The 123726-nt window shown below is 42.4% G+C and overlaps 1 protein-coding gene across 7 annotated transcripts; it reads left to right on the forward strand.

Moving 5' to 3' along the window:
• The first annotated feature begins 8084 nt into the window (after positions 1–8084).
• Positions 8085–118433, forward strand: RNF24 (ring finger protein 24). 7 transcript variants are annotated; one of them, XM_033185752.1, is made up of 8 exons: positions 25287–25569; positions 55579–55849; positions 67982–68050; positions 79280–79429; positions 95659–95701; positions 98752–98793; positions 114771–114850; positions 115637–118433. In XM_033185752.1, the coding sequence occupies exons 3-8, from the start codon at positions 67995–67997 to the stop codon at positions 115773–115775; spliced, it is 510 nt and encodes a 169-aa protein (XP_033041643.1). In that variant the 5' UTR covers positions 25287–25569; positions 55579–55849; positions 67982–67994; the 3' UTR covers positions 115776–118433. The 7 variants fall into 7 exon arrangements, with proteins under 7 accessions (XP_033041648.1, XP_033041645.1, XP_033041647.1 ...); XM_033185753.1 differs by having other exon boundaries at positions 55617–55849; XM_033185754.1 differs by lacking the exon at positions 67982–68050 and having other exon boundaries at positions 25286–25569.
• The last annotated feature ends 5293 nt before the right edge of the window (positions 118434–123726 follow it).

The following is a 123726-nucleotide window of genomic DNA, read 5'->3' on the forward strand; positions in this document are numbered from 1 at the left end:
AATCCTCCATGAAAGGTCTCCGATGTAAGTTGTTAGCCACTGCACCATCACCAGCTAGGGAGGGGGACACTAGCTGGGAAAAGGGATCCAGATAGGGTACCAACATCACCTGTCACATTGGTCAAGATTCAGTTGACTCGTCTGTAAAACGAGCATGACACTTACCATACAGGTGTGTTGGGAAGGTCCACCCGAATCAGGCCATTGCAGTGCAAAGCACAAGGCCCCCAACACAAGGCAGGGCCTCAGGAACTGGGAGCTCCCATTCGTATTGCTTGGCGAAGTCATTTTAATAAGGAGGTTAGTTTTATGTATCAACTTGGCTGGGCCACAGAGCTCAGATATTTGATCAAACATTATTCTGGATTTTTCTCTGAGGCTGTTTTGATGAGATTAGCATTTAAATCAGTAGAACTTGAGTAAGGCAGATTGCCCTCCATAATGTGGGTGGGCCTCATCCAATCAGCTGAAGGCCTGAAAAGAGCAAGGCTGACCTACCCCCCATCCCCACCCTGAGCAAGACAGAGTTCTACCCACAGAGGGTTTTTCAGACTGGATCTGCAACATCGGCTCTTCCCTGGGTCTCCAGCTTGCCAGTCTACTCTGCAGATTTTGGACTTGCTGGCCTCCATAGTTGCATGAACCAATTCCTTAAAATTAATCTCTCTCCGTCATTATGTATTTATTCTATTGGTTCTGCTTCTCTGGGGAAATCTAATACAGAGGGAAATAATACCAGTAGCCCAGGGCTCATGACATTGGCCCAAGGGCATGTTCCTGTGCACCACACAACTATGCTTACAGGAAGTTCGTGATCCCCTCATTCACTACTTGTTCTAAAGCTGAATTCTTGGGAACCAAAACAGATCCCCACTCTCTCAATGTAGCCTGGCATTCACCTGGGGAGTTTGCTCTCCAAGTAGCCCCTTCAGGAATGTACCTTGTACCCGGGCACTGCTCACTAGTCCCCATCAGCCCTACCTCTCTGCAGCCTTCCTGTCCTAGCCTAAGGTGGTAGGGACATGGAAGGGTGAGTCCCAGGGATGAAGGGGAGACCCAAAAGGGCAGCAGTTGCCAGAGCTCACCACTCCTGCCTACTCCTGGTAATCTCACCAGGGTGCTAAGGACTCAGGGCCATCTCAGGGGGACAGGGGGGATGTGAGGACCCTCAAATATCTCCCCCTCAGTGAGCTCAGCCTCCATAATATTCTGTCTTTTCTTTCTGCAATGAGGGCTCCCAACCCTTCCATCCACCACCAGGACTAACAAATGCACCACTATGCCCCACCCTGGCACTCACAAAGTCAGCACATTAGACAGAGGACAATAGTGACCCCACAGGAAGACACACTTAGAGGGGACTCCAGGTAACTGGCTGGTGGAGGATTTATTCTTAGGCTGTGAGCTTCCCAGTATCTTTTTAAATAGCTCTGCAGATATAAGTTATTATCTGTTAGCTGTGTGACCTGAGAAACAAGGAAGTTCTCAGGAGGGTTTTGTCACCTCTTTTGGCTACCAGCAAAAGGCTCTGCACCCAAAAGGATCCAAAGAAAAGTGTCTGAGCCAGTAGCTGCATCCCAGCTCTGTGAAAGGAAAGGGAAACCACATTAGCTGAGTACCTACCTCCTATGAATGGGACTTTAAATACGGTGTTTTGTCAAATGCTTTTCACAACCACCCTGGGAGGGAGGGTAGGTATACGCATTTTAGAGATGAGGAAATTAGATCACAGGTGGCTGAGTCATTTCTACAAGGACACAGGACACTTCACTGGTGAAGTCAGAACCCAGCTCATTATGTGGCATCCAGTCCAAAGAAGGGGCATAATCAACCAGCAGCACCTCAGAAGAGGGTATCCTGAGTATCTCACTGGACAGTTTGTCTCTGCCACTATCCAGGTGACACAGGCACTGGGCTTCTGGCTCATTAGAGTTCTCATTAGAACTTACCTTGTCAACTTTCCAGTTTATACATCAAGCTCCTAGGACTTTGGCAAATGGGAGTCAAGCCCTGGAAGTAAGTCATTGACTTCTGGGCATACCAAGGACTACATTTTTTTGATTTTTAAACTTCTTAAATTGACATATAATTTACATAGTTTAAGTGTATAGCTCAATAAATTTTTGTTTATGTATTAGTATGCATATGCAATCCAAACTCCTTTAAAAATGTGGAGCATTCCCAACTGTACCACATGAAGTTTCCCTCCTGCTCCTTCCCACTCAATACCTTTCCCACTAGTCTGACATCTATCAGACAAGTTTTGCTTCTTCTTGAATTTCATAAAACAGAGTCACATAGTGGACTACAAATAGCCAGGGCCAAGCAAAGGTAGTCTTTCATTCATATTATTGCTTATATCAGCAATTTGTCCTTTCTATTGCTGAGTAGTATTCCATTGTGTGAATGTACTCTAATCTGCTTTTCAATTCTCCTGTGGATGGACCTTAGAGTTGTGTCCAGTTTGGGACTATTAAAAATAAAGTTGCTAGAAACATTCTAGTACATGCCTTTAAGCTTTCAGTGGACTAACCACTAATTTCTTTAAGTTACATTCCTAGGAGAGGAGTTGATGGAATTGTGAGATGGACAGGAGGGGACTGGGCCTTTCAGTCCTATTGTTCGTAGGTAAAGTGGGTGAGATGTGTTGAATGATGTCCCCCAGAAAGATATGTTAAAGACTTAATCCCTGATACCTACATACATGACTTTCCTTGGAAACAGGGTCTTCACAGATGTAATCAAATGAAGAGAAGGTCATTAGGGTGGGCTGTAATCCAATATGATTGGGGTCCTTATAAGAAGGAAATTGGACACAGATTCACACAGAGGAGAGAGCCATGTGAGACAGAGACATGCAAGGAGCACACCACGTGACAACAGAGGCAGAGCTTGGAGTGATGCTGCCGCAAGCCAAGGACTGCCACTCCAGAAAGTCAGAGAAAAGCACAGAATAGGCCAGGTGCAGTGGCTCATGCCTGTAATCCCAGCACTTTGGGAGGCTGAGGCAGACAGGTCACCTGAGTTCAGGAGTTTGAGACCAGCCTGGCCAACATAATGAAATCCCGTCTCTACTAAAAATACAAAAAAAAAAAAAAAAAAAAAAAACTAGCTGGGTGTGGTTACGGGTGCCTGTAATCCCAGCTACTCGGGAGCCTGAGGCAAGAGAATAGCTTGAACCTAGGAGGTGGAGGTTGCAGTGAGCCGAGATCGTGCCATTGCACTCCAACCTGGGCTATAGAGCAAGACTCTGTCTCAAAAAAAAAAAAAAAGAATGGAATAGATTCTCTCTTAGAGCCTTGGAGGGAGCCTGGGTCTGCCAACACCTTGATCTCAGACTTATAGCTTCCAGAACTGTGGGAGGATAAATATTTGTTGTTTCTGTCCACCCAGTGTATGGTACTTTGTCATGGCAGACCTAGAAAATTAATGCAGTGAGTTTATTAGATATTGCCCAACGGTTTGCCAGAGTGCCAACCACTACATTTTTGAGGGAAATCTGAGGATTGGATTCAGGAGGTTGGTGGCCACCCCCACATACTACCCTTTCGGGGATCTGCCTAAGCAGCCACCTTCTTTTTCCCAGGCAAATCCTTCTCTTTTTTTTTTTTTTTTGAGACGGAGTCTCGCTCTGTCGCCCAGGCTGGAGTGCAGTGGCCGGATCTCAGCTCACTGCAAGCTCCGCCTCCCGGGTTCACGCCATTCTCCTGCCTCAGCCTCCCGAGTAGCTGGGACTACAGGCGCCCGCCGCCACGCCCGGCTAGTTTTTTGTATTTTTTTTAGTAGAGACGGGGTTTCACCGTATTAGCCAGGATGGTCTCGATCTCCTGACCTCGTGATCCGCCCGTCTCGGCCTCCCAAAGTGCTGGGATTACAGGCTTGAGCCACCGCGCCCGGCCCCGGCAAATCCTTCTCTAAACCACCACCATTGCCCTAATGTGGAAATAAAGGATTAGGGAGGGTTAGGAACTTGCCCAAAGTCACACAGCTGGCAAGTGGTGAGGTCGATACTTGAACTCAAGCAGACTGATTCTCAAGCCCAGATGTTTATGACACTTGGGCTCTGAAAAAGGATTCCCACCTGACACCCCCCAAGCAGGCAGCTGGCGGGCACCTCCTCCGAGCCCCATCCCTGCTGGCTTGACTCCCACTCCATGGTATGAGTCAGAGCAACCAGAGACTTTATGAGCCCAGGAATGGGCCAACTACCTGATAACCTGATTATGCAAAAAGCCACATATGAAACTCCCGCCCTCATAACCACGTAATTTACAAGGAAATGAGTCCACCTTCTCCCTAGTCTTTGGCTGCCTGCCCTTCACGAAGGCTCAGTGGAACTTTTCAGGCCAAAGTAGGAAAGCAAAGAAGAGAGGCTCTATCCTGGCCCCGCTCCTGGTCTCTGAGAGCCCCCAACACTCCCTCCCAGACTGGAGTGCAGTGGTGCGATCACAGCTTACTGCAGCCTCCCCTCCGGGGCTCAAACCAGCCTCCCAAGTACAGGCACGTGCCACCACACCAGTTAGTTTTTATATTTTTAGTAGAGACAGGGTTTTGCCATGTTGCCCAGGCTGGTCTTGAACTCCTGGGCTCAAATGATCTGCCTGCCTTGGCCTCCCAAAGTGCTGGGATTACAGGTGTGAGCCTCCTTGCCCAGCCTCCTTCCCGTCTTGGCTTCTGCATATTCCTCCATGCAGTGGGGACCTCAGGAGGGGGAGGCTGGAAGCAGACTTGAAAGGAAGAATCGGGGACAGCCAACAGGAAGAGAGAGAGAAGAGGATGCTGAAATTAAGAGATCAACAGGAGAGGGCTGGGCCTTTCACCTCCTACTACTCAGAAGCTTGGCCTGAGACAAAACTCACCAAATGAAGTAGCAAGTCTGTCCCCTGTGTCCTGGAACACCAGACCCAATAGAGAGCCCGGGTCCAGTTTGGGATGAGGGCCACTGCTGACCAGTCCACCAGGCAGCTGTCCAGCCCTCTTTAACGATCTCCTCTGGCTTTTGGGGTGAGAGCTTCTCATTTGTCTCGGATTCTCTCCAACCTCTGCCTCTATCATCGTTTCTTCTTTCCCTGTGCTCCTTAGGAGCATTTCCCATGTGTCAGACATGGTGCTGGGGACACAGAAATGAGTGAGGCCACACACTCCCTGCCTCCTAGAGTCTACAATTAAGTCTTCCATTTTCGTCTTCTTCCTGAATGCCAATGCTCCCTGTGGTTCAGTCTGCAGCATTCCTGTCCTCTTTCTTTCACTCCTGCTCCCCCTTCTGAAAACAAATATTTTCCCTCTTTTTCTTTTTATGATCTTTGTTTTTAAAAAATAAATTTAATAGTTAAGTTCAATTTCCTCTTTCTCCCAGAGTTCATCATTCTCCTGATTAGTAAGAATATAGCACCTACTATGTGCCAGGCACTTCACATGCATTAACTCATTAATGCTTCAGACAAAGCAAGTAGGCACTATTGCACCATTATTTGCTCCCAGTACCTTCTTCTCCCGCTGCCCTTGCTCTGGATCACTGTGGGTGGTGTATACTTTCCCTTCCCCACTGGAATGTGGGTGGAAGCAACATGCCAGTTCTGGGCCAAAGACTCAAGAAGGCATCATGTGCTTCCAGCAGCCACTCATGCATGTGACCTCTGCCTTGAAAAGAACAAGCCCTGGATAGTTGCTGGTGGAGACACGTGGAGCAGACATGAACCTAAGTTGCTTCCTGGAGCCCAGTCCAGCAGAGCCACAGCCAACCCACAGGCTTGTGGATGGAAAATAACTGCTTGTGGTTGAAAGCCAATGAGCTTAGGGGTTGTTTGTTACACAGCATTAGGGCAGCAATTGCTGACTGATACAGTTGGCATTTCCCATTTAACACATAAGCAAGCTGAGACCTGCAGAGATTAAATAACTTTTCCAAGATTATACAACTAGTAAGAGATGGAACTAGGATGCAAATCCAAGCAATCTGGCTGCAAGTCCCACTACTCTATATTGAGTATTAGCATTCCCAAGCATGTTCTTATGCTGTTACTGTATATGTGTGTGTTTGAGTATGTGTGTATATATGCTTATATATGTTACATACGTGTATGTTTACTATATATGTTTACTATATATACACAGATATATACATCTATAAATGCATATAAACATACATACACATATATATGTAAACGTATTGTTTTGCATGTCTTTAAACTTTATATAAATGGCAGCATTAGGCCCAGCTCGGTGGCTCATGCTTGTAATCCAGCACCTTAGGAGGCCAAGATGGGCTGATCACTCGAGGTCAGGAGTTTGAGACCAGCCTGGCCAACATGGTGAAACCCTGTCTTTACTAAAAATACAAAAATTAGCCGGGCATGGTGGTGCACGCCTGTAGTCCCAGCTACTTGGGAGGCTGAGGCAGGATAATCGCTTGAACCTGGGAGGCGGAGGTTGCAGTGAGCCGAGATCATGCCACTGCACTCCAGCCTGGGTGACAGAGCAAGACTCAGTCTCAAAAATAAATAAATAAATAATACATAAATAAATGGCAACATTATATATATATATCATTTGGTAGCATGCTTTTTTCACTCAACGTCATGCTTTTAGAGTTATCTCTGATGATACCCATAACTCTTGTTTATTTTACCTGCTGTATTCCATTATGTGAATATATCCAACTTCCTATAAGATGCGCATTTCATTTATTTCCAGCTTTTGTTTTTTCAAATTATGCTGCAATGAACATTCCTTGTCTCCTCTTGCACATGCAAAGTTTATCTAGGGTATATGGCTGGAAGTGGAATTGCTGGGTCACAGGCCATGTGTGTCTTCCACTCTATACAATATTAGAAGATTGCTTTCCAAAGTTTTATTCCAATCTACAGCAGGGTGTGCAATTATCTGCTACTCCACATCGTTGCTATAGTGGAGGATACTGGTGCCCCACACAAATCCCCTTAACAGGCTGGTCTACCCCTGGCCCAGCTGCTATGAAATCCCCTTGCTGGGTAATCGCCCTTGGTCATGGGAGTCCCCCGTCTTGTAACCCCTGCATGATTCCAGGCCCACAGTAGACCTCTATTTATCTGTTTCAAATTGGATCCAAAGGGTAGAAAGAAAAGAGGGAAGCAAGAGAAAGAAGCCGCATTCCTTCTCTTCTTACCTGGAGCCTCCCAAGCTCCGAGGCAAAGGAAGACAAGGGGAGAGGAACAGGAGGAAGGAAGAAATGAAGAAATGGCTCCAAGGAGGAGGAAAGTAGGGAATATACGCTTCGAAGCCGCTCTCCTGGGCAGGTAGGCTGGAGAGGGGAAATGGGCAAGCCTCTGTGCGCAGGTGATATCAAAAACCCTATGTCATCCCCTGCCTCGGAAAGCCGATTCTGCCTCCGTCATCCTCTTGCCCACTTACTTCTTCATCTCCTTGCCTTTCTATTCCTGTGACACCTAATTCCCTGAGTCCATTCATTCACCTTGTTTGTTCACTGTCTGCATCTCCAGAGAATGTTGTCCCATGCAAAGTAGCAGTTCATTGTTTATTGAGTGAATTAAGTGACGAAATTCACTTGGTACACACAGGATTTTTAATAGGAGACAAAAGGCTTTATAGAAGTTCCAAATTAATAATTTTTCCAAAGCCTCCATTTATACTCATTGCCCACAGACACTTCCAATTATGAAACCACAGCCCATTTCCCATCACAAACCTAGTTTCTCTTTCTTTTTCCTCTCCCTGCTCACAGAGCCCTGCTCCCTCCTGTTGTTCTCTGGGATGATCCTACTGCCCTGGGACAGGCTCCACCATCCCCGCCCCCGCCCCGCCTCTGGGCTGACTGCAGCTCCAGGCCGCACTCCCTCTCGGCTTCAGGTGCACATTCTTGACAGCCATTAAAACTCCTCTCTGTGAAACCACAGGTTCCACCCTCACCCTGCCTCTCTGCGGCTTCACCTCAGCCAAGGACTTCCTCAGAAGTAGACCCACCCCCCTGTCTTCTCCAAGCTGCTGTCACTGTCACAGTCATCTCACTTCCTCCACCTCCTTCCCCCAGACACACACGCACATGCACACAAACACACACACATACCACATGCTATGTAACCACTGAAATATGTCTTCCTCTGTATTTCTGCATTTTAGTTTATAGCTCCTTTTACCACCTTCCCCTTCTCACAGCACTGGCTTCCTCTGGGCAGAAGTTGCCAACTCAGAGTCCCCTTTATTCTGAACCCTGGACCAGGGGCATGTGGTGGACAGAGTAATGATGCCTTTCAAGATGCCCACATCCTAATCTCCAGAACCTGTGAGTATGTTACCTTACATGGCACAAGGGACTTTATGATATGATGTGTTTAAGAATCTTGAGAGCCTGTAATACCAGCCAAGGTGGGCGGATCACTTGAGGTCAGTTCGAGAGCAACCTGGGCAACATGGTGAAACCCAGTATCCGCCAAGAAATACAAAAATTAGTCAGGCATTGCGGCACACGCCTGTAGTCGCCAGCTACTTGGGAGGCTGAGGCAGGAGAATAGCTTGAACCTGGGAGGCGGAGGTTGCAGTGAGCCGAGATCATGCCGCTGCACTCCAGCCTGGATGACAGAGCAAGACTCTGTCTCAAAAACAAACAAACAAAACAGGCCGGGCACAGTGCATGGCTCACGCTTGTAATCCCAGCACTTTGGGAGGCTGAGGCAGGTGGATCATGAGGTCAGGAGATCGAGACCAGCCTGACCAACATAGTGAAACCCTGTCTCTACTAAAAATACAAAAATTAGCCAGGTGTGGTGGCACATGCCTGTAGTCCCAGCTACTCCGGAGGCTGAGGCGGGAGAATCACTTGAACCCGGGAGGTGGAAGTTGTAGTAAACCGAGATCATGCCACAGAACTCCAGCCTGGGGCGGCAGAGTGAGACTCGATCTCAAAAAGAAAAAAAAGAGAATCTTGAGAAGGAGCGATTATCCTGATTCCCCAGGTTGATTCAATGTAATCACAAGGGTCCTTATAAAGGAAAGAGGGGACATAGAAGATGTGATGACATATTTGTATGTATGTGGGTTTGGGGGGAGTTGTAGATGTTACACTGTTGGCTTTGAAGATGGTGGAAGAGGCCACAACCTAAAGAATGTAAGAATTAAGAAGTTGGAATAGGCAAGGAAAGAGTTTGCCTCCTAGAGCCTCCAGAAGGAACACAGACCTGCCAATTCCTTGGAAGTCTAGCTCAGTGAAATTCATTTTGGATTTCTGAGCTCCAGGGGTGTAAGATAACAGATTTATATTGTTTAAAGCTAATTTGTTACAGCAGCAATAGGAAACTCCAACAGGCACCAATTGATACAACCCTACTAGTTGCACAGTGCACAGCCTGGGCAGCTATTCGTGGCAGCCCTGTTTAATGCTGTCGCCATCGTCTGGCTTCCTCCACCTCCTTCCCCCAGACAACCATGCACAGATGCCTAGATGCCTTTGTCAGTTTCAATTTGTCTATGATTTCCTTCAGGGGTTGTCTTGGTTTAGGCTCCCCAAGAAATATACTTCGATACAAGGAACTGGATACAAGTAGTTTAATTGAGAGATAACACCAGGAAACACTGGTAGGAGAGTGGGGAAGTGAGACAGAGAAGGGAAGAGAAGTCAGCCAATAAAGGGTGTATTATTAACAAGTCACCACTGTGGGCAACTAGAGCTCAGTCCCGCAGAGGAACTCTGAGAGCCAGTGTGAAACATGCCTCAGCATTACCCCACCAGAGGGAAAAGGGAACTGGGCTGTTATGCACTTACTCCCCCCAATCATTGGCTGAGGCTATGTAAGAGTGTGGGAAGGGGCCGGGTGTGGTGGCTCACGCCTGTAATCCCAGCACTTTGGGAGGCTGAGGAGGGCAGATCACTAGGTCAGGAGTTTGAGACCAGTCTGGCCAACAGAGTGAAATCCCATCTCTACTAAAAATACAAAAATTAGCTGGGTGTGGTGGCACTCGCCTATAATCCCAGCTACTGGGGAGGCTGAGGCGGGAGAATCTTTTTTTTTTTTTTTTTTTTTTTTTTTTTTTTTTTTTGAGACGGAGTCTGGCTCTGCCGCCCAGGCTGGAGTGCAGTGGCCGGATCTCAGCTCACTGCAAGCTCCGCCTCCCGGGTTCACGCCGTTCTCCTGCCTCAGCCTCCCGAGTAGCTGGGACTACAGGCGCCCGCCACCACGCCCGGCTAATTTTTTTTTGTATTTTTTAGTAGAGACGGGGTTTCACCGTGTTAGCCAGGATGGTCTCGATCTCCTGACCTCGTGATCCGCCCGTCTCGGCCTCCCAAAGTGCTGGGATTACAGGCTTGAGCCACCGCGCCCGGCCAAGAATCTTTTAACCTGTGAGGCGGAGGCTGCAGTGAGCCAAGATCGTGCCACTGCACTCCAGCAGTGAGACGGTCTAACTCTGTTGCCCAGGCTGGAGTGTAGTGGCATGATCATGGCTCACAGTATCCTTGACCTGCTTGGCTTAAGCAATCTTCCCACCTCAGCCTCCTGAGTAGCTGGGACTACAGGTACACACTGCCACACCTGGCTAATTTTGTTTGTTTTTTATAGAGATGAGGTCCACTATGTTACACAGGCTGGCCTCAAACCCCTGAGCTCAAGAGATCTTCATGCCTTGACCTCCCAAAGTGCTAGAATTACAGGTATGAGCCCCCTGCCCAGTGCCAGTGGATTTTTGACAAAGGTGCAAAAGCAATCCAGTGAAGGAAAGATAGCCTTTTCAACAAATGGTACTGTAACAATTGGACATCCAAGGGCAAAACAAAACAGTGAACTCCAACCAAAATGTGACATCTTATACAAAACTTAACTCAAAATGAAGCACGAACTTAAATATAAATGCAAACATTTTAGAGAACAACTTAGGGGAAAATCTTCGGGATCTAGGGCTAAGCAAAGAGTTCTTGGGATTAACACCAAAAGTGCAATCCACAAAAGGAAAATTGGATAATTTAAACTTCAAAACTTTTACTCTGTGAAAGACCCTTTAAGCTGATGAAAAGACAAGCCACAGACTGAAAGAAAATATTTGCAAACCACGTGTCTAACAAAGGACTATTATCTAGAATACATACAGAGCTCTCAAAACTCAAGGGAAAAAAAATTCCACAAATAATCCACTTAGAAAATAGGCAAAAGATACAACCAGCCATTTCACCAAATAGAAAATACAGATGGCAAATAGAGATAAGAGAAAAAAAATTAACATCAGTAATTATGTGAGAAATGCAAAATAAAACTATAATGAGTTATTACTACACACCTATCAGAATAGCTAAAATAAAAAGTTATGACAATACCAAATGCTGGTGAAAATGCAGAGAAACCAGATCACTCATACATTGCTGGTGGCAATGTAAAATGGCACAGCCACTCTGACAAACAATTTGGCAGTTCCTTACAAAACTAAACATGCAGCTTCCATGTGACTTAGCAATTGCTCTCCTGGACATTTATCCCAGAGAAATTATATTCACACAAAAACCCATATACAAACATTCATCACTATCTTATTGTGTTGACTATTTGTAACATTTAAAACTGGACACGATCCAGATATCCTTCAAAAGATGAATGGTTAAACAAACTGTGGAACATCCATACCCTGTGATACTACTCAGCAATAAAAAGGAACAAACTACTGACTCATGCAACAATTTGGATGACTCTCTAGGGAAGTATGCTGAGTAAACAAAGTTAATTCTCAAAGGTTGCATACAGCATTATTTCATTTATATAATATTTTGAAAAGACAAAATTGTACAGATGGAGAACCCTCATTCATGGTTGCCAGTTAGTGAAAAGGCAGGTCGGGAGGGAGGATGCAGGTGTGATTATAAAAGGGCAAGGCTAGGCGCGTTGGCTCACGCCTGTAATCCCAGCATTTTGGGAGGCTGAGGTGGGCAGATCACAAGGTCAGGGGTTTGAGACCAGCCTGGCCAACATGGCAAAACCTCGCCTCTACTAAACATACAAAAAATTAGCGGGCTGTGGTGGCCCATGCCTGTAGTCCCAGATACTTGGGGGGCCAAGGCAGGAGAATCACTTGAACCCAGGAGGCAGAGGTTGCAGTGAGCCAAGACCATGCTTCTGCACCCCAGCCTGGGCGACAGAGCTAGACTCTGTCTCAGAAAAATAAATAAATAAATATAAAAAGACAGCACAAAAGATCCTTGTGGTGATTGAACTGTTTTTTTTAATCTCAACTATGGTGGTGATTACACGAATCTACATATATGATAATTGCCTAGAATAAAATACATACATACACACAAGTCCTATAAAACTAGTGAAAATGGAATAAGATTGACATATCAATATCTATCTCCTGGCTATGATACCATGGTATAGTTATGCAAGATGTTACCATTGGGGGAAACTGGGTGAAGGGTATGCAGAATTGTTCTGTGTTATTTCTTAAAACTTCATGTGAATCTACCATCATCTCAAAATTAAAAGTGAATTTTAAAGAAAGTTCATTAGAAAGAAACCTAGGGGAATATAGGCGTAAACAATATAACAGATTTGAGAGAATGCATTTGAGAGCAAGCACTCACCCACATACACAGAATAAATCCCCAAACTCAGTAGCAAGGAGAGTTACATGATGGTTGATATCTGAAAAAAAAGAGCTCCAGCTGGGTGTGGTGGCTCATGCCTGTAATCCCAGCAGCACTTTGGGAGGCCAAGGTGGGCAGATCACTTGAGGTCAGGAGTTCAAGACCAGCCTGACTAACATGGTGAAATCCTCGTCTCTACGAAAAAATACAAAAAGTAGCCAGGCATGGTAGTGGGCACCTGTAATCCCAGCTACTCAGGAGGCTGAGGCAGGAGAATTGCTTGAACCTGGGAGGCAGAGGTTGCGGTGAGTCAAGATTGTGCTACTGCACTCCAGCCTGGGCAACTCTGTCTTGAAAAGAAGGAATGGAGGGAGGCAGGGAGAGAAGGAGGAACGAAGGAAGGGAGGAAGGGAAGGAGGAACGAAGGAAGGGAGGGAGGGAGGGAAAGAGAGGAGAGAGAAAGAGAGATGAGAGAGAGAGGGAGAAGGAAGGAAGGAAGGAAAGAAGGAAGGAAGGAAAAGAAAGGAGAGAGAAAGAGAGAGATGAGAGAGAGAAAGAGAGAGAGGGAGAAGGAAGGAAGGAAAGAAGGAAGGAAGGAAGGAAGGAAGGAAGGAAGGAAGGAAGGAAACCCATTCAGGTTTGGGGGATGTAAGTACAGACAGAACCTTGGGTAGAGCTTAGCGTGGCAGTTACACCCCCAAATAGAGATAGCTGTGTGCACATGAGGCAGGTTGAGACAGCCTTGCCAGGGCTGCCAAGAGCCAGCAAAATGTGGAAGTAAAAGAATGAGTTGTGCACACCTAAGAATAACCCAAAAATAAATAAGTGCCTTAGATAATCTACTAAGTTCCCTTGACCCAGCATAGGACCTTAGAATACACTGGGCATCAAGAGGTACACAGGAGTGGCAGCCAGCCCCCAAGGAATCACACAATCCGGGATGTGGGTAGAGCCAGTGAGGATTTGTGTGAACTGACTGCCAAAGACAAGATACAAAGAATACATCTCAATGGTAAACTAAAAGCTTTACCGCTATGCAATATATCCATGTAAAAAAACTGCACTTGAACATTTTAAATGTATAAAAAATAAGTTAATTGCTGAGTGCAGTGACTCACGCCTGTAATCCCAACACTTTGGGAAGCCGAGGCAGGCGGATCACCTGAGATCAGGAGTTCGAGACCAGCCTGGCCAAGATGGTGCAACCCTGTCTCTACTGAAAACACAAAAATTAGCCAAGCATGGTGGCATATGCCTGTAATCCAGCTACTCAGGAGGCTGAGGCAGGAGAATTGCTTGAACCCGGGAGGCGAAGGTGGCAGTGAGCCAAGATCACACCACTGCACTCCAGCCTGGGTAACAGAGCAAGACTCCATCTCAAAAAAAAAAAAAAGTTAATTTAAGTATTAAATTTTCTTTAAAAAAGCAAAGAGACCCAACTGATTACACAGATAAATTTAAAACACAACATTCTGGCTGGGTGCAGTGGCTCACGCATGTAATCCCAGCACTTTGGGAGGCCGAGGTAGGTGGATTGTGTGAACCCAGGAGTTTGAGACCAGCTTGGGTAACGTGACAAAACCCCAACTCTACAAAAAAAAATATCAAAATTAGCCAGGCATGGTGGTGTGTGCCTCTGGTCCCAGCTACACGGGGATTTCTTGAGCCCTGGAGGTCAAGGCTGCAGTGAGCTGTAATTGTGCCACTGCACTCCAACTTGGGCTACAGGGCAAGACCCTGCCTCAGAAAAAAAAAAAAAAAAAGACATAACGTTCTGAATAACAGAACCTAAACAAATCAATTATTCTCATTATTCACAAGTTGGGTTTAGTTTCTGTTATATCCTTTGTCTTTGCTTGGATTGAGATTTGTGTTAATAATTGAGGGATTGAATATGGAGCTTATGCTACTTAAACATTAAGTTTTACATGCAAAGCACCCTTGTAAACCATAAATACAGTGAAAATCTAAGATAAATGTTTCTTTTTTTTTTTTTTTTTGAGACGGAGTCTCGCTCTGTCACCCAGGCTGGAGTGCAGTGGCCAGATCTCAGCTCACTGCAAGCTCTGCCTCCCAGGTTCATGCCATTCTCCTGCCTCAGCCTCCCGAGTAGCTGGGACTACAGGCGCCGCCACCTCGCCCGGCTAGTTTTTTGTATTTTTAGTAGAGACGGGGTTTCACCGTGTTAGCCAGGATGGTCTCGATCTCCTGACCTCGTGATCCGCCCGTCTCGGCCTCCCAAAGTGCTGGGGATTACAGGCTTGAGCCACCGCGCCCGGCCGATAAATGTTTCTAAAAGTGCTTTGCCCAGCCTATATATGAAAAGTAGCCTTTAAAATTGGCCTATTGAGAAGAAATCCAAGGCTTTTCTCTCTTTATCCAGCAGAATGAATTTAAGAATTTATAGTATATATTTGTTTCCCTTCACATACAACAATAAAAATATTTGGGTTCGGTTGGAAGCAGCTGACGCTGCCAGTGTCTTACACATCACCCTTGGCATCCACCCCTGCACATGGAAAGCTGCTTAATGTGAACACCTGTTGCTTTCTGCCTGGGGGCTTTTATTTCTAGCCACAGGAACATACTTGGTCTGCATACAGGGCAAGCCGGAAGTGCTGGAGAGTGAAGGCCCTAAGAAGTAGCACTCAACCACTGATGGACAAGGAGTTGGTAGATAAATATCCCAGCTTTTTCACTCCTTGGGCTGGATGGAGCTGAGATGTATGCTCCGCACTGGATCCCAGAGTCTCCAGGGGGGTGAGCTTGTTTCCCACAGTGGTAGCTTGCTTGCTGACATACCCTGTATTGGCTTCTTTCCCTTCCCTGTCTCATTCCACTAACTGGTGCTTCCTGAGATCACCTCCCACATAAACTACTTGCACTTGAATTCTTGTCTTAGCATCTGCTTTGGGGGAGAACTGAAAACAAGATCAGTGGTAATTGCTGGTTAGTACATCAAACTAAATGCACTGTGTTAAATGAAAGAAACCAGATCTGAACGGCTTCATACTGTACGACTGCATTTATCTAACATTCTAGAAAAGGTAAGACTATAGGGAGGGAGAAAAGGCCAGTGGTTGACAGGGTTAAGGGGGAGGCAAGAGGCTGACTGCAAAGGGGAGCATGAGTGATTTTTGGGGAGTGATGCAACTGTTCTGTAGCATGACTGTGGAGGTAGTTACATGACTGCATTTTTCAAAAACCATATAACTATATACAGTACCATGGAGAATACATGTCACCGAGGTACAATCGCCTTACAAATACATGGAATTCACTTAGCCTATCCTTGACATTTATAGAGGCTAATCCTGAGATCCAGGGAGGAAAAATGACATACCCAGAACTTATACCTACTTCAAGACTAAGCCAGGACTAGAATCCACGCCTCAATAGTGTTAGGCCAGTCCTCTTTCCAACAATAAGTGGGGTCTCTGTCTTTTACCTAATGTACCTCAAAAGTCTGTGCTTCTAACAAAAAGTGGCTATAAAGATGACAGTAGTCACTTTGGTGATGACAGTCTTTAACATAGCTATCTCTTGAGCCCCTCTGCTCCAATCCTCTGAGGTTCATCATCTCAGCCTCATAGGGATTCCTTATCCCTCTCCCTTGTGTTGGACCCCTCATTTCCCACATCTTATGTCTTTTTCTTTGGGTTACTCCCTTGGTTTGGTGGAGCACATCCTTAAACTACTTCCCAGAAAAGGAAACATGGGATGTGCATATCTGAAATTGTCTTCATTCCACTCATTTCTTGATTGTTTCACTGTATATAGAATTCTAGATTGGAAACAATTTTTCTTCAGAATTTTGAAGATATCACTCTAGTATTCTACCTTCCAGTGTTGCTGGAACAATTCCAGTGAAGAGAAGTCTGGAGCCATTCTGATTCTTTTTTTTTTTTTTGAGACAGAGTCTCGCTCTGCCGCCCAGGCTGGAGTACAGTGGCCAGAACTCAGCTCCCTGCAAGCTCCGCCTCCCGGGTTTACGCCATTCTCCTGCCTCAGCCTCCCCAGTAGCTGGGACTACAAGTGCCAGCCACCTTGCCCGGCTAGTTTTTTGTATTTTTTAGTAGAGACGGGGTTTCACTGTGTTCGCCAGGATGGTCTCCATCTCCTGACCTCGTGATCCGTTCGTCTCGGCCTCCCAAAGTGCTGGGATTACAGGCTTGAGCCACCGCGCCCGGCCGCCATTCTGATTCTTAAGACTTAGTGTATGACTTATTGTTTTACTTATTCAAGCTTGTGGAATCTTCTCTTTATCCTCAGGGCTGTGAAATTTCACAATTATGTACTTTGGTTGAACTAGGCAAACGATGAGCCCTTTTGACCTGGCAATTTATGTTTTTCAATTTGGAAAATTTTTCTTGAATTATCTCATTAATGATTTCCTTCCCTCCTTTTCTGAAACGCTTGTTATTCAGATGTTAAACCTTTTGGACTATTCCCCTTACATTCCTCATCTTTTCTTTCCTGTTTTTCATTGTTCTGTCTTTCAGATCTATTTTCTGTGAGATATTCCAGACATTTTTCTCAAACCATCTATTGAGTTTTTCATTTCTGCTATCGTGTGTGTGTATGTGTGTGTATGTGTGTGTGTGTGTGTGTGTTATTTTACAGCTTATTTTTTGTTTCTTGTCTCAAAATAGCATCTTATCCTTGTTTCATGGGTATAGTGTCACTTCTTATTCTTAAAAATAAGTCTTGGTTTCCTCCAACTTGACTTTTTCTGTTTATTTTAATTATTAGTTTGCTTGCTTGTTTTGACTTGTTTTTATTGTTATTTATTCTCTGTCTTCCATGTTAGCAGCTTTTCTCAGATATTTGGTAATCTGGTAATCTGTAGTAGATGTTATCAGTGTTCTGCCCATACCTTCAGCTGCTATAAGTCTCGGTCATTAACAGACCAGAGCTGCCACTTTCTCTAAAGAATTGTCCTCTGTCAGGAACTACCTTGCCTGGGAATTCATGGCTTCCTCCCTGGCAGCCCATAGCCAGTGATTGATCAATATATGGATACAAAAGCTGGCCCTCTTGCTTCAAGGTGAAATCAACCCTGTGGTGCAATTCATGCTCCAGGGCTCCCTGTGGGTCAGACTGAGGCTAGACTCCAGCCAAGGCCAATCCTTGCTCAGTTCCTTTCCATGCTCTTTCTGGGGGTGGAAAAAGGAGCTTCTTCTGAGAACCTGCCTGCAATAAATCGCATGCATCTGAATCTGCATCACAGCCTCTGTTTCTAGGGAACCTAAGACATAATCTTTAGCTGTCTGCTCTTGATTAAGAGTAAAGGACTGTGAAAAACCCTGAGTACAGGAACTGGGCTTTTCAACTGTGATTCACTGTAGGGAGACATGGGTGGTCGTTTACTGGAAACCTGAATGCCAGTATCCTTCATTCTTTCCCTTTTGGCTGGTCAGAGTGCTCAGAGAAGAGAGGTGGGGAGTAGCTGCCAGTGATTTGGGAAGTGAGCAGAGAAGAAAGCTGAGGTTCTCAGCACGCAGTGAGGAAATAGTTACTTAATGCCCCTGTTCTCCACAAGCCACCTTTGTCCTCAGCTGTGCCTAGTGCCCCAGCACAGAGACCCTCCTTTTTACTCTCTCTGGAGATGAAATCTCCAGCCCTCTGCCTGATGAGAGAGAGAAACCTGTTGCTTGGACAGTGGAAGAGGGGAACTAAGACTTTAACTACTTCCCAATCACCTTTCACCCAGTTATTCTGATTCTTTGGCTTGCTCAGTACCAGAGATATCTAGACTGCCAATTCCTTTTTTTCCTTTTTCATTTTTTCTTTTCTTTTTTTTTCTCCTTGGATTTTGCCATGAAAATAGGGCTACTCTTAACTTTCCCTGGGTTTCAGCTTTCTTGGGGCTGCTAAGTCAATTACCACTCATCCATCTGTTTTCTATCTTCCAACTTATTTTTCCCCCCACTATTGTCTATTCTGTTCTCTCTGTCCTCACGAGTTTGTGTCTTTAAAAAAAAAAATCCCTTTATAATAGTTTTAGTGAGTTTTGGGAGGAGCAAAAGTAGACGGGTGGATTCAATGCACCATCTTAACTTGGAAAAAAACTCCAGTGGTATTAGGGAGATGTCTCCTCCCTGCATTCCCCTCCTTGTGAGCCCCTTTGGATGACAGACAGGCAAATGAGAAACTCTAAGTAACGGAACCAAAGGCCTGTGATGGAAGCCGTGTCTCCCCATGGACAATGCTGTTCCCCTACAGAGTCCAAGCTTCTTCCCTCAGTCATGGCCTGAGTCAGCCTTTGAGGGAATAAAGGGCTGAGTCCAGATTATGATGGTGTAGGCTGGAAGGGTACAAAGCCAAGAAAAAACAAGGGAAGCCTGCCTGGAGGAAGTGCTGCAGCAGCAGGAAAAGCAGAAGATACCGAGTCTCTTTATCTGCACGGTGTCCTTGTCTCGCAAATGAGAGAATTCATCTCTTCCAACTCCGCATCTATGACTCTGTGGTGACAAAAGTCACTCCAGAAAGCCTGCCTGCTTTCTTGCCCTGTTCCTCTTTCCTATCCGTTGCTTTGGGATGAAGTGATATGACTGAGAGCTATTTAGGTAGATTGGATATGTTGAAATTGAGGAAAAAGAAAACCAGCATAGTTTCTTTCTCCTAAAATGAGTTATGAGCAAAGATATATCATTCCACTTTATTCCTTTCTCTTTCAAGCTCAGGCCTAACAGAACCCAGCAGAGAGAAAAGGCAGTCATATAATTGGCTGGGGGAAATTAGAGGGGCAGAAGCTGTGATGATGGTGGTAGCCAAATGGTGGTCACAGCTGTGGGGGTTGTGTAATCAATAACTGGAGGAGCTTAGCAGAACACCTTGCTTTGCTCCATAGATGTAACTTGAAAGTACCCTCTGGGAGGCTGAGCTGGGCAGGTCACTTGAGGCCAGGATTTCGAGACCAGCCTGGCCAACATGGTGAAACCCTGTCTCTACCAAGAATACAAAATTGCCGGGCACAGTGGCTCACGCCTGTGATCCCAGCACTTTGGGAGGCTGAGGCGGGCGGATCACCTGAGGTCAGGAGTTCAAGACCAGCCTGGCCAACATGGTGAAACCCCGTCTCCACTAAAAATACAAAAAAATTAGCTGGGTATGGTGGCAGGCGCCTGTAATCCCAGTGACTCGGGAGGCTGAAGCAAGAGAATCACTTGAATCCAGGAAGCAGAGGTTGCAGTGAGCCGAGATCGCGCCATTGCACTCCAGCCTGGGGGAGAAGAGCGAGACTTCCTCTCAAAAAAATAAAATAAAATAAGAGAACACAAAATTTAGCTGGGCATGGTGGCACACGCCTGTAACCCCAGCTACTCAGGAGGCTGAGGCACAAGAATCGTTTGAACAACCAGGAGGCAGAGGTTGCAATGAGTCTAGATCACGCCACTGCACTCCAGCCTGGGCGACAAGAGTGAGACTCTGTCTCAAAAAAATGAGAAGAGAAGAGAAGAGAAGAGAAGAGAAGAGAAGCAACCAAGACACTGAAGTCAGTGGAGAAATACTCTAGCCTCCTGGTCATCTAGGTGGACAATGCTGAGGGCTGTTCTACAAGGTTTCTCAGTGGACGCCCAGCCGGACTGAGCCTCAGTTCCCCATGGCAGTAACTGGCCCATCAACATACCTTACTGTTGGCTTCTCTCCCTTTCACAGCTTGCTTTCCCAATTTCTTTACTCCTATTTCCTGGAATCACCTCCCAAGTAAATTACCTACATCCAAGCCCTTGTCTTAAGATCTGCTCTTGGGAGAATCCACACTGGCATGAGTATCCTCCAATCCAAAAGTGAGTCTGAGAAGGTTGTTCCACCCCTGGGAAATCATGCTTCCATTCTCCTGCATGTGTGGCTGGTCTCAGCTAAAAAGCTCCCACATGAGATCCTGAGAACATTTATATTTTCAGGAGTTCTGGGTGATTGGGCCTGCGTGTGCCAGAAAGGCAACGTGGCTTGTTGGTGGCTGGGTAAACAGAATCCCAGGTTCCCACCTCCTTCTCTGGCTTGTAGGTGGACACACAGCCAGGCCTAAAGGTATCATGCACACAGAAACCTACGCTTTCTCCCTGACTCTTGCTGTTTCACAGTCGTGCACACACATTCTTCTTTAAGAAGCAATTCCGGTGGCTCATGGCTGTAATCTCAGCACTTTGGGAGGATGAGGCGGGTGGATCATCAGGTCAGGAGTTCGAGACCAGCCTGGCCAAGATGGCAAAACCCTGTCTCTACCAAAAATACAAAAATTAGCCAGGCACAGTGGCAGGTGCCTGTAATCCCAGCTACTCGGGAGGCTGAGGCAAGAGAATCACTTGAACCCGGCGGAGGTTACAGTGAGCCAAGATCGCACCATTGCACTCTAGCCTGAGCGACAGAAAAAGACTTCATCTCAAAAAAAAAAAAAGAAGCAATTCCACCCCTCCGTGGGCAGGGTCACGCCCCAGCAAGAGGTCCCCATGGGCTATGAGGAGGAGAGGGCCATGGGGTGGGAACTAGGCAGGAGGAGTCTCTTTGGAATTCTTGGATGAAGCAGCTCAGGGAACACAGAACACCTCCTCCTCTACTGGCACAGTCCAATGGGCCAAAGCATTGTATGGTCAACCCTTAAAAGGGCCATTTAGAACTCCGAATAATTAAGCTTTCAAAGGATAGACCAGTGGGAGGGATGTTTTTCTGAAATCATGCCATCTCAACAGATGGGGTGGATGGACAGAGGGATGGGGCTATAGGCAACCTTTGATTTCTGGCTTCTGTTTGAAAGACTGGTTTTGTCTTGACCAGTCAGGCATTCATTCAACAAACTCGTATTGGGCACCTCATCCGAAGATGACTAAAACCAGCCCCTGCTCTCACCATTCCAAAATTAGTCAGACATTTGATTTAAAAGTAGATGTGATTTCTTTTCCAGGAGAGTCTTGAAGGACTTCTGACCATATGGGTAGGGATAGTTTTCTGAGATGGATTTGGGGTGAGGACATTGCTTAAAAGGAGGTATAAGGGCTGGGTGCAGTGGCTCACGCCTGTAATCCCAGCACTTTGGGAGGCCGAGGTGGGCGGATCACCTGAGGTCAGGAGTTTGAGACCAGCCTGACCAACATGGAGAAACCCCACCTCTACCAAAAATGCAAAATTAGCTGGGCATGGTAGCGCATGCCTGTAATCCCAGCTACTCAGGAGGCTGAGGCAGGAGAATCACTTGAACCTGGGAGGTGGTGGTTGCAGTGAGCCTAGATCACACCACTGCACTCCAGCCTGGGCAACAAGAGCGAAACTCTGCCTCAAAAAAAAAAAAAAGATATAAGGGAAGAGATGGGAGGGGACTGTGGGGAGGAGAGATAGAGAGAAAGAGGGGCATCCTCTGAAACCCCAAACCGTGAAGTCTTCCCTACCCTTCCCCTACCCATCATGTGGAACAAGGAATGTGTTAGCTGCGAAGCCACCACTTCAAGTCCTAGCTGCCTGCTGTTTTGAGGTACCCACCTGAACCCTCCAGAGAAAGAATTGCCCACCCACACTCTCCCATCATTTGCATTTTGCCTAAAGCAGTGAGGGTAGGAGTGGTGGGGGGGGGATGAGTAGACTCATGTGCATCACTAAGCAAAGAGGATCCGGGACTAGCAGGTGAACCTCCAGCTGGAAGCACTAGGAGGGCAAAAACTGTGATTTCTTCCTCAAGGGGGACGTGGGTCAACCTGCTACAGGGGACAGAAAAGCAGGATCCTGCCATATGTTGTGGAAACTGTGAGGCCAGATTCCACCTGTCCAGTCTCAAAGGAAAACTTTCTCCTTGACCCTAAAAACCAGTTGGGCCAGTTGATGACTCAGCAAAATTTTAATGAGTCTCCCTGAAAACAGCAACTCTTCCTTATGTTCATTCTTGCATTCTCTTTCCTCTCACCCCTAATTTTTTCTTTTTTTTTTTTTTTTTTTTTTTTTGAGGCGGAGTCTCGCTCTGTCGCCCGGACTGGAGTGCAGTGGCCGGATCTCAGCTCACTGCAAGCTCCGTCTCTCAGGTTTACGCCATTCTCCTGCCTCAGCCTCCCGAGTAGCTGGGACTACAGGCGCCCGCCACCTCGCCCGGCTAGTTTTTGTATTTTTAGTAGAGACGGGGTTTCACCGTGTTAGCCAGGATGGTCTCGATCTCCTGACCTCGTGATCCGCCCGTCTCGGCCTCCCAAAGTGCTGGGATTACAGGCTTGAGCCACCGCGCCCGGCCCTAATTTTTTCAAGAACAAAATACATGAAATGAGGCACTGCATCCTCTACCCTACAGCCTGATTTGACTAGTGAATTACTAGCCAAGCTTTCTAAACAAACAAACAAAACAGGTTTCCAAACACAGGGCAGAGGAAGGAAGCCAAAATAAGGAAGAAGAAAGAAAAGGAGCTCAGCCCTTCCTTCTCCTGTGGAGCCTCCCCAGCCCACCAGGGAACATCACCTCCACCAATAACCGCAGCAGACCCACTGTGTGCCAGTCACATATTCGGTCCTGGGAGATACTGATCCTGCTGATGAAGGACTCACATGCTGGTGGGATACAAAAGTATGCAAACGAGCAGGGACCTTGAAGGGTGCTGAGAGGGAAGTGGGTACAGGGCACAGGTGGGGATTCCCAAGGAAAGTCTGTCAATAAGTGGGGGCAGAAAAAAAGACTTTATTAAAAAATAACTTTGTAAATACTTTACCTTTTTTTAGAGCAGTTTCAGGTTTGCCACAAAAGTGAGAGGAATGTGCAGAGTTCCCATCTAGCTCTTCCCCCTACAGGTACATAGCCTCCCCTATTATAAACATTCTCCCACGGGAACATTTATTACCATTGTTGGACGTACACTGACACATCATTATCACCTAAAATCCATATTTACATTAGAGTTTGCTGCTGGTATTATACATTCTATGGATTTAGACAAATGTGTCATGACATGTATCAACCTTTATGGTATCATACTGAGTATTTTCACTGCCCTAAAAAGCATCTGTGGATTTTTAGAGAAAAGAGCGACTTTTACACACTAGGTAAGTGTTGCTTTCCTAGTAGGGGAATAGCAGGAAACAGGAGTCACCTTGGTGACTACCGAGATGAAACCCCATGGTGCTGTTCTGTAAATGGCTGGAAAATAAGTCTCAAGGAGCCAGATGGGGCAGGGAAAAAGAAAAAGACAGAAACACAGGCAGATCTGAATACTGTGAGAATCGATTTGCATGAGAATGGATTGAGACTTCTGCAACAGCCCAGGGGAGAGATGAGGGGGCTGATTGAGACACAGTGAGAGGTTCGAGCAAAGCAAAATTGAAAAGACCCTCCAGTTAACTGCTATGATTGACAGCAAGGAGGGCAGGGTTTCCCCAGCACAGCCCTGGCACAGGCAGCTCTAGAGGAAGCATGGGTCTCCCACTCTCTTCCTTTTGCCACAGTCTCCCTAGCACATGCCCCCATCCTTCTCTCACTTTGGGTGACTGTGACCATTGAGTGGCAGGTGACTTCTTGAGAAATTCACTAATGTTTCCCTCTTTACTTCCTCCCTGCCTTGGTGGTTAATGGTTTGCCAAAGCAGAAGGAACATGCCTGTAGGCGCTTGCCTGGATGACTTTTGCTTCCAAAAGTTAAGCTACTGAACTCTTTATGGTTTATATGATGGGGCCTGAGAGATTAGGAGAAGGAAGGAGAACTTCTGGGAGACACATAGAGACTGAGGAAGAGGGGGCAATCATTTCTGCAAGCCCTGAGCTGCAGTGTACACACACACTCTCAGCTGTGGAGCTTCACAGCCATTCCCTCTGCAGGCTCCCAGCCTCTCCAGAAACTTCCGTGCCCCAGAGTGGCAGAGACAAGGCGATGGGAACAAGAGAGTATCTGCAGAATACACTGCCTGCTAAAGACGAGAGGACTCCCCAGATCCTTGCATTAGACCCTAGGCCTTGGTATTGCAGGAAAAGCTTAGCTTCCCAAAATCGGAGGTCAATTTATTGCCCGCCCTGTAGAATGGGAGCCTGAAGTTGAGGAGTGGATGTTAATAAAGGAATGCATTGTTTCTTGCACACACCTCTCTCCACTATCTGGGCAGGGTCTAGATCTCATCCATCACCAAGTTTCTAGCACTCAGCTGAGAGGCTGCAGCAGGAGGGGCAGATGGAGGAGGGTGCGGTGCATACCATCTCCCCATCAAACTAATGGGCACCCCCCGTGACCTTTCTTGTGTCCCGGGGGCTGTCAAGCTGCATGGTTGACAGGACGTGGCGTTCCAAGCTTTCACTTTTTTTGTTTTGTTTTGTTTTTGAGACGGAGTCTTGCTCTGTCGCCCAGGCTGGAGTGCAGTGGTGTGATCTCGGCTCACTGCAACCTCCGCCCCCCAGGTTCAAGTGATTCTCCTGCCTCAGCCTCCCGAGTAACTGGGATTACAGGCATGCGCCACCACGCCCAGCTAATTTTGTATTTTTAGTAGAGACGGGGTTTCTCCATGTTGGTCAGGCTGGTCTGGAACTCCTGACCTCAGGTGATCTACCCGACTCGGCCTCCCAAAGTGTTGGGATTACAGGCCTGAGCGACTGCGCCTGGCCCCAAGCTTTCACTTTTAAAAATGCTTGTAGGGCACGCAAAAATACTAAACAGTGGATGGACAAGGTCTGTCTGGCGTAGTTCTAACCGGGAACAGCGCCAGCGGGCGGTGCCGCACCAGGCCTGGCCAGGGAGCGCCGCGCCTGCGCACTGCAGACTCTGAAGTCACCGAGCCCTCCGCGAGGTGGGCGGGGGCTGCCCGGGCATCCGGGTCCCTCACCCCGCCCCCGCTGCATGAATGAGAGGTGCGGCGCCCGCCCCTCCCCCGCCGGGCCCGCCCCTCACGAGGGGCCGCCGCGCGCAGTCAGCCGCTGCCACCTCAGCCGCGCTGTGTTCGGACAGACACTCGCCGTCTGCAGCCCGCTGCCCGACGCCCGCAGCCCGCTGCCCGCAGCCTGCCGCCCGCCGCAGGGCGCTGACGGTCCCGCAAGTCTGCCGCTGCAGCCGGCGCGCCCGAGTAAGTGAGCGAGCGAGGGCGGGGGCGCCGCGGGCCGCCGCCCCCGGGCTGGGGTTGGGGGACGGAGCCGGTCCGGGTTTGGGATGCTGAGGAGACCGCGGGCCCGCGCCCCTCTCCCACACACACACTCTCGGGGCGCCTCGGCGGGCCGGGCGCGGTGCGCGGGGTTGAGGCGGTGGCTCCAGGCTGAGGAGGGACGCGGAGGAGGGTCCGGCGCGGCCCCGGGACCGGAGGGTGAGTCCCGCACAAAGGGCGGAGCGGGGCTGTCACCGGGAGGTCACGGAGGGAAGGTGCGCGGGCCCCCGCACGTCCTGTTCGCCCAAGCCCTGGCGTCGGATCCCCAGGCGTGGGAGGAGGCTGGGATGAGCTGGGAGGCGAGGAGGAGGATGGCGAGGACGCTGTCTCCGCGTTGGCGGTGGGCGCGTGCCTTGGGGGGTGCGGCGTGGCAGTGTTTTCCTGGTCCCCGTCCACTCCTCCCCTTTCTTTGTGGCGCTTGTCTCGTGCCCCGTTGTCACAGTGTGCATGGCAGTGGTCGGGGTGGAGACCTCTTCCCTCGGCTTACTCATTAATGAAAGTCACCATCTGTGGACAGGGGCCTGTGTGCTTCCACAGGCCGGAGAATTAAGGACCCTCCTTTGTTTCTGGAGACCTAATGGTGTGTGTGTGTGTTTGTGTGTGTGCATGCAAGTGAAAGGGACATCTATGAAATGAGAGAATCAGATTGTCAAAAAGGGTATGAGGAAAAGGGGAGGGGATATAACTTCATCACACCTTTACCCAATTCTTTGATATTATTTCAGTTTTTTTCTCACTGTAAAACCAGCGGGTTTTATTCATTGGAAATGTGCATCTGAATTCTCATATATCTGTGTTTCTAGAATACTTTGCCTTTTTGAGCTTAGTTAATGGTAAGATTCTCATGTCTGTCTACAGAGGAATGCTCCAACGTATAGGACACTGCTTTCTGCGTTTAGTTCATTGATAATTTGTCAGAATGCTCATAACCATGTCTATAGGAATACTCCAATATATCTAGGACACCGTTTTCTCCGCTCCTGAATACAGGCAGATTTTGTTTCTTTCTGCCTGTCTGTGTTAATAAGAAGGTGGTCCAGCAGGTTCTCTCTACCTCCTTGCTTTTTTTTTTTTTTTTCCTTAATGCTCTGGCAGAGGGTTTTATTGCATATTACCCTGGCATGCGCCCTTGCTTTGATGTGAATTTTCCTGTGTTCTGTTGTCTGGTTGTACAGCCCAGCTCAATGGCTCCTCTTACAGGACTACTGGAAAACAGAACACCTTTTTTCATTGTCCTCATCCCCAGAGAGAGAAGGAAGCTCTGTAGGTTCCCACAAACGTTGACTCTGTCAGACTCCCTGCCTGACTTTGTTGTGTTGGTAAAGTTATGAAGAGTTGCAGTTGATGTAGACCAGTTAAAAAGAGGCTATTGGGATAGCACCAGCTCTTCCTTGCTATTTTGTTTTTAAAACAAATTATATGAATTTTGCAAGATAGTTATTAACTCTGGTTGCATGATGATTTTCAGTTTCTTTTTTACCCATATGCTTTTACAGGGTGTTGGGAAATTAGCCAAACTCAGTTACAAGAAATACACCTCCAAGATATTTTTATTATGGGCCGGATGCGGTGGCTCGCACCTGTCATCCCAGCACTTTGGAAGGCCGAGGTGGATGGATCACCAGAGGTCAGAAGTTTAAGACCAGCCTGGCCAACATGGTGAAACCCCGTCTCTACTAAAAAAATACAAAAAATTAGCCGGGCGTGGTGGCAGGCCCCTGTAATTCCAGCTACTAGAGAGGCTGAAGAAGGAGAATCGCTTGAACCCCGGAGGCGGAGGTTGCAGTGAGCCTAGATCACACCATTGCATTCCAGCCTGGGCGACAAGAGCGAAACTCCATCTGAAAAAAAAAAAAAAAAAGGAAAGAAAGAAAGAAGGAAGAAGGGAGGGAGGGAAGGAAGGAAGGAAGGAAGGAAGGAGAGAAGGAGAGAGATATGTTTTTTATGATCTTTGGATTCAAAATAGCGGTTTTAAAAAATTAAGAGGCGCTTATATTGGATGATATGAATAATTGTATGAGTTCTGTTTTCTTTAAGAGTCTCTTTAATATTTTAAAAAATCACATATGTTTTAATTCCTAGTAGTTTTCAGTGAAAATGAAATGTAAACTAAGTAGTCTTCCATAGCATCTGTTTATATATATTCCCTCTGTTTAAAACATTTGCTTTTAATTTGAAGGGGAAATTTTCCATGGTCGGATCAGGATACATTTTTCTTAGTAAAATTCTTACCACGTTCAAATTCTTTTTTGTAAGAGTGAAAAAAAAATTAATGAAAGTTGATTTTTCAATTGGGGAAGTTTTGGTTTTATGATGCATGATTTAAATAAAATCTTAATATAAGTTGATTTAATTCAGATAAGTTAATTTAAAACAAGAGCTTTTATGAAGGAAAAATGAAGCAGCAGAAAAAAACAAGAGCTTTATTAACTAAAGTCACTAATGTTGAAACAACCCAATGCATTTATAAACTGCCTGTCTTGACTGCATAAGACATTTTCTAGGAGTCTCCTTAAAACAAACCATAAGGGGAAGTCTTAGATAAACAGAGTAGTATAACCGGAATTATCACTGAAATAGGCTTGCACAGTATCGCAATTTCATGGAAGCTTAATTTTGCAAGAGTGACTTAGCTATTTTTAATATCAACAAAGGAACCTAAACACAGCCTGGCCTTGTTATTCAGCATTCTGTTAATCAAAATATTTGCCAACCCATAGTTTAGCATTCTGTAGTATGATGATTGAAGAAAAATTCTAAACAAACTTTTAGATGATTAAAATAGATACAATAATGTTAAATGCTGTTTTAGTAGTCAATGTTTTTTCATTAGAATAGTAATATGTTGGTGATGGTAAGAGCATATATGGTAACACTTTGTTAACTAGGATCTATTATCCTCCCAATAATGTCTCATCATAAAAAGTAGTTTCTTTTTCCATTGAGCATTCTCTATCAATAATTGCTTTTTTGTTTTTTGGGTGTTTTTATTTTTATTTTTATTTATTTATTTATTTTTTTGGAGACGGAGTCTTGCTCTGTCGCCCGGGCTGGAGTGCAGTGGCCGGATCTCAGCTCACTGCAAGCTCCGCCTCCCGGGTTTACGCCATTCTCCTGCCTCAGCCTCCCGAGTAGCTGGGACTACAGGCGCCCGCCACCTCGCCCGGCTAGTTTTTTGTATTTTTTTTAGTAGAGACGGGGGTTTCACCGTGTTCGCCAGGATGGTCTCGATCTCCTGACCTCGTGATCCGCCCGTCTCGGCCTCCCAAAGTGCTGGGATTACAGGCTTGAGCCACCGCGCCCGGCCCTATTTTTATTTTTTGAGATGGAGTCTTGCCCTGTTCCCCAGGCTGCAGTGCAGTGGCGTGATCTCGGCTCACTGCAACCTCTGTCTCCCAGGTTCAAGCAATTCTCCTGCCTCAGCCTCCCCAGTTGCTGGGATTACAGGCACCTGCCACCATACCTGGCTAATTTTTTTTTTTTGTATTTTTGGTGGAGGCGGAGTTTTGTCATGTTGGCCAGACTGGTCTTGAGCTCCTGGCCTCAAACCATCTGCCTGCCTTGGCCTCCCAAAGTGCTATGATTATAGGTGTGAGCTACCGCGCCCGGCCAATAATTGTTTGTTGTTTTAAATGGGAGTTTATTCTAAGATCAGTAATAACGTTATTACAATGTGTTAGCTTGAATCATACGAAATTGCCATGTTTTAGACTGAGAAAAATTCAAAATCAGCAGTCTTACATAGTTCAACCACTCTCAACTCTTACCGGTTTCTTTTGGTATTTACCTTTATACTTATTTCATTTTTAATGTTTATACTGCTATTTCTTAGCTTTTCACTTTTGGATATTATCTGTGGACTTCTATTTTGGAAGTTGAAGACTTAACTGTCTCACACAACTGTCCTTCCATTCCCCACTCATACTTGACAGTTAGGTCGGTATTCAGTATTTGTAAGACTGACAGTGTACCTGTTATTCACAGATGAGCCACGTAGGGTACTATTACTGTGTTTTCTTCTTGAACAACTTTTGTTGCTCCTAAATTAAATAATTGCCTCTTTTGTTTGTTTGGTTTTCATTTGCTGAGTTTTCTTTGTATCAGTCACTAATTCATCCAAACTCTATGACAAAACTGATTATCTTTGAATATTCTCAGGTAACCACTCACTTTCATTTCTTTTCCCCAGGAGATGGTCCTGCAGGAGCCCCCTCTCTCCTACTCCAGTCTGGACTGGTTTGCTCCCTGGACTACTGCATAGCCATCATCCTGGGACTTCCCTTTGTCATCATCTTGGGAATTCCCTTTGCCTTCCTCCTGTGTTAGGTCTTCTATTTCCTGGACCCTGTGTCTTCCTTATTCTTGAGTAGCTTCCTGAGAAAGGGTACATGCAAAATCTGAAATTCCTTCCTGAATTCAGAAGTTACATGTCTGGAAATGCCTTCATTTTACCTTCGTACTTGAATGGTAGTTTAGCTTGGTGTTAAAATCTGGATTGAAAATCAATGTCACTGTTTTGAAGACCTTGTTCCATTAGCTTCCAGTGTCATTATTGAGAAGTCCAATATCATTTTAATCCCCATTCCCTCTTTCTTCCCACTCTGGAAGATTTTAAGATCTTCAGTTTATCCCTGGTGTTTCTGACATTTCATGATATACCTTGGAATAGTTATTTTTCTTTCCTTTTGCTTGTGGGGTAGATTGTATTTTCCAAAAATGGCTGTACATGTATGTGTATGCATACTTCCCCCCATCTCACCCAATATGCTATTCTTTGTGTTGTTCTTCATGCCTCCATCAAGCAGTGGGGTCTTTGTTTCCTCCTCTTGAACCTGTGCAAACATGAATTCTCCCCCGAACGTTTTGGATCTTGAGCTTTGTGTTTTAAGAGCACAGCTGCAAGATCAAGAGCATGCACCTGGCACTGCTAGGTGCCCAGAGCCATCAGGCCAGCATCTCTGCTCCCATTTGCCTTGTGACCACTGTTCAGGCATTGAGATTAAGCACTGTAGATGTGTATGTATTCATTGAGAGAGGGGATTAAGTTTTTTTACTTTTAAATGAAATCATCAGTGAAAATATCAGTTGACATCAGAGAGAGTTTCTTTCAAGCAGTGAAATGAACGAACATTAAGGCTGTCAGGTGCATTTTTTAAAAATCCACCTTAGGAAATGACAGAGCTATTCATGACCAAAAAGAAACTATCTTGAGCTTCATGATTAAATATGTCATTACTAAATGTAACAAATAATATTGTTTGCAAGAATTTCTGTGATGAGAACATGGAAGCAAAAGGAGCTGCATAGATCACAGCTTGACAGAACATTGTCAGTATTTTTGTGTTTATCTCATGGATGCTTATTATTATTATTATTATTATTATTTTGAGATAGAGACTCACTCTGTCGCCTAGGCTGGAGTACAGTGGCTCAATCTCAGCTTACCACAACCTCCGTCTCCCAGGTTCAAGCGATTCTCCTGCCTCAGCCTCCAGTGTAGCTGGGACTACAGGCATGTGCCACCATGTCTAGCTAATTTTTGTATTTCTCGTAGAAACAGGGTTTCACTATGTTGGTCAGGCTGGTCTTGAACTCCTGACCTCATGATCCACCCACCTCGGCCTCCCAAAGTGCTGGGATTACAGGCGTGAGCCACCATGTCTGGCCTTTTTTGTTTGTTTGTTTGTTTGAGACAGGGTCTTACTCTGTCACCCAGGCTGGAGTGCAGTGGCATGATCTCGGCTCACTCCAACCTCTGCCTCCCAGGTTCAAGCGATTCTCCTGCCTCAGCCTCCCCAGTTGCTGGGATTACAGGCGCCTGCCAGCATGCCTGGCTAATTTGGATACATATTTTTTTTTTTTTTTTTTTTTGAGACAGAGTCTGGCTCTGTCGCCCAGGCTGGAGTGCAGTGGCCGGATCTCAGCTCACTGCAAGCTCCGCCTCCCGGGTTTACGCCATTCTCCTGCCTCAGCCTCCCGAGTAGCTGGGACTACAGGCGCCTGCCACCTCGCCCGGCTAGTTTTTTGTATTTTTTAGTAGAGACGGGGTTTCACTGTGTTAGCCAGGATGGTCTCGATCTCGGCCGGGCGCGGTGGCTCAAGCCTGTAATCCCAGCACTTTGGGAGGCCGAGACGGGCGGATCACGAGGTCAGGAGATGGATACATATTTTTAAAACATCCTTTGTTTACACTTTAAAAATTTTTAAATTAAAGATGCTTTTTCTCTATTTATAGCTGCTTTATCATTCACTTGGCTTTTCAATGACACCACCCAAGTGGCTGGATATTACAAGAGAACTTCAGATTCATGACCAAAAATCTGAAGTAGGCACTCAGCACTGCCCGGCAAAGCAACCATTGATTCCTAATAAGATCTTTTTGCCTATCACTATTTCATAACTTCTCTCCACTCCTTAAACTCATCAGCAACCCACCCCTCCTACTCAGATGAGCTGACCTCATAATTCATTGAGGGTTTAGGAGATATCAGACAGAAACCACTCATCTTGCCCCCAACCAAATCTAGAAGTCTGCCTTCCTTAGACCTATGTTTTCTGTTTCCTGTGGGAGGCAAGTTCCCCTCTCTGCTGTATCCCTCCTCACATCTTCTATACCTCATGCCCCCTCATATCTCACAGCTTCTGCATTTGTGCCCTCTCTCTTGCATCATCAGCAACTCTCCGGGGGGCTATCCATGTCAACATACACACATGCTGTGATGTTGCCCATCTTTAAAATCAGAATAGCAAGCTTCAGCAAACAACTTTTCCCTGACCCTCCTCTATCCCTTTCTGTTTACCTACATGGTTAAGTCTCTCAAAAGAGAAGTTTACGTTTCTTCCCTACCTCCTCTATAGTATGTACCACCCTCTGAAATTCTGTCGTTTAGTAATTTTTGTGTGACTTACCCCCAATAGAAGGTCAGCTCCAGGAAGGCAAGGACCTCGTCTGTCCTGTTTACCACTCTGTCCCCTAGGACAGCAGGTGGCACAAGTATCTACTCAATATATGGGCAAAAGAGGCACAACTGACCTGGTAAAATAGCTTTTGATTTGTAAAAATTTCTAACAAGAGAATCCATGTTTTTTTAATTACTCACCATTTTTTGCTACACTTGAGTTGAAAAAATTGTGAAGAGTATATTAATGATCGAATTTTGCCCTATGTTACATTTCATTATTCCATAAGTATGACTTAATATTGGCAGTCTTGGGCCGGGCGCGGTGGCTCATGCCTGTAATCCGAGCACTTTGGGAGGCAGAGGTGGGTGGATCATGAGGTCAGGAGTTCAAGACTAGCCTGGCCAAGATGGTGAAACCCCATCTTACTAAAAATACAAAAAATTAACCGGGCATGGTGGCGGGTGCCTGTAATCCCAGTTACTCGGGAGGCTGAGACACAGAATTGCTTGAACCCGGGAGGCAGAGGTTGCAGTGAGCCAAGATCGTGTCATTGCACTCCAGCCTGGGCAACAGAGCAAGACTCTGTCTCAAAAACAACAACAACAACAACTATATATATATATATATATATATATATATACATACATACACACACACACACATATGTATATGTATATGTATATGTATATGTATGCAGTCTTGCACCTGGACTCTGGCATCAGACTGCTTGGAGTTGAATTCCAGCTCTTTCACTTTTTGGTATGTGACCTCCAGCAGGTTTCCTAACCTCTCTTTCTTCATTTGTAATGTGGATAATAATAGTTCCTACCTCATGTGTTTGCTTTGTGTTCCAAATGAGATAATACGTAAAATGCTAAACTCAGTACTTGTCTTGGGAGTAAGCTCAATGAAAAATAATAGTAATTATTATAGCCTCCTGCAGTTTATAATATTTGACTCTGACTTGGTCTCTGTAATATTTTTGTTCAAAATACTGTATCTCTTCGGGTATATGGGCTATCAGTATGATGATTCAGCTGTTCTTGGTTTTGTGTGTGGTGTGCGTGTGTGTGTGTGTGTCTTTGTTTGTTTTTAAGAGAGAGAATCTCATTCTGTCGTCCAGGCTGGAGTGCAGTGGTATGATCTCCAACTCACTGCAGCCTTAACCTCTGGGGCTCAAGCAGTCCTCCCACCTCAACCTCCCAAGTAGCGGCGACCACAGGCACACACCAGCATGCCAGACTAATTTTTTGTTGTTGTTTTTTTGTAGAGACAGGGTCTCACTATGTTGCCCAGGCTGGTCTCAAACTCCTGGGCTCAAGTGACCCTCCCAGCACCTCCCAAAGAGCTGGGATTACAGGCGGGAGCCACCGTGCCCAGCCAATAAATCATTTTGATCAGCTGATAAAATATTTGTATTTCAAGCCAAGTCCTGCTCTTTGTTTATTTGGTTTTCTCAGAGGTGAGGTTCTCTTCATGTTATTCCACATTAAGTTTTCTTATTTCTGGCAATGAAGCTTTAAAAACACCCAATATATCATCAACAGATTTTTTTTTTTTTTGAAGTAACTATAAGACAGTGTTCTTTTCACCTACTAGCTAGCTGGGAAGGTAAATATATGTAGCAGTACAAAGTATGTTCTGAGGACCACATAAAAAGTACAGATAGGCTCTGTAGGAGTTCAGACTGGGGAGAGTCAGGTACTTCTAACCCTAAGGGACTCCTACAGCTTTTCTGCATGTTAAGTAGTCTGTTTTAGCTTATTCTCTTATTATTTGTCTTGGTTTTTATTTTGAAAGTTTGCTTAATAATCATGGGAATATTTCAGATTTTAAAATACAAAATAGACAAGTTAAAATTGAGAGCAATTTTTAGATGTAGAAACTGTTTCTTGAAGTAATTGACTTAGCATTTGCTCCGCCTCTTTCTTTTCTTATCTAGGTAGGTAGTGGGGACTCCTTCAATTATCTGAGCAATTCAGACCTCAGAATGTAGTGTTGGGTAAATTGAGAGTTCTAAAAGAATGCCAGATGGTTTGAAAGGAACTGTGAGCATTCCAACTAGTGTAGTCCTTTGAAAGTCAGTTGGCAGAGCCTCCTCTGCTCTGAAGGTAGGAACCAGACACTTTGTTCCATGCCAGCTGGCCCAGAAGCAGCTGGCCAGTGGCCTTGCTTTTGGCTGGCCACTCTTGGGAAAGCTGGCCTGGGCTCTCCATGTGCCCCAAGGATAGTCTGATACCAGAGAGTTGCACTAGCCCTCCATAGTACCCCAGGGAGTTGGAGGAAGCCTGCAGTAGCAAGAGAAAGGAAACTGGTTTTTAGATAACGTTACAAGTGAACCTCGTGTTACAAATTTGCTCTGGAAAAGTTTAATGTAATTTGAATTTTTATGGATTCACTACTGTTAGGTGTATTAAAGTTGCAATGAACTGTAGTGAATGTTTTTATATTGTAAGTAACTTTCAGGTTACCTGCTTTCAAAGTTCTAGTTTTTGTCAACTTTTCTTAAAGTGAGGTTTGTCTTTTCCTTTTGTTGTCATCTTCTAAAGTTTTGGTCATTTGAATTAGGAAAATTTTTCCATCTTGTTGTAAAGCTTGCTCCTGTATAAACCATAGACTTTTTTTTTTTTGAGACGGAGTCTTTGGAGTCTTGCTTTGTTGCCCAGGCTGGAGTGCAGTGGTGCTCTGTCTGCTCACGGCAACCTCTGCCTCCTGGGTTCAAGCAATTCTCCTGCCTCAGCCTCCTGGGTAGCTTTAGAATTACAGGCATGCACCACCACACTCAGCTAATTTTTGTATTTTGGTAGAGACAGGGTTTCACCATGTTGGCCAACCTGGTCTTGAACTCCTGACCTCAAGTAATCTACCCTTCTCGGCCTCCTAGAGTGTGGAGATTACAAGTGTGAGCCGCTACACCTGGCCATAAACCATAGACTTCTATAGAAGGTTAATTATGTATGTAGTCTTAGCTCGTCTCTCATTTTGATGGTACTTATGTTTTCCCAATTAGACAGGTGCTTGTATCAGATACAGTTCTTCACTTCCTTTAGCAAATTTAATATCATAATTGTTTAATTGACAACAAGAGAAGTGCAGATATCATACGGTAAGAATAATGAGCATTCCGTTCATTTGATGAGTGTTTATTGAATTCTCAAAATTAATAGCTTCACTGTGTCAGTATGCTTTATGTTGCCTTAATTTTTTTTTTCACATTTGGAGATTGAATGGTGCTGCAGTATCTGTTAAGTTTATTAAGTTCATCTCAGCAAACCAAAAAAATTATAGCTACCTGTATCTCTTTATTGTTCCTTCCCAAATCTAAGCATGTGAAATTATGCTCAGTGATATAAATTTGAAATAGAACCTAGATATTATATCTAAATAGTCTCTTTATCTTGGACTGAATAAAAAAAGTTGACAGATAATGAAACATCAAATTATGAGCTAATGTAGTTTGTGGGAAATGGGTGGGAAGGGAAATCAAAGGTGTAGGCTTTCATTCATTTTCTTTAGCATGAAACAAAACTTCTTCAGAAATGTGTTGGACATCTCATGCATGGCTATAATTAAATAAAGGCTTTTGCTCAAACTTGTTGATTATCTCTGTAAACAGGGCAGATGGAATTTTTGGGGTAGTAAGATTTTTTTTTTTCTTAAATCACAGAACAGTATATCAATAGCCAGGGGCAATATTATACTTAGAAAATCATCTTTCATATTGGTTAACCTATACTAAAAAGCTTCTATGCCAGTAGCTTTAAATATATTGCCTATTTACTGCTTACAGCAATCCTCGAAGAGCTGTTTATGGATGACAAACTGAAGATCAAAGAAGTAACCTGTTCAGGTTTACAAGTTCAGGGTCCAGTTTTGAACCTAGGCCTTCATCTTCTAGAGCCTGTCACAGTCGATGTTATCAACTTTTCACAAGAATACAGTCTCTTTACTGTTCAGATGTTATCCTGTACTGGCACCTCTGGAGGACTATTGATAAAGGAAGTGCAGAGATCTTTGCAGAGAATAGCTGGAGAATAAGAAGAGATTTGGGGGGGAATCTATATTTTTTAAATCTCTTCTGATGCTCCTGAAGAACTACTGCAGTAAATAAAAATGACTTGTCAGAATCAGATGAAGCAAAGGGGGTTTATTCATTTCCTAACATTGCTGTAACACAATTACTATAAACTTAGTGGCTTAAAACAACAGAAAGTTGTTCTTTCACAGTTCTGGAGGTAGAAGTCCAAAATCAAGGTGTCAGCAGGGATGCTGTGCTCCCTCCAAAGACTCTAGAGGGGAATCCTTCTTTGCCTCCTCTAGGTTTTGGTGATTCCACACATTCCAATCTCTGCTTCTGTCCTCACATGGTCTTCTCTTTGTCTCTTACAAAGACACTTGCCATTGGATCTAGAATCCATTCAGATAATCCAAAATGCTCTCATCTCCAGATCCTTACATTATATCTGCAAAGACCCCCCCTTTTTTTTTTCTTTCTTTCTTTTTTTTTTTTTTGAGACAGAGTCTGGCCCTGTCGCCCAGGCTGGAGTGCAATGGCCAGATCTCAGCTCACTGCAAGCTCCGCCTCCCAGGTTTACGCCAATCTCCTGCCTCAGCCTCCCGAGTAGCTGGGACTACAGGCGCCCACCACCTCACCCAGCTAGTTTTTTGTATTTTTTTTAGTAGAGACGGGGTTTCACCATGTTAGCCAGGATGGTCTTGATCTCCTGACCTTGTGATCCGCCCGTCTCGGCCTCCCAAAGTGCTGGGATTACAGGCTTGAGCCACCGCGCCCAGCCTTTTTTTTTTCATAAATGAAGTCAATTCAAATAAAGTCACATTCACAGATTCCTTGTGTTAAGAAATGGAAATATCTTTTTGAGGGCCACCATTCAATCCACTAAAGAGAGTAAGATTTTTCCTTGGTAGTAATTTGTACTTTGATTACTGTGTCACATAGAATCCAAGATTAGACAAGTATTCAGCAGACCATGATACAAAGTGTGGAAAGATACTGGCAGTATAGAAAGACAGAAGATTGAAGTTCAGGGGAAGGTTTATGGGATCAAGGCAGCTTTCATGGAGGTTGTATTGCTTGAGGTACATTATGAAGGATGGACAAAATTTTATCAGATAGTTGGGGATAGCTTGGGATGTGCAGATAGCGGAATTATCAAGAACAAAGATAGGGAGTCATCTTCAGGGAACCATAACTAATGCATTTGACTGAAGTCTGGTATTTAGAGAAATAGTGGGGAATGAGGATGAAAAGTTCGGGCCAATTCATGGGAGGCCTTTAGTGTTGAGCTGGTGAATTTGTACTTGGTTTAGAGTTACTTATCCATAAGAATGCTATATTGTAAGAGTTTCTGGCCAGGCTTGGTTGCTCATGCCTGGAATCCCAACACTTTGGAAGGCCGAGGTGGGCAGATCACCTCAATGAGGAGTTTGAGACCAGCCTGTCCAACATGGCGAAACCCTGACTCTACTAAAAATTACAAAAATTAGCCAAGTGTGGTGGCACATCCCTGTAATCCCAGCTATTTGGGAGGCTGAGTCAGGAGAATCTCTTGAACTCAGGAGGCAGAGGTTGCAGTGAGCCGAGATCGTGCCATTGCACTCCAGCCTGGGCAACAGAGCGAGACTCTGTCTCAGAAAAAAAAAGTTTCTAACAGGGGCCCTCAAAACAATGATAAAACCCTTTGAAATAAATATGTAGATTTTGTTTCAAAGTAGATTTTTCAGAAGATTCCATAACCCTAAGAAAAGGTTAAGAACTACTGCTCTAATTAAAAATGAAATGTTTTATGCTTTGAAGATGTTTCTGGAAAACTATTGATTTTCTCTTCTGTTTACTTTGAATTGCTTGGAAGATAATTTGAAAATTGACCTCCAAAGAAACTTAGCGCTGTCTGTGGAATATATTGTAAATTTTGTATATTAAAAGTTAAAATACTATTTCAGAAGGGATGTGAAGGAGGCCCTGGATTCTTAGAAAATGATTACACAAAAAGAAAAATTCTGGGCCGGACGTGGTGGCTCACGCCTGTAATCCCAGCACTTTGGGAGGCCGAGGTGGGTAGATCATGAGGTCAGGAGTTCAAGACCAGCCTGTCCAAGATGGTGAAACCCCGTCTCTACAGAAATTAGCCAGGCGTAGCAGCAGGCACCTGTAATCCCAGTTACTCAGGAGGCTGAGGCAGGAGAATCACTTAAACCTGAGCAGCAGAGGTTGCAGTGAGCTGAGATCATGCCACTGCACTCCAGCTTGGGTGACAGAGTAAGACTCTGTCTCAAAAAAAAAAAAAAAGTAAAGAAAAAGAAAAATTCACAGCATTCAGTTCAGAATGCAGCTGTGACTTGTTTTCTGTGTCTTCATCTTCTCTATTTCAGTTCACTACCACCATCCATTTAGAACTCCAGAATTATATAAAAGCATGACACAGTTCTAAGGGGAGTAAATGGACAACTACATTCCTAAAGTTTTCTTTTTTAAATGTATTATATAAAACCTTTTTTATCTACTGTTGATTTCCAGTGAAATAACCTACTTCAGGAAACAGTATTTATATTATATAGTTGTCATATTTGAGGAAAAAAAGTATTTTCCATATAACTTATTCTGATTCTAAATAATCAACTGCCATGACTTTTTTTCATTGATCATTTTGTTTTCTACCTGAGATTAATATTACTTAATAGACTTAGCTATACTTTTTTTTCAGACTTTTCTGCTAGTGAGGTTCTTCTTTTAAATTTTTTTATTATGGAAAATTGTAAACACATCCAAAAGTAGATACTACAACATACTCCCCTATGCCTATCAGTGGGATTCAACAATTAATAAGATTTTGCCACATTTGTTTCATTTATCCTTTTATCTTTTACCTTTCTTTGCTGAAGTTTTGTTTTTTGTTTTGCTTTTATTTATGTATTTATTTTGAGACGGAGTCTTGCTCTGTTGCCCAGGCTGGTGTGATCTCGGCTCACTGTAAGCCCTGCCTCCCGGGTTCACACCATCCACCTGCCTCAGCCTCCCGAGTAGCTGGGCCTACAGGCGCCCGCCACCACACCTGGCTAATTTTTTTGTATTTTTTGTAGAAACAGAGTTTTACCGTGTTAGCCAGGATGGTCTCGATCTCCTGACCTCGTGATCCGCCCGCCTTGGCCTCCCAAAGTGCTGAGATTACAGGCGTGAGCCACTGCGCCCGGCCACCCTGGCGTACTTCTGTATCGACCTCTAAAAAATAAGGACATTGTCTTAGAGAACCAGAATGCTATTCTCACACCTAATAAAATCAGGTTACTTCTTGGTTTCATCTAATAGCTAGACTTTGTTCAGCTTGCCAGATTGTCTCAAGAATATCTTTTATAGAGACGGTTTGTTCACCCTGGGATTCAGAATCCACAGATCACATTTGGTCATTTTGTCTCTTACGTCTATGGCAATTCCTCCTCCCCATTTTGTTTTGTTTTGTGTAATAGACTCATTGTAGGAACTGGGTCAGTTATTCTGTGGAATTTCTCACATTTGGGATTTGTCTGCTTCATCATGGTGTCAGTTTGTTGCTCTGTTCTGTGTGTTTCCTATAAATGGAAATTAGTTCTAGAGACTTGATTAAAATCAAATTTAAGGTTTTTGGCAAGAATAAGTTACTAGATGCGTAATATTGCATCACATCCAAAGGTCCATGGTGTCTGGCTACTCCACTTCTAGTGTTGCTAAAAGACTCCACTGATGGTTATGTCAATGTAAGTTATTTCTTCTGTGGTGGCAAAATGTTGATTTTCTTATTCTGTTATCTCTTGCACATATCAACTAGGACTGTTTGGGGTTACTCTGAAATACAGTTTGTATGAGAGACTGATGAGTAATATTATACTATTGTATACTTCATAAAAGATAATTATTTTAATCAGAGTAAAAGGAATTGAGTTAATTGAATTGAGGATTTATATTTTGTTTTAATGAGGGTTACAATGAAATTCTGAGTACTGTAGCAAAATTGAAAAGATTGCTCTTCTGTTATAACTGAGATATGTACTCCAGTACCTGTGAAAATTAACAGTAGGGATATATGGAAGGCTTTTATAGACTAGAGTCAAGCAACGGAGAGGAAAGAGTACTAGATTAGCATAAAAAGTCAGGGGATTACCAGGATTGACTTGGCCTACCCCCCCATTCCATAAATGTAACCGAATGTTTAATCCATTAATTCTTCATAAACTAGTGTCTCTGGCAGGATAAATGCCACTAAGTTCCTAGAGAATAGGTCCTGCATCTGGAATCAAAGACAAATGATAAAGAGACTCTGCAAACATACATTATTTTTAACTTTATTTCCTTAATAAGATGCAAAGGAAAATAGTGATGATCTTTTCTAGACCTGTTTGCTTAAAATAATATTTTTAGAGAGCTAAACCTTTGATCTAGAGCTGTTTAGCTTACAAAGAATACTGTTCCCCTCCTTATCCTGTCTCTGCTAACCCCCCTCCACTTGACTGAAATTAGGAGAATTTGTTTTTTTATAATAGTCGAGAACCTTATTTGCCCATTTTTTAATAATTTGTCAGAGATATCACTTAGTGATTCAAAATTCTTAATTACCCTAGGACTTATACTGTTGAGGCCGGCTAATTTGAATACAATCCGATCTTTTAGTTTATCTTTAATTGTTTCTTTCACCCATTTTAATTTGGCTTTAAATCTTTTGAGCAGAAGGAGTTGACCAGTCAGATCTGTGGGGCACATATCATCTGAACAGGCAGAAATGAAAACCACAGGACATGCTTTGCCTTATGTTTTCTAATATAATTATTTCTCTCCAGCAATTACTGGGTTTTTCACGTGTGTATATCTCTAAAATATTTTCAATGTTATTGTGAAATTGCATGTAGACTAAATAAATGAAAGTCGTATATTGTAAAATTAATGCCTAAATATTTTTAAAGGCAGAATTCTTCATTGAATATCAGTCTTTATTTCAGTTGTACTTTATAGGGGATTGTCCCTTGATCACCATTTCTGATAATACCTTTTGTTTAACTTCACGTCTTCACATTCCTATGCTGTTAAATTACTGAGTATGAAATGCTGAGTAAAGCCTTATTATTTGTCCCGCTGCATTTTACCTTAAGTCAGTTTGTTTTTATTCATCTCCTGAACTCATATATCCTGGGGAAAGTTATCAGTCTCAGATGAAAAGTAAACAAGTTGGTATTCTTGGCCTAGTAACCATCTCTAGACGACCTCTAATCATATTATTTGAGAAGGCCATTAAAAGTATGTGCTACCAGTCGGGCGTGGTGGCTCACACCTGTAATCCCAGCACTTTGAGAGGCCGAGATGGGCAGATCACCTGAGGTCAGGAGTTCAAGACCAGCCTGACCAACATGGAGAAACCCCGTCTCTACTAAAAATACAAAATTAGCCCGGGTTGGTGGTGCCCTGTAATCCCGGCTACTCAGGAGGCTGAGACAGGAGAATAGCTTGAACCTGGGAGATGGAGGTGGTGGTGAGCCGAGATCGAGCCATTGCACTCTAGCTTGGGCAACAAGAGCGAAACTCTGTCTCAAAAAAAAAAAAAAAGTATGTGCTACTGTGATTTCTCTATAAGAGAACCCTTGCTATGTTTACTGATTATGTTGTTTACTTAAAAATGATATCACTGGGTATTCTCTGAAAGGTAAATAACGCCATTATAGGCCAGGCCCAGTGGCTCACGCCTGTAATCCCTGCACTTTGGGAGGCTGAGATGGGTAGAGCACCTGAGGTCAGTAGTTCAAGACCAGCCTGGCCAACATGGTGAAACTTTGTCTCTACTAAAAATACAAAAAATTAGCCGGGCGTGTTGGTGGGTGCCTATAATCCCAGCTACTTGGAAGGCTGAGGCAAGAGAATTGCTTGAACCCGGGAGGCAGAGGTTATAGTGAGCCGAGATCACACCATTGCACTCTAGCCTGGGCAACAAGAGCGAAACTCCGTCTCCCAAAAAAAAAAAAAGAAAAAAAGAATGCCATTATAAAGGGATACATAAAAAGACCATAGACAATACCAGTATAATTTTTATTCAGTTGAGCTAAGCACGAATGTTGATTATTCTTCAAGGCTCTAAAATTGTTTTAGTGCTGAAAATTACATTTTTCTACCTGGTGAATTAAACAGATGCTTGTAGAACACCTACTATGTGCAAGTCTTTGTGCTAGGTGCTGAGCAGTAGGATTGATTTCACCATTCTGATGAAAAAGACAAACTTCCTCTCTTCAAAGATCTCTTCTAGGAAATTTTGTTTCAACTCTGTTGCTTCCTGGCCCTCACTTAATACAACCAGAACCTCACTGCACTTGGGCCCCACCATCAGCCTTTGTCCTGTTTTCTTGTTTGTTAAGTGTGTGGAGATGTGGGAACTAGAAAGTGGTAGAGCACAGCTTGTTCTTTTTTGTTTTGTTTTGTTTTGAGACGGAGTCTCGCTCTGTCGCCCAGGCTGGAGTGCAGTGGCACAATCTCGACTCACTGCTAGCTCCGCCTCCCAGGTTCTTGCCATTCTACTGCCTCAGCCTCCCGAGTAGCTGGGACTACAGGCGCCCGCCACCACGCCTGGCTAATTTTTGTATTTTTAGTAGAGATGAGGTTTCATTGTGTTAGCCAGGATGGTCTCGATCTCCTGACCTCATGATCTGCCTGCCTCAGCCTCCCAAAGTGGTGGGATTATGGGCATGAGCCACCGTGCCCGGCCCTCTTCTTTTTTTGTTTTAAATTTAAGAGACAGGGTCTCACTGTCACCCAGGCTAGAGTGCAGTGGTGCAATCTTAGCTTACCACAACCTCAACTTCCATGCTCAAGCAATCTCTCCACCTCAGCCTTCTGAGTAGCTGGGACTACAGGTGCATGCCACCATGCCCAGCTGTTTATTTTTTATTTTGAATTCTTATAGAGACAAGGTCTTACTCTCTTGCCCAGGCTGGTCTTGAACTCCTAGGTTCAAGCGATCCTCCCACCTTGGCCTCCCAAAGTGCTGGGCTTACGGGCATGATCCACCATGCTGGCCTGAAACTTTGCTCTTTGGTGACTACAAATCTTACACATTCTCCTTTCTTTCCTGTACCAGAAATAAGAGTGATTTTTGTCTTTTAAGTAATATTTCGATCATTTCACCCAATATGCGTTTTGGATTTACAATCTTACCTTTATTCATGTCAATAACTATTTATTGAGTATCTTTTATATGCCTCGTATTCAGCCTGAATTTACAGAAATCTACATTTGTGGTGAGAAACACTTGATGAATAACCCCACTACATTTTATTGTTTTAGTTCATTTCTGAGTTTATTAGATCTGACATCATTTTATTATTTTTTCAGACATTTTACATATGATCTGACTTAAAAGTTCCTATAATTTGAAAAAAACTGGCTCTTCATGAGGTTTTTTTTTTGAGAAGGAGTCTCGCTCTGTCACCTGGGCTGGAGAGCAGTGGCGTGATCTCAGCTCACTGCAACCTCTGCCTCCCGGGTTCAAGCAATTCTCCTGACTCAAGTCTCCCAAGTAGCTGGGACTACAGGCGCACGCCACCATGCCTGGCTAATTTTTTGTATTTTAGTAGAGACGGGTTTCATTGTGTTGCCCAGGCTGGTCTCGAACTCCTGAGCTCAGGTAACCCGCCTGCCTCGGCCTCCCAAAGTGCTGTAATTACAGGCATGAGCCACTGTGCTTGGCCACATATATTTTTGCACAGTAAGTTCTAAGTAAATTTCCATAAGGGTAAAAAAGAAGCAGGGTGATATACAGAAAAGCTTGTGGGATTCAAATAAGTTTTGACCCTATTATTTGTTACCTATTTCGCCTTCGTGAATCACTATTTAGCCTCCAGTGTGGGTAATTATCGTTGAATATTCCAGTTATTGTGAGTGTAGTTTGTCTCCTTTAATTAAATGCTCTCCTAATGATTATTGTTACTAAGCAAGGTATAACAACAAACAATTTTTGCTACATCTCAGTTCTCCTCTTTTTATAAATATGAGATCAGTTATGCTGCCAGCTTAGCCTGGCTGTTGAACTGTGGCTGGTCAGAAGTTCCATTTTGGTGGATGTCAGATGATGTGAAAATTGTAACTACTTAACTGCACTACATACTTCTTAACTTTTAAGGAGATTGTATATGCATTAATATCCTTTTTTTTTTGAGACAGAGTTTCCCTCTTGTTGCCCAGGCTGGAGTGCAATGGCTCCATCTCAGCTCACAGCAGCTTCTGCCTCCCAGGTTTAAGCAATTCTCCTGCCTCAGCCTGCCAAGTAGCTGGGATTACAGGCATGTGCCACCACACCCGACTAATTTTTTGTATCTTTAGTAGAGGCGGAGTTTCACCATGTTGGCCAGGCTGGTTTCGAATTTCTGATCTCAGGTGATCCACCCACCTCGGCCTCCCAAAGTGCCGGGATTACAGGCTTGAGCCACCATGCCTGGCCATTAAAATATCATTTTTGATGATTGTTTTAGGCAATTCTCTTTTGCCTTTTTTAAACAGCTTTATTGAGACATAATTTACATCCCATATAGTTCGCTCAAAGTGTACAATTCAGTGGCTTTTAGAATATTCAGAGTTGTCTATCTATCACCACAATCAATTTTAGAACATTTTCATTATCATTATTCCAAAAAGAATGGCCTTTGCTCCTCAGTCCCCTCATTCTCCCCACTCCTCCCCCTTCCCTCACTCTAAGCAACTACCAATCTTCTTTCTATAGATTTGCCTATTCTGGGCCTCTTATATAAATGGAATTTTAAAAATGTATCCTTTATGACTGGCTTTTTTCACTTAATATGATGTTTTCTTTCTTTTAATATGATGTTTTCAAGGTTCATCCATGTTCTTTTTTATCTTAAGGTTCTTAGAGGTATACTGACTTATCCCAAAGACAGAAGAGATGAAGTGACTTTTTTTTTTTGAAACAGAGTTTCACCTCTTGTTGCCCAGGCTGGAGTACAATGGCACGATCTTGGCTCACTGCAACCTCTGCCTCCCAGATTCAAGTGATTCTCCTGCCTCGGCCTCCCTAGTAGCTGGGATTACAGGCATACGCCACCATGCCCAGCTAATTTTGTATTTTTAGTAGAGACGAGGTTTCTCCATGTTGGCCAGGCTTGTCTCGAACTCCTGACTTCAGGTGATCCGCCCGTCTCGGCCTCCCAAAGTGCTGGAATTACAGGCATGAGCCACCATGCCCAGACGTGACTTTTTTTAAACAAAGAAAATTGACTAGTGTTTCATGAGTCTTCAGTCACAAATGACGAGAAAAGCCCTATAAACAGTTACTGTAGCTATAGACCTAAGAATGGTGTTCTAGTGTAGCATGTGGAAAAGGTTCATGTCCCATCATTCCTTTTAGCTGCATTTGTATACATGAATGTCATGGTTGTTAGTGAATCTTTCAGTACAAAGGATAATAACGTGCAACTCAGCCGGGCGCGGTGGCTCAAGCCTGTAATCTCAGCACTTTGGGAGGCCGAGACAGGCGGATCACGAGGTCAGGAGATCGAGACCATCCTGGCTAACACGGTGAAACCCCGTCTCTACTAAAAAATACAAAAAACTAGCCGGGCGAGGTGGCGGGCGCCTGTAGTCCCAGCTACTCAGGAGGCTGAGGCAGAAGAATGGCGGGAACTCGGGAGGCGGAGCTTGCAGTGAGCTGAGATCTGGCCACTGCACTCCAGCCTGGGCGACAGAGTGAGACTCCGTCTCAGAAAAAAAAAAAAAACAAAAAAAAAACGTGCAACTCTATGAGACTATTGTAACTAAAACTGTTGCAACACTCTCACTTTTATTTATAAAAGTTATTTTTATTTATAAGGGTTATTCTCTTTATTTATTTTTATTCTCTTTATTTATGAGTTATTCTCTTATAATTAATTTTCCAGCTGACTATCCTGCATAACTCAGGCATTCTTATATAATATATACGGTTACATGCTACATTTTTGTTTTTTGTTTTGTTTTGGTTTTTGAGACAGAGTCTTGCTCTGTCACCCAGGCCTGAGTGCAGTGGTCTGATCTCGGCTCACTGCAACCCCCACCTTGCAGGTTCAAATGATTCTTCTTTTTTTTTCTTTTTTTTTTGAGACGGAGTCTCGCTCTGCCGCCCAGGCTGGAGTGCAGTGGCCAGATCTCAGCTCTCTGCAAGCTCCGCCTCCCGGGTTTATGCCATTCTCCTGCCTCAGCCTCCAGAGTAGCTGGGACTACAGGCGCCCGCCACCTCGCCTGGCTAGTTTTTTGTATTTTTTAGTAGAGACGGGGTTTCACCGTGTTAGCCAGGATGGTCTCGATCTCCTGACCTCGTGATCCGCCCGTCTCGGCCTCCCAAAGTGCTGGGATTACAGGCTTGAGCCACCGCGCCTGGCCTCAAATGATTCTTCTGCCTCAGCCTCCTGAGTAGCTGGGATTACAGGTGCACGCCACCAAAACTGGTTAATTTTTGTATTTTTAGTAGAGATGGAGTTTCACCATTATGACCATGCTGGTCTCGACCTCCTGACCTCAGGTGATCCACCCACCCTGACCCCCAAAGTCCTGGGATTACAGGCGTGAGCCACCACATCCAGCCACTTGTTACATTTTTTATTTATTTTTGTTTTATTTTATTTTTTGAGACGGAGTCTGGCTCAGTCACCCAGGCTGGAGTGCAGTGGCACGATCTCAGCTCACTGCAACCTCCGCCTCTCGGGTTCAAGCGATTCTCCAGCCTCAGCCTCCTGAGTAGCTGGGACTACAGGCATGTCCCACCATGCCTGGCTGATTTTTGTATTTTCAGTAGAGACAGGGTTTCACCATACTGGTTAGGCTGGTCTCGAACTCCTGACCTCAGGTGATCCACCCACCTCGGCCTCCCAAAGTGCTGGGATTACAGGTGTGAGCCACAACACCTGGCCTTATTTTTGTATTTTTAGTGGAGTCGGGGGTTTCACTATGTTGGTCAGTCTGGTCTCGAACTCCTGACCTTGTAATCCGCCCGCCTTGGCCTCCCAAAGTGCTGGGATTACAAGCGTGAGCCACCATGCCTGGCCACATTTTTTATTCTTATGTGAGCCTGATGGGCTGAATGCTAAGTATTTTATTTCGGGATAACCAATTATTGCATATTAGTATAAATGAGATGTTGGAGACAGGATACATAGAAGTGCAACCCTTAGAGCATATTCCCCCTCAGATTTTTGCATGTGGTTTAATAAATAAAAGCCAGCCTTTTAACTTTGAAAACCCAGCCTCTCTGTGCCTCAATTTCTTCCTCTGAAAAGTGGAGCATTTGGACTGCGATACTTAATTAGTGCTGAATACAGTACTGTGAAAATAATTGGCAGATGTATTCCTGATGTCCCCATTACTTCTTATATCATATCAAAAAGATTACATTGTAATGTTAGATTTCCTATATTCTAATTAGTTGCCTCATGTAGTGTCATAAGTATCTGTAGCCTTAGCAAAAGCCGTATTTTTCTGTCCATGTGCAGTGGCTTACATCAGTAATCCCAACACTTTGGGATGCCAAAGCAGGAAGATCACTTGAGCCCAGAGGTTTGAGAGCAGCCTAGGAAACATAGGGAGACCCCATCTGTGGGAAAAAAAATTAATTGGCTGGGCATGGTGGCACATGTCTGTGGTTCAAGCTACTCTGGAGGCTGAGGAGGGAGGATTATTTGAGCATGGGAGTTTGAGGCTACAGTAAGCCATGATCACACCATTGCACTCCAACCTGGGCAACAGAATGAGACCCTGAATTAAAAAAAAAAAAAAAAATGCTGTATTTTTCTGAACTAGAATTAGAATCCATGATCTGTTATTCTAAATGGTCTGTGAATACAAAATAAAACAGTACTGACCTACCTAGAACATCAGTATATTAGAAGGGTTCAGCTGTGAGTAACAGAAAACCTGAAACAAGTGGCTTAAAATAAGATTAAAATCTATTTCTTATTCATATAAAAGTTGGTACAGATCTGGAATGGAGCTTCATGGCATCAGGGACATTTTACCACTTACTCCTAGTTCTCTCTTACCACTCTACCCTCTTCTTCGGTATAAACTTCATTTTTATTGAATAGCATTTATTGAGCAAGATGGTACACCCATTGCAGGTACAGGATGGAGAAAGGGATGAAGCAGAAGATAGAAGGCACCTGTCAGTGTTCTGTTAAACATGATTCCCAGAAAACTTCATGTGCATCAGTTACATTGGCCAGAACTGAGACATATGGCCATGTACAGCTGCAAGGAAGGCTAGGAAGTGTAGTCACGTGCCCAGCCAAAAATTATAATTAAGTGGAAGAAAGGGAGAACAGATATTGAGGGAGGGATAGGACAGAAAACCATCAGTCTCTGCTACAAACTCGTTAATGATAAAGGGAAAAACCAAAGAGCAGCTACCATTATGTCTCTTCCTCTAGAGAAGGAGGCTTCTGTTTCTCATAGCTGATACTGATTCTCTAAATGGAAATGTCCATTCAGAGAATATACTAATATATAAGACCTGATCTCTACAAAATATACATATATATTTTTTAAAAATGTCTTTCTCTTTTCTGTAGTTGTGTTAGTACAGAGAATCTTCCAAAAGAAATCTGCTAAATATATTTTCTGGTTTGAATTTTGGAGTTGATATTATGGTTTATAAGCTAACCTCTTGTGAGTTTGGTTAAGTGTAAATTTTTCCAGTGAGTCTGTGAGCCCCTGGGGAAAATGATGAAGCAGAGAATAGACCCAACCCTTGACACACTGTGACCTTACTGGGAGCATATATCTTGTACAGCTTCATATGACCTGAGGCACTCATCATTCATTCCTGATCTTGAAGGAAGAGAAAAATTACAAACTTAGATAGTCTTTAATATATCCATCTATAAAACCAGAATAATAGCACTTTGTGTGATGAAGATTAGTAGTAGTCTTGTAAAACATTTTTATAAAGGAAAGAGAGCTTTCAGGGCTAATGAAATTGCAAGTCTTGATTCTTTAAGACTCATTTAGAGGATTATTCACTGTTCTGAAATGATTGTGATTTTCAGCATTTTTGAAAAAAATAAAATCAGCAGAACCAAATTCACCCCCTAAATATTGGAATAGCATTTGATCTGCCCCGTTGTCTCAGTTGTTCCATTGCCTGCCTAAAATCATTTTAAAGATGAAGTCTCCACTATCTTTCTTAAAAGAACGAGGTGATCCTAGTAGACAAAGGGGAGACTTTCAAGCAGTGCTTAGGAGTATAATATCTAGAAATGCAAAGTAATTATCACCAGTGTCAACCTACCAGGCAGCCTGCACACTTTGCTGAATTCATAACTGTTTGAAGAATGCTGAATTGGTCATGAACATCTTAGATGCTGTTTTGTGGCTACAGAATTTTCCTTCTACAGAATTTAGATCTAAAAACAGATAGGCTTTTAATTTAAACAGGTTGGCTATCTGGAAATTGTTGTTGAAGAAATGTAGCTAAACTGATGTCTGTTTCTCAGTATTCTGTACCCTGTCCCTGTCACTTCAGAAAGGAGTCCCCTTGTGGTTCAGGCTCAAAGATGCAGATCTAACCCAGAGTGGCCCAGGGAGATGTGCTCAGGCCCAAATGATTCTTAACCCCAATGCCAGCCTCACACCAGAGAACAAAAAGAGACCTGATGGTAATGATGAGGACTCACTATATTCCAGGCACACCCCAGAGGTGGATGTGGGTAACTCTCCCTATTTTATAGATCAGACATTGAGACTTGCCTATAGTCCTAGTGGTGGGGTGTGACTAAACTCAACTCTGCAAGGTTAATGCCTCTGCTATGCCATCTTTCACGGAACCCACTTACTGCCATGCAGCTTTCTCTGATTTGCTCAATTCCTGGCTATGAATTGCTAAACTATCAGTAACATTGTCTTCTCTCACTTTTAAGGCTCTACAATGAAAGAATCGTCCATTTTTCATTTGTTAGCTTGTTGCTGTTTTCCCACTCTAGAAGTGCTTGTGGTTTACTAAACTTCTTTATTTCACTTTTAGTGCATACAATTTATGCCTTCTAGTCTTTTGTCTTCAGGGATTCTAAACTCCTGTAGGAATTCTGGTACCTTTTCGAGTAACTAAGAATTCACCATTAAAGTCCTGGAATTAATGTGCTCAATCTAGAATCCTCAAGAATAAGAAGTGAGCTATCGAGGTTTATAGAGAACCCTGTTGACACTTCTCCCAGAGTAGCTTCAATAGGGTCCAAAGACTCTTCACCTTTCACAGGGGTTTGGGTTTGAATTAGGATCACCGACAGCTCAGCAACTTTTATGCTACCAATTAGAAAAGGAGGTCACTATGTACAGAAAATTTAGTGCCTTCTAATCACCTTTGTATACTTGAATTTAGTTATTAATTTACCTTGTCTGTAGACTGAACAAACTCAACTCCTTTAATTTAAAACAAACTAAATAACTCTTTAATGACTGCTCCATTAAACAGAGTTGTATTGATTTATATCTGTTATACTCCAGAGGTAGATGTTGTAACCCTGTGCTTTTCCAGGGAGTTATAACTGACTGTTGATGGACAGGTGTCTCAAATACAACTGATACATTCAGATTGTCACAGCCAATTCCTATTTTTAAAGAGTGGCTTTCTTTTTTCTATCTTTAGGGCCACTCTGGCTCCTTATTTCAGGATGTTTTCTTGATTTTTCTTGATTATCACATAGACATAGCAATTCCCAAAGCAGGTTTTTAATATTCAGTGCTGTTTCGAGAAGTGTCATGACATTTTCAGAATAAAATGAACATTGATTAATTTTAATTTAAAAGACACAGTTCTTTGTCACAGATTGGAGGAGACTAAAGAGGTACAACTAAATGCAACAGCTGGGCGCAGTGGCTCATGCCTGTAATCCCAGCACTTTGGGAGGTCGAGGCAGGCAGATCACGAGGTCAGGATGGGACCATCCCGGCTAACATGGTGAAACCCCGTCTCTAAAAATACAAAAAAATTAGCCGGGCGTGGTGACAGGCACTTGTAGTCCCAGCTACTTGGGAGGCTGAGGCAGGAGAATGGCATGAACCCAGGAAGCAGAGCTTGCAGTGAGCAGAGATCGTGCCACTGCACTCCAACCTGGGGAACGAAGTGAGACTCTGTCTCAAAAAAAAAAAAAAAAAAAAAAGATAGAACTAAATGCAATGTGGGATCCTAGAACAGAAAAAGAATATTAATGGGAAAACTGGGGAAAATTGCATAAAATCTGTATTTTAGTTAATAGGATTATATCTGTTGATTTCCTGTCTTTCTACTATCCTTACGTAAGATTTTAACATTTGGGGAAGCTAGGCGAAGGGTATTTGGGAACTCTTGCAACTTTTCTATAAATCGAAAATCATTTCAAAATAAAAAGTTTAAAAATATATACTTCGTTGCCATTTATTTAGGAATTATGGTGCTGGTCTTTCTGGAGGCCCTCTAAGGCAATGAAGATGATCCAAGATGCATCAGCATACTTACTGCCCACAGGAACCAACCAAGGAAATTGTTTTTACTTGTGTATCCATTCTAACCCTACCACTGCAGTCCAGGCTTAATCAAGGTCCATGGAAGGCAGCAGGTTCTCATGGGAAGAGTAAGAGATTCGAATTCAGATATGTGGCCAGGCGTGGTGGTTCACGCCTGTAATTCCCGCACTTTGGGAGACTGAGTTGGGCGGATCACTTGAGGTCAGGAGTTTGAGACCAGCCTGGCCAACATGGTGAAACTCCGTCTCTACTAAAAATACAAAAATTAGCTGGGTGTGGTGACGGGCTCCTGTAATCCAGCTACTTGGGAGGCTGAGGCAGGAGAATCACTTGAATGTGGGAGGTGGAGGTTGCAGTGAGCCGAGATCAGGCCACTGCACTCCAGCCTGGGTGGTAGAGTGAGACTCTGCCTCAAAAAAAAAAAAAAGAAAAAAAGATGTGAGTTTGTTTCTTCTACCACTCACTAGTGGTTTCAGTTTGGGCAGCCAGCTTGACTTTTCTGAGTCTCAGTTTTTCATCTGAATACTGGGGAGCATAATATCTATCCCATAGTGATTATAAGGATTAAATAATATATATACATCCTAGTCACAAACTCTAAAGCACAATGTAAAATGTTCATTTTGATTAATATCTGAATTAATCACTTGGAAAAAAAGATTCTTCATTTTCAGGGATTATATATATATATCAGGCTAGCTCTTTTTAGGTAATTTTTCATAGATTAATTGTATTGCTACATTGGATGTAATCAAAATCCATAGATGATATATTTACAGTTGTGCTTATAACATTTTTATTATTAACAGTCCATTTGAACGTAAACCAGGATGGCAGAGAAACAAAGTAGTAAGCTGAACACTGTAGTCTATTTAATACAAAGATTTACTTGCATATTATTTTGACTTATTTAAGCCAATGTCTAGCCTTTTTGCTTTGGAAATTATGACACTAGGAAGAGAATTTCAAATATGAAAACCCCAAATCTGTCAGTTTCCATGAAATTTAAAGCCAAAGTCATTAATGGAATCCATGGAGCTATTTTCAAGGGAGACCCTAGAGAGATACAATGTCCAGTATAACAATTGTATGAGACTTACAATGTTGTAGTTTGTTTGCAAAAGTAAATTATTCTATAACTAATTGAAAACAAGGAGCTTATTCAAAATACTGAAGTGTACAAAAGAACAACAACAACAACAACAAAAGACAAAATACTGAACTGCTGCTACCAGGTACCTGTGATGAAATTTTATATTTCCTATTTTACATCCGAGGGATCTAAAGTTAGAATTCTAAGTCGGTAGTTCATGTGGCTTCATGCTCTGATTCTGCCTGGTAAAGTGCTGCAGTGTGGTTTCAACCAGATTCTAATTATTCTTCTTCCTGTATGTTGATTTAGCTGCTTTACTAAAGCAGCGTCACATAACTCAATCAGGGTTTTCTCCAAAAATTTCAGTCTAATGCCAAAACCAAAAGAGATCAAAGAAATGGAAGATTTCCTAGTGAAGTCAGAGCTGCTCATCATTAGTGCTTACCTTTGAATAAAGAGAAATACTTTAAAAAGCTAACTGTTATTGAGTGAGTAAAGTAATGAGTAAGATCTCTGTTACCCTCAAGGAGTATTGTATTGCTACACTGGATGTAAACAATGTAGTATTACAGGATTACAATCAATGAAATTCTGGGCTCAAGGAGTACATTTTCCAACTCAGTAAAAAGTAGTGTATTAGCAGGTATAGGTGGAAATTCCTTGTGTGTGTGTGTGTGTGTGTGTGTGTGTGTGTAGCCACACATATTCTATTCATGAAACAGCAATCTCATTAAGACAAGAATGTGCATTATTCATGTTACTATTACTGTCGTTCTAGAGATATTAGACAACTGAGAAGAAACAATTTATATATAATTATAAAGGAATAATTTAAATGATCATTAAGTGATTACCTGATCTAAGGAAATGCTAATTTAAAACAGATAGCTATAGGATATTTGTGAAGTATCTAATTATCCTTGTGATAATTTTTCCTCATTACATTTATCCAGAAAAAGCCAGGATTTTCAACTAAGTATTTTAAATAAGAATCAAGATTTTTAAATTTCTATGAATCTTTACAAACAACTGGGACAATTTTCTTTAAAAATAGCTTCTTAACGCCTGGAGCAGTGGCTCACGCTTGTAATCCCAGTACTTTGGGAGGCCGAGGAGGGCGGATCACAAGGTCAGGAGATCAAGACCATCCTGGCTAACACGGTGAAACCCCATCTCTACTAAAAATACAAAAAATTAGCCGGGCATGGTGGCACATGCCTGTAGTCCCAGCTACTCAGGAGACTGAGGCAGGAGAATCACTTGAATCCGGTAGGCGGAGGTTGCAGTGAGCCAAGATGGCACCACTGCATTCCAGCCTGGGCAACAGAGTGAGACTCTATCTCAAAAAAAAAAAAAAAAAAAACTGCTTAAAAAATACATAAAAATAAAAGTAGCTTCTTCCAATTCCATTTACAATTAAATTTTTTATTCTCCTCAATAAGTAACATTAATATATACTAGCAACAAAATACTAAAGATATTATAAACAGGTATTCAGTGAAGTCATTGTCCTTCCAGCCCTGTGAGAGCCTCAATCACTGATACCAGTTTTTTATCTATTTTTCTAGAGACCTTTTTAGACATATACAAAGCTAGCTTCTCTTTTCTTTTTATATCAGTGGTAGTATGCCACATGCACGGTCTGTATGTTATTTTGTTTTGTTTTGTTTTTTATTAAGCAATGTTATGGAACTGTGCCAAATCTACATTTTTTCTACATTTTTTTGGGGGGAGTGCTTCTGGGTTTTACCTAGAAAGGCTTCCCCATTTTGAGATTATTTTTTAAATTCTTTGATATCTTTTAATATTTTCATAATTTCATTTTTTATATTTAAACCTTTGGTACAGCTCAGATATATTTTAATACAAAGAATAAGGCTATCTTAATTCTTTTTCTCAACTGACTACCTAATTGTTCCAATATCATTTGTGAATAATCCATCTCTCTCTCTCACTAATGGGAAATGTCAGCTTTATGATTCCTATATTAATTTGGGCTATTCTTTGACTTTCTTGTATCCACCAGCATAAGCTAGGTTATGTTGTGGTAACAAACAACCTCAAAATCTTTTTTTTTTTTTTTTTTTTTTTTTTTTGAGACGGAGTCTCGCTCTGTCGCCCAGGCTGGACTGCAGTGGCCGGATCTCAGCTCACTGCAAGCTCCGCCTCCCAGGTTCACGCCATTCTCCTGCCTCAGCCTCCTGAGTAGCTGGGACTACAGGCGCCCACCACCACGCCCGGCTAGTTTTTTGTATTTTTTAGTAGAGACGGGGTTTCACTGTGTTAGCCAGGATGGTCTCGATCTCCTGACCTCGTGATCCGCCCGTCTCGGCCTCCCAAAGTGCTGGGATTACAGGCTTGAGCCACCGCGCCCGGCCAAATCTTAATGGCTTATAACAGGAATTTTCCTTCCTTTTGGTACGTGTTCATCAAGAGTTGGCTGAGAGCTCTACTCCATGTCTTCTTACTCAGAAACTAATGGAGTTGCCACCATCTTGAACATTACCAGCTGTCCTGATTAAGAGAAAGAAGGGCCTGGAGAATCTCACACCATCAATAAGATGTTCGGCCTGAAAGAGACATACATCAGTTCCCTTCACAGCTTGCTGACAAGTTTTAGTCACATGACCCTACCCACAGCAAGACAGCCAGGAAGTACAGTCATACATGTGTGCAGAAGGAAGATGGAAAGCTGAAAATATTTGGTAAACAGCAACTATCGTATCTCTATTCTGTCCTGTTCATCTGTCAATTCAAGTGTCAGCAGCACAGGTTTTTCTTTTTTAGAATATTTCTGGCCATGCTTTCATTTTCATTTTTACTTTTAGACTAGAGTTAGCCTCTCCAACCACTCTTATCCTCTCAGAAAAGACAAGCCCTGTCAGTTTTTTAAAATTGTATCTGCAGTAAATTGATGGATTTAAGGAAAATTGACATCTTTATAATATTTAGAATCTTTACAACCAAGAAGAGGATATTTTATTCACATCTTTTTTTGTGTCTTTTATATTTTCTTAATACAGATTGCATATATTTATTAGTATTCTTTTTGTTCTTTTAGTATGATTCTTTTTTATTTTACCATCACCTGCAAATAATCATTTTAATTTCTTCTTTACAATCAGGTTGGTTTTCTTGAAGGATTAGACAAGATACAGCCATTTTCAAATAATATATATCTATTACCCAAAATATTTTTTTAAAAATTTCATATGTGCCGGGTGCAGTGGCTCACGCTTGTAATCCCAGCACTTTCTGAGGTCATGGCAGGAGAATCCCTTAAGCTCAGGAATTCCAGACCAACCTGGGCAAAATAGCAAGACCCCATCTCTATAAAAATAAAAAAATTAGCTGGGCTTTATGGTGCATGCCTATAGTTGCAGCTCCTGGGGAGGCTAAGGCAGAAAGAAGGGTTGCTTGAACCCAGGAGGTTGAGGCAGCAGTGATCTGTGATTGTACCTCTGCATTCCAGCCTGGGCCACAAAGCAAGACCATGTCTCAAAAAAACAAACAACAAAAAAGAGTTTCTTTTCATGATCCATCTCTATATTAATTCCAGTGAATAAGTAGGTTAACATTAATGATAACTGCTGTTTATTTCAGCTACTGGACACACCAATTATTTTTTATTTTTTATTTTTTGAGACAGGATCATTCTCTGTCACCTAGGCTGGAGTGCAGTGGCATGATCACGGCTCACTGTAGCATCGACCTCCTGGGCTCAAGCAACCTTCTCACCTCAGCCTCCTGAGTAGCTGGGACCACAGGTGCATATCATCACACTTGGCTAATTTTTAAATTTTTCTGTAGAGACGGGGTCTTGCCATGTTGTCCAGTCTGGTCTTGAACTCCTGGGCCTAAGCTATCCTCTCACCTCGGCCTCCCAAAGTGCTGGGATTATAGGCATGAGCCACCACGCCCAGCCTGAAACACCAAAAAAAAAAAATTTTTTTTTTTAATTTTAAGCTGCTGCTGCTGCTAAAGATGAAGATGCTTACATATGTGATTAGTTACCTATACATCTGGAAAATTTTTGTTTAATTTTCCTAATTTACATCATCTCTACCTATGCTTGCTTGTATTTTTCTCGTTTATCTAGCCAGCCTCTTAAGAGTGAATACTCTCTAGTTTACTGTAAATTACTGCCCACAGTGAAAACTCTTTAAATTATGTCCCCACTCATCCCCTTCTGAGAGTCCAATACAATCACAGAAGAGGCTGAGCTCTTTAAATAATATGAGAATCTCAGAACCTCAATTCATGTGGCTCATCGAATCCTCTATTGTGGGATTCTTTTCATGGAAACACCAAATTTTTAAGAATCATATTTGTTTTGTGCTCTGCAGATATCTGTTATGCTGACCTGTATGAGAACCAGGAGCTAATGAGTCTTTAATGTAGACTAAAAATTGGCTCTGAGTAAAGAGACTCACAGGCCCATTCATCAGACTTGAGAGAGATTTAAAATTAAACATCTGCAGATAATCAGAGGATAGTTTTGAGTGCCAAAATGAGGCATTGCTCTCCTGTTGCATTTTTATTTTCCTCACAGCAGAAAAAAAAATGTTGTTTTCTTGGGAACGAAATCAGCCTTTTTCTAAAATTAAGTAGTTATGGTATTACCCCTAGAGTTTATTTCATGTTGAGATGGGAACCGCTCATTGCTTCGTATTTCTTTTCACACTGCCTTTGTGTAATTAAGATGTAAAGTTCAACCTGAGAGTATTTTCTTCCTTTATAACTTGTCTTCCATTTCATCCTCCTTCTGTCTGCATTACTCTGTGTTGTTTCCCCCAACTCATATTCCTAAGAGTGCTGCCATCAGTTAATCAAAAAACAATTAATCATGTAGAAGTCAATAGTTAAATGTTGATTAGCAGATTCTTTGTAAAAGTGTAGGGCTGGGAGTTGTGGCTTACGCCTGTAATCCCAATGCCAGGGTAAGAGGATCCCTTGACTCTAGGAGTTTGAGGCTGCACTTAGCTATGATCATGCTACTGCACTCCAGCCTGGGTGATAGAGCAAGACTCTGCCTCTTTTAAAAAAAAGAAAAAAAAGGCCAAGGTGGACAGATCACGAAGTCAGGAGATCGAGACCATCCTGGCTAACACAGTGAAACCCCATCTCTACTAAAAATACAAAAAATTAGCTGAGCGTAGTGGCACGCGCCTGTAGTCCCGGCTACTCGGGAGGCTAAGGTAGGAAAATTTGCTTGAACCCGGGAGGCTGGGGCTGCAGTGAGCCAAGATTGTGCCACTGCACTCTAGCCTGGGCAACAGAGCGAGACTCTGTCTCAAAAAAAAAAAAAATTACACTGCATGTACACTCATGCCTGGAATACAGATGTCAGAAGGGAATTTGAGTTCTACTAAATCTATGGCACAAAAACAAAAGAAGAAAGGGGCTGGGCATGGTGGCTCATGCCTGTGATCCCAACACTTTGGGAGGCCAAGGCAGGGAGGATCACTTGAGGCCAGGAGTTCAAGACCAACCTGGGCAACATGGTTAAACCCCGTCTTTACAAAAAGTAATTTCAAAAAATAGCTGGGTATGGTGACATGTGCCCGTAGTCCCAGCCACTCAGGAAGCTGAGGCAGGAGGATCCCTTGAGCTCAGGAGGTCGAAGCTGCAGTGAGGTGTGATTGCACTACTGTACCCAATCCAAGCAATAGAGCAAGGAGGGAGGGAGGGAGGGAGGAAGGAAGGAAGGAAGGAAGGAAGGAAGGAAGGAAGGAGGCAAGGAGGAAATGGAAGGAAGGAGGAAAGGGAAGAAAGAAAGAAAATAATTAAATCCATACCTGTGAAAAGAAAAAAAAAGGGAGCATGAGACGTTAAAGCCTTCTTTGCCCTCAAAGTGAAGTCTCATAAAGATCTCGTAGAATGATTTACATTGAAAATAGATTTCATCATTACATAAAAATGGAGAAAATGGCCAGGCATGGTGGCTCACGCCTGTAATCCCAGCACTTTGGGAGGCCAAGGCCTGAGGTCGGGATTTCAAGACCAGTCTCAAACTCTCTTCGAGGAGAAACCAGACCTCTACTAGGAGAAACCCCGTCTCTACTAAAAATACAAAATCAGCTGGGTGTGGTGGCACATATCTGTAATCTCAGCTGCTTAGGTGGCTGAGGCAGGAGAATTCGCTTGAACCCAGGAGGCGGAGGTTGAAGTGAGCTGAGATCGCGCCATTGCACTCCAGCCTGGGCAACAAGACCGAAACTGCATCTCAAAAAAAAAAAAATTACTAGGAATATGGCAGAGTAAAAATAGACTCACCAAAATAACAAACATCTGAAATTTTCAAAAATATTCAAGTAGACAAACTTCAATTATGGTAAACAAATTAAAGATAGCACCTCAGGCTTGATTTTAGAACTGTGGAACAGCAGCAAAGAGAAAAGCTATGCACAAACCCAGAGAAAACAATGGTGGCAGAAGAAACAGAAAAAATCCAAACTGTGAAGAAATTGGAATTTTCAATAACGGGGCTAGAAAGGATTAAAAAAACACAAAGGCTATTAAAAGGAACTGATCAGGGAAAAAAAAATAAGTAAATTAAAGGAACTGGTCAGACATGGTGCCACACATCTGTAGGCCCAGCTACTCTGGAGACTGAAGCAGGAGGATTGCTGGAGCCCAGAAGTTCAAGTCCAGCCAAAGCAACATAGTGAGACCCTTTCTCAAACAAACAAACAAATACATACATACATACATACATATATACGTCTGGTTAGAATTAGTGAAAAAAAGCTAAAACACTGCGATGAAACATACTTTAAAATCACAACATCCTTTGATAAAAAAAAGTAATCAAAATAATGAGGTAGTCAGTAAAATTAAGGCTAAAGGGAAAGATCCCAATTAAAACATAGATGGAATAGACAGATTGATTATGGCAATTCCAATAGACCTAGTTTTTTGTTGTTGTTGTTCCCCCAACTGTCCTTTAAATAATGGGAAGGGGTGTAAATAAGAGGAAGCCCCAGAAAAGGAAACATTAAAGAAGTTACTGTAGAAAAATAGACTTTTGCCTAAAGACTGAGAGGTTTCAGAGTTACTTATTTCCAGATTTGGTACTTAAAGACAGAATACCCAGATACCTACTTATCAGTGTCTTAAAACTAGAAAGAAGTCTTCTGGTTATACACCATATACTGAGATTTGAAAGAAAGAAAAAAAAAACTTGAAAGAAGAGTTATCCTCTGAAGAATGAAAAAACAAGGATAACCTCAAACTTTAAACAATAGAGAGAAGATACTCTTAGAAAAATATTTATGGAACGCCAGCCAATTTCTTGCCTAGCTGTCTGCCTTTTGAAGATAAAAGATGTTTGAACCCTGATCTCTTTTTCCCTGGTAGAACCCCGATATCTATTTCAAATAATTAAGTTTACAGATTATAAAAGATCATAAAAGACTGGGAATACAGAGAGAGACCTTTGAAATATGAGTTGTAGAGACTGGAGCACCTTAAGTGAGGCAGTGGTATCATTCAGGAGGGTCAGCTTAGGTGCTGAGGCTCAAAATCTCTCAGTGCAGGATATCCACTGGAGGTGCTGCATTACAGTGTCTGGTCCTCAAATATCCAGAAATGCAGCCTTGCCATTGCCAGGGATGACTAGGTCCTGGGAAAATCTTGCTAACCAAAGCTCACAAGAGGCCATAAAGATACTCAATGAAGAAGTGCATAATTTCTATTTGCCAAAAGCTTTCTTTTTTCTTCTTCTTTTTTTTTTTTTTTTTGAAGAGACAGGGTCTAGCCCTGTTGCCAAGACTGGAGTACAGTGGTATGATCTGGTCATAGCTCACCACAGACTCCAATTCCTGGGCTCAAGCAATCCTCCCACCTTAGCCTCCTGAGTAGCTAGGACTACAGGTGTACCCCACCTTGCCTGGGTCTTACTATATTGCTCAGACTGGCATCAAACTCCCAGGCTCAAGTTGTCCTGCTACCCTGCTACCCCACTACCCCAGCCTCCCAAAACACTGGGATTACTGGTATGAGCCACTGTGCCCAGGCTTTTTCACTTTTTTTTTTTTCCTTGAGACCAAGTCTTCCTCTGTCACCCAGGCTGGAGTGCAGTGGCGCAATCTCGGCTCACTGCTCCTGGGCTCAGGTGATCCTCCCACCTCAGCCCGCTAAGTAGCTGGGACCATAGACATGCACCACCATGCCAAGCTAATTTTTATATTTTTTGTAGAGACGGGGTTTTACCTGTTGTCCGGGCTGATCTTGAACACCTGAGCTCAAGTGATCTGCCCACCTCTGCCTCCCCAAGTGCTGGGATTATAGGCATGAGTTACTGTGCCCGGCCCAATAGAATATTTTAAAGACTTGTTTAGCTGAAAAAAAGATTTTATAAGAATAGCCTTGAAAATATTAAAGAGGAAGAATAATGATGAAAATATTGCCCTAGCATGTATGAATTAGTGGTATGCTAATTTATATGTAATGTATGTATGTAAAAATACAAAAAAATTAGTTGGGTGTGGTGGCACATGCCTGTAGTCCCAGCTACTGGGGAGGCTGAGGCAGGAGAATCAGTTGAACCCGGCAGGTGGAGGTTGCAGTGAGCCGAGATGGCGCCACTGTACTCTAGCCTGAAGACAGAGCAGGACTCTGTCTCAAAAAAAAAAAAAGTGACTCTGAAAAAGGTAGAACTTTAAGACAGTGGGGAAAGAATTGTATAAATGCTGTTGGAATAGTTGACTAAATTGGAAAAACCATTTTAGGTCTTTTTTCCATGCCATAAATTCAAGATGGATTAAACATTTAAATTTAAGGTACAAAACTACGCAAATGAAAGAGAATATAAGTGGGTATTTCTGTCATCTGATATGGGGAAACCAAAGATAGAAATGGTAAAGCAGGGGCACAAACTCAGTGCCAACAGAAGCCAGGCAAGAAATCAGCCAAATACACTTGGTAGAAAGCAAAATCGTGAAACCATCAATTTATTTTATTTTATTTTTTTGATAGAGGTAGAAATATTTACATTGAGGAAAATAACAGCCTAAGCACAAATGGCAACCTGCATTTGGACCAGAATTAGGAAGTGATAAGGAGTGGTAGAAATGGTGACAAATGGCGATTCTGTTGACATAGGGCCAGGCACACTTACACTGTAACCCATAAGCATTCAGCGCCGCGCGCCCCCCCGCCCCCCCAACACACACACACACACACACACACACACACACACATTGCGCAACAACATGGCAGCCTGGGAGCAGAGGCCACTCAGCTCCAGGCTGTTTTTGCGGTGCAAGAATGGAGCCCAGGGTTATTAGATCTGACCTTTTTCTGTATAGAGCTGGAAATTGCTAATTTTATGTTAAATCTCCCAAATCTAAATTATCTTAATCTTTAAAATTTTGTATAGGCCAAACAAAGTACTTTTTCAGGCCAGATTCAGTCCAGAGGCCTTGGGTTTATGAACTGTGCTGTGAAGTTATGGTTTTAGTTTCCAGATTATGCTTACACCTTTAAATGAGTTGGGATGCTTTCCATCATTTTTTTCTATACTCTGGATCAGTTTACAGTAGTTCCCCCTTATTTTCAGTTTCGCTTTCTGCAGTTTCAGTTACCCATGGCCAACTGTAGTCTGAAAGTATTAAATGGAAAATTCCCAAAACAATTTGTAAGTTTTAGATTGTTCACCATTCTGAATAGTGTAATGAAATCTCAAGCTGTCGTGCTCACTGCATCTCATCTAGGACGTGGATCATCCTCTGCCCAGTGTCTACATGCTGTGTACACTACCTGCCCATTAGAGTCTTGGTTATCAGTTCAAAAAAACATAGGGCTCGGTACTATCCAGGTTTTCAGGCATCCAGTGGGGGTCTGTGAACATATCCACCGTCGATAAGCAGGGACTACTGTACATAGCAGACTACTTATCTATGCAAGTTTGGCGAGTTCTACCTTCATTGCCATTAGGGTCTGAAGCCTTTTTTGTGAAGACATTTCTGTATTTTCAAGTTTTCTTCTTGAGCCAGTTTTGGTTATATTCCTATAAAGTCTATTCTAGATTTTAAAATTAGTACTCAAATTATCTCATGGATGTTTTTAAATTTCTGCATAAGAATTTTTTTTTTTTTTTTTTTTTGAGACGGAGTCTTGCTCTGTTGCCCAGGCTGGAGTGCAGTGGCCGGATCTCAGCTCACTGCAAGCTCTGCCTCCCGGGTTCCCGCCATTCTCCTGTCTCAGCCTCCCGAGTAGCTGGGACTACAGGCGCCCGCCACCTAGCCCGGCTAGTTTTTTGTATTTTTTTTTTTATTAGAGACGGGGTTTCACCGTGTTAGCCAGGATGGTCTCGATCTCCTGACCTCGTGATCCGCCCGTCTCGGCCTCCCAAAGTGCTGGGATTACAGGCTTGAGCCACCGCGCCCGGCCCATAAGAATATTTTTTATCTGTCTCATTCTTAGTGTTTTGGTTAGTTGATTTCGATTCCTTTCATTGTTTTGTTTTAATTCATACATTTTTGTTTGACCTTTATTAATTCCTTCTTCTGGCTTATTTTGTTTGATTTGTTCTTTTTCTACTTTCCAGAATTGAATTCTTGTGTCCATTTATTTTCATTATTATTTTTTAGATTGATAATACAATCAGTTACACTTCCACACCTACACAGTAGCCTGTAAGAATACTTTTCCCACGTTGAAGGTTATGGATTTTTCTCTCAGTATGAGACTTTTTTCCCACAATGTGATTAACTTCTAAATGGTCTGTGATTCGTTTTAGTTACTTACTAGACAGAAGTTATTTTATTTTACTTTTTTTTTTGAGGTGGAGTTTCACTCTTGTCACCTAGGTTGGAGTGCAGTAGCACAATCTCTGCTCACTGCAACCTCTGCTTCCTGGATTCAAGGGATTCTCCTGTCTCAGCCTCCTGAGTAGCTGGGATTACAGACACCCACCACCACATCCGGCTAATTTTTGTATTTTTAGTAGAGACGGGGTTTCACCATGTTGGCCATGCTGGTCTCGAACTCCTGACCTCAGGTGATCTGCCCACCTTGGCCTCCCAAAGTGCTGCACTGAAATTACAGCTGTGAGCCACCACACCCGGCCTAAAGTCATTTTAAAGATTATGTTTTGAATTTATAAGTAGTTTCCTTTTGTTTATCTTTTTATTGGGTTAATTTTACACATTATAGTCACATATTGTGGCCTCTAAGAGTTCTGTTCTTTGGACTGTTCCTATGGCATAATAAATAATTTATCTAAATGTAGATGTTCCAGATTCATTTGAAAAGGTGTTTTCTTTGTTAAGACACAAAGTTATTTATACATACACACACACTCTATATAGATAAAATACAAAAATTAGCTGGGTGTGGTGGCGCACACCTGTAATCCCAGCTACTCAGGATGCTGAGGTTGCAGTGAGCCGAGATCGCACCACTGCACTCTAGCCTGGGCGAGAGAGTGAGACTCCATCTCAAAAAAAAAAAAAAATCTAATTTTCTTCATTTCGTAGTATTTGGAATACAACAAAGTATTAACTACAGTTTCCCTATTGCACTATAAAATACTAGAACTTATTCTTTGTACCTGACTCTATTTTTGTACCCATTAACCAACTTCTCTTCATCCTAGAGTCTTTCTGGGGTTTTTGTGTGTGTGCCAAATCGTGGGAGCTAGAGCCTTTTTAAATAGGAGGGTTTAAACCACTTATTTTTCTCATGATTGAGTTTTCATTTTGTTCCTACCGTTTTATTTTATATTTCTATCATTTGCTTTCTTATGACTCCCCTTCTTTCCCTTTTTACCCTATATTTTGCTGAAATTATCTAGATTTCTTTGCTGCTTTTTCCTCTCTGCTAGTCATGAAAATTACATGAACTATTTGTGGCTCCCTACATTTTAAAATACATATTTAGATTTATACTTCTGTAACAACTTTTTAAATTAAGTAGTTATAACTTTTCAAAATAAAACTATTAGCACAACTTAACTTTCTTCTCCCCATTCATCTTCCATGCTTTGCTGACATAATCTGAAGCCTTAATCTAGATTACTGTGGGGGGTTTTAATTAGTGGAATGATTACGTACCTATATAGAGAGAAAGAAGTTTACTTATGTGTCTGAAAATGTCTTTTTCCTTCTTTCTTTCTTTTTTTTCTATACAAATGAAAGATAGTTTGGCTGGATATACAGTTCTAGCATCACAGTTCTTTTCCATCAGACCTGTATAGATGTTGCTCCATTGTATATTTTTTAATTAAAATTTTTATTTTGAGATAATTGTAGACTCACATGCAGCTGTAATAAACAGTACAGAAAGATCCTATGTACTCTTTTCACAATTTCCTGTAATGATAGCATCTTGTAAAACTATAGTATAATATCATAACCAGGATATTAATTTTGATACAGTCAACATACAGAAGGTTTCCATCACATTAGGGATTTCTTACAGTACATCAAGATAAGTGTACTTACACAGTATGTAACCTTTTGGGATTGGCTTTTTTCATTCACCATAATTACCTGGAAAGTGATTCTGATTATTGCATCTATCCATAGTTTGTTTCTTTTTATTGCTGAGTGGCATTTGATGATGTGCATACCCAAGTTTGTTTAATCATTCACCCGTTGAATGATATTTGGGTTGTTTCTAATTTTAGACCATTACAGATAGAGCTGCTATGAACATTTGTGTTGAGGTTTGTATGTGAACATAGGTCTCCAGTTTCCTGGAATAAATGCCCAGGAGTGCAACTGCTGAGTTGTATGGCAGTTGCATGTTTAATTTTACAAGAAACTGATAAACTATTTTCCAGGGTGGCTATACCATATTATATTACCACCAACAAGATAAAATGCTCTAGTTTCTCTGCATTCTTGCCAGCATTTGGTGGTGTTACAACTTTTTACTTTAGCCATTCTGATAGGTATAATTTAGTAATTTCTCATTGTGGCTTTACTTTCTGTTTCCTGAATAGCTAATGATTTTGAACATACGTTTGTGTACTTATTTACCATCTGTATATTCCCTTTGGTGAAATATCTCTTTTGCCCATTTTCTAATTGAATTGTTTCCTAGGGCTGCCTTAACAAACTGCCATAAAGTGGGTGGCTTAAAACAACAGAAAATCTATTGTCTCACAATTCTGGGGTTTAGAAGTCTGAAATCAAGATGTTGGTGGCCGGGCACAGTGGCTCACACTTGTGATCCCAACACTTTGGGAAGCCACGGTGGGCAGATCACTTGAGTCCAGAAGTTCAAGACCAGCCTGACCAACATGGTGAAACCCCGTCTCTACTAAAAATACAAAAATTAACAGAGCATAGTGGTGCGCTCCTGTAGTCCCAGCTACTAGGGAGGCTGAGGCAGGAGAATCACTTGCAAAAAATAAATAAATAAATAAACAAATAAATAGCAAGGTTGTTCTGAGGGCTCTGAGAAAGGATTTGTTCATCCCTTTCTTCAAACTGCTGATGACAGCCAGCAATCCTTCAGTCTCTGCTTCTTATATCACACAGCATTCTCTCCTCCTGTATCTCTCTCTCTTTTCCTCTTCTTATAAAGACACCAGTCATATTGGATTACTCTAGTGTAACTATAACTTCTTAATTACCTCTTCAACACCCCTATTTTCAAATAAAGTCACATTCAGAGGTACTGGGAGTTACATCTTCACCATATCTTTTTGAGAACACAATTCAACCCATAATTGGTTGGTTTTTTACTATTGAGTTTTGTGTTTAGATATTAGCCCTTTGTCAGGCGTATGGTTCGCAAATATATTTTTCCTGGTCTTTTGCTTCTTTCTTCATCCTCTTGACAGAGTCTTTCAAGGCAAAAAAAAATTTTCATTTCAATGAAGTCCAGTGTATCAATTTTTCCTTTTATACTCTTTGCTTTTGGGGTCAAGTCTGGAACTTTTTGCCTAATCCTAGATCCCAAATATCTTCTCTTAGGTTTTTTGTAACTATATCATTGTTTTGCATTTTAAGTTTAAGTTCATGATCTATTTTGAGTTGTTTTTTGTGTGTGAGGTTAAGATCAAGATTCAATTTTTTTTGCCTATGGATGTCCCATTGTTCCAGCACTAATTGTTGAAAAGACTATATAGTCTCTCCATTGAGAAAGGATTGCACATTTTTCAAAAATCATTTGGGCTTATTTGTGTAGGTCTGTTTCTGGGTTCTTCATTTTGTTCCATTGACCTATGTGTCTGTCCTTTTGCCAAAACCAATCAGTGTCTTTATTAGGCTATGAGTACTTATATTGAATAGACTGATTCCTCTCCCTTTAGTCTTCTTTTTTCAAAATTGCTTTAGCTGTTTTATTTTCTTGTCTTTCTTTCTGTCTACATTTGTTAAACTTGTCTATGTCTACAAAAACATTTGCTGGGATTTTGATAGGAATTATGTTAAACCTATATATCAATTTGGAGAGAATATCTTTCCTATGCTGAGTCTTCAAATCCATGAACACAGTATGTCTGCATTTATTTAGATCTTACTTGATTCCTTTAATCAGCATTTTGTCATTTTTAGTATATAAGTCCTGTACATATCTAATGTCTTATTAAATTTAAGTCTTTGTATTTCTTTTTTTGAACAATGGTAAATGTCATTGTATTTATAATTTCAGTGTTCATATGTTCATTGCTAATTTATAAAAATACAGTTGATTTTTATATGTGTATCTGGTATCCTGCAACCTTGCTGAACTCATTTATTAGTTTTAGAAATTTTTCTGAAGATTCTTTGGGATTTTGTTGTTGTAGATGTTGATGTTGGCAAATAGGCTCAGTTTAATTTCTTCCTTTCTGATGTGTATGCCTTTTATTCCCTTTTCTACCTTATTGCACTGGCTAGAACTTCCAGCACTATGTTGAATAAGAGTGGTGAGAGCAGATATCCTGCCTTGTTCCCGGTCTTAGGGGGGTAAGTATTCAGTCTTTCACAATTAAGAATAATATTAGCTGTACAGTTTTTGTTGTTACTGTTTGGTTGGTTTTTGCCGGTTTGTTTTTTATAGATGGTTTTTAACATGTTGAAGAAATTCTCTTCCATTTCTATTTCTGGGAGTTTTTAAATTTCTGTTTGCTGATGTTTGTGAAATGTGTTTTTTTAAAATCAGTTAATATGATCATGTGATTTTTCTTCTTTAGCCATTTAATATGGGTAGATTACTTTGATTTTTTTTTTTTTTTTTTTTTTAATATTAAGCCAGCCCTGCATCTCTTGAATAAACCTTACTTGGTCATGGTGTTGTAAAAGTCTATTTACATATTGCCAAATTCTACTTGCTAATATTTTGTTAAGAATTTTTGTGTCTGTATTTGCCAGATACTGTCTTTATCTGGTTTTGATATCAAGATCACATTGGCTTCAAAAAATGCTTTGAGAAATGTTCCCTCCCATTCTCTGCAAAAGATTGTCAAGGATTTGTGCTCATTCTTATTTCAGCTTTGGTAGAATTCTCTGGTAAAAGCATCTTGGCCTGGAGCTTTCTTTTTTGTGAATTGTTAAATGACTAATTCAGTTTATTTGATAGTTATAAAACTGTTCACATTATCTATCTTACATCGGGTGAGTTTTTGTAGTTTGTGTTTTTTGAGGAATTGGTCTGTTTTATTTATATTACTACATTTATGTCTGTATATGTGTGTATACCCTTCTTATCCTTTTGATGTCTGCAGTGTCTATAGTGATCTCTCCTATTTAATTGTTGATACAGGTAATTTGTGTCTTCTCTTTTTTTTTTTTTTTGTCATTCTTCCTAGAGATTTGTCAGTGTTATTGATCATTTCAAAGAACAGACCCAACTTTTTGTTTCATTGATTTTTCTCTGTTGTTTTCTTGTTTCTCAATTTAATTGGTTTCTGTTATTTACTATTTCTTTTTTCCTGATTAACTTGCCCTTTTTCTACGTTCTTGATGTAGGAGTTTAGAATATTGATTTGAGATTTTCTTATTTTCTTATGTGTGCATTTAGTGCTATGAATTACCCACTCAGCACTGCTTTACCTATGTCTCTCAAATTTTGATGTGTTGTATTTTCATTTTCTTTTTTTTTATTTTAAGACGGAGTTTTGCACGTCACCCAGGGTGGAGTACAGTGGCATGATCTCAGCTCACCGCAACCTCCACCTCCAGTGTTCAGTCAATTCCTCTGCCTCAGCCTTCCCAGTAGCTGGGATTACAGGCACCTGCCACCACACCCAGCTAATTTTTGTGTTTTTAGTAGAGACGGGGTTTCACCATGTTGGCTAGGCTGGTCTCAAACTCCTGACCTCAGGTGAACCACCTGCCTCGACCTCCCGAAGTGCTGGGATTACAGGTGTAAGCCATTGTGCCCGGCTCCCCCCTCCCCCACTTTTTTTTTTAACTGAGACGGAGTCTTGCTCTGTCGTCCAGGTTGGAGTACAGTGGTGCAATCTCGGCTCACTGCAATCTCCGCCACCAGGGTTCAAGCGATCCTCATGCCTCAGCCTCCTAAGTAACTGGAACTACAGGTGCATGCCACCACGCCTGGCTAGTTTTTTTGTATTTTTAGTAGAGATGGGGTTTCACCATGTTGGCCAGTCTGGTCTTGAACTCCTGACCTCAGATGATCTGCCTGCCTCGGCCTCCCAAAGTGCTGGGATTACAGGCGTGAGCCACCACACCCAGCCTGTATTTTCATTTTCAATCAATTCAGTGTATTTTTAAAAATTTCTTTTAAGACCTCTTTTTAAATTATAGATTAGTTAAAAGTGTGTTAATTAGTTTCTAAGTGTTTGAATATTTTCTTGCTACCTTTCTGTTATAAATGTCTAGTTTGATTCAACTATGTCCAGTTACACTCTATATGACTTTGATTTTTGAAAGTTTGTTTGAGATTTGTTTTATGACCAGGGATGTGGTCTGTCCTGGTGTAGGTGCCATGGGTATTTGAAAATAATGTATATTTTGCTGTTGCTCGGTAGAGTGCTCTATAAATTTTGATTAGATCCTGTTGTCTAATTGTGTTGTTGAATTTTTCTTTATCCTTGCTGGTTTTCTAGTTGTTTCATCAGTTGTTGAGAGATGGTTCTGAAGTCTTTGAGTATAATTATAGATTTGTTTATATCTCCTTTCTGTTCAGTCAGTTTTTACTTCACAAGTTTTGCAGCTCTGTTGTTTTGTGCATGCACATTTAGGATTGCTATGTATTTTTCATGGGTTGACCATTTTATCATTATGTAATGTTTCTTTCTCTCTCTGGTAATTTTATTTGCTCTGAAGACTGCTTTGATGTTTTTACAGCCACTCCTGCTTTCTTTTGATTAATGCTTGCATTATATATCTTTTTCCATCCTTTTCAACATGCATGTATCATTATTTTTAAAGTGAGTTTCACGTAGACAGCATATTATTGGGTGATGTTTTTTAATTCATCCTGTCAATCTCTGTGTTTTAATTGACGTATTTAAACCATTTATACTTAAGCTTGCCGTTTTGAACTTTGTTTTCTGTTTGTTTTCATTGTCTTTTATTTCTGTTACTTGAATAATTTTTTGAAGTTCTTTTTGATTTTTTGTAGTGTTTCCAGTGTGTGTCTTTGTATAGTTTTCTTACTGAATGCTGTAGGCATTATATTATATATGCAGTCTACTAGTATACTTTACCAGTTCAGGCTAGAAATCTTACCTCTTTTTATGTTCCTTTATCCTCCCTTATTTTTAATATGCTCATCTTAAATATTTCCTCTGAATACATTTAGAACCGGGTTGGACAATTATAATTTTTCTTCAACCATTGAATGTAATTTAGAAAACTCAAGAGAAGGAAGTTTATGGTATTTACCCTTATATTTGTTTACCATGTTGTTTCTTCCTTCTTGATGTTCCAAGATTCCTTTTCTCATTTCCTTTCTGTTAAGACAGCTTCCTTTAGTCACTCTTTACAAATTCCCTTTGTTTTCCTTCATGCGAGGCTGTCTTGATTTCCTGTTTCATTCCTGAAGGATATTTTTGCTGGATGTAGGATTTTGGGTTGATGGCTCTTTTCTTTCAGCACTTGAAAAACGTGTTCCTTCCTTTTGGCCTCCATTGTTTCTGATGAGAAATCTCTGCTTTCATATTATTTCCCCCCAGTGGTATCTCCTTAGTTGCTTTCAAGATTTTTATTGTTCTTTTAACTCAATTACCTCTGCAAAGAAAAAAAAAGATTTTGTTGTTGTTGTTGTTAGTTTTCAGAAGTTTGACTATGATGTGTCTTGTTGTACATTTCTTTGGGTTTATTCTCTTTGGAGTTTGTTCAGCTTCTTAAATCTGTACATTTATGTACAGATTCCTCAGCTTCCCGAGTAGCTGGGATTACAGGTGCCCACCACCATACCTGGATAATTTTTGTATTTTTAGTAGAGACAGAGTTTCACCATGTTTGCCAGGCTGGTCTCAAACTCCTGACCTCAAGTGATCCACCCACGTTGGCCTCCCAAAGTGCTGGGATTACAGGCATGAGCCACCGTGCCCAGCCCTGATTCACTTATGCTTTCTCCTTTCTTCTCCATTCTGCTGTTGGGCCCATCGCTTCATTTTAGTTTTTTTATTTCAATTGTGTTTTTCAGTTCTATAATTTCCATTGTGTTCCTCTTTATATCTTCTGTTTCTTTGCTGAGATTTTCAGTGTTTTCACTTGTTTCAAGCATGTTCATAAATGCTTGCTTAAACATTTTGATGATGGCTGCTTTAAAATCATCAGATAATTTTAACATTTTTGTCATTGGCATTAACATCTGTTAATTGTCATTTCTCATTTGATTTGTGATCTTCCTAGTGTTGATACGATGAGTAATTTTTAGTTGGAACCTGGACATTTTGTGTATTATGTTATGAGACTCTGGATTTTATTTAAACCTTCTGTGTTAACTGGCTTCCTCTGACACCAGTGGGTGTCAGTGAAACGGTGGGTTGTAATGCTGCTTCATTAATGCCAGGTAAAGGTAGAAGTCCAGGTTCTCTACTCAGCCTCTATTGACACAAGGGGCGAGGACAGGGCAGGAATGGGAGTTCCAGCTCTCAACTAGGCTTTCACTGATACCTCTTTGGCTGGGACAGGTAGGAGTGTTTGTTGCCAGTTGGTGGTGGTAAAATCCTGATTCTTCACTAGATCCTCCTCTGTCATCACCCCAGTGAGGACACTTTGTTACTGCTGGATAGGGGTAGAAGTCAGGGTCCACATGTAGTCTCCACTGATATCACTGAGATGGAGCCTCATTTTCACCATGTTGGGTAAAAATTCCAGCTGGCCAACATGGTGAAACTCAGTCTCTACTAAAAATATAAAAATTAGCTGAGCATGGTGGTGGTGGGCGCCTATAGTGCCAGCTACTCGGGAGGCTGAGGCAGGAGAATCGCTTGAACCCAGGAGGTGGAGGTTGCAGTGAGCCAAGATCACACCACTGCACTCCAGCCTGGCGACAGAGCAAGACTCCGTCTCAAACAAGCAGAAAGAAAACAAACAACAACAACAAAAAAATCCAGCTTCCTACTTGGCCTTTTCTAACACTATCCCAGCAAAATGGCTGGGGGCATCTTGTTACATCCTGGCAAGAGTGAAAATCTAGGCTCTGCCTTCGGCCTTTGCTGGCATGTCCGTAGGGGTGTGGCCATAGTTTTTTCTGGGTTGTTTAGCTGAAGTAGGGCAATTCTTGTTTAAAAGCTTTCAGTCTTGTTAGACTACTCCTTTTGTGATTCTTTGGCTAGAGAGAACAGGTTCATTGGGGCTTTTTTTTTTTTTTTGTCTTCACCTGTTGGCATTCTGGTTTGCCAACTTTGCCAGCTCTAAGTCTGGGATACAGGAGACAAATACAAAGCCCAGAGAACTCATGGTAATGCTATTCCTTGGGTCCCCAGGTCCCTAGTTAGTGTGCTACCTTCTGTCCAACTTAATGTCTATGTTTTTTAGTTATATTTAGCTGGATAAATAGGGATACATGTGTATGCCATCTTTCTGGAGTCAGAAGTCTACCTGACTATCTTTTAATGGAGATACAGACAGTGATTCCATTATCTTTTATTGTTGTATTTTAGTTAATAATGAAAACTAACATTTCTCAAGTACACAGTATGTGCCCAGGTACTGTTCTAAGTGCTTTTCGTGTGTGGAGTCATTTAATTCCTTTAAAACTTTATGAAATAGTTACTAGTATTATTCTGTCTTATCAGATGAGGAAACTGAGACATAGAAAAGATAAGTAACAAGCCCCAAATTACTGGCAAATCCATGGTTAAACCCCTGGCTGTCTGACTCCATAAGCCCACTCTAATACTCATGGCCTAAGATAAATCTCAAATCTATATGCTTTCCATTATAACAACTTTTTTTTTTTTTGAAACTTGTCACAGTTTTTCTATCGTAGAATTCAGAAATTTTACTAGGATCTGTCTAAATATAGGTCTTATTTTTAAAATAATTCTCTCTAGAACCCAGCATATCCATTAGATCAGAAAGCTTAGGTCTTTCTACTGATCAGTGACATGTTTTTAAAATTTTTAATCTTTCCTCACATCCACCCACTCAAAAAAAGATTTTGCAGAAGGCGTTTCATGTGGTCATAAAGATACTCAATAAAGAACAAAGAAGTTAGTTCCTTCTAATATGCCAAAAGCTTTCTTTTTTAGAGATAGTCTTACTTTGTCACCCAGGCTGGAGCGTAGTGGCAGTATCATAGCTCACTGTAACCTTGATTTCCTGGGCTCAAGTGATCCTCCCATCTTAGCCTCCAGAGTAACTAGTACTACAGGCATGTGCCACCATGCCCACCTAATTTTTTAATTTTTATTTTTATTTGTAGAGGTGGGGTCTCCCTATGTCTCCCAGGCTGGTCTCAAACCCCTGGCCTCGAGCAGTCCTCCCCCCTCAGCCTCCCAAAGTACTGGGGTTGCAGGCATATACCACTGCACCCAGGCCCCTTTCTGAGCAATTTTTTTTTTCCTTTGAGATGGAGTCTTTCTCTGTCCCAGGCTGGAGTGCAATGGCGTGATCTCAGCTCACTGCAACCTCCGCCTCCGGGGTTGAACCTAATCTGCCTCAGTTTACTGAGAAGCTGGGATTACAGGCGCATGCCACCAGGCCCAGCTAATTTTTGTATTTTTAGTAGAGATGGGTTTCACCATATTGGCCAGGCTGGTCTCAAACTCCTGACCTCATGATCTACCCGCCTGGGCCTCCCAAAGTACTGTGATTACAGGCGTGAGCCACCACACGCAGCCACATGTTACATTTTGTGTTCTTTCTTCTTCTTCTTTTTTTTGTTGTTGCCACGCTGGAGTGCAGTGGCGTGATCTGGGCTTACTGCAACCTCTGACTCCATGGTTCAAGGGATTCCCCTGCCTCAGCCTCCCGAGTAGCTGGGATTACAGGCATGCGTCACCACGCCCAACTAATTTTTGTATTTTTATAGAGACAGGGTTTCACCATATTGGCTAGGATGGTCTTGACCTCGTGATCTCCCCGCCTCAGCCTCCCAAAGTGCTGGGATTACAGGCATGAGCCACCGTGCCCGGCACTTCTGAGCATTTTTGAAGCAAAACTAGAATACTGACTCCTGGGAAGATGATATGGTAGTGTCCAGGGAACAGGAACTGATCTAAGAAGAATGTGGCTACCAAGCATGCTTTGAGGAATGCTACTGCAGCCCCATTTAGCTGTGGTGTATTGTGTTAAATTCAGGTCCTGTAGGCATCCAAATCTCAAGTAATCTGTCCCTCTTAGAACTTCTTTGTTCTAAGATTGCTGATAAAATACTCAAATCTGGCCGGGCACGGTGGCTCAAGCCTGTAATCCCAGCACTTTGGGAGGCTGAGGCGGGCGGATCACAAGGTCAGGAGATCGAGACCATCCTGGCTAACACAGTGAAACCCCGTCTCTACTAAAAAGTACAAAAAACTAGCCGGGCGAAGTGGCGGGCGCCTGTAGTCCCAGCTACTCGGGAGGCTGAGGCAGGAGAATGGCGTGAACCTGGGAGGCGGAGCTTGCAGTGAGCTGAGATCCAGCCACTGCACTCCAGCTTGGGCGACAGAGCGAGACTCTGTCTCAAAAAAAAAAAAAAAAACTCAAATCTTCTTGTCTTTCTTGTTTGTTTGTTTGGGTTTGGTTTTAATAAACTGACTGGGTGATTTGAAATTTAGGCTGAGGCTAGAGATTTCAAGAACTGAATTTACATAAGGGGAAAAAAAGGTTTTCACGTGAATGAAGTTGGAAATGCCAAGTAAAATACAACAGTGTGCTGTATGTTCTATTTCTCCTCTTTACTCCCACAAGGAGCAATTACTAAATAACTTACGTAAGACTTCAATAGCAAAGAATGCATATTACTAAGATGATGAATATGTAGCCTTTTATAAATTAAAAGATTAATACTCCTGCTGAAAATACATTATGATGAAAATTTTGTAAAAACTAATGTATTACTAGATCAGGATTAACATCTTGGAATAATCTACCATCTACTTAAATTGTTGGTCCAACATATCAATTGTAGCAAAGCCATTTTATTTACTAAAACAAAGGGAGAAAAATTCCTAAAATATATGCTACATCAACATATCTTCTACCAGCCTAGGTCCCTCTGGTAATTGGGGTTTATTAAAAGGCCCTGCCAGGTAGTGAGGACTCACAAAAGTCTCAACATCCAGCCCCCAGCAGCACTAAGGCAGATGTCTCTTCCCTATGATGACAGTGCTACCTCTACTGCTGTGTGTCTGAGTCTTTGTTCAGAATGCTACAAGAATTGTACCAATTTCGAGGACCTTGCAGAGCAACATTCCCACACCACTGGCCTCACTCCTACCCAGCCTGTATTAATGGCTGCCTTTGGCCAGACAAGGTTTCTAGTTCCTGCGTCTGGAGGCCAGGTTGGCAGGCCACCTGACAGAAAGCTTGTCAGTGAGTGCAGAAGAGCTCCCTGTGGAAGGGGTACTTGGTTTGGTGGAATCCTCTCCAGAGACATTATTTTTGTCAAGGCTTCTTGTATGTTATTTACTACTTTATTTATTTATTTATTTATTTATTTATTTATTTTTGAGGCGGAGTCTTGCTCTGTCCCCCAGGCTGGAGTACGATCTCGGCTCCCTGCAAGCTCCGCCTCCCAGGTTCACGCCATTCTCCTGCCTCAGCCTCCTGAGCAGCTGGGACTACAGGCGCCCGCCACCACCGCCGGCTAATTTTTTTGTATTTTTAGTAGAGACGGGGTTTCACCGTGTTAGCCAGGATGGTCTGGATCTCCTGACCTCGTGATCTACCTGCCTCGGCCTCCCAAAGTGCTGGGATTACAGGCTTGAGCCACCACGCCCGGCCACTTTCTTTCTTCCTTTTTTTTTTTTTTTTTTTTTTTTTGAGGCAGAGGCTCATTCTTTTGTCCAGGCTGGAGTGCAATGGAGTGATCTCGGCTCACTGCAACCTCTGCCTCTCGGGTTCAAGCTGTTCTCATGTCTCAGCCTCCCAAGTAGCTGGGATTATAGGCGCCTGCCACCTCGCCGGGCTATTCTCATGTCTCAGCCTACCGAGTAGCTGGGATTACAGGTGCCCGCCACCGCGCCCGGCTAATTTTTGTATTTTTAGTAGAGACGGGATTTCTCCATGTTGGTCAGGTTGGTCTCGAACTATCACCCGCATTGGCCTCCCAAAGTGCTGGGATTACAGGCGTGAGCCACCGCGCCTGGCCGTTATTTACTACTTTGATTTAACGTCATTCCCTTTCCCCCTCCCACACACACACACTAAAGCCTTAATAGTTTTGTCCTCTTATAGTTTTCAGACACTTCATTATCTGCTATCTCATTTTATCCTTTCAGGAATTCCTTAAAGTTGATTGATAGGACGGTTATACCATTTGAAAGATGAGAAAATTGAAGTATAGATGAAGCTCTGACATTTAGACAGTGACATCCTGGGAGCAAGCATCCAGATTTGCTGACTGCAAACCTCTCTATCTTTCTACCATACCATTTTCTGTCACTTGCCTGTTTCCTGTCTCTTAGCTTGCCCAGTACAGATATTTAATCTCTTATTTTCTTTCCTTTTTTTTTTTTTGAGATGGAGTCTCACTCTGTCGCCCAGGGTGGAGTGCAGTGGCGCAATCTTGGCTCACTACCACCTCCCTGGTTTGAGCGATTCCCCTGCATTAGCCTCCTGAGTAGCTGGGATTGCAAGTGTGTGCCACCACACCCGGTTAATTTTTGCATCTTTAGTAGAGGTGCATTTTTGCCATGTTGGCCAGGCTGGTCTCAAACTCCTGACCTCAGGTGATCCACCCGCCTCAGCCTCCCAAAGTGCTGGGATTACAGGTGTGAGCCACGGCACCTGGCCTAATCCCTTATTTTCTAAGATGAGAGATATCTTACCAAGCCAGTCTTGTCTGGGGAGGCATATTTGTAAGGTATTAAAGGACAGTCTTGGCTATAACAAGGGTCATCAAGTGAGGCCCTGTCAGAAATACGAAAGTTAAGAGCTAAGTTTTGTGCCCTGTAATTTTCTAATAGCTCCACAGCGTATGTGCTATGTATATTTGGTAAAGCACTCCTTAACTACATCCTTCCTTCCCTTTCTAAGAAGATCTGAATGTAGGAAAAAGGAAATTAAATATGTATTTGGGTAAAAGCACTTGCTCTAACTGAGCCAACCCAGAAAATGGCCAAAGGTTCAAAATTAAATATTACCCATTATTTATGTTCGGAAGCTCTCAGAGAAGAATTTACATGGGATGAAGTTGTTCTTTGCAGGTACTGACTTCCTGCTATACATTACTAGATACTAGAAACTAATAATAAGATTTAGGTTTCAGGTACAGCCAGTTAACATCTCAGTGGTGTCAACAGTATAAATACACTCTTCTGGGAACCTACAAGAAAACTAAAAATCTGTGAACACATTTTTAATTTACCATGAATAAATAAAAGTAGAAGTTTTCTTTGCTTGGTAGAGTTTTGTTTGGGTTTGGATTTGTTGTATTCATAATTATAATTCCATTATCAGTCTTTGGTCTTAATAAGCAGGCCTGGCAGGAGCTCTTTATTTTGTAAGGAATCAAAATGACAAACTACAGCTTATCACTTACAGGAGAAGCAACCTTTATCTGTGGAATTTTAACTGTAGTGATCAGTAAGTATTCTCAAACAAACTGACAGAAATAGTCCTTTTTTTAATGTTTAAACAACACTTACTGTTTCTGATTATAAAAGTAACACATGAGAAAGGCAGTGAAGCATATGGACTGAGAGTGCTGAGTTTGGAGTTGGAGAGGCTCTGGCTGTGTACATACCTGGTCAGTCATGGCCGTGGGACCAGAACTGTCTAAGCTTCAGTTTCCTTGTCTATAAAACGGGGAGAAATTGGCCAGGCGCGGTGGCTCACACCTGTAATACCAGCGCTTTGGGAGGCCAAGTGGGGATGATTGCTGGAGCCCACGAGTTCAAGACCAGCCTGGGCAACATGCTGAGACCCTATCTCTACAAAAAATTTTTTTAAAATTAGCTAGGTATGGTGGCACATGCCTGTAGTCCTAGCTATTTGGGGGGCTAAAGCAGGAGAATCGCTTGAGCCTGGGAGATTGAGGCTGCAGTGAACTGAGATCACATCATTGCACTCTAGCCTGGGGTGACAGAGTAAGACCCTGTCTCAAAAGAAAAAAAAAAATTACTTTAAAATGTTTTCATGACCCTTTAATACTGTAACATATGACTATATAATTAATTATATAATTAATTATTATCTCCTTGTGAGATATGTCAGTTATTTCTAATATTTACCATTATAAATATTGCTACTTCAATATTCAAGGGTTATTAGGTTAAAGGCTAAAGAGTTTGAAGAACCTTAAAACTTTTTTTCTTTTTGCACTTCCCTGAGGTTGAACATTTTCATGTTTATTAATTACTGGCATTATTTCAGTGAAATGCCTTTTAGTGAATAAATGCAACTTGCAAAGCTTTTCATGTAGAATCTCCAGTCTCTGAAATAGTGCCAGGTACATAATAGTAAATATTTGGCATGGTGAATGAATGAATGGCAAGAATATTAACACTTTGTTTACCACATTTGTTTCAGATGGGGTCATTGTGCTTCTATATGTGCACAATGATAATGCTGTCTTTGTTCTTAGTCTTTACCTATTTTTTTTTCCATTCTTTTCTTCCCCCACAGTTCATCCATGAGCTCGGATTTCCCACATTACAACTTCAGGATGCCTAATATTGGATTCCAGAATCTGCCTCTCAACATATATATTGTGGTTTTTGGTACTGCTATATTTGTCTTCATCCTTAGTTTACTCTTCTGTTGCTACTTGATTAGGTAACCAATTTTCATTCTATGTTACTTCAAAATACGTTAAACAATCAATAATCAAGTTTTATCCTCCGATTTTTTAAAAAAATGAAGTATGATAATTGGCAAAATTTTAAAAAATTAAGATGGCTTCACACTTTAATCTGTGCATTAGTAATCAGTAAAACACCTTTATATAATCTTCAATCTTACCTACTGATGAAGTGTTTTACTCTGTAGGAGAAAATTGTCCTTATTTATTTTTCTGCCTTTCTACCTTTTTACCAGATACACATATGTCATTGTCTATCTCCAAGATTTAATCTACTCTCACAGAGATTTCAAAATTGCTTTTCAAGAAGGTGTGGCCTCCTTGTTAGCTAAAGTCATTAGATATCAGAAAAGTAGGGGAGGCCGGGCGCAGTGGCTCATGCCTGTAATCCTAGCACTTTGGGAGGCCCAGGTGAGCGGATCACCTAAAGTCGGGAGTTCTTGACCAGCCTGGCCAACATGGTGGAACCCCGTATCTACCAAAAATACAAAAATTAGCTGGGCGTGGTGGCTCATGCCTGTAATCCCAGCTACCTAGGAGGCTGAGGCAGGAAAATCACCAGAACCCAGAAGGCGGAGGTTGCAATGAACCAAGATCGTGCCATTGCACTCCAGCCTGGGCGACAGAGCAAGACTCCATCTCAAAAAATAAAATAATAAAGAAACATAAGGGATGCTCCTTATATCTCATAGATATGTTGACTGCTTATGACTTTTATTTCTTCCTCAAATTAATTAAATACTTGAGACAAATATAATTGTAATCTACAGAAAAAACCTTTACAAAACCTGTTTATTTCCAGAAATTCCTTTTTCTAACATTTCTATTAAACTATTATTTAAATAATTAGATCAGCCAGGTGCGGTGACTCACGTCCAAAATCCCAACACTGGGAGGCTGAGGTGGGTGGATCACTTGAGGTCAGGAGTTTGAGACCAGCCTGGCCAACATGGTGAAATCCTGTCTCTACTAAAAATACAATAATTAGCTAGGTGTGGTGGTGGGCACCTGTAATCCCAGATACTTAGCAGGAGAATCCCTTGAACCTGGGAGGGAGAGATTGCAGTGAGCCAAGATCATGCCATTGCAGTCCAGCCTGGACAACAAGAACAAAACTCCGTCTCAAAAAAAAAAAAAAAAAAATAGTTTGATCACAGTGTTCTAGGACAATGGGATATAAATATCGTCCAAAAATGTAATTAAGAGTAAAAAGCTTAGCACTGTGTAAAGTAACTGTTAACTGAAGAAGTCCCAAAAAAAGTACTGCCACTTTTAAGTTCTAGACTTTGGGTGTTTGTAATTGTAAACACCAAAGCATTTGTGTTTGTCTATTACAACACCTTCCTTAGTGGAAAGAAAAAAAAATTATGAGGTACATACATGTAAATACTTGCTGCAGCATTTAATATATTTTTGTGTTACCCTTTTGCATTGTAAACACATTTATTATTACCAATGGACAATGAGTTCTTTATTATTATTTTTTTTTTTGAGATGTTTCTCACTCTGTTACCTAGGTTGGAGTGCAGTGGCACAGTCTCTGCTCACTACAGCTTTCCTCCCAGGCTCAAGCAATCCTCCCACCTCAGCATCCCAAGTAGCTGGGACTACAGGTGCCTGCCACCACACCTGGCTAATTTTGTTTGTATTTTTGGTAGAGACGGAGTTTTGCCATGTTTCCCAGGCTGGGCTTGAACTCCTGAGTTCAAGCCATCCACCCGTCTCAACCTCCCAAAGTGCTGGGATTACAGGGGTGAGCCACCACATCTGGCTAGACAATGAGTTCTTTTAAGACTGTTCGACTAGTTCAGATTTTTACATCTCTTTCTAGCAAGAAGAGCAAGGTTTTGTGTGTTTACACAAATGTTAATATTACTGCAATTCCAATATAGTAAAACACTCAAATATAAATTAATAATAGTTTGATAAACATTATATAAATATTCAGCATTTTTAAAAATTAGAGAATTAGCCATAGCATATATAGGACCTCAGAATATAAAAATATGGTTTTTTTTTCAGACTTACTAGTTTTTTTTGATAATTCCTCTACAAATGTTGATTTAACTCAGAAATATGTAAATTTAATATTCAAAACTAAATTATTTTTAAAGAGGCAAAAAATATAAAAATATAACAAAATGTAAAAAAAGAAAATGTTATTAAGGGAGAGTTATATGTAAAATATTTAATTCTAAAATATATAGCTCATAATATATTTTGTATTACTATGTCAAAGAATTAAATAAGCCTTTAACTTTAAACAAACCAAAAAAAACCCCACTAATGTACCAATTTGTGATTCTGGGTAAATTCTTTGAAAAGTAAGTTATGATACACCCTTTTACCTCATTGTATTCCTTTTAATAAGCAAATAAGTAAAGTGATAAAGAAAAAATAATGATATGTACTTAATTTTATCCTTTTGTATCTTTTTTTTTTTTTTTTTTTTTCCAAGATAGTGTCTCACTCTGTCGTCCAGGCTGGAGTATAGTGACATGAGGCCCACTGAAGCCTCAACCTTCTAGCACAAGTGATCCTCCCATCTCAGCCTCCTGAGTAGCTGGGACTCTAAGACATGCACCACCACACCCAGCTAATTTTTGTATTTTTTGTAGAGACAAAGTCGCACTATGTTTTCCAAACTGGTCGTGAACTCCTGGGCTCAAGCAGTCCTCCCAGCTCTGCCTCCCAAAATGCAAAAATTATAGGCATAAGCCACCACACCCAGCTTTATCCTTTTTTATAATCAGCCTAACAGGCCGGGTGCAGTGGCTCACACCTGTAATTTCAGCACTTTGGGAGGCCAAGGCGGGTGGATCACTTGAGGTCAGGAGTTCAAGACCAGCCTGGCCAACAAGTGAAACCCCATCTCTAACTAAAAATACAAAAAGTAGTTGGGTGTGGTGGCACACGCCTGTAGTCCCAGCTAATTGGGAGGCTGAGGCATGAGAATCACTTGAACCCTGGAGGCAGAGGTTGCAGTGAGCCAAGATCGCGCCACTGCACTCTACCCTGGGCAACAGAGTGAGACTGTGTCTCAAAAAAAAAAAAAAAAAAAATTAAAAGATTAAAAAATAAGCTAACAAAGCAAAGAAATTAGGATCTGTTACTCTAAAATTGAATTATCATGTTTAATCAGAAATGTTCAAACATTTCTAAACTTCATTTACTAGTCATTGGTAAAATTTTTTCTTTTTTCTTTTTTTTGAGACAGAGTCTTGCTCTGTCACCAGGCTGGAGTGCAGTGGCACAATCTCGGCTCACTGCAAGCTCTGCCTCCTGGGTTCACGCCATTTTCTTGCCTCAGCCTCCCGAGTAGCTGGGACTACAGGTGCCCGCCACCATGCCCAGCTAAATTTTGTATTTTTAGTTGAGACGGGGTTTCACCATGTTGGCCAGGATATTCTAGATCTCTTGACCTTGTGATCCACCCACCTCAGCCTCCCAGAGTGCTGGGATTACAGGCATGAGCCACTGCGCCCAGCCAAGTTTAAAAATTTAATCATGATGTAAGGAGCTTTCCTTTATGATGATCCTAATTTGTTACCTTTAATGTTTCAAATGGTAAATTGGGATTTAACAAGTCTTTGCAGTTAATCTAGAGATCCGTGGAGTCAGTTCCTCCAGAACTACCCTAGCTTGTTTTTTATGATAACCTAAGCTCTCCAGCACCTTCCCAGGAGGTTCTTCTGTTCTGCAGAGAGCTCCTTCCAGTCACCACCACTGGACTCAGCAGAACCATAGGAAGAATATAACTTAGGTCTAAACAAGACAGTCACCACCAACCACAGTCGTACACAGGATTGTAGTATAGAATGTGCTGACTATGATAGGGCTGTGAACAGGGCACTGCTGGAACACAAAAGAAGGGCATCTTACCTTGCAAAGAAAGATCCTATTTTATAATGAATTATGTAATATTCTAATTTATGTTTGTTCATTTTTTTCCCTGATGGTTATTTGTTCTGTTTGTTATATCTCAAACACCCAGAATCGTACCTGGCACAATATTAAGCACTTGATAAGTATTTGTTGGGTAAATGAATGAATGGTTCCCTAGTAGGAAGTCATTAGATATGCCTAAGACTGAAAAATCAAGAAGTACCAACACAAGCAAGTTACTTAGAAACTTGAAAGTCAGGATCAAAATAGTGAGCTAAAGGGGGAAAAATGGGTTCTCTCTTGGGAAGAGGACAGAGGACTGCTGATTTTTTTGTTGTTAACCCTGTAGAGCCACATATGACAACATATGTAACTTGGATAAAATTAAAAACAAAAAAGAGAGGAGTGATGCATATCCCAGTTACCCTGATTTGATCATTATACATTATATGCTTGTATCAAAATATTACATGTACCTCATAAATATGTACAATTATTATGTATTATGTTTTAATAATAAAAATAAATTTGAAGAATTCAGGGAAATTTTGGGGCTACAGTTATTATGAGGTCTTGAACCAAAATAATGACAGTAGATCTAGAAAAGATGTTGTGGTTGTAAGAAATACTTGGGAGGTAAAAATAAACAGAAATTAATGACTGAACATTAAGGACAGAAAAGGGGATAAGTTTAGAATCTTGGACTTCTGGCTTAGGCAGCTGGGTAGATAGCAATCCCTTCAGAGAGATAGAAAATGAAATGGCACGTTTTAAGTGAAAGGATGATAGATTCCCTTTCAGAGATGGGGGTCTGAGTTCCCTGTGTAACTGTCAAGATGTTTAATACTTAGTTGGATATATAGCTCTAAAGCTTGTGAGAAGTCTGATCTGGAAAAAGGAGGTCATGTAATTAACAGGTAGAAGCTGAAGCCAGGAGTGTTGCCTAGAGGGAATGTGTATAGTAAAATAAAATGGGCCCAGGGCAGAATCCTAAGGAAACACTGATATTTAAGAGGAGCCCTTAAAAGAGACTGAGAAGGGCTAGCAGGAGATAAGAGGAAAATCGAGGCCGGGCATGGTGGCTCACGCCTATAATCCCAGCACTTTGGGAGACCAAGGTGGGTGGATCACCTGAGGTCAGGAGTTTGAGACCAGCCTGGCCAACATGGTGAAACCCTGTCTCTATTAAAAATATAAAAATTAGCCAGGCGTGGTGGCACATGCCTGTAATCCTAGCTACTCAGGAGGCTGAGACAGGAGAATCACTTGAACCCAGAAGGCGGAGGTTGCCTTGAGCTGAGATTGTGCCACTGCACTCCAGCCTGGGCAACAGAGCAGACTCCGTCTCCAAAAAAAAAAAAAAAAAAAAACAGGGGCAGGGAATATTATGAGAAAGATGCCCCACAAGTAGTGTTTCAATGGATTGAGTCAATTATGTCAGCTGCTCACAAAGAGGATAAGAATTGAAAAGTTCGTATTACATTTGACAATAAGGTTTGCATCCTTAATCTTTGGTAGAAAAATTTCCATAGTAAAGGGTAAGGGATAGTAGAGGCTATAATGGGGCAAGACCTGGCTAGTAGGTGAAAGTGGATACAAGGAATATAACGCTGTCTTTGAAGAACCTTGGCTGAGAAAAGATTAGGTTGAGGGGAGAAGGAGTTGCTGTAGAATCAAGGAAGTATTTTAGTGCTGGGTTTTTTTGTAAGATAGAGATTTTGGTATGTTTATGCATATATTAAGGAGAATGAGCCAATTGTGGAAGATTTATGAGAAAGAACAAATCATAGAGGTGAAAAGAGACACACATAAGAGAGATAGCAATATTATTCCTAATTAAGAGAACACCTTTTCCTAAGACGGAGATGAGAGTAACTGTGGAAAACAAAACACTCATAGCCATGTGGAGCCGTGAGTGAGAAAGCTTGCATACATGACAGCCCCCTTTATTTATCTGTGTAGTAAAAAATTGACAGTTGAAAATTATAGGGGAGGGAGTGATAGGGTAACACTTAAAGAGAGTGTCAAGGGTTTGAAAGAACCACTGCATGAAAGCTTAGGATACTGAGCATGAATAGATAGAAGGATTAGAGAGCAATGTGGAGAATCAGGCTGAGACTGGAGACCACAAATTTGCAGTAGCCATAAGCTACACAGTTTTATAATTTCTCTAGCACTGTTCAGCATTGTTAATCATGCCTTCTTAAATACTCTTTGGATATCTGTTTAGCAATGCAAAATAAAATAGTGCAGTGTAAAATATTAGATAATTAGTGGGAGTTAGAGTAATGGAGGAGACAAATTAACTTCATAGAATCAAGTTAATTTAAGGGAGAACTTTCTAGAAGGGATGAATTTTGAGCCACAGATAGAAGAAAAAGGTGAGCACAAATTGATCCATGTTGTAGCTGGAGGTAACAAGTTCAGTTTTGGGAAAACGTGCAGATCTAATTAAAATATTCAAATAAGCAAAATGAATTAACAAATCAAGTCTAATTTTAATGACTTCTAATGGAATTCATTTTATTTATTTTTTTATTATTTATTTTATTATTATTAATTTTTTTTTGAGACAGGGTCTCACCCTGTCACCCGGGCTGGAGTACAATGGCATGATCATAGCTTACTGCAGCCTCAACCTCCCAGGCTCAAGCAGTGCTACCTCAGCCTCTCAGGTAGCTGAGACTATAGGCACACACCATCATGCCTGGCTAATTTTTTCTTTTTCTTTTTTTGAGACAGAGTCTCACTCTGTCACCCAGGCTAGAGTGCAGTGGCACATTCTCTACTCACTGCAACCTCCGCCTCCCGGGTTCAAGCAATTCTTCTGCCTCAGCCTCCCAAGTAGCTGGGATTACAGCGTGTACCACCATGCTTGGCTAATTCTTATATTTTTAGTAGAGATGGGGTTTCACCATGTTGGCCAGGCTGGTCTGGAACTCCTGACCTCAAATGATCCACCCGCCTCAGCCTCCCAAAGTGCTAGGATTACAAGCATGAGCCACCGAACCCGGCTAATTTTTAAATTTTTTGTAGAGACACAGTCCCGCTATGTTCCTTAGGCTGGTCTTGAGCTCTTGGGCTCGAGTGATCCTCCTACCCTAGCCTCCCAAAGTGCTGGGATTACAGGGATAAGCCACCACGTCCGGTCCATTTTATTTCTTTACGTGAAAATAGTTTCTTTACGTGAAAATGTTACTGTTTTCACGTAAAGAAATAAAATGTAAAACAAGCAAAAACCGTGTAAGGATATAGATTATTTGAACTACATAATTAATACACTTATGAGAAAGCTATACTTTTAAATTCATGTATTAGGCAAGAAAGACAAAAACCAATGAGCTGCATTTTCATGGAGCTAAAAGGCCAGTTAAACCCAAGAAAAAGTAAAAGGAAGAAAGTAAAAAAACTAAGCACCATATCAATGAAATAGAAAATAAATGTATAGTAGTAAAAATTATTGAAACCAAAGCTAGTTCTTTGGAAATATTAATAAAATTGATAAATCTCTAGAAAAACTAATCAGGAAAAAGAGGAAAGAAAATATAAATTACTAATATCACTAATGAAAAAGGGATATTATTACAAATCCTATAAACATTAGAAGGTCACAAAGAATACAAAGAATATTATGCATTTATGGCAATAAACTTGAAATTTTGGGTGAATTACATAGATTCCTAAAAAAAAAAAAAAGAGGTATATCAAAACTGACACAAGAAAGGGCATTTATTAAAAAAAAAAAAAAACAGCTTAACGTTGTACTTTCTGGTAATAGATGGAAAGCTTTCCCCTAAGATCAGAACACAACAAGAATGCCCACTTTATCACTGCTGTTCAGCATTGTACTGGAAGTTCTAGCCAGAATAATTAGACAAGAAGAAGAAGTAGAAGGCATCTAACTAGAAAGAAGTAAAACTATCTCCATTTGCAGATGATATGATCCTATATAGAGAAAATCTCGTAGGATACACACACACACACACACACACACACTACTGGAGCAAATAAATTCAGCAAACTTTCAGTGTCCAAGATCAACACACAAAAATCAGTTGTGTTTCTGTACATCAGCAATGAACAATCTGAAAAGGAAATAAAGGAAACAATCCCATTTACAATAGCATCCAAAAGAATAAAATTTTAAGGAATAAAGTTAACCAGGGAAATGAAAGACTTATACCCTGAAAACTACAAAACATTGCTGAAAGAAATTAAAGAAGACCTAAATAAATGTAAAGGCACTCCATGTTCATGGATTTATATAGTCTTTATAATATAGTTAGTGTCATTATTCTCCAAGGCAATCTATAGGTTCAGTGCAATCCGTATCAAAATTCCAATGGCCTTTTTTTACAGAAATAGAAAAAGCAATCCTCAGATTCATTTGGAACTGGGGCCCCAAATAGCCAAAGCAGTTTTGAAAAAGAAAAACAAAATAGAAGGAGTCACACTTCCTGATTTCAAAACTTCAAAAAGCTACTGTAATCAAAAAATTGTGGTACTGGTATAAAGATAGACATATAAACCAATAGAATAGAATTGAGAGTCCAGAAATAAATCCAACATCTATGACAAATTAATATGCAAACAAGGGTGCCAAGATCATTCAGTGGGGAAGGAAAGAATTGTTTCTTCAACCAATGATACTGGGAAACTGGATATTAACATGCAAAACATTTGTACATCAAAGGACATCAAGAAAGTGATAAGGCAACCTACAGAACGGGAGAAAAATATTTGCAAGTCATATCTGAATAAGGGTTTAATACCCAGAATATATTAAAAGCTCTTACAATTTAACAGCAAAAAGATAACCCAATTTAAAAATGGGCAAAAGATTTAGACAGCTCTCCAAAGAAGATACACAAATGGCCAAAAAGCACACGAAAAGATGTTTGACATTATTGGTCATTAAGGAATTTCAGGCTGGGCACAGTGGCTCACGCCTGTAATCCCAGCACTTTGGGAGGCCGAGGCGGGTGGATCATGAGGTCAGGAGATCGAGACCATCCTGGCTGACACGGTAAAACCCCGTCTCTACTAAAAAATATAAAAAATTAGCCGGGCGTGGTGGCAGACGCCTGTAGTCCCAGCTACTCGGGAGGCTGAGGCAGGAGAATGGAGTGAACCCAGGAAGTGGAGGTTGTAGTGAGCCTTGATCGCGCCACTGCACTCCAACCTGGGCGACAGAGCAAGACTTCATCTCAAAAAAAAAAGGAATTCCAAATTAAAAACACAATGGAATACCACTTCACACCTACTAGGATGCTGTAATCAAAAACAGAAAAATAATAAGTGTTAATGAGGATGTGGAGAAATAAGAACCTACATACATTGCTGGTAGGAATGCAAAATGATGCAGCTGCTGTGAAAAAGAATTTGGTAGATCTTAAAAAAATTTTTTTTTTTTTTTTTGAAACAGAGTCTCACACTGTTGCCCGGGCTGGAGTGCAATGGTGCAATTTCAGCTCACTGCAACTTCTGCCTCCCAGGTTTATGCAATTCTCCTGCCTCAGCCTCCCAAGTTAGTTGGGATTACAGGCTCCCACCACCACACCCAGCTAATTTTTTGTATTTTTAGTAGAGATGGGGTTTCACTATGTTGGCCAGACTTGAACTCCTGACCTTGTGATCCACCTGCCTCAGCCTCCCAAAGTGCTAGGATTGCAGGCATGAGCCACCGCACCTGGCCGGTTCTTCAAAATATTAAACCATGTGACCCAGATTTTCATTCCTAGGTATATACCCAAGACAAATGAAAATATATGTCCACACAGAAATGTGTACAGAAATGTTTCATAATAGCCAAAAGGTATAAACAACCCAAATGTCCATCAACAGATGAATGGATAATTGTATGTACATACAATGGAATATTATTCAGCCGTAAAAAGGAGTGAAGTACTGATACATACTACAACCAGGATGAACCTCAAAAACATGCTAGGTGAAAAGCCATACACAAAAGGCCATATATTGCACTGTTCCTTTTATATAATATATCCATAATAGGCAAATCTATACAGTCAAAAAGCAGGTTAGAGGTTGCAGAGGATAGAAGTAAGGGGTAATGGGGAGTGATCACTGAATGGGTACCAGGTGTTTTTGGAGTGATGAAAAGTTTTGAAACTAGAGATAGCTGGTAGATGCACCACATTGTGAGTACACTACTTACCACTGAATTGTATACTTTAAGGCGGTTAGTTGTAATATGAATAAAAATCAAAGAATAAAAATTTTAAAAATAAAAAACTGGGGCTGGGCATGGTGGCTCATGCCTGTAATTCCAGCACTTTGGGAGGCCAAGGCAAGCGGATCACCTGAGGTCAGGAGTTCGAGACCAGCCTGGCCAACATGGTGAAACCCCATCTCTACTAAAAATACAAAAATTAGCTGGATGTGGTGGCACACACTTGTATTCTCAGCTACTCAGGAAGCTGAAACAAGAGAATCGTTTGAACTCGGGAGGCGGAGGTTGCATTGATCCAAGATTGTGCCACTATACTCCAGCCTGGGCAACAGAGCAAGACTCTGTCTCAAAAAAAAAAAAAAAGATACAAGAAACTGAAAATATGAATAATTATATATATAATAAGAAATGAGGCAGATCATGAGGTCAGGAGATCGAGACCATCTTGGCCAACATGGTGAAACCCCATCTCTGCTAAAATACAGAAATTAGCCGGGCAGGCGTGGTGGCATGTGCCTGTAATTCCAGCTACTTGGGAGGCTGAGGCAGGGAAATCCCTTGAACCCGAGAGGTGGAGGTGGAGGCTGCGGTGAGCTGAGATCACGCCACAGCATTCCAGCCTGGCGACAGAGCAAGACTCCGTCTCAAATATATATATATATATATATTTTTTTTTTGGGCCAGGTACGGTGGCTCATGATGTAATCCCGGCACTTTGGGAGGCCAAGGCAGATCACGAGATCAGGAGTTTGAGACCAGCCTGGCCAACTTGGGGAAACCCCATCTCTACTAAAAAATACAAAATTTAGCTGGGCATGTTGGCGCATACCTGTAGCCCCAGCTACTCAGGAGGCTGAGGCAGGAGAATCACTTGAACCCGGGAGGTGGAGGTTGCAGTGAGCCAAGATCGCACCACTGCACTCCAGCCTGGGTGACAGAGCACGACTCCGTCTCAAAAAAAAAAAAAAAAAAAAAGAAAAGAAATTGTATGTATTTTTAAAACATTCCCACAATGATTTTTTAAGCCAAGTAACTGATCCAAACATTTAAGGAAAAAAGTACCACTCCTATATGACACTTCCAGAGAATAAAAGTGGAACAAATACTTCTCAACTCATTTCATGAGGCCAGCATAATTTTGATTTCGAAGCCTGACAATGATATTATGAGGAAGGAAATTATAGACCGATCTTTTCATCAGCAAAATACTATAAATCAAATCCAGGGATCTACAAAAAAGGTAGAATATTACAACCAAATGAAGTTTGTTCCAAGAATGATTTGAAAATCAATCAATACAATATAGCACATTAATAGTATAATATCATAAAGCGGCCGGGCGCGGTGGCTCAAGCCTGTAATCCCAGCACTTTGGGAGGCCGAGACGGGCGGATCACGAGGTCAGGAGATCGAGACCATCCTGGCTAACACGGTGAAACCCCGTCTCTACTAAAAATACAAAAAAACTAGCCGGGCGAAGTGGCGGGTGCCTGTAGTCCCAGCTACTCGGGAGGCTGAGGCAGGAGAATGGCGTAAACCCGGGAGGCGGAGCTTGCAGTGAGCTGAGATCTGGCCACTGCACTCCAGTCCGGGCGACAGAGCGAGACTCCGCCTCAAAAAAAAAAAAAAAAAAAATCATAAAGCATTGATAACATTTAATACCTGTTCATGATTTTTTTGTAAAATAAACTAGTACTACAAGAGAACTTTCTAAAATTTGAAAGGGTATCTACAAAAAAACCTAAAGAAAACATCATACTTAATAGTGATGTATTTATAGGGACATTCACTATCACTTTTATTTAGCATCATACTGGAGGGCCTAGCTAGTCAATGCAAAAAAACAGGGAAAAAAAGAATAAAAGAAAAGTGTATTTAGAAAAGAAGTATATAAAGATTATAAAAACAGGGTTTAAATTGTGATTATATGCAGACAACATAATTATGTACATTAAAAAATCCAAAAGTATTTACAGAAAAACTATTTAGAATTAGCAAGTCACCAGATACAGGATCAATATACAAAAATTACTTTTTTCCATATAAGTAGCAAGAAATAACTAGAAAATAAAGATTTTTTAAATACTATTTACAGTAGCATCAAAAATTACCAAATGTCTAGGAGAAATGTGTGAGAGAGACATTAAAGCTATAAATAAAGAAATAATGTTCATAGGTTAGAAATTCAGTCTTGCAAAAATGTCGGTTCTTCCTCAGTTGATCTGTAAATTTCATACATTCTCACCCAAAACCCCAAGAGGGTTTTTTTTTTCCCTTTCTGGTGGCAATTGAAATCTATATGGAAATGCAGAGAATGAAGAATAGCCAAGCCAGTCATTAAAAAGAATAAAACTTGAGGACTTTTACTACCAGACCCCAAAACCTGTTTTAAATCAACAATATTAAGAGAAAGTGCTATTCACCAAGCACCCATATATGAAGTTCTAAATACTTTTCTCCAGTAAAAGGAATTAGGGTTCCTTGGAAGAAGTGGCTAACCCCAGGACTGGAACACAGAACATAAAATGAGCCTGAAACATCTTTTGGTGCCAGTAAATAAGGAAATGCATGGGAAAGGATGGGGGCTTGTTGAAAGGACACAAGAGTCAGCCTGAAGGACTCAAGCCAATCAGTTTGAGCAACAAAAAGTAGTGATCATATTGAACTGTAACCCATAGATTAAAACCAATATCCATGAGTCTAGACTTACAGAAATAAATAATTGCACAAATAAACAAGGAAGCACATCTCTTCCTTATAGAAGAACTCCAGTTAACAAATGTGTAAGGAATTAGAGAACTACAAAACCACCATTAGAATTTAGGCAAACACTACAGTAATTATTGCAAGCAAGGTGGATGCTAAAACTGGTGGGCAAAAGCTTGAGAAAAAATAGAGGCTGTGTATAATTTCAGCATATCCCTCAAGATATTTGTCAGTTACAAAGGAGAAATTAACAACTTTACAGTGGAGAAACCCAGTGGACACTGTCTTAATCTTAAATTGAAATCTTCAAATTCCGCCAAGAAAAAGTGATCATACTTAATATGTCAGAATCTTGAAAGACAAGGAAAGACTAAGGAACTCTCAACAAATTAGAGGTGGCTGGCCAGGCACAGTGGCTCACGCCTGTAATCCCAGCATTTTGGGAGGCCGAGGCAGGTGAAGCACAAGGTCAGGAGATCTAGACCATCCTGGCTAACACGGTGAAACCCCGTCTCTACTAAAAATACAAAAAAAAAATTAGCCGAGTGTGTTGGTGGGCACCTGTAGTCCCAGCTACTCAGGAGGCTGAGGCAGGAGACTGGTGTGAACCCAGGAGGCGGAGCTTGCAGTGAGCCAAGATCGTGCCACTGCACTCCAGCCTGGGCGACAGAGCGAGACTCTGTCTCCAAAACAAAAAAAACAAATTAGAGGTGGCTAAGGAGACATAGCTAGATGCAAGGTGGGATCCTGGATTGGATCATAGAACAGGAAAAGGACATGAGAGAAAAAACTGGTAAAATTCAAATAAGGTCTGTAGTTTAGTTCATAATACATCAACATTACATCAATACTAATATATCAATGTTAATTTAGTGGTTTTGATAATTGTACTATGGTTGTATTAAATGTGGACATAGTATGTACACCTATGGTTATATAAATGTGAAAGCTGGTAGAAAGGTATATGTGAATTCTATTTTTTGCAACTTTTCTGTCTAAAATTATTTCAAAATAAAAGTTTTTTAAAATAGCATGATATTGACACAAGGTACACTGGTTGCTTAGTGTTGGTATAACAAAGTGCCACAAATTGGGCAACTTAAATCAAGAGAAATGTAATTTCTCACAATTGTGAAGGCTAGAAAAGTTCAAACTTAGAAAGTGCTGGCAGAGTCATGCTTTCTCTGGAGGCTCTAGGAGAGACTCTTTCTTGCCTTTTCCTAGCTTGCAGGGAGTACCAGAAAGCCTTGGCATTCCTTGGCTTGTAGCTGCCTCACTTCAGTCTCTGTCTCTGTCTTCACATGGCTTTCTTTTCCATCTGTCTCTGCGTATCCTCTCCTCTTCTTCTAAGGATAGCAGTCAAATTGAATTTAGGGCTCACCTTAATCCAGTATGACCTCATCTTAACGAACTAATAATCTGAAAAGACCCTATTTTCAAATAAGGTTATATTCTGAGGTTCCAGTTTGACATGAATTGGGAGCTGAGGGGGACACATTCACCCCAGTCAGTATACAGGGATAGGCAAATAGACCAATGGAGCAGAATAATAGCAGCTCTAGAAATAGACTCACATATTCGATACATCTGATTTACAACAGATGTGCCACTGCAGTGCAGTGGGGAAAGGGGAGAATCTTTTCAATAAATGATGGTAAGGCAAATGAAAATCTATATGAGGATAAAAAGCATCTGGACCCCTACCTCATAGCATACATAAAGACCAATTTCAGATGGATCATAGACATATTCGATAGGTAAAACAACAAATTGCTTTCACAACATGGGAGAATATCTTCATAGTCTTGGGATAGGCAAAGATTTCTTTAATGGGACACGAAAAGAACTAACCTAATTGGGAAAAGTTGATAAATTAGACTTACTTAAATTTAAAATTTTTTCAAACTTAACCTGCAAAGATGTGAACACCTAGAACTCTCGCGAACTACCCATAGGAGTAAAATTATTATGAGGTTTTTTCTTTTTTTTCTTTTTTTTGAGACAGGATCTCACTCTGTCCACCCAGGCTGGAATGGGGTGACACAATCCCAGCTCACTGCAGCCTTCACCTCCCAGGCTCAAGCAGTCCTCCTGCTTTAGCCTCCTGAGGAGCTGGGATTACAGGCCACACGCCACCATGCCCAGATAATTGTATTTTTTGTAGAGGTGAGGTTTCACTGTGTTGCCCAGGCTGGTCTCAAACTCCTGGGCTCAAGTGATCCTCCTGCCTCAACCTCCCAAAGTGCTGTGATTATAGGCAGGAGCCACTGTGCCCGGCCGGGGTGAGTACTTTGATTTTTTTTGTTTGTTTGTTTGAGACAGAGTCTCACTGTATCACCCAGGCTGGAGTGCAGTGGCATGATCTCGGCTCACTGCAACCTTCACGTCCTGGGTTCAAGCGATTCTCCTGCCTCAGCCTCCCAAGTAGCTGGGATTACAGGCATGTGTCACCACGCCTGGCTAATTTTTGTATTTTTAGTAGAGTTGGGGGTTTCTCCATGTTGGCCAGTCTGGTCTCGAACTCCTGACCTCAGGCCATCCGCCTGCCTCGGCCTCCCAAAGTGCTAGGATTACAGGCGTGAGCCACAGTGCCCAGCCTCGGTCTGGTACTTTGAACCAGCAGTTCTACTCCTGGGTATATACTTAACAGAAATGAGTATATATGTCCACTAAAAGACATGTAGAATTTGTGTATCAGCTTTATTAGTAATACCCTCAAACAGGAAGTAGTTAAATATTCATCAGCAGTAAAATGGATAAATAAATGATATTATATTCATACAATGGAATACTGTATGTCAGTCAGAAAGACAATTACTACAACCATATGGAAGAATCTCACAAGGCATTGTAGACTGAAAGAAACCAAACACAAACGAGTATATACCAAATGTCCATTTACATGAAGTTCAAAAACAGATATAATTAGTCTACAGTGTTAGAAATCAGGATAGTGCTACCTCTGGGGCATGGATATTGATTAGGAAGGGTCATTTTAGAGGGCCCAGATGTGCTGGAAATGTACTATGTCTTGATATGAGCAATAGTTGTGCTGGTATGTACATTTTTTAAGATTTTGAGCTGTATACTTAAGGTTTTTATACTTCATTGGATTAAGTATGTTATACTTAAATTTTTTCTAATTAAGAAAAAATATAAATATTATTGAAATAAGTAGACTGTCAGTATAAAAAGAATTCAGTCATCTTACGTTTGGGTAACATTTCATGGTTCCCTGGTCACTTTCACGTAACATGTTAAGAGATACGTCATTTGGGTGCATTTCAGGGTAAAGGTTCTAATTTATATCATTTGAGCCATAAATGATATAAATTAATACCAATACCAGCAGCTTTTTATTTTTCTTCAAGTTACTATGTTTGAAATCTCAATATTGCATTACTAATTTCTGTCTTTTAGGCTAAGACATCAAGCACACAAAGAATTTTATGCCTACAAACAGGTGAGAAATTTAATTCAGTTTGGCTTTGATTTTTTTTTCCCCAAAAAAACTGAGAACTCTGATTTCCACTCATACTTTAAACTGGGACTGAATTTACTTGTGTTCATTTTAGCATCTCACTGCCAATTTGCAGTATAATATATCAACTTCATTTTCTTAAGTATTATTCTCTTATTTTATAAGCATTACTTGAAGCTATGGAAAGTTCAAATGATATAATATAATTTAGCAGGAAACTTGAGCCAACAGTTTGCTAAAGAGAAATGCTATATAGCTTGTAATTCTTAAAGTTACTGTCAACTTAATGGAGTTCTGAGATACCATTAAGTGAAATTTTTCCTTCCTTCTTTATTAGAAGACATAGTTCCTAGGAGGTGACCAGCTGTGTTACAGTGATCTCATCTACTGCCTTTTGTACTTTAAATGTTAACTCATATTATCCACTAGAAGTCTGCAAACTTGGATCATAGCTGTTAATACCTAGTCCTTCACTGATTTTGTCTTTAAGTTAATACACTTATCTTTTCTTGAAGGCCAAGTAAAATTATTTTTTTCTTCCATTAATATTTTACCACTAACACCAAACAGGGGGCCTAGATTTTCCTTTGGCTCTAAGCATGAAAATCTTATTTTTTGTTACTCTTAGCTTTCTTGGGTACAGGGGAGCTTCAGCTTATTTGAGTCTTTAACCTTGCTCACACTGATGTTGCGGAACTGTAACACTTCAGAACTGCCTATCTTGTTTTTGTTTGTTTGTTTTTGAGATGGAGTCTCACTCTGTCACCAGGCTGGAGTGCAATGGCGAGATCCCGGCTCAGTGCAACCCCCGCCTCCCGGGTTCAAGTGATCTCCTGCCTCCGCCTCCCAAGTAGCTGGGACGACAGGCACCCGCCACCACGCCCAGCTAATTTTTATATTTTTGGTAGAGACACCGTGTCACCATGTTGGCCAGGATGGTCTTGATCTCTTGACCTCGTGATCTGCCCGCCTTGGCCTCCCAAAGTGCCGGGATTACAGGTGTGAGCCACTGCGCCCAGCCAGGACTGCTTATCTTTCTGTTCATCTTTCGTCCATGTATCTTTGAAATATGAGCTCATTGGCACCTTCCCTAGATAGACATACTGATGTCCTTAGGTAACCCCACACTCTCATAGGTCTCATGTGGGATCCATAATCAGAGTTGAGTATTTTATTTATTTATTTATTTATTTATTTATTTTTTTGAGGCGGAGTCTCGCTTTGTCGCCCGGACTGGAGTGCAGTGGCCAGATCTCAGCTCACTGCAAGCTCCGCCTCCCGGGTTTACGCCATTCTCCTGCCTCAGCCTCCCGAGTAGCTGGGACTACAGGCGCCCGCAACCTCGCCCGGCTAGTTTTTGTATTTTTAGTAGAGACGGGGTTTCACCGTGTTAGCCAGGATGGTCTCGATCTCCTGACCTTGTGATCCGCCCGTCTCGGCCTCCCAAAGTGCTGGGATTACAGGCTTAAGCCACCGCGCCCGGCCAAGTATTTTAGTTTTCTAAATGAATGAATCTTTTCATCTCAGTCCTATCATAATCTTTTTTTTTTTTTTTTTTAAGACAGGGTCTCTGTCACCCAGACTAGACTGCAGTGACATGATCGCAGCTCACTGCAGCCTTGACCTCCCTGGGCTCAGGTGATCCTCCCACCTTAGCTGAGTGTGGTGGCATGCATAGTTGGGGCTACAGGCGCACACCGCCACCCCTGGCTAATTTTTGTACTTTTTGTAGAAATGGGGTCTCACCATGTTTCTCAGGCTTCTATCATAATCTGTTTTGTTTTGTTTTGTTTTGAGACAGGGTCTCACTTCTGTCACATAGGCTGGAGTGCAATGGTGCAATCTCAGCTCACTGCAACCTCTGCCTCCTGGGCTCAAGTGAGCCTCCCAAGTAGCAGGGATTACAGGCATGCACCACCTGGCTAATTTTTGTATTTTTTGTAGAGACAGGGTTTCGCTGTGTTGCCTAGACTGGTCTTAAACTCCTGGGCTAAAGCAATCCGCCCGCCTCAGCCTCCCCAAGTGCTGGGATTACAGGTGTGAGCTACTGTGCCTGGCCACCTATTATGATCTTGACAACTTACAAGATATTTGTATGTAGGCTAACTAGAAAGTAAAATTGGCCTTTGCAGTCACTTAAGTGAAATTGACTGATAAAACTAGTCAAGTCACAAGACATACAGTAAATTTGACCTTTAAAATATACTGGATAGGAAATTTAGTATATCCCTATGAGGCCTGATAGTAGCTTCTAGTGTGATTTCTGAAAATAGGATTTACCCTCAAATCCATTTTTAGTTCAGGAATGTAAGACACCAACATTTAGAGATTTTCCCCTCAAATTTTACTTGCCTATTTTCTTCACTTTAAGATGAAATATACTCTAATAAGCTATATTTAGTCTCAGAGTTTTTTCTTAAATAGTAAACTTCCTTGTTATCACTTATCATTCATTTTAACTACTGTCTGGTCACCACAGAGTCAAAACTTTCAAAATTAAGATTGACTTACTTTTTTTTTTTTTTTTTTTTTTTTTTTTTGAGACAGAGTTTGACTCCTGTTGCCCAGGCTGAAGTGCAATGGAGCGATCTTGGCTCACTGCAACTTCTGCCTCCCGGGTTCAGGTGAATCTCCTGCCTTTGCCTGCCGAGTAGCCGGGATTACAGGCAGGCGCCACCACATCCAGCTAATTTTTGTATTTTTAGTAGAGACAGGGTTTCACTATGTTGACCAGGCTGGTCTCAAACTCCTGACCTCAGGCAATCTACCTGCCTCGGCCTCCCAAAGTGCTAGGATTACAGGTGTGAGCCACTGTGCTCGGCCAAAATTCCTTTTTTAGGAGAATATTGCATCATTGCTCAAGTTAAAAAAATGGTGCTAAAATAATCTGTCTCAAACTAAAAGAAATTCTCTCCAATATTGAGTATGAGGGAAATGAGCCATATATACAAAATAAAACTATGTGTGCATATGAAAACTATTTAAAATTACAGATTTAAATGGGCATAAGAACATACTTTTTTGTCTTACAGGTTATATTGAAAGAGAAAGTAAAAGAATTGAATTTACATGAGGTAAGTTGATAATAAGTAAATCTTTTTGTTCCTTTTTCTAGTAGCAGTGGTATGCTGTGGTATGTTTAAACACTTTTATTTTCAGTAGTTGAAAAAAATAGGCTTATTTTGATTGGGGTGATAGAATATTTCAGGGTGAAGTCACATAAAAATCAATTGTGTGAAGGCTTTACGAGAGTAGTATAACTGATACTTTTAATAGTGATGACACCATTATAAAGTTTCATAGCAGTAGGGATGCTGCTTGCTGTCCATGCTGTATGAATAGGAGACAGATATGTTAGTTTTTCTACTCAAGATGAGTATATACTAATTTCCCCATTGAAAATGTTCCCAATATTTCTTTCTTACCAGTGGTACAAAAAAAGGGAGCAATTATCTCATGGGGGTAGGGATTTAAGAAGGTAAGACATATGGAATAGGGGAAGAACACATATGTAGAGATATGAATTCTCGGGATTGTTTAGCTATTCAGTTGCATGGTTGGGTCATAGGTGCTTTGTAACTTAAGTACAAACTTGGGTGTGTATATCCTGCTGTATACATTAAGATACATAGCCTGTAAGAATTCTTTTTAATTCTATTTCTTGTATTGCCTCTGACTACAAATTTTCAGAATTTTTATTTTTTATCACCCTTTCCTTCTCCCTTTCTGGGTTTTCTAATTGGTATTTAAAGCAAGGACTTGAAAAGCTGTGCGTTGCAACAGCTGTGTCATATATAGCCTAACTGTGGTGAAGCTAAATTGCCAGTCTCTTCAAAGAAAGTTAATTTGTTAGGTTATTTGAATAATAATAAAAATAATCATATTGGCCGGGCGCGGTGGCTCAAGCCTGTAATCCCAGCACTTTGGGAGGCCGAGACGGGCGGATCATGAGGTCAGGAGATCGAGACCATCCTGGCTAATATGGTGAAACCCTGTCTCTACTTAAAAATACAAAAAACTAGCCGGGCGACAAGGCGGGCGCCTGTAGTCCCAGCTACTTGGGAGGCTGAGGCAGGAGAATGGCATAAACTCGGGAGGCGGAGCTTGCAGTGAGCTGAGATCCGGCCACTGCACTCCAGCCTGGGTGGCAGAGCAAGACTCCGTCTCAAAAAAAAAAAAAAAAAAAAAAAAAAATAATCATATTATTGTTAAATTTTTTTTTTTTTTTTTTTTTTTTTGAGGCGGAGTCTCGCTCTGTCAACCGGACTGGAGTGCAGTGGCCGGATCTCAGCTCACTGCAAGCTCTGCCTCCGGGTTCACGCCATTCTCCTGCCTCAGCCTCCCGAGTAGCTGGGACTACAGGCGCCCGCCACCTCGCCCGGCTAGTTTTTGTATTTTTAGTAGAGACGGGGTTTCACCGTGTTAGCCAGGATGGTCTCGATCTCCTGACCTCGTGATCCGCCCGTCTCGGCCTCCCAAAGTGCTGGGATTACAGGCTTGAGCCACCGCACCCGGCCTTGTTAAATATTTTGAAATCATCTATTGGTCCTTTGCTCTTTTTGCATATTTTTCATCAAAGAGTTGATATATTTCTGTTTAATAGCATTTTAGACCTAACCTTGGATTAAACTGAAGCATTAATTACTGTTCAGATTTTTTTTTTTTTTTTGAGACAGGGTCTCACTCTGTCGTCCAGGCTGGAGTGCAATGGCGTAATCTTGGCTCACTGCAAAGTCTACCTCCTGGGCTCAAGCGATTCTCCTGCCTCAGCCTCCCAAGTAGCTGGGATTATAGACATGTGCTACTGCACCCAGTTAATTTTTGTATTTTTAGTAGAGATGGGGTTTCACCATGTTGGCCAGGCTGGTCTTGAACTCCTGACTTCAAGTAGTCCACCGCCTTGGCCTCCCAAAGTGCTGGGATTACAGGCATGAGCCACGGCACCCGGCCACTGTTTGATTTTTTACTTTTCCCAGAAGTTAATTTTGACACATGGCCAAAATTAACATGAAGTAATAGAAGGTGGTCTGTTTCTCATTTGGAGTCTTTTTGATTACTATAAATGAAGATTAAATTTTTAACAGGTTAATCCAGAACAAGTCTTCCTTGTTTGTTTGACCTATTAGTTTAGAAACTTTGTCCTGAATACATACATTGTGTGTTGCATCAGTATATATCAGAGTTAGTAACCAACTACGCCCACCAATTCCTGTTTTGCTGGTCATTTGTATCTAGTCTTGGATTTTTTTCACCATAGTATCCCCAGCTTTGGTGATGGTGAGTTGCTTTCTCCATTGAAATTCTTTTGCACCTTTTTCAAAAATCAAATAGCCATATTTTTTGTGACTGTATTTCTGGATTCTCCATTATATTCTCTGGATTTGTGTGTCTGTTTCTTCATCAGTACCACACTGTCTTGATTATTAATAGCTTTATAGTAAATCTTAAAATCAGGTAGTGTGATTCTTCCAACTTCATTCTTTTCCAAAATTGTTTTAGCTAGTCTGGTTCCTTTACCCTTCCATGTAAATTGTAGCATCAGCTCATCTGTATCTGAAAAAAAAAAAAAAAAAAGGCCGGGCGCGGTGCCTCAAGCCTGTAGTCCCAGCACTTGGGAGGCCGAGACGGGTGGATCACGAGGTCAGGAGATCGAGACCATCCTGGCTAACACGGTGAAACCCCGTCTCTACTAAAAAAAAAAAAAATACAAAAAACTAGCCAGGCAAGGTGGCGGGCGCCTGTAGTCCCAGCTACTTGGGAGGCTGAGGCAGGAGAATGGCGTGAACCCGGGAGGCGGAGCTTGCAGTGAGCTGAGATCCGGCCACTGCACTCCAGCCCGGGCCACAGAGCGAGACTCCGTCTCAAAAAAAAAAAAAAAAATCCTGCTGGGATTTTGATTTATATTGCATTAAATCTATAAATGTGTTTGGAGAGAGTTGACCTTTACCATGGTGAGTATTTTGACCTGTGAATATGTCTATTTATTTATTTATTTATTTTAAGCTCTGTTGTTAGGTGTATACACATTGAATATCTTCTTGGTGAACTGACCCTTTTGTCAAAGTCTCTCGCTGGGCAGGGTGGCTCACGCCTGTAATCCCAGCACTTTGGGAGGCCAAGGCAGACGAATGACCTGTGGTCAGGAGTTCAAGACCAGCCTGTCCAACATGGTGAAACCCCATCTCTACCAAAAATACAAAAATGAGCCAGGCGTGGTGACAGACACCTGTAATCCCAGCTACTCGGGAGGCTAACGTAGGAGAATTGCTTGAACCTGGAGGTGAAGGTTGCAGTGAGCTGTGATCATGCCATTGCACACCAGCCTGGGCAACAAGAGCAAAACTCCGTCTCAAAAAAAAAAAAAAAATGATCGGCTGGGCGCGGTGGCTCACACCTGTAATCCCAGCACTTTGGGAGGCAGAGGCGGGCAGATCACGAGGTCAGGAGATTGAGACAATCCTGGCTAAAACGGTGAAACCCTGTCTCTACTAAAAAAAATACAAAAAAATTAGCCAGGCGTAGTGGCGGGTGCCTGTAGTCCCAGCTACTCAGGAGGCTGAGGCAGAAGAATGGAGTGAACCTGGGAGGTGGAGCTTGCAGTGAGCCGAGATCACGCCACTGCACTCCAGCCTGGGCGACAGAGTGAGACTCCATCTCAAAAAAAAAAAAAAAAAAAAAAAAAAAAATCCATTCCAGGTAAATTCCTTTGCTTTGAAATATTTATCCAGGCCAGGCATGGTGGCTCACACCTGTAATCGCAGCACTTTGGGAGGCCAAAGCGGGCAGATCACAAGGTCAAGAGATCAAGACCATCCTGGCTAACACGGTGAAACCCCATCTCTACTAAAAATACAAAAAAATTAACCAGGCAAGGTGGCAGGCACCTGTAGTCCCAGCTAGGGAGGCTGAGGCAGGAGAATGGCATGAACCTGGGAGGCAGAGCTTGCAGTGAGCTGAGATCGCGCCACTGCACTCCAGCCTGGGCAACAGAGTGAGACTCTGTCTCGAAAAATATATTGGCCGGGTGTGGTGGCTCACGCCTGTAATCCCAGCACTTTGGGAGGCCGAAGCAGGCAGATCACGAGGTCAGGAGATCGAGACCATCCTGGCTAACACGATGAAACCTCGTCTCTACTAAAAATACAAAAAATTAGCCAAGTGTGGCGGCAGGCACCTGTATTCCCAACTACTCGGGAGGCTGAGGCAGGAGAATGGCGTGAACCCGGGAAGCAGAGCTTGCAGTGAGCCGACATCACGCCACTGCATTCCAGCCTGGGGGACAGAGCGAGACTCCGTCTCAAAAACAACAACAACATATATATATGTGTGTCCAGGCCGGACACGGTGGTTCACACTTGTAATCCCAACTCTTTGGGAGGCTGAGGTGGGAGGATTGCTTGAGCCCAGAAGTCCAATATCAGCCTGGGCAACACAGTGAGACCTCATCTCTCTGAAAAAAAAAAAAAAAAATTAACTGGGCTTGGTGGCACACATGTATAGACCCAGCTACTTGGGAGGCTGAGGTGGGAGGATTGCTTGAGCCCAAGAGGTTTAGGCTGCAGTGAGCCAAGATTGTGCCACTGTACTCCAGCCTGGGTGACAGAGCAAGACCCTACCTCAAAAAAAAAAAAAGAAAAAAAAAACGGAAATATTTTTCTGATGTTAATATAGCCACTCCAGCTTCCTTTTGATTGTTTGCATGGTATGTGTATTTCCACCTTTTTCTTTTCTTTTCTTTTTTGAGATGGAGTCTCACTCTGCTGCCCAGGCTGGAGTGCAGTGGTACAATCTTGGCTCACTGCAACCTCCACCTCCTGGGTTCAAGCAGTTCTCCTGCCTCAGCCTCCTGAGTAGTTGGGATTACAGGCACCCACCACCACGCCCAGCTAATTTTTGTATTTTTAGTAGAGATAGGGTTCCACCTTATTGGCCAGGCTGGTCTCGAATTCCTGACCTTGTGATCCACCCGCCTTGACCTCCCAAAATGCTGGGATTATAGGCATGAGCCACCGTGCCTGGCCTCCTTTAGTAATTTTCTTAAAGCAGGTCTTCTGGCTATGAATTCTGTTAGTTTGCCTTCATCTGAGAATGTTTTATTTCACCTTCATTCCTGAAGAATATTCTTTTTTTTTTTTTTTTTTTTTTGAGACAGGGTCTCACTCTGTTGCCCAGGCTGGAGTACAGTGGCCGGATCTCAGCTCACTGCAAGCTCTGCCTCCCGGGTTTACGCCATTCTCCCACCTCAGCCTCCCAAGTAGCTGGGACTACAGGCGCCCGCCACCACGCCCGGCTAGTTTTTTGAATTTTTTTAGTAGAGACGAGGTTTCACCATATTAGCCAGGATGGTCTCAATCTCCTAACCTCGTGATCCGCCCGTCTCGGCCTCCCAAAGTGCTGGGATTACAGGCTTGAGCCACCGCGCCCGGCCAAGAATATTCTTGTATATGGAACTCCAGGTTGACAGTTTTTATGCCTCTTCCTTCTGGCCCACCATGATTTCTGATGAGAAATCAGGTCACTTGAATCATTCATCCCTTATCAGTAATGTATCATTTTCTCTGGCTGCTTTTAAGACTTTTTTCTTTTTCTTTAGTTTTCAGCAATTTATGATACGTCTGGGCATGGATTTATTTGGATTTATCCTATTTGCAGTTTACTCAGCTTCATGAATATATAGGTTTGACTTTTGCCAAGCATGGGAAGTTTTCAGCTATTATTTCTTTAAATGTTTTTTCTGCATTTCACTCTTTCTCTCTCCCAGAACTCCAGTGACACAAATGTTAGACCCTTTGTTGTTGTTACACAAGTCCTTGAGAATTTCTTTTCAGTAATTTTTCTCTGTTGTTCAGACTAATTTCCAATGTTCTGTCTTCTAGTTCACTGATTCTTTCCTCTATCCCCTCCATTCTGCTGCTGAGCCCATCCCTTAAGTTTTTTTATTGTGATTATTCTGTTTTAGTTCTAAAATTTTCATTCAGCTGCACATGATGGCTCACGGCTGTAATCTTAACACTTTGGGAGACCAAGGCAGAAGGATTGCATGAGCTCAGGAGTTCAAGACCAGCCTGGGCAACATGGCGAAACCCCATCTCTACAAAAGAAAATACAAAAATTAGCCAGGTGTGGTGGTGTGCGCCTGTAGTCTCAGCTACTCATGAGATGGGAGGATCGTTTGAGCCTGGGAAGTCGAGGGTATAATGAGCCAAGATTGTGCCACTGCAGTCTAGCCAGGGTGACAGAGCAAGACTCTGTCTCAAAAATACATATAAAATAAAATTTTTATTCACTTTGTCCTTATACCCTGTATATCTTTGCTAATAATATCTGTTTTAGCATTTATTTCAAGAGCATTCATGATTGCTCATTTGTGCATTGTTATAAAGACCTTAAACAAAAGACCTTTGTTGTATAATTCTGACATATGTGTCATCTCATTATTGGAGATGATTCATGTGGCAACACCCTGTGGCCCTGCTCTGCCCTGCTTTCTGTAGAAAAAGACTACACAAAGGTAACTCTATTGGAGTGCCCCTTGTGTGGAGTGGCATTAAAGACATTGCTTCCGTATTCTTCTTTCTCCTCACCTCCTCATAGGCTCATCCCCTTCCTTTTGCTGCAGTGAGAAAGTGGCTCTGGCCATTTGAGTTCTGCTTTGTCCCTTTCTTATATAGAAGATTCAACTCCTCTTGGTCTTTCTAGGATTATTGATCAGTCTTATAAATCACATTCCTACATTTATTTATTTATTATCTTCATTTATTTATTTATTTTGAGACAACGGTCTTACTCTGTCACCCAGGCTGGAGTGCAGTGGCACAATCTCGGCTTACTGCAACCTCCGCCTCCTGGGTTCAAGCGATTCTCCTGCCTCAACCTCCCAAGTAGCTGGGATTACAGGCATATACCACCATGCTTGGCTCATTTTTTATATTTTTAGTGGAGACAGGGTTTCACCATGTTAGCCAGGCTGGTCACGAACTCCTGACCTCAGGCGATCCACCCACCTCAGCCTTCCAAAGTGCTAGGATTATAGGCATGAACCACCACGCCTGGCTCCTAAATTTATTTTTGAATCAGTATACAAATACCTGGAGTTCAGCTGAAGTTGGTCACAGATTAAAATTGTTAAAACATCTTTTAAAAATCCAAAGCATTTATAGGGAGCCAACAGTGTGCCAGACCCTCAAGATTTATTTGTCAGACTATAGTCCCTCCCTTCCCTCCAGGAGCACCAGTCCCACAGGAGAGAAAGTCATTAGTCAGTGAGACAAGTACAGTCAGTAATGGGGCAAGCACGTGAGCACAGAAGGGCCATAGAAGCTGCCTGCTGTACTTTAGTTTGGAACAAGAAAGCCAAATTTATCCTGAGTGGCAAAACCATCTTTAAGTTGCTATACTAGCTCTCAAGGATTCCAGCCTTAAATGACATCTCTGAACCAGAATTGCTGCCTCTGCAGACGATGTGATATCCTTATAAGTATTCAAGGAAAGGTATAATAATGAATGCTCACCACCACTGTCACAGAATGATTATCCAAAAAGAAAACTGGACGTGTGCAGTGGCCTCACAGCTGTAATCCCAGCACTTTAGGAGGCTCAGACAGGAGGATCGTTTGAGCCCAGGAGTTCAAGACCAGACTGTGCAACATAGTGAGACCTCTTCTCTACAAAAAATTTTAAAAATTAGCCAGATGTGGTGGTGCATGCCTGTAGTCCCAACTACTCAGGAGGCTGAGGCAAGAGGATCGCTTGAGCTGAGGAGGTCAAGGTTTCAGTGAGCCATGATCATGCCACTGCACTCCAGCCTGGGCAACAGTGTGAGAGGCTGTCTCTAAGATAGACAGACAGACAGATAGATAGATAGATAGATAGATAGATAGATAAGAACCTGTCTCTAAGATAGATAGATAGATAGATAGATAGATAGATAGATAGATAGATAGATGAAAAAAGGCCAGGTATGGTGGCTCATACCTATAATCCCAGCACTTTGGGAGGCTGAGGCAGGCAGATCACGAGGTCAAGAGATTGAGACCATCCTGGTCAACATGGGGAAACCCCGTCTCTACTAAAAATACAAAAAATTATCTGGGCTTGGTGGTGGGCACCTGTAGTCCCAGCTACTCAGGAGGCTGAGGCGGGAGAATCGGTTGAACCTGAGAGGCAGAGGTTTCAGTGAGCCAAGATCGTGCCACTGCACTCCAGCCTGGTGACAGAGTGAGACTCCATCTCAATAAATGAATGAATGAATGAATGAATGGGGAAAAAAAAAAGGAAAAGAACCATTTTGGCTGAATCACCTGAGCTATAGATCATTTTCATTGTGTGACACTGTCTTCCTCTCACCCTGACTCTCCACTCCTTAGTCTGTATCTGAGGTAAATTTATAGACTATGTCAACCACTTGGAAGTTATTCAATCCTACTTGGGCATTTTAGAGATCATACACTCTGTGAGTACTAGAAAATTGTGCCTGTTTCCAACACACAAGCTGTAGTTAAAGTCATTTTTACCTAGGACTTGTTTTATTTATGGGTATAATAGTGTGATATACATGGAATCATGCACAAAAGGTGACAAGATTATCAAGATGTCTGCTCCTGGCCGGGCGCGGTGGCTCAAGCCTGTAATCCCAGCACTTTGGGAGGCCGAGGCGGGCGGATCACGAGGTCAGGAGATCGAGACCATCCTGGCTAGACCATCCTGGCTAACATGGTGAAACCCCGTCTCTACTAAAAAAATACAAAAAACTAGCCGGGCGAGGTGGCGGGCGCCTGTAGTCCCAGCTACTCGGGAGGCTGAGGCAGGAGAATGGCGTAAACCCGGGAGGTGGAGCTTGCAGTGAGCTGAGATCCGGCCACTGCACTCCAGCCCGGGCGACAGAGTGAGACTCCGTCTCAAAAAAAAAAAAAAAGATGTCTGCTCCTTCATATAATTAGGAGCAAGGGAACTAACACTTTGACAAATTTAGACAAGGTAAGTATTATTCCCTATTTTGCATTTGCAGATATTGAGGTTTAAGAAAGTTTACTAGCCAGGCACAGTGGTTTGTGCCTATAGTCCTAGCTATTCAGTAGGCTGAAGCAGGAGGATCACTTGCACCCTGGAGTCCAGCCTGGCAACATAGCAAGACCTGTCTCAAAAAAAAAAAAAAAAAAAAAAAAAAGTTAGAGAAAAAAAGAGAAGTTGAATAGAATGGGCAAGTCATCTAGCTTCTGTGTGTAGAAAGGGGATGTTTGCATCTGGAACCATTACATGAGGATAACTCTACTGCCCCCACAGATGTGAAGCTTCTGCTGTTCTCCAAGTTGCAAAAAATTACTTTTGAGTGACTTTACCCAGCTTTCTTCTGCCTTCTGCAGATCCCATTAAGTACCTTTCTGACTTTCAATATGTAAAACAGACAAACTCAAGTATCTATAAACTGACCAATCAGTAAATGTCTATTCTTAGCCTAGCTTCCAACAGGCCTGACATTATCATAGGACTCATTCTTTCACTTAAAAAAAAAAAAAAAAAAGACAAGATAGGCCAGACACAGTGGCTCACACCTGTAATCCCAGCACTTTGGAAGGCCAAAGGTGGGCAGATTGCCTGAGCCCAGGAGTTCAAGACCAGCCTTGGTAACATGGTGAAACCCCATCTCTACAAAAAATACAAAAATGAACCAGGAATGGCAGTGCCTGTCATCCCAGCTATTCAGGAGGCTGAACTGGGAGGATCACCTGAGCCTGAGGAGGTCATGGCTGCGGTGAGCCATGATTGCACCACTGTATTCCAGCCTTGGCAACAGAGTGAGATTATTAAGGAAAAAAAAAAAAAAAAAGACAAGAGTGTTGGGGAACACTTCCCAACTCATTTTTAAGAGGTTGGTATTACCCTGATAACAAACCCAGACAAAGATATTACAAAGAAAGAAAATGCCAAAACATTATCTCTTACGAATATAAGTGTAAAAATCCTCAACAGAATACTAGCAAAGCAAATCCTACAGTATATAAAAAAAATTATATACCATAATCAAATGGAACTTATCCCAGGAATGCAAGGTTGGTTCAACATAAGTAGATCAGTCAATGTGATACACCTTATTAATAGAATAAATGGGGGAAGAAAAGACATGGTCATCTCAGTAGATAACAGTATAAGCCTTTGACAAAACCCAGCTTTCTTTCACGATAAAAGCATTCAATAATTCAATAAACCTAAAAATAGAGGGAACTTCCTCAGCCTGATAAAGGACATCTGTAAAAAGCCCACAGCTAATATTATACTTAATGGTTGAAGACAAAGTTTTCCTTCTTAGACAAGGAAGAAGGCAGGACTCCTGCTCTTATCAATTTTATCAACTTGTTACTCGAGGGTCTAGCCAGGGCAGTTAAGAAAAAATAATAAAGGGCATTCAGATGGGAAAGAAGTAAAACTGTCTATTTGCAGATGACATGACTTTATAAATATTATAGAATACTAAATAAAAAAAAAACTGAGAGGCTGAGTGCAGTGCTCATGCCTGTAATCCCAGCACTTTGGGAGGCCGAGGCGAGCAGATCACCTGAGGTCAAGAGTTCAAGACTAGCCTGGCCAACGTGGTGAAACCCTGACTTTACTAAAATACAAAAATTAGCCAGGCATGATGGTGGGTGCCTGTAATCCCAGCTACTCAGGAGGCTGAGATGGGAGAATCACTTGAATCCAGGAGGCAGCGGTTGCAGTGAGCAGAGATCATGCCATTGCACTGCAGCCTGGGTGACTGAGTGAGACTCTGTCTCAAAAAAAAAAGAAAAGAACAACAAAAAAAAACTATGAGAGCTAATAATGAGTTCATCAGGTTTCCTAGATACAAGATCAATATACAAAAACTAGTTAAACCTACACACTAGCAATTAAGAAAATTTCATTTGTGGCCGGGCATGGTGGCTCACACTTATAATCCCAGCACTTTGGGAGGCTGAGGCGGGCAGATCACCTGAGGTCAGGAGTTCGAGACCAACCTGACCAACATGGAGAAACTCTGTCTCTACTAAAAATACAAAATTAGCTGGGCACTGTGGTGCATGCCTGTAATCCCAGCTACTCAGGAGGCTGAGGCAGGAGAATCGCTTGAACCCAGGAGGCAGAGGTTGTGGTGAGCTGGGATCACACCATTGCACTCCAGCATGGGCAACGAGCAAAACTCCATCTCAAAAAAAAAATTTTTTTTCATTTGTAATAGCATCAAAAATAATAAGATACCTAGGAATAAATTTAACAACAGAAGCCCAGATTTATATGCTGAAAACTATAAAACATTGAAAAGATAATAAAACCTAAATAAATGGGATGACATCCCATGTTCATTGGTTAGAAAATATTGGTAAGCTGGCAGTAGTATCCAAAGTATTTACCAAATCATCTTTTTCAAAATCCCATCTGCCCTTTTTAAGCACAAATTGACAAGCATATTAATTCTAAAATTCACATGGAAATGTAAAAGATCCAGAATAGCCAAAAGAATCTTGAAAAAGAAGAACAGAGTTAGAGAACTCACACCTCCCAATTTCAAAACTTACTATACAAAGCTACAATATTTAATACAGCGTGACATAGGTATATTGATAGCTATATAGATCAGTGGAATAGAACTGCAAGTCCAAAAATAAATTCAAACATTTATGGTCAGTTGATTTTCAACAAGGGTGCCAAGACAATTCAGTGGTGCTGGGACAACTGGATATCTACATGCAAAAGAATAAATTTAGACATCTGCCTTATACTATATACAAAGATTGCTCAAAAGTCTAAGAACTAAATGTATCAGCTAATATTATAAAACACTCAGACATAAACATAGGTGAGCCCGGTGCCATGGCACATTCCTGTAATCCCAGCTCCTTGGGAGGCTGAGGGGGAAACTCCCTTGAGTCCAGGAATTTGAGACCAGCCTGGGCAACAAAGCAAGACTCTGTCTCTAAAAAACAAAAAGGAGAAATAAACATAGATGTATAAATCTTCATAGCCGTGGATTGGGCCAGTGGTTCTTAGATATGACATCTAAAGCACAAGCAAGCTAAGAAAAAATAGTTAAACTTCATCAGGCCAGCCATGGCTCACTCCTGTAATCCCAACATGTTGGGAGGCCAAGACGAGAAGATTGCTTGAGTGCAGGAGTTCGAGACCAGCCTGGGCAACATAGTGAGGAGACCTTGTCTCTACTTAAAAAAAAAAAAATTAGCTGGGTGTGGTGGTGTGTGCCTGTAGTCCCAGCTATTTGGGAGTTTGAGGCTTGAGGAGCTGGAGGATTGCTTGAGATCAGAAGATTGAGGCTGCAGTGAGCTATGATGGCACCACTGCACTCCAGCCTGGGTGACAGAGCAAGACTGTCTCAAAAAAAAAAAATTTAAAAACTTTTGTGCTTCAAAAGACATTATCCTGAAAGTGAAGGCAACCCCACAGGGAGAAACTATTCACAAGTCTTATATCTGATAAGGGTCTGGTATTTAAAATATATTAAGAACTCTTAGAACTCAGTAATAAGCCTGCAAAATAAAAAGGTCTGCAAATATTTTCTCCCAGTCTTTTCATCCTAACGGGTCCTTTGCAGAAAGAAAGTTTTTTAATTTGATCAAGTCCAGTTTATCCATTTTTTCCTTTGATTGCTTTGCTTAGGTTGTGCTTTGGTTGTGCTTAGGTTGTGTTTCTGCTTAGGTTGCGTGTGTTTTTAATGTCTGTGAATGTGCAGTGCTCTAACATCATTTGTTGAAAAGGCTTTCTTTCTGCCATTGAAATGCTTTTTGCACCTTTGTCAAAATTAGTTGGCTCTCTGATAAGGGAGTTTGGTCTAAAATATATAAAGAACTCTTACACTTAATAATAAAAAGAAAAATAAGCCAACTAATACATTGACAAAGGACTTAATAGGCATTTCTCCATCGAAGATATCTGGTGGTCAATAAGCACGGTATCATTAGTCATTAAGGAAATGACCCATTGACACCCATTAAGATAACTATAGTAAAAAAGACAAGAATAAGTATTGGTGATGATATGGAGAAATAACAACCCACATGTACTGCTGATAGGAATGTAAAATGGTACAGCCACTTTGGAAATCAGTTTTGTAGCTCCTCAAAAAGGTAAACATAGAGTTACCATATGACGCAGCAATTCTACTTCTTGATACATACCCAAAAGAATGTAAACAAGGACTCAACCAGATACTTGTACACCAGTGTTTATAGCAGCGTTGTCCACAATAGCCAAAAGGTAGAAACAACCCAGCTGGCAATCGACAGATAAATGGGTAAACCAAATACATTACATATATACAATGGAATATTATTCAGCCATGAAAATGAATGAAGTACTGATATATGTTACAATGCAGATGAACCTTGAAGACATTATGCTAAGGGAAAGAAGCCAGACACGAAAGATTACATATTGTATCGTTCCATTTCTATGAAATGTCCAGAGTAGACAAATCCATCAATAAAGAAAGTAGATTAGTGGTTAGTTGCAAGAGATTGGAGAAAGGGGAGAATGGGGAGTGACTGCCTATGAATATGGGCTTTTTTGGGGGGTGGGGGTGGCATTTGATGCAAATGTTCTGGAATTAGATTGTAAAGATGGCTGCACAAATCTACACCTAAAACTTGCTGAATTGTACTATTACTTAAAGGAGTGAATATTATAGTAATTAATTGTATCTCAATTTTTTAATGGTGATGGGAAGTCACACTAGAGAAACAATCTCATTGAATACTGGAAATGAAAGTTTATTTGCAAAATATGATCTGTAAAGGAAAGTGAGTTTGGCTCTCGGAACTTCTAGGAAGTCATCTGAGGCTTTTCTTTTTTTGTAATTGCCATTGACTTTGGTCACCTTTAGCATTTAACATGTCGGAGTTTATCTTGTTTTTTCTCAGGTGGCTATAGTTTTAGGATTTGTTTATTCAGAACATAATAGCACATTATACCATTAATAGTAACTCCATTTTGGGGCCGGGCACAGTGGCTCATGACTGTAATCCCAGCACTTTGGGAGGCTGAGGCAGGCAGATCACAAGGTAAAGAGATCGAGACCATCCTGGCCAACATGGTGAAAACCCGTCTCTACTAAAAATACAGCTGTGTATGGTTGGCATGCGCCTGTAGTCCCAGCTACTCGGGAGTCTGAGGCAGGAGAATCACTTGAACTCAGGAGGCGGAGGTTGCAGTGAGCTGAGATCGCACCACTGCACTCCAGCCTGGCAACAGAGCAAGACTCCGTTTCCAAAAGGAAAAAAAAAAAAAAAAGAAAGAAACTCCATTTTGGAAAGCTACTAATCTAATTTTGGGGTCCTGGAAAAATAAGTGAATAAAAATAGGCAACTCTCCAACCTGTGCGTCAATAGGATCAGTGCTAAATCTCCAGAGGACAGTCCTGACCCTGTTTCGGAAGGTGAAGCTGAGAGGAAAACTGGCTGTTGAAGGCCAGAGGGCCAATCACACAGTCTAGGAGATGGGAGTATCATTCCCTCTTTACATGTGGGAAGCTGAGGCCCAAAAAGATACCACTAGGCTGAAACTGCTGGATTCTTACCTTTACCAAAGCACAGCTTATTCTCAACCTCCCTTCAGAAAACAAAAATGGGCTTGAAAACAGTACTTCCATTATAAAATGTAGACATCAATAAAAACAACTGGAATTGGTAGACCGCCTTACTGTGTCCTTAGCCCTGCCCTCCAAGCTGAGCTGATGACAGCCCTGTGTGGGGTGGGGCAGGTCATGTCCTTATTGTACAAATGAAGGAACAGAGCTCTGTGAGGAATCTTGAGGGCAGAGGCCACACAGCTAGTGTGTCTGAGCCAAGGCCAGCCACCTATCCTGCTCTCCTCCCTCCTCCCCTGCCATCTTGGTAGGGATGCTGCGTCCAACAGAGCACAGTTATCCATTCTCCTCCTCCTGTGAAGATCCTGTCTGTCGTACACACAAGGCCCTGAAAGCTACCTCAGCAAGGATGTTTAAAAACCAACATGGCACTGTTCACTGGGCACCAAGAGCCACATGTCCTGCCTAGATTATGTTATATAACCTAAGAAGACTGGGTTACGTGTTATAGGTTAAGAAACTAGTGACAGCAAAGCCATCAACAGTCCAGGCTAGAAATGGTGATGGCCTGAACTGGGATCCTTGGGAATGGACAGGGAAGCAAGTAGGGAGGAAGGAGTTCAACCACTGAGCAGGAGAAAGAAATGGCACAGTAGCACATCAGTGCAACAGACCTGGGTCCCCAGCCAGGCCTGGCCACTCTCCAACTAAATGGCCTCAAGCAACATTATTTTCCTGAGCTTCTGTTTACTCGTCTGTAAAATGGGTCAGTGTGGCGACACGTGGTATCCACAGGCCCTGGTGAATGCCCAGGAAACAGTGTTGGAACCCAGCCCCTGGGTACGAAGGCAAAGGCCTCTCTCCAAGCCATGGAGACTAATCATCGCCTGAGAGCAGTCCTGGCATATGTTCAAGAGTTAACTGAGTGTTCAGTAACTTTTTATATGACAAAGACACTGACAGAAGGACAGTGCCAAAGTGGGAGGCCCCAGGAACTATAAATAGCGTGTTACTGCAAGCTGTACCACAAAAACAGGAGAAAAGATTGCCAGGCCTTCAGCAGTCCCTTTCAGTGAGTGCTTGGGAGCCAGGCTGTGGTGCTGACAAGGTGGAGAACCCAGGGAGCCTCAGTCCTTTGGCATACCAGGAAAGGGACAGCATGTTAAGCTGGCAGATGTGACAGTAACCTTCCCTCAGTCCCACACTTCTGATGCACTGAAGTAAAAGCAGCTGCCTCTTGCTTTCTGTCTTCTCCCATCTGCACACCTCCTTGAAGATGTGGGACAGGAAGAGCAGGAGACTCATCTATTTGGGCCTGTTTCTTTTCATTCATTTATTCTTTTTTTTTTTTTTTTTTTTTTTTTTAAGGTAAGAGTCTCATGAGTCCCTTCAAATGGTTGAGCCTCAGGAGCCTGCACTCTACTTTGTACCTGGGAGGGTACTTAACAGACACTTGGCTTCATTTGTGCATTTGTCTTTCAGCTCTGTGCAGTGTGCCTAGAAGACTTCAAGCCTCGAGATGAGTTGGGGATTTGCCCATGTAAGCACGCCTTCCACAGAAAGTGAGTATTGATATGGAATTATTTAATGGGACCCGAGTTTGAGGCACATCGACCAACTTCTGGGTTTTAGGGCAGTGCCAGACAAGCTTGATGGCTTCATGATTGGTCTGTAATGCAGAAAGCTGACAGCACCCTGCAGGTGGAATGTGTGTGTGTGACATTAGGAGACAGCAGAGTGGTGGAACGTGACCACCACGTCAGGATTATGGGCAGAGAGCCAAATGAGTCTACAGTTGGAGCCCAAGCAATAAACAGCTATTTAGCTGGAACTTTCCAGTGAGAGCCTCCGTCTCCTGAAAACTTATTTAAATCAAACCCATAGTTATTTAAAATCAAAATAAATGAAGTCTGGATATAAATGGTAGTGTGGGGCTCTCTCCTCCCACTTCCTGCAGACATACTAATATTTCTCATTCTCTTATAACTTTTTGTGTTGTATTTGTTAGAAAATTTTATTTTCCTACTTCTTACGTCCCTCTTCAGTGTACTTTGTTCTTGTAAGGAGTCATGGGCAACTGAGGGTATCACATACTATCTGTGGCTTCACACATGGAAGATGGGAGGCTCTAGAAGGAGAAGGGGATTGCTGACCCCTTGGCCTCTCCCCTCTCCTTCCCTTTCTCTTCCCTCTTTCCAGGGGGTGACATCCATTCACCACCTAGTAGGGGAGCTCCTTGGACCATACAGTAGACATTGTCCGGGTGACAGATATGGAGATGTTCAGCAAAACAGCCGTACCATGAGCATAGGACTGATGTCTTCCCCCTGTGGTGTCTCCTTCTGCAGGTGCCTTATTAAGTGGCTGGAGGTTCGTAAAGTATGTCCCTTGTGCAACATGCCAGTTCTACAGCTGGCCCAGTTGCATAGTAAGCAGGACCGTGGACCCCCTCAGGGGCCCCTTCCTGGGGCAGAGAACATTGTATAGCTTACCACAAGGATCAGACTGTTGCTGGACACAACGTCCGTGTGGAGCCAGGAGGAACACAAGTGGTGTCTGTATTGGCTGCTCTCTACCTAGGACACCAGCTGCCACTTCTTTTGCCTCATGAAGAACTCTTGGGCCAGCCAAGCTGGGAACCTAGGGGTCTGGGTCTTGTGACAACCAAAGCACTTTGACACTACCCCCTGCCAAGAGAAGAGGAGTGGATGAGCCTGCGGGTTTGCCTCAAGAAACTTCATGAGGGTCTCTTACTAACTCCATTACACTCTGTCTCCTGGAGTCTCATCTCCATGTCAAGCAGGAGGGTAAAGAAGGGAACTAAGAGCAGGTCTTTAAAGCCACACCCCCACCTGCGGATGGATGGGTTTCTATATAGGCCACGCAGGCCTTTGTAGCAGCAAACCCTTCCAGCAGCCCTTGAGCCAAGTAAAACCAGCACAACCAGCCGCCAGTGGTCGGTGAGGCAGTGCCGACAAGGCTCATGTTATATTCCCTTGATAAGGCCATCTTGGAACCCAAGGGCTTTGAGTAGCAGTGTCCCTCACCACCCATTTCCCCCTCAGGATTACAACACCTGCTATCAAATCATCTAAGCTGAAAACATTAGATGCGCTTGGAAAGGCCTAGTCAGAAGCCATTTCCTCTCACATTTCCCTCTCCTATGCACCAGTGAGGCCCATCCAGAGCCCCAGCAGCGGGTGGGCCCTGAGTCCACACTGTCCCTGAGTGATCCAGGAGGCTGCCCACATCCCCACATGTGCACTGTGGTTCTAGTGTAGCTGCTATGGGCCCACTGCCACTGCCTCAGGAGGGAGCCACTGTGAACCCCTCAAGTGGCTCCAAAGAGCAGTGGCTTTTTGAGAATGGCCCATACTACTGGCCAAGCTGGATGAAGGGGATGCTGACCCCTTGGCCTCTCCCACTCCTCCTCCCATCTCTTCCGTCTCTTGCCCTATCTCTTTTTCTACTTCAGGAAAAAAAAAAAAATGCTTGTCATTCACTTTTTAACACTTTATCCCAAATAAGGTCCCTGTGTAATTCTGAAGCTGGTGATCCATTTGGAATTGTAAATAATTTCAGGAAGCTCCTGCAGGGCTGTCCACCATTGGTGTGTGCCTCAGTATTTGGACTTGCGAAAGTCAAAGTGTCTTTATAGGAGAGAAACGCATGCTGCTCTTTAGCTCTTTCTGTCCAACTTTTCTAGAAATGACTCAGTCCATTAGGATTTGTGAATATTGTATAAATCAGCTATGGAAAGCAGCAGGTCAGATGGAAAATTCTTTTCCACAGCCCTGCTCTCTGCCTCCCTCCATCTTAGGAGCGCCTGCCTCAATTCCTCGTCAACTGCTTTGCTCCACTCCATCCCATAGATGTGAGTGGGGGAAGTTTTTCATTAGGAATACATTCTGCGTGACATGGAGAATGGATGGAGGGAGCTTTGCTACTCTGCTCTTGGCATGACTCCAGGATTTTTTTCTGGAATCCAACCTGTGTCGTCTTAGGAGAGGGAACCTGTCCTTGGCTCAGATGGCTGGGGTCAGATGAGGAGGAAAATTTCCATTAGTCTAGAAAAGTGCCGGACAGAATCCAGTTTGGAAAATTACAAATCCAGTTGGTCAAAATAGACCATTTCCTATGTGTGACCTATTCGTGGTATGCCAACTGGACTGCTTCCTAAACAGGACAAGGAAAGTGAGGAATATTTTTATATGAAAGCCTTAGCCTGTCTGGCACCCATGAAAAGAACTATGTATGCACTCCTACTTTCACCATCTTTTTGCATTCTCTATTTGTAGCACGATAGAATTGAATGCTGCAAAACACCCCGTTTATAGTGAGCTGTTTTCAGTGACCAATGTCAGAAGGAGGCTTGCTTCTGGACTAGCCTCACGAATTACCAGCAGCCACCATTTTCCATGGAATGGCCTTGGGACAGATATGACTTCTCTGTTATGGGGCTCTAATAGGAAAGAGAATTTTTTTTTTCCCTTAAAGGAGGAATTTCCTATGATCAGTACTGCAAATTATTGCTGCTCACAGCTTTTGCAGGATTCTAGTCTTTCAGTTGCAGCCTTTTTCTGTCCCTGTGCATGAGTACTAACAAAAGACAGCCTCACCAAGTCCGTGTATTTGAACAGAGGCAAGTTAATTCATCCCCCTGTCAGAGCTACAGGCATGTTGAGGGGGTTGACACGTAGCACTGGACCAGGGCGCAAAGCCCAGATAGTTCCAGCCGTGAGAGGAAAGCACAAGAATGTCTGCACTCTGCATTCGGCACCATTTTGGGTCTGCTTTGCCCGGATGAGGGACCACTAACAACCCTCTCAGCACATGTGAATGTGGAGTGATTTTAAAATGCATTCATTCTGCTAGGACTGGGCTGGAAGCTGGAACAGTGAGAGTACTTTTTCTGCTCATAGTCATCTCCCTTTCTCAGCGTGACATCCTCCTGCAGCAAGCCTAGTATCACTAACAGCAGTTCCTGCGACTCTTAGCAACACAACTGGAATATTTGCTCCCTGCATCTGGGTCCTCCACCAGGGCGGGCCTGTGCATCTGCATTGCTGTACATGCAAATAGAAGGCCTTTTAATTTACATCCTCCTTTAATTCTGATTAAAATCGCAGGGTTTTTTGTTTGAAAGACAATCCTTTTTTTTTTTTTTTAAAGAATGAGTTAGGGACCACTTTATACTCTCTTGGCCAAACACTCGAACCCCATGGTAAAGTCACCCTTTCCGCATCTATCTTCAGGAGTTGTTGGGACTTGTTACTGTGTAGATGCATGGGGATTCTGGTCTGTTCTTGGACCACTGGCTGGTATCCTTTGTGTGTTTCTTAAGCAGCTCAAAGATAGAATGTTGCTGGTCTGCTGTGGGTTAGTGGAGCATAACTCAGCCCTAACTGGACTCCATGGGTGGCTGAATCATTAGTAGTTGCTAGGGAGACATTTGAATTCAGCTGGCTTCAGAAACAGGGAACAAAACCAGTCTGACTTGATTCCTGGTTGGGTCGGTATCAGACACTAGAAGTTGACATCTGCTTTTCTTTGCCACTTGTGATTTGGTTAGGCCTGTCCCTGGCAGATAAGGTCCTTGGAGTCTGTGCTTGCCTAGCCAGGGAAGGCATGACAGAAATGGCCAAATAGGGGCAGGTGACCTCTGGGAAGGTCTGAGCTGAGGGATACAGGGGACCTCCCACCATTGCCGGATACTCTGTTCTTGACAAGAAGAACCTTTTCCCCAGTGCCAAGCCCCTTGGATCCATCAGCGGAATAGCCTCGGGCCTTGTCCTTTTCACAACCCCACTTCAAAATCATGTCATCTCCATGGCCTGATCCTGCTCTAAGCTACTTTGAACAAGTAGGAATTATTTTTCTGAGAGGCTTTTTGGGAATTATGAAATCCATCCTGGGCGGTATCCCCAGAGCTCTAGGCAGAGTGCTGAGAGTGATGGAATTGCCTCTTGCCACTCACTAGCCTCAGGCCTTTCTGCAGGTTAGCCTCTGAGTCTCTTTTTCCTCATCTACCACCCAGGTATTGTAATAACACCGCAGCACCTCTTGTGAGGGTTAGCTGGTGCCCAGAGCCTGGTGGGCAGCAGACCTGGTGTCATGGGGGCTGTTGATGCCACATAACATTATCTGGGTCACATGGGCTCCTCTGCTGTCATGATAGGAATAGAACCTCAGCCAAAAAGCCTCCTGAGCTGTAGGGGCTTTCCCTGAGGCCCAGGTTCACCTGGCACCTTTCTTCCTTGGTCATCTCTGCCTTTGCCCACAGTGAACTCTGACTTGGTGGTTCAGTGCTGAGTATTCCTTTCTTTTTTTTTTTTTTTTTTTTTTGAGACGGAGTCTCGCTCTGTCGCCCAGGCTGGAGTGCAGTGGCCGGATCTCAGCTCACTGCAAGCTCCGCCTCCCGGGTTTAGCCATTCTCCTGCCTCAGCCTCCCGAGTAGCTGGGACTACAGGCGCCTGCCACCGCGCCCGGCTAGTTTTTTGTATTTTTTAGTAGAGACGGGGTTTCACTGTGTTAGCCAGGATGGTCTCGATCTCCTGACCTCGTGATCCGCCCATCTCGGCCTCCCAAAGTGCTGGGATTACAGGCTTGAGCCACCGCGCCCGGCCGAGTATTCCTTTCTTAATGTTTTGAATAGGTAGTCCATTCACGTGTTTCACAAATCATAAAGTAGTTAAAAGCCTTTCTTGAGTTCCTGATGCCCAGCAAGCTCAGCTCCTCACTCCATGAGTACTTACTCTTAGTTTGTTCCTTGGGTATCCTTCCAGAGATCATTTATGCATGTACACACGTGTATATGTGTGTGTACATAATTTTTCTCCTTTTCTACTCATGCGATACCAGACAAGTGTATTCAAGGAACATTCCTACTAATGTGGGAAGAGCCATCCCAGAAATCAGAATACAAAATGTGAACCCAGAATTGGGGGATGTTTTTGCAATCACATTCCTGTTGAAGAAGACATACTTTCATTTTATTGCAACATACTGAAATGTAGTTTTCTATACAAATCAGAATCTGCAGTCCCTCCCTTACCCCAAATGCCCAGCTAATCCAAGAGCACAACCAGATTTTTCTGATTGACTTTCTCTGACAGGGTGCTCAAGATCAGGCTCTGTAGCCGACAGCAGTGGCACAGGCCTCAGGTGCCTGGACAGCTGCTGGTCCCTCCCCGACCTTGGCCAGTTCCAAGTGAGGTCCAGTGGTGATGTGTGGCTACAACTGTTGTGGTCTCTTAGGCAAACTCTTGTGTCTTTGATGCAGGAGTTTGAGCAGCACCAACTGAAGGCTTCTATTTTGTGGGGCAGACATCTACTGAGCAAGCGCACAGTAAGTCTCATGTTTACCTGTGGATATGCCTGAATATCCAGTGTCAGTTCATGAAGCTGCTCCCTTTCCCTCCCAGCTTTTTGTTGTTGAGACAGGGTCTTCTTGTCACCCAGGCTGGAGTGCAGTGGCACCACTGTAGCTCACTGCAGCCTCAACTTCCTGGGTTCAAGTGATCCTCCCGCCTCAGTCTGTAGCGGGGTCTACAGATGTACACCCTGGCTAATTTTCGTATTTTTTGTAGAGACAGGTCTCAACTCACTACATTGCCCAGGCCGGCCTCCCCACTCTATGCACACACTGAAAAGAAAATGCTTCCGGTCAGGCACGGTGGCTCATGTCTGTAATCCCAACATCCCAGCACTTTGGGAGGCCGAGGCAGGCAGATCATCTGAGATCAGGAGTTCAAGACCAGCCTGGACAATACGGTGAAACCTCCTCTCTACTAAAAATACAAAAATTTGCACAGCGTGGTGACGCGTGCCTGTAATCCCAGCCACTCAGGAGGCTGAGACAGGAGAATTCCTTGAACCCAGGAGGCAGAGGTTGCAGTGAGCCGAGATCACACCACTGCACTCCAGCCTGGGCGACAGAGCTTTCTTTTGAAACTAGCTTTTAAAAAAAAAAAATGCTTCCTACAGAATTTCCCCCTTATCCCTTGTTTTCCATTTGACAATAGAAATTACCCCACCAACTTTTTTTTTTTTTTTTGAGACGGAGTCTCGCTCTGTCGCCCAGGCTGGAGTGCAGTGGCCGGATCTCAGCTCACTGCAAGCTCCGCCTCCCGGGTTCACGCCATTCTCCTGCCTCAGCCTCCCAAGTAGCTGGGACTACAGGCGCCCGCCAACACGTCCGACCTTTTTAGTAGAGACGGGGTTTCACTGTGTTGCCAGGATGGTTTTGATCTCCTGACCTCGTGATCTGCCCGTCTTGGCCTCCCAAAGTGCTGGGGTTACAGGCGTGAGCCACTGCGCCCGGCCAGTAATTCTTTAAGTTCATTTTTGTCCCCGCTGATGAAAAGAGCTGCTTCCTCCAGGCAGCCCTGGTGGTAGAGGCACAGACTTGTGCCTCGCTTCCCAGCAGCTGTCCAGTGCCCCTCTGTCCACAGCCACCTCCCTGGTGTACCTGCCCCCTACAGCAGCACCTCAGATCCTCTCTGGATTAAAACTGCAACTGGTGCCCTAACCCAAAACTTGTGAAAAAATTATCACCTCCACCCTTCTGGCACTTGTAGAATCTCTGACCCTGGTGTCTTTTCCTGTTAAGGAGAGGGACGTGTCCAGATTCATGCCTAAATATCCAGTTGATAACTGGAAAATGCTGGTCATGGTTCTTTAGTAAAGATTAGTAAGGGATCCCCATGTGCTGTGGAATGTGCTTCCATTTGAGTGGGGATATCAGAAGAAGAGGGGCTTGCTCAGTAAACCTTACTTTGCCAATTCAGCTATAGAGCCCAAATTTGTTACAAGATGCAAAGATGTACTCCACTTTTTGACCAAGCGTCAGCACCTTTGGCTTACCATCCAGTCCCTACTTCTGTGACTGTAAGGGTCCCACCAGTGTCAGCGGACCTGTTTGTGCTTTGAGGGAGCTCTTCTCAGCTCCCTGTGCCAGCCCCAAGCCTGGTGCCTCTGCGTCTCAGGCCCACTGCACATCGTTCCTCTCCATCTGCCCTTCCCTCCCAGGCCCCCACTAGGGCAGGGGAGTCGGGGGAGCAGGTGTGGCAAGTGTTAGGAAGTCCCTTCTGGTGACAGCTGGTCTTCCTAGAGTGTTGCTGGTAACTGTCGCCTCTTGGTCTTTTGACATCATTGCCAGGAATGAAGGCACTTTCGTCTTGTAGTTTGGCCCTCGAGTTTCCTCACTAGGTATTGTGTAACTCCCTCAAAAAAAGGTTTATGAAATGCTGAGCCTCAGGTTTCATAGACGTGTTTGTACACTAAAAATTCTGCAGCAGAATATTTTTAAACATTCGCAGTTTTTTGTAAGCTATATTTTTGTATATTTAATTGCTATTTTAAAATTTTAATGCATTTTGCTAATCACTCTTTAAAAAATAAAACATGCATGTAATTGACTCAAACGTGTAAATAAAAACAAATTCTGAAAAATACTTGTGTTGTGCGTATGCCTTTGAACAGGGGGAACATCCACGTGCCACTTAAGCACCTTCAGCAAGACTTGGAAACTCAAGGTGAGTGATTCTATCAGAGCTGGTAACTAGTACTGAGTGATTGTGATGGAAGCTCCTGTCCCCACCTATGGCATGGTGTGCAAGCGGGGGTGGGGTCAGTGGTGAAGAGAGTGCCAGGCCACCACAGCCAGAGAAGAGAGAATCCTGGAATGCAGAGTACAGTGGAGGCTGAAGCCCCCTGGCCTCCCTGAGCTCTACAAACAGCTACAGATAAGCCATCTTCCACGTGAACACCAGCACCAGGGTGTCCTGAATTTTTTTTTTTTTTTTTTTTTTTTTGAGACAGTCTTGCTGTCACCGGGCTGGACTGCAGTGGAGCAATCTCCACCTCCCGGGTTCGAGCAATTCTCTGCCTCAGCCTCTTGAGTACCTGGGATTACAGGCACGTACCACCATTCCCGGCTAATTTTTGTATTTTTAGTTGAGACGGGGTTTCACCATGTTGGCCAGGCTGGTCTTGAACTCCTGACCTCAGGTGATCCACCCGCCTTGGCCTCCCAAAGTGCTGGGATTACAGGCATGAGCCATCGCACCTGGCCAAAGTAGCATAACTGAGTCTGTTTCCTCCACAGGCCACACCACCATGAAGAACTGCCCCCACCCCAAGCTCCTAGCTATAGCCCAGGCCTGGAAATAACTAGTGTCAGGAGAAAAAAAAACTCTTCATCCGAAGCCTTCCTGTGGCTGTTGCTGCTCTCACCACCCCTCACTAGGACCTCTCCAAGTCAGCTTCTGCCCTGTGGCTTCCTGGCTTCCATCAAGGCCAGCCACGATCTTGCAAACAAATGTGGGCAACCTGAATTCAGATGCCCAGAGAGCTCCTCTTCCCTCAGTCCCCTAAGCCACAGGCCCCTGGCCGGCCTCTCCCTGAGCAGTCGTTTTCTTTGCAGCTTCTTCCTTCA

Source organism: Trachypithecus francoisi, unplaced genomic scaffold (genome assembly GCF_009764315.1).
Source record: "Trachypithecus francoisi isolate TF-2019V2 unplaced genomic scaffold, Tfra_2.0 Lachesis_group21, whole genome shotgun sequence".
Lineage (NCBI taxonomy): Eukaryota > Metazoa > Chordata > Mammalia > Primates > Cercopithecidae > Trachypithecus > Trachypithecus francoisi.

Bases quoted from the DNA above. Each gene is read 5' to 3' on its own strand.
- RNF24 (XM_033185752.1), top strand. From the start codon at position 67,995: ATGTTGAATAAGAGTGGTGAGAGCAGATATCCTGCCTTGTTCCCGGTC. The intron at 68,051-79,279 runs GTAAGTATTCAG...CTTCCCCCACAG, and splicing joins TTGTTCCCGGTCTTAGGGGG to TTCATCCATGAGCTCGGATT. The intron at 79,430-95,658 runs GTAACCAATTTT...TCTGTCTTTTAG, and splicing joins TTCTGTTGCTACTTGATTAG to GCTAAGACATCAAGCACACA.